General features: G+C 45.2%; 1 protein-coding gene and 1 pseudogene across 1 annotated transcript; both read left to right on the top strand.

Annotated features, from left to right (window-relative positions):
- The first annotated feature begins 22,048 nt into the window (after positions 1-22,048).
- SRSF10 (serine and arginine rich splicing factor 10) lies at positions 22,049-49,840 on the top strand. The gene is made up of 6 exons (XM_086951366.1): positions 22,049-22,224; positions 24,341-24,447; positions 36,378-36,479; positions 38,499-38,667; positions 47,598-47,648; positions 48,072-49,840. The coding sequence occupies exons 1-6, from the start codon at positions 22,160-22,162 to the stop codon at positions 48,295-48,297; spliced, it is 720 nt and encodes a 239-aa protein (XP_086807492.1). The 5' UTR covers positions 22,049-22,159; the 3' UTR covers positions 48,298-49,840.
- Positions 49,841-60,747: 10,907 nt separating this feature from the next.
- Positions 60,748-74,465, top strand: LOC147661061 (uncharacterized; annotated as a pseudogene).
- Positions 74,466-127,064: the final 52,599 nt, after the last annotated feature.

Below are 127,064 nucleotides of genomic sequence, written 5' to 3'. Positions count from 1 at the left end.
AATGGGGCCGTGCCTACGTGACGCCTGGAGGATAGCGTCCCCGATCCCGAAAGTGGAAGAGCCTAGCGATAATAGGCCTCGGGGGAGCCCCCGGTTTAGTCTGTCCACCCGGGAAACGGTACGCACGCTCAACCGCGAAGAACTTACTAAGTCCGGCGGGAGCGAGATGAGTGACGATTAGATCCTCCACCAGTAGGTCAACAGTAGTGGCACCGTGGCTCTCGGGCACCCCGACTAAGCGAATGTTATTACGCCGGGCCCTATTTTCATACTCGTCCAGACGTCTGGCCATCATATCATGCGACGATCGCAGGTTGCCAATCTCCGACTGCGCATCCGCCATGTCAGTAACAAGACTGGAGGCTTTAAGGTCCAAGGCTTTGACCCTCTCGTTGGTCTTAGCCAAGTCCGCTCTAATGAGGATAACATCAACGGCCACCGTGTCGATCTTGGAGACAATGGCCTCGTATTGTAGCCCCATATCAGTCTTCATCCCAGTGATAGCACGCATTAGATCCTGGAGTGAGACCTCCGATGACGCCACAAGGTCTGTCTTTGGGTCCTCAAGACTACAGCCAACACCCCCGGGGGAACCCTTTGGTTGTGTATATCGGTCCATAACGTTAGTTTGGATGGATCCCCCACGGGTCGGCACCTTCGTCTTGCGCTTCTCAGCCTCAGGTTTTGTCGCCGTATTGGAAGCCGCGCCCCGAAGGGCCCCTCTGGACCTGGTGTAAATGGCAGATATCTTTAGGCCACCAGAGCAAAGTTTCCGTCCAAAATCATAGCTAATGAGACCAGGGATATGGCCGGAAAGCACAGCGGGTCAGGCCACCACAGTTCGAAATCAGGAGCACTTTCAGAACAGTCAAGTAGGAGGTCGAGGAGAAACCGAAACTGAAAGTGACAATGGCACCGGTGGAAAGGATGTCCCTTGACCGCTGTTGTTGACTTGCGTCTCGGCCAGTCAGCAGTAGAGACCCCGGTCCCGTCCGGGGGCAGGCCAGAAAGTTGAAGACAATGTAGAAATGGTTCCCGAAGTCCGATTTCAGTTCTTGGAAGTATATTAGGATCAGCGAGAGTAGAACTTCAAAAGCCCATATAGGAATTCAGGATATTACAAGGATATTTGCAAGAGGGCGGCGCAGGTCTCGGGAGCCCTCTGCTCACGCGACCATCTTGGATGCCCGCGTAGCTCCTCCCAGTGATCTCCTTATCTTGAGTGATTTTTAATATGTTTTGAAGGAGGGGCGAGGACATGGGAGAGGACTCAGCCATGCTTATATTGGGGGTGCTGTGGTCTCCAGAGTTTACTGGGAGAATCTCCAAAACCTGAGGCAGCACCTTAAAGAAGGAACGTAAGGAGGGGGTGATGCGAACTACGTTGTACAGGCTTCTTTTTACCCCCCTTCTGTGAGCAACTGTGTTTGTTCTTCTACTTATTTTTAACCCACCGGGTTGCGCCAATTCTATTTTCTGCCCTGATTTTATCAGCCTCGGTGACAAGCACAGCCTCAACCCCGACCACAGTCTCATCCCCCCTTCCCTGCGTCCCTCCAAAGCCTTTAGCTTGAATTGGGACCTTTTCAGCGAAACGGTCATGGAAAGCGAGAACTGGAAGCCGATAGCCCCGGAGTGACTCCTTTTGCTGGCTCACGTCGCATCAACTGCCACGCCGATGTGCTTCGGAGCGGGCCTGAGTCCCCTCCCCCCGCCTTTCTCCCGCAGTGGAAGCGGGCAGCCGTGGAGCTGAGTAAGCATGGGCGGATTTTGCGGATCCACGATCCGCGGATTTTGCGGATTTGCGGATCGTGGATCCGCAAAATCCGCGGATCTGCGGATTTGGGGCGGGGCTTCCATGCGAGTGCACATGCCTCTTGTGAGGCCTCTATCCAGCATCACAGCTGATTTTCCATGGTAGAGTTGGGAAGAAGGCACACCTGTCCAGCCTCGACGACGCTCACGATTGTTTTTGGGCTAATGAATGAGTCACTGAATTTGAGCATCAACTAGTTCGAGCGACCATGTGTGTGTTACTATGCAATCGCCCCGACGGGCGCAGGGGTCCCTTGAGTGAGCTGTCCATCATAGTGGGTGAATGGCGGGAAGACGGTGCAAACCGCGAGTGTGTGGGCGGGGCCAAACGGGCAGGGCTACCATGCGAGTTCACATGCTTCTTCTGTGTATAAAAGGTCTGAGAAAGATCAGTTCAGCAGATGAAGAGAAAGAAACCCCTGGTCACAAGAACAGCACGGTATTGTGCTCGTGAAAGTCAAGGATGCAAAGGCCTCTATCCAGCATCACAGCTGATTTTCCACGTTAGAGTTGGGAAGAAGGCACACCTGCCTCGACGACGCTCACGATTGTTTTTGGGCTAATGAATGAGTCACCGAATTTGAGCATCAACTAGTTCGAGCGACCATGTGTGTGTTACTATGCAATCGCCCCGAAGGGCGCAGGGGTCCCTTGAGTGAGCTGTCCATCATAGTGGGTGAATGGCGGGAAGACGGTGCAAACTGCGAGTGTGTGGGCGGGGCCAAACGGGCAGGGCTACCATGCGAGTTCACATGCTTCTTGTGTGTATAAAAGGTCAGAGAAAGATCAGTTCAGCAGATGGAGAGAAATAAGCTCCTGGTCACAGAAACAGCACGGGTATTGCGCTCGTGAAAGTCAAGGATGCAAAAGCCTCTATCCAGCATCACAGCTGATTTTCCACGGTAGATTTGTGAAGAAGGCACACCTGCATGGGCATGTTGTAACTATTTTAGGATGGCGCCGGCAAGCTGCCAGCGCCATCCTAAAATAGTTACAAGTTGACAGGCCAGCCAGGCTTCAACTTTTGTCCCCGGAATCCGCCGCTCGCGGATTTGCGAATTCGCGGTAAATTCGTGGGAGTTCGCGGATCGCGAATTTACCGAAAATTCGCAAAATCCGCAAGCGGAACGGATTTTGCGCTCATGCTTAGAGCTGAGGCGCGGCCGCAGGGCCGCGGCTCACGGGCTCCTTAGAGGTATCGTAGGCAGAGATAGAGGGGGGACACGACGGCTGCCAGGCTGCCCCCAGCATTTTCCTATTTTCGCCCTGTCACTCATACATCCGATAACAAAAACAACGAGGCGAACCCAGCACCTCTTGGCGGTGCAGCTGCGCATGGCGATGGTAAGGTGGATGCTTTGGCTTTGGTAGAGGATATAGAGGGTGTGGTGACCTCCAAACCAAGCAAACATACACCAAAGAAGCGGATAACAAAAGGTAAAGGGCAAGGGAAGGTCCCCAGAAGTGACATCTGTTATGTTTTGAGCATTCAAGTAGCTGGGCGTGGGCGGAGTCATGGGGTGGAGGAAGAGGCGGGGCACGAGCAGGAAAAGGACAGTTAGAGTAGGGACAGGGACGAGGAAGGAGTGTGTGAATAAAGCTCCTTGAACATCAAGTAGTGTCTGTCATTATTGCATGCACGACACTACAGCTGGCGACGAGGGTGGGATGAAGTAACCTGCCATCCCCACATTGAGGAAACGAGTGCCCTGTCCCTGGGCAGCACCGAGAAGTAGTCGCCGTCGCGACACGTGTGCCCCCAGAAAAGATCGCTGCCTGAGGACCCAGGCCAGCGACAGCTGTGACAGCTCCACGATCCATTGATCATGTGGAGCGCTGCCGAGTGAGTGCTGAAATAAGTTTGCTGCCGAGAAGTCACTTCGCACCAAAACGGGAGCTCACCCCAGATGCGTGCAACTTGGCAAGGCGTTGGAAGTGACAGCGAGTGAAGCGACAATCCGTATGTGTAAATGGGAAGTGGCCATTTTGAAGTCAGGCGGCTCAGGGTTCCAGCAAACAAGCATTGGTGAATGTGAAACAAGCACTGGTAAATGCAAAAACAAGCACTGGCAGATGCAAACAAGCATTGGTAAATACAAAACAAACACTGGTAAATGCAAGGACAAGCACTGGTAAATGCAAAATAAGCCTTGGTAACTGCGAAACAAGCACTGGTAAATGCAAAAGCAAGCATTGGCAAATGAAATAAAATAAGCATTGGTGAAAGAAAACAAACACGGGTAAATGCAAAAAAAAGCATTGGCAAACAAGCATTGGTAAATACGAAACAAACACTGGTAAATGCAAGGACAAGCACTGGTAAATGCAAAATAAGCCTTGGTAACTGCGAAACAAGCACTGGTAAATGCAAAAGCAAGCATTGGCAAATGAAATAAAATAAGCATTGGTGAAAGAAAACAAACACGGGTAAATGCAAAAAAAAGCATTGGCAAATGCAAACAAGCATTGGTAGATGCGAAACAAGCAGTGTGACCTTAAAACGAGTTTTGACAAAACGACTGGCACCAGTAAAATAAAAGGTGACGTTGCCAATCACGCTCAAGGATGTCGAATCCACCACCGCAAGAGAATGGCAATGCTACAGTGGCTACCTCGACTGAGCCTCGAATATCACATTTGCGTCCCCCTGAACCACTAATGTTGGTGGCTGGTGGAAGCATGGGCCCTCGATGGCAGGAATGGCTAGAAGATTTTGAGGACTATCTTGAAGGGTCAAAGGTCCCTATCGATAGAAAGAAACTCATTGCACTGTGTAATTTAGTTGGCAAAGAAGTCAGCAAAGTGATTAAGGAGCTGCCAGAAGATGACAAAGGGACTTATGCCAAAGCAAAAGAAGCGCTGAATAAGAAATTCATACACAAAAGGAATGTGGACTATGAAAGGTATGTTTTTCATCAAGCTCGTCAAGACAAAGAAGAAATGATGAGCACCTTCATCTCCAGGTTATGACGACTGTCTCAGTACTGCAACTATGATGCATTCTCAACGGAAGATGCTATCCGACTGCGAGTGATCGAAGGTTGACACTCCGAAACACTCTGGAGGAGGTTGCTCAGAAAAAGCCATAATCTTGATGATATAGAAGAAATGACAAGGGTACATGACCAGGCGGAGGAACACGCCAAATGCATGGAGACAGGAAGAAGTGAGAGAAAAGAACAAGCCTTCTAGACGCACAGCACCAAGACTCGCAGGAGGTCAGGTGAACAGCAGAGAAGGTACAGACCGGCCTCTCGTCATGAACACAAAGGACGCAGACGCTATGGGTCTAGCCGGAGAGCCAAGAAGGCCGAACATGCAAAGAAATTGGACAGTTCTAGAAAGTACTATCGATGTGGGTATGATTATCCGCATTCAGACGTCTGTCCAGCGATGGGTCAACAGTGCCACAAGTGTGGGCGAAAGAACCACTTTGAAGCAATGTGTAGCGTATATACTAAAGAAAGGAGGGGTGAAACGAACCGCGGCAGTCTGACCCAAGAAGACACCACGCCAAAGCGGTGCAAGACCGGGCGATGTCATCCTCTGGATCGTCGGGCTCCAGCCGAGACTCTTGTGAATCTCAGTGGACCAGAAGGTCACCGAAACGATCACCGTCGAGAGAGTCCAGATCGACGTCTGCAGAGTCTAATTATACTGATGAATATGTTTGCATGGTATCAGACCCTGATCAACTAAAAAAGTATCCCCCATTGGACATCAAAGTGGGGACTCATGCAACACAGTTCATGCTTGACAGTGGGGCATCCCTGAACTACATGCCCATGACAGAATATAACAAAATGAAATCACCACCTCACCTGAGCCCAGCACACGTAAGAGTCTTCACCTGGATGGCGAAGAAACCACTTCCATGCTTGGGCAAATTTGAAACAACTCTCACACACAAAGACAAATCGGTGACAGCGTATATCCATGTCATTGAAGGTCCCGAGGCGGAGTGCCTCAGCAGCTTGCCGACGGCGGAACGTCTCCGCCTTGTGGAGATCCTTTACAGAGTCGGTGATGATCCGGACATAATTTGCAAGTTCCCTAAATTATTCATGGGGCTTGGAAAAATGAACAAATGCCAGATCCGTCTCCACATTAATAATCAAGTGAGCCCTGTAGCTCAACACCCTCGACCAGTGCCGTTTCATCTTCAGCAAGCAGTGGAGGTGGAAATTCAGGAGCTGTTACAAACTGACATTATCAAAAAGACAGATGACCCTACGCCATGGGTGTCTCCGGTTGTCATAGTCCCGAAGAAAGGCACTCCAGACAAAGTGCGTCTATGTGTAGACATGATACTTCCCAATACTGCCATAGAGAGAGAGCGTCACCCAGGACCCCACCTGAGTGACATGATAACCGCCTTGAATGGAGCCAGAGTATTCTCCAAACTTGATTTGAACAAGGGCTATCACCAGCTGGAACTCCATGAGAAATCAAGATATATAACGACTTTCGCTACACATTTAGGTCTGTTTAGATACAAGAGACTAGATTTTGCCATTTCATCAGCTGCTGAAATCTTTCAAGAAATGATTCGGCAGACCATCAGACACATACCCAACTCGCTAAATTACTGTGATGACATTCTGGTATATGGGTCAAATACGCAGGAGTATGATAAGGCGCTGGATCGAGTATGCCATGCTCTTCTGGAGGCCAACTTGACTCTAAACAAAGATAAGTGTGAGTTTCACCAATCCACTCTCAAGTTCTTTGGCCATGTGTTTTCGGGAGCCGGCATGAGGCCTGACCCGGAGAAAGTGACTGCACTCAACGCCACCAAGAGTCCTCAAGATGTCAGTGACATTCTTTCATTTCTGGGCATGGCGAGCTATTGTGCCAGATATATAAAAGACTATGCCACCATCAGTCATCCCCTGTGAACTCTCACCAAGCAAGGACAACCTTTTGTGTGGAGTTCCCAATGTGAGAGGGCCTTCCGGGAAATCAAACAGGCCGTTGAGGCTGCGGACAACCTGGCATACTTTAGCCCCAAGAGAAAGACTGAAATAACAGTGGATGCCAGTCCAGTGGGTCTGGGTGCCATCTTGGCCCAGTATGACAAAGACAATGATCAACGGCACATCGTGGCCTACGCCAGTCGCAGTTTGACTGAAACAGAAATGGCCTATTCTCAGCCGGCAAAAGGAGAGTCTCGCAGTTGTCTGGGCTTGCGAGCATTTTCACGTCTTCATCTATGGTAAACATTTCACCATGATAACATATCATCAGGCGTTGGTCACCATATTTGGCAACCCCAATGCCAAAATGCCACCTAGGATAGATCGGTGGGGCCTGCGCGTACAGGAATACACATACACAATCATACACAAACCGGGGAAAGGGGAGAATCCTGCGGACTACATGTCCCGACACCCTCAGGAATCCCAGCCCTCACCTCCATCAATTGCTGAAGAATACATCCATTTTGTAGTAGGATCAGCCCGACCTCCGGCCATTCCCTTAGAGGCAATCAAAGAAGCCACTGCTCAAGACGGCATTCTTCAGAAGGTCATGCGCCGACTGCGCACTCATCGATGGAGACATGACAGTGAGGAAGAGAAGACCGATCCTCAGGTCCGCCAAGAAATGCAGGAGTTCAGACACATCTGCGAAGAGCTATCTGCCACCTCGGAGGGGCTCCTCCTGCAAGACCATCGGATTGTCATCCCGAGGCAGTTTCGACAAGGAGTCATTAACCTGGCTCATGAAGGTCACCGAGGAGTGGTTGCAACCAAAAGAAATGTCCGTGAGCGAGTCTGGTTCACGCTGCTTGATTCCATGGTGGAGGCCACCCTCAAAGACTGCCCCAGTGTCAACTAGTCAGCCATGGAACACCCCCGGCCCGCTTCAAAGGACTAAACTACCAAATGGAATCTGCCAAGAACTAGCCATGGATTTTTACGGACCCCTTCAATCGGGCAAGTATGTGGTGGCTATCATGGATGAGTACTCAAGGTTTCCGATAGCCCAATTCGTGCCCTCCACTAATGCCTCCTGCACCATCGTAGTACTTGATGAGGTGTTGGCCGCCTGGGGTGTCCCAAAGGAACTCAAAACGGACAATGGTCCTCCTTTCAATGGCCAGGAGTTTAGTGAGTTTGCACGACACCTTAATTTTAGACATCGAAAAATCACGCCTCTGTGGCCACAGGCTAATGGCACTATTGAGAGGTTCATGGCAACTCTGAAGAAAACATTCAAACAAGCCACGCTTGAAAAGAAGGACTTGCAAGTTGCCCTCAACGAAGTCTTGCGAGCCTACCGGACTACACCACATGCCACCACAGGAAAGTGCCCAGCCACTCTCATGCTGGGGCGACCCATCAGGACCAGGATTCTGACGTGGGAAGGTGCTCTGCGACCAGTGTCTCCGGCACATGTCCACCAAGAGGTGGCTCTTGCTGATCGCACCAATAAGAACAAGATGAAATCATATGCGGACAATCGACGGCGAGCCAAGTCTCCTTCCTTGCAGATGGGGGACTGTGTGGTGCTCAAACAAGAACAATCCCGAAAGACAGATTGCACGTTCAAAGACGAACCATTGGTTATCACCCAACAAAAAGGCACCATGGTCACAGCGGCATCTGAAAAGAGAAAGATTACCAGAAATGTGTCCCACTTTCAAAAATGCACGCCGGGCCTGAAAGAGGCTCTTCAACAGGATGGAGACATACCGGACATACAAGGACCCAGTCAAGTGGGCACAACCCAAAGACTTGATCAGCAGACTGAGGCTGAATTGGATGCTGGCGGTATGAGTCTGCGACCGAGAAGAAACATTCACAGACCTCAAAGACTGATTGAAGAACTTGAATAAAGTTAGTTCGTTCTTTTGTTAACAAAGGGGGAGATGTTATGTTTTGAGCATGGGCGTGGGCGGAGTCATGTGGTGGAGGAAGAGGCGGGGCACGAGCAGGAAAGGGACAGTTAGAGTAGGGACAGGGACGAGGAAGGAGTGTGTGAATAAAGCTCCTTGAACATCAAGTAGTGTCTGTCATTATTGCATGCACGACACTACAACATCCAGATGAAGCTTTGAATCTTACTTTGTCATCTCTTTCTGCTCCACAAAATGATAGACTTGGTTCTAGATCCCATCAAAAAAATCATGCAGTAATTCGTAAATGTAACCCCTTTGTTCTCGCCTAAGGATTTACAAAATCTTTGTTCATAACTATGTTAATGATACTCAGCTCTACCAGAAGTTTACCTCAGTAGATGGCATTGCAGACCTTAGAATTCATTAATGAGCGTATTTATCCAGTTGTATATAGTGTGTACATTACCCAAAAGTAGGTTTACAGCACTGATGTAACAGGATGTAAATAGATGTAAAGCTCAGGAAGAAAGTCTCACACAATATTAACATAGAAAAGTAAGCCTCTATGCAAGGATCAGTGCTATAACTAAGTGCACAAAGAGTTTTAGGGATAATAGAAATGAAGTAAACTGCCTTTTTAATACAAGGGCTTTCAGTTTGCATTGAAAGATTATTAGTGAGATTGTCATGCTTAAGCCCCTTAGGTAAAGAGTTCCAAGCTCTAGTCACACTCTCTGAAAAGAATTGAATCTAAAAAGGTTCCTTTTTAAAGGTCAGGGGATCTGAAGGTAGAGTTTCAGCATTCTGGATGGTACAGCACCACAATAATCTTTTGCTTGGCAGCTAGGTTATGTGGAGTGGAGGTATGAACTACCTTGTCAGTGATAGTTTTTTCTATATATCTCTGTTGTAAATCAGAAGCCAACAGTGTTGACAGTACAGTTTGGGATCCTGTTGGAGTCCTTCAAAACGTTGGATACCTTTGACTCTAAAGTTGGCTTATCTGTGGATACATTTCATGTCATATATTACAAAAATACCTCAGCCTCGCATAAACACACTAACGGAATATGTTGCCTAGGCCATACTGAGATCCTTATTGTGCAATGCAGCTTCTGACAGAGCTCCTTCCTTGAGTTCACAGCCTCTTTCCTTGAATTCATACCAGCTTTGTAACACTAATTTGATACAGGTATAGTTTTCAATGTGCTTGATTCGAAAGTGACTATGACTAGTTTGGGGGAGTTTGGAAGTGGGTTATTCTGTTCATGTTGGATAGTTTATTACATTCTCTTTTTCTTCTATTTTTCGACAGTCAATGGGAATTATCTCAACTGCTTTCTCAATTGCTATTAAACCTTGTAATCATGTATGCTTAAACCTGTACATTGGCTTTTTGCTTAATCTGCTAGCGTAAACTACTATGGTTTATTGATATGAACCAATTCATGGCAATGTGTATAACTCCAAAATGCAATAAAGTTTGTGTTAAAAAAAAGTACAGATGGGATATGGTCATTTCTTTTGGCCCAAGAGAACAAACGTGTGGCTGCATACAGGACTGTCGAATTTTTTAGCTGGCAAACGCTCCAAGAACACCGTCTGACTTCGGCCAGCCCTAGATACCTAGTCTTTAACAATCTTGGTCTGCCAGAGGTAAGTGCAACCCCTTCCGGTAGCCACGATACCGTTGAAACTACAAAAAGCACCCAAGTAGAGAGTGCCTCTCAGAAGGAGCCCCTGAGGAGGAAAAAGCCCACAGGTAAAAATCTTCTAATGGCAGACGGACATCCCAGCAGATGGTACCAGAATAGCGACCCAGGGCACAGAAAAAGATAGGAAAATCAGAGAACTGCAGGAGCACTGAACAAAATTCAAAGGAACAGGAGCAAATAACACATTCACAGGAAGAAGAAGTGTTGCGACACAGGAAGCAAAAGTAAAAGTTGCCTTTTAAACCGGTAAAACAGGCGTTACATCACAGGAAGGTACAGCTGCCATGATGGACTGGGAAAGAACACTAAGTGCAGGAAGAACCACAATCTTGAATTGGGTCATGTAAATACTCAGGATTCTGGGATGAAGAAATTGGAACAACATGGAGACGCTTACTGCGTTCTCCCAACCAACTTCCCCAAGGAAAGGAATGGACTCACTGGAGATGGTACCGGCTGGCAGGCTGCCTTGAGGTAAGTGTGCAGGAGGACAGATACGGCGGCCCACCAGCCTTTCCCCTACTGTTTGGAAGCTGCGCATCCCACCTGCTCAGGACGAGAGCTGCAGGGCAGGACGCTGGCACAACGCAGGACTGTTTTAAAGACCGGTCAGGAGAGAATTGCAATAGTCGATTATCGACAGGACCGGTGCATGTGTCAGAGTTTTGAATTGTGGAATGAAGTAACAAATTCCCCTCCTCAGGATCCACTGAAGGCAAGAATTTCTAGTCATTGTCTTGACTTATGACTGTAGCTTGAGTCTTTTGTCTAGGATGATTCCTAATGATTTGGCACTGTCGACAAGGGTAGCTTTGTAATTGAGGATGTCAACTAAGCCCATCTGAGACTGAACCAGCAAAGGTGAATGGAATGAGGAAATAAAGAGAAATTCAATTTTGGATGGATTTGGTTTTAAATGATGCACAGTCGTCCATTCTTGAACTGTGTTTATAGAATTGGCAAGGTGCGAAATGTCATACGAAAAGGAGACCCTTAGATATAGTCAGGTTTCATCAGCATATTGGTGATAAAAGATACCTGGGTTCATTAGTATATGCCACTTCATCCACGCCCATCCGAATTTTGAATGTGTTAAGAAGCATGCAGTGATTCATTGTGTTGAAGGCCACAGATTGGTCAGGAAGGATCAGGAGGCTGGAGAGGCCTGACTCCAAGATACAAAGTGTATCATTGACAGACTGCAGAAGTGCAGTTTTACGGATGGTGCCTTGATTAACTCCCAACTGATATTCATCTAAGCGGTTGTTGCCATCGATGCGTCGGGAAAGCTGACTGCTACAGAGCTTTTAATAACTTCTTCGAGAATTGGGAGACTAGATAGGATGAGATTGCTCACATCTGCAGAAGGTTTTTTTTTTTAAGTCAGACTTGTCCATGATTGAGGAAGTGTGGAATCACTCTCTGGGTGAGGAAGAGCTTGAATACTTTAGTCCATTACAGAAACATGTGTAGAGCAGTTCTTTGGCAATATTACAGAGAATCAGATGGTTTGAGAGTTTGCTAAATCCATAAAAGTTCTCCCAATCAGGGATGTCACTGTATTGCCTTGTTTAAGCATTACCAGTTCATTTAATCAACATTGACTGCTTTAAACAAACAAACAAACAAAATCAGTTAGGTAGTGCAAACAAGGAGATGGTAGTCTGCTGTTCCTTGCAGGCCACTGAAGTTCCTTGCATGCACCATCCCTCTGTATGTAGCCAATCAGAGGGGTTTGAAAAATAGCGACCTAACTAATATTCATTACACATGTACTAAGCGGGCTTTCCTACGGTCGTTCAGGCCACAGATATTACATGTAAGGCACTTGGAGGAGTTCATGGCACTAGATGGAGGGGGCGTTTGGGTCGGGCATAGCAGTACCCTGAGGAGCATCCTCTGTGAAAGGAGATAAGTACAGTGCCCGACGTGCAACAAAGAGGAGTACAATAGAACTTCAGACAACAAAAAGAATCAACAGCCAAAACCCTCCCACCACTAACTCTAACCCAGAAACGAGGTTAAGTAAAACATTCCCACCCTACATTGCAACTTCCTAAGTAGAAAAAGCAGACTTGGTGTGGCAGATGGATGAGCGGAGAGTTGCGTCAGCTTCCCGAGGAGCAATAGCATTGAGACATAGTCTGGCCGCTCAGGTGCAAAGAGAATACCCACAAGTGGCCTGCCTCCAAGATTGTCATCCAGGTAAGTTCTCTGGGGACCTCAGATATCTATTCTGAGCTACTGTCACTAAAGGGATTGTCCTATGGTCCAATTGGAGATCAACTGGGCAAGGACCAGCTTTATTAATGTGCTTAGCGAATTTCAGGGCAGACTTTGTGTCTGTGAAAATGTGTGGCTTTCCAGAAAACGAAACGCATAATTTCACCCGGCACATGTGAGCTTAGGAGATGCCTCCCTTTTGAAGAATCCTTTTGGCTGGAAAAAAGTCTCTTTGTGACGCATGTACTGATAGGGTAAAGTCGGGATAAAATGAAAGCTCACTTTCTTGAAAGACAATGGTACATCCAATAATCGAAGGTTCCTCCAACGCAATCTCGCCACTAAATCTTCATTTTTAGCCTTAATAACATCCAGGACCTAATCCATTCTCAGCAAGGGTTCATTGGACTCGGCTTGGGCAGTCTGCATTCAAGACGCGCATTTCTGAATGGGCGAGTCTGTGCTCATGCTTATTTACGAGTTGTTTCATATAGGCCAAGTGGGAGGTGAGGATATCCTGCTCGGCATCAAAAGATTCAAGGCCGGACTTCACCTCAATCAGAACTTCCCTGAGGTCTATATCTGGTGAAGGGTCACCTCCAGAGAAATTGGAAGACTCGTCTTGAGGGGGATCTTGCTCAGCGAGGTGAGTTAAGCATCTACTCTCAAAGGAGAGCTTCTGCTGACGAGCGTTGTGCTTGCTCATGTTGGCCACAAGAGAGACGCCCGACCAAGGCAAGCGGTTCTGTCGACCCCAGTCTCAATGGCGAGACCTTCAGCGGTGAGCCGCATGGCCGCAGAGGTGTAAGTTCAGCTGTGTGGAGTGCACTGCAGGGAAAAGATGTTGATGTCCCAACAACCTCCCTCGAGCCCCACCACACCTCAGATTGCCTCTGATCCTGGGTGGCACGAGCAGGCTCTGGAACCTCTGTAGCTGCCATGGGGAGGAGAAGCAGTCTTTGTTCACAGTTATGATGCTGAGACACCCAAAGCGTGGACGCCAAATTGCATGCACCAAAGGGCTCCCATGCCAAGGCCTCTAAATAGGGCAGGGTGGGGGAGCGCCTCTCACAAGTGGAAGGTGAGGTATCAGTCAGGTCTCTACCCCCAGAACAGCATGGGCGGAAGGTAGCTGGGGCGGCATATGCCGCACGGCTGGCAGATACAATACGAGGCAGAAGTTCAGAGGGATTGCACTCACCCTACATTGTAGGGTCAGGCGGGGGAACTCACTGAGTAGATTCCTGCAGCTGCAGGGGGCTTAAGGCAGTCCAAATTAGGCATTTGAGCTGGTTCCAAGCGATGCACAGCCCCAGGATCCAGCAGGGGTCAACGGTATCATGGGCAGCTGCCCAACCACCATAGTGGACCCCTGCTTATGGCTAAGAGCAGGCGTAGCATCCTCACACCAGTGCCAAGGCTGCGCAACTCTGCCCCACCCGGGACGGCGTGCATGTATCATAGCAGGTCGATATAGGAAGCCGGCAAGGGGACTATAGATGTCCCAGCACCCTGCTTCTGGTACCGCAGTCTTGGCCACAGCAATCGATAAGCAGGAGAACCGGGAGAACACCCGGCACCACTGAGCTAAGTGGGGAGGCTGCACCGTGTTCATCTTGGCACGCTGCGTAACAGAGGGCCTCAGGATCCCTCAAAATCAATCAGGGGGAAGCTCTGCCCATCGGGGAGGCCACCACCCTGAGAAGCGGCCATGGGGAGTCCGTAGAACAACAGATAAGTGATGTATATGCTTCGGCTATTAAAGCCCTCTCAAGGAGAAGCCATCTGGCAGCCGAGCTTGGCTTTGTCCACCCCGCCCCCCACTATAGATCCTTCATGACTGGTTATGCATATGTCATATATTTATGTTAAAAAAGTACATATTTGGCCATATGGTTTCTCAATGCCTGTAGGAATGTTGGTATACCAGAGCTGTATGATCTGTCCATAATCTAGGCAATATGAATAGATATGCCAATTTATAACATTCTTAGTACGATTGTCTCAGCTTGTTCAGAAAGCACCAGTTGGTCCACTGTGGCACTCAAAATGGATATCATCAACATAGCAAGTCAACCTATTATATGGATGTGGCAGGCAAATGCATTTTGTTTTTGACTGCTTATTAGGTTTTCAGAGAACTGAAGGTCTAGAACATGGTATTTTCTAAGTACACAGGGCGTACTGATTAGTCCCACAAGGTGGGTCTGATGGCTCAGTGGACTAATGCGCCCACTGTAGGGGCTTGTTTTTAACTTCAGGATCACAAGTTCAAATCCTGGCAGCTCCATTCAGCTGTTTTTTTCATGCACCCGATGAAGTCTCTCCTCCTCCTTAGAATGGTGAACACCAGTATGGTGATGCTTTGCTCATCATGAGAAGGAGTAGTAGAACAAGGGGAGCTTGACCCTTAGAGGACAAGTGAGAAGGCTGGGCCTAAATATAGTAATCAAACAAGAGTGCCTCTCACTTTTCAATTACAGCCAAAAATCATGAGAAGGAGTCACCTCTTTCGGAAGAAAGAATATTCAGGTTCCCCAAACCAGCTCGTCTGTTAAGATAGTAGTGCATGGCCGGTTGACAAAGGGGGCAAACAACACCAGAGAGCACGAGAGGCACCTATGTAAGTTTCCGAGCATCACTTGCGTAGTAGAGCAAAGTTGGCGCTGGGCTGCACACCACCACCTACCGACGCACGGAGGTCTTGCTGGAAAGATTCTGAGTCCAGCCTAACATAAGGGGAACATTTAAAAGGTGAGAAATCTGCGATTAGAAATGCCTATCAGAAATGCACCATTCACTAGTGTACCCTAAATTCCATAATTGTACTCCATCTCCCCATAACTATTAAACATATTTTATTTTGATCAATGTTACTTGCTCCGTTTTAAAAAGTTCAATTTCTCATTCTAGTTTGCGAACGTCCCACAGAGAAATCTTAACCCTGCGAAAAAAACTTTTAAGTCATCTCAACTTTAGACCAGTTACACTACAATCTACTTTAGGGATCCTGCAAGTGGTTTTTCACCAAGACCCCACCATACCTTTTGACTAGCCTGCTGTGTGGATAAATGTGAGTCCAGTGAGTAGGAAATCTGATGTCATCACAACCATCATCTGAACAACAGTATATGACTGGACACTACACTAGCACAAAAGATAGCGCATGCATATTTCCATCAGGATGTATTTTTAAGACTAAGACTGTTACATTATCTCTGGTGGTGTTTCTTTAAAGATTGGAATGTTAATACATTCATGATCTGAGCCAGAATGTTGTCCTGGCACTTGAATCACAGCTGTTCTTGTGTGAACATCCTGGGGTCGTTTTCCTGCTAATAAACTTCAAAAAGCAACTCTGTTCTGCTGTGATTTCTACTTTCAAAAGTGGCGACGAGGGAAGAAACAACCCACCAGTTATTGACCCCGTGATGTTCTAGTATTTTTTTTTTGTCTTCGCAAAAAGAAGAAAAAAGATTAAATATCAACTTTAATGCTGTGAGTAAACTAATCTCGTATCAATAGACTCTTTCAAATGCGCTTCATCCCGTTTGAGTATTTATGTTTTGGAAGAACAAGCGCTGTGAAAGAAGCAGCGTGTGATTAGAAGAAGACGTTGGATATTGTGTTCAGTACAAGCGTTGTGAAAGGAGCGGCGTATGATTGTATTTACAGCGTTAAGAAAGCTGCGTGTTGTTTTGAACGAGCGTGCTGTGGTTTCTCAAATTGTTGACATTATTGCCGCTTTAACAATACAAAGAAAAACCAAAACCAATTTGCATTTTACAAAGTCGGGCACGAGATTCTTCAAGTGCATCTTTTGAGTAATCTACCTTGCTCGTGGATGCGCTGTGCTCCGTTCCAACGACAGGATCCAGGAAGCTTCAGAAAATACGCCGATGACGCACAATGCATTCTGGGACGCGCAATGCATTCTGGGGCGCGTTGCTTAGCAACTCTTCGATCTTCACGTTAAATTAACTATTTATATACCACAAATCTTTTACAACATTAAAACTATGTTTTAACCTTATTCTATCTACAATCAACGTTCAACAAGAAGAAAGAGACTACGGTGACTACTTTTATTTTGTCCGTTTATTTTTTTTTCTCTTCTTTTCCCATAGTATTATTATTACATACAGTTAACATTATTATTATTCTGTATTGTACATCGTTTTTGTCATTATGGAAACCAATACTATTTTAGCTCCACCAAAATTTTTACAAGACCCTGGCATTCCTCCTATGAACTGGGAGGATTGGCGTGAGTCTTTTGAAACATATTTAGAAGCCATTGGTGGAGAAGTATTTTTAGCTTCACGCAAATTAGTTCTGCTTAAACACAGTCTTGGTGTGGAAGGTAGGAAAGTGTTAAAAACTTTACCTATACAGTCTAACAAGGTTATTTCTAAGGTATGTGATGTAGGTGATGAAGATCTTAGCGATGAAGAAGTTGTATTTCATTCTTCAAAAATTGAAGCATTTTCTTCTGATGAATATCTTGATTCTCTGAAGGCTTTAGAGGAAAATGTTGGCAAAAAAACAAGCATAGTAGTAGAAAGACATAAATTCTTTTCAAGGGCACAGTTGCCTGGTGAAACTGTGGAACAATATGTTACTGTTTTAAGAAGACTAGCTGTCACTTGTAAATTTAAGGATTTACATGAAGAGATTATAAGAGATCAATTCATTAATAGAACTAACAATACTAAAATCCAAGAGAAATTATTAGATTTAAAAGATCCGTCTCTTCATAAAACTATTTCAATTGCTAGAAGAGTTGAGAATAATTCTAGATATGTTAAAGAATTAAGCAGTGCACATAGCAAGGATTCTAAGTTTGCTGATAGCAAAGAATCTAATGATGTGTGCGCTGTAGTTAATAACAAATACAAATCTTTCGACAATAGACATAACATGAAACGTGATTTCAAAGTTAAACCTCGAACATTTTCCAATGGTAATAAAAACACTATGTCGTACAATAAACCATCTTCTAGCAAGTCACAAAGTTTTAACAAGCAATTGTGTTTCAGATGTGGAAATGCAAGACATACTTCAGAAAATTCTTGGTGTCCCGCATCAAATGTTACATGTTTCAAATGTAACAAGACTGGTCATTTTGCGAAACTGTGTAGATCTGACAATCCTAATGCTTGGAAAAATTCTGTTAACTTTCTTGATCAATCTAATTATTCTGATAGTGATACTGACATTGAAGTCATGGCTATTTGGAATGAAGTTAACCAAGTTGATGATGAAATTCAACCTCCCAAATGTGAAGTTAGGATCAATAGTCACATGTTATTTCTTTGGGCTGATTCCTGTTCATTATATACCATTATTGGCAAAAACATGTGGGAGGCTTGTGGCAAACCTAGTCTTACTTGTTCTCAAAGAACTCCTGTTGGTTATTTAGGTATCAAATTACCTGTTATTGGATGTTTTGAATCTGAAATTATTTTTAAAGACAGGAATACTTCAGGTACTGTTTATGTTGTAGAAAAAGGAAGAGCCTTATTAGGATGGAAAGAAGTGTGGAATTTAGGAAGGACTCTTGATCCCAATCATCCTGATAAAGTTGTATTATCTCCTAATTGGCACAAAAAACATTCTGATGTAGTTTTACTAACCCAAGATGATGCAAGCTCAGAATGGCACAAAAAAATTCCTGATTTATTTAGTACAAAATTAGGGTGTCTTAAGAAATTTGAACATCGTATTATTCTCAAACCAGACTGTACACCTATTGTCCACAAAGTACGTAATGTTCCCTTAGTGTTAAGGTCTCAACTTAAGGTAGAACTTGATCGTTTATGTCAACAAAATATTATTGAACCTATCGAAGCATCTGATTGGCTTAGTCCAGTCGTTTTGGCACGAAAACCCAACGGCAAATTGCGCATGTGTGTTGATTTAAGAGATTTAAACAAGAATATTTGGGTAGATCGCTATCCCTTACCCAATATCAACGAGATGGTGGCCTCTGTCAGAAATGCTAAATATTTTTCATCAATTGATTTGTCAAATGCTTATCATCAGATAAAATTACATACTGAGTCTCGCCATTTAACGTCCTTTATTACTCCTGAGGGAGCCTTTCAATTTCTAAGAATGCCTTTTGGGTTGTCCTCTGCATCAGCTGTCTTTCAGAGAGTTATGACTAGGGTTCTTGAAGGAATACCTAACATGTTAGTTTTTCAAGATGATGTATTGGTGTGGGGGGAAGACAAAAATATGCACGACAAAATCTTGAATGGTGTGTTACATAAACTTCAGAGTGCTGGTTTAACGGTTGCTGCTGAAAAATGTAAATTTGCTACTAATGAAATTTAATATTTGGGGCACACCTTGTCAGCGCAAGGTGTTAAGCCTAAGAAAAATTTATTAGATGCTATAAAAAATGCTCCATCTCCCTCTGACAAAGATCAACTTTGTTCTTTTTTACGGGCTTGCTGAGTATTATTCTAAATTTGTGCCGAATTTTGCTTCCAAAGTTTTTTGTTTAAGATCATTAATGAAAAAAGGTGTTAAATTTGTGTGGAGTTCTGAATGCCAGTCAGTCTTTCAGGATGTGAAAAAAGAGATAATAGATGCTGTTGCACTTAAACCTTTTGATCCCAACAAGAAGTCGATCATTGTTGTTGATGCAAGTGCATATGGTTTAGGAGCGGTTTTGATGCAGGGTAAGGACAAATCAGAATGGGTTGTAGCTTTTGCTTCCCGTACTTTAAAGGGTGCTGAACCTTCGTATTCAGTTATTGAGAAGGAAGCCTTGGCTTGTTTCTGGAGTGTAAATTATTTTAGGAATTATGTGTGGGGCACAAATTTCGAATTAAGAACTGACCACAAACCCCTTGTAGATATATTTTAAACCAAAGGTGCTGGGAAGGCTACTCCTAGAATTGCAAAGTGGATTTATAAACTACAGGAGTATGATTTCTTAATGAGGTATGTACCAGGCATTAAAAATGTTAATGCTGATTGCTTATCCCGTCTTCCTATCTGTGATGAGGATTCTGTATCTGACCAAGATGAGGAATGGTCAATAGCCACTGTACAAGAAGTTTGTAATGGTGCAATTGATGAGGTAGAGTGGAAAAAAGCAGTTCAAGATGACCTTATTTTGAAGGAAGTAATTGAACGGTTAACCTCACGTGCAATAATTTCTCATGGAGTGATTGTGAACTATCTGAATATAAAACTGTGTGGCCAGAACTATCTTATAACGTAGAAACGGGTATTGTCAGGAGAGCAGATAAACTTGTGGTACCGTCTAGTTTACGGGATAGATTGTTAGACCTTGTTCATGTGGGACATTCAGGAATGTCTGGCATGAAAAGAAGGTGCAGGTGTGATTTTTGGTGGCCTGGTATGGATAAAGATGTGGAAAGGCGTGTGAGGAATTGTTCAGCATGCACTTGTAATGATAAATCTCATGTTTCCCAAGAATCTAACATTAGTTCAGTTGTGTTTCCAGACAAACCATGGCAAAGATTAGCTATGGACATTTGCGGTCCGTTTAGCATTGGTAACATTGCTGGGAAATTTGCCATCTTCTTAATGGATTATTACAGTAAATGGCCTGAAGTAGCGTTTGTGAAGGAGATCAAAGCTTCCAATATTGTCAATTTTTGTGACAAATTGTTCCATAGGGAGGGTTTTCCTGAAACTATCACTACAGACAATGGTCCACAATTTGTAGCTAGTGAATTTCAAGGATATCTACGCTTGTGTGGTGTGAAACACATTACTACTGCAGTTTATTGTCCAAGAGAGAACGGTACGGTTGAGAGATTCAACCGTGTGCTGAAGGAATGCATACAATTGGCCATGGTTGAAGGTGCTGATTGTAAAGTTGCGGTTAAAGATATGATTTGGAGTTATTGCAATACTCCACATTCTGCAACCTTGGTATCACCTTTCCATCTTCTTAAGGGACGTTCTGCGGGTAATAGGGTAACCCCTGCATGGATGCTCAAAACTTCTAAAAGTCCTATTCATAAAGAAAGTCTAAATGATAGGATGCATGTTTACCAACAGAAATATGTGGATAGACACAACAATAGAATCAAGAAATTGGAAAGACCTTTTCATATAGGTGATCTTGTGAGATCGTCTCGTTTTGGTTTGTCAAAGGATGGTTCTTCTAAGTGGTCTCATCCAAAGAAGGTGTTGGAGGTTATGGGAAATTGTGTGCTGTTAGATGATGGTCGCAAATGGAATTTGTGTAACATTGTTTTATGCAATGAGTTGGAACGAAAGTTATGGTTAAACAGAAGCAGCGATATTTCTACAGCCAAACCCAATCCAAATGTTGTGTCACCTAATTCTCACACTATTCCTCCTGTGTCAACAGAAACATCTCCTAACAACGTTCAACAAACCTTTTCCAATTCAATCAAGAGAGATGTCCCTTGTTCAAGATTATCTGGAAGGATTATTGTAAAGCCTGTCAAGCTCAATGATTATATGTTGTAACTATCAAATTCTATGATTATATGTTATGTTCTTGATTGTATTATATATTATGTTTATATTTATTTTGGTTTTTTTAAATTAATTTTTGGAAGGGAAGATGTGTTACATTATCTCTGGTGGTGTTTCTTTAAAGATTGGAATGTTAATACATTCATGATCTGAGCCAGAATGTTGTCCTGGCACTTGAATCACAGCTGTTCTTGTGTGAACATCTTGGGGTCGTTTTCCTCCTAATAAACTTCAAATAGCAACTCTGTTCTGCTGTGATTTCTACTTTCAAAAAAGACAGAAAAGTGGACGTTGGACAAGGTCTAAGTTTGCACCCAACAGATTCAACATCACTAAAGACATGTTCCTTTCACTAATTAAACATGCCCACGTTGGGCGGATGTTGTCAAAGTCTACATAATGGATCTCCAGAATTTTTTGTAGGCTTCCCCAATGAATCTTCGTGGCCTACCTAAGCTTCTTCGTATATATTTTCCCATGACCAGAATCCTAGAGAAGAGCCTGCTAAGAAAGGAGATGTGTTCTATTTTGTATGGTAGTTTGCTCTCTCAATACCAGCCCCCAACAGTTTCTTGCATTGGTCCTCGCTTGGAACGCAGGCGGTAAAGCCTTCCATTGTTGATCAATAGGTCAATTGATGCAGACCTCGAAGCTGGCATGAAATTAAATACTCTTGCGTAGCTCATTTCCCCGCCCATTTTAATACCTAGCTATTATTCTTCACATTTTATCAGGCACGTAGAATAGCGCACTACCGCTTCATTTCTAAAGTTCGTTCGTTAAGCTATGCTTAAATCAGACTATACGTTCACGATAATTTGAACACAGACAGAACAACGGCATCTAGAGAAACATTGAACTGTCTTGAAATGCCCGCTGTTGTATACTTGTCCCCGCGAGGTTTAGGTAGTCGCGCGATTGTGACGCATACCCGTCGTGCGTGTACAGCAGCCTCTGCTTCTGTGGTCTCGCGCAGCTGCAGAGCTGTCCTCCTTTTCTACACCTCGCGCGCCGACGGTTTGGTTTTCGCTGTTACAGACGCTTCTGAGGCCGCTGTCCGTTTTTAGCCGCTATGTCCCGCTACCTGCGCCCCCCCAACACTTCTTTGTTCGTCAGGAACGTAGCGGACGATACCAGGTTTGTTCCATAAGAACCATAGATTTATTCCATCGTTTTTATTCTCTGTTTAAGTTTTTTCGCGCGGCGAGTGGTGGTCGCGTTCAATGAAGCCTCTGGACAGAGGGCAGCAGGAATTGTTAAATCCCATAGCAAACAAGTGCGCAAGGCTCTTATTTTTTTCTACGTGGAAACCAAACTGGGTCCCGGACTAGGTCGCCTCTGTAGGAATTCGGGCTAAACCGCAGCCACGAGGCCGGCGGCGACTGGGCACACAGTAAGCCCGCCCCTTTTTTGCTGTTGCTATATTCACTGTAAGTAACCAAGTTTGGGTTAATAGAATAGGCATCCATCTGTAGTTTGCATAGGTACTCAGGTAGCCTGTCTTGGGGAGATTGATCGGATTAAATTTACTATTCCATGTAGTGCTTTCGAGTCACCCAGGGCGGCCGATAGGTGTTAATGTGCATCATAAAGTACACTTAACAGCCTTTGTTTGTAGTTCATGTATTAATTTTGGTGCCCAGCATTGGTTAGCTTGCACTGGAACATCAGCGTTGTTCTGATCACGTCCCTGGACCCTGCACACTTTGCAGTATCTTTCCTTGTACCTCCATCTTTGCCCACGGTGTGTTTGGGTGCCGTAATGAATCTTAGGGTGTTGTGTTGAGAAGTGCTTTATCTGTTTCTTTTGCGACTTTGCTTCAAACCGTTGTCTAGTCTGGAGCAGTAGCTGTGACCGTTAGACAAATGTATAATGGTAGTCAGACAGATGTAATCAAAAACCTAGTTGCAGCAATTTATGAAGCTTATCGTATTTTCCCCAGAATTAATTAATTGGGGGTACTGTGAACCTCCCCAAGAAACTATGCTATCGCCCTTTTTAAACCAAACACCCCACTGCATGGGTGGGCGGATGAACTGAGGTCAAGATGCCCTCTCCTAGCTTTAAATCAATCTCTACTCCTTTCTTTCTTATACGTTAGTGTGTGCTGTTTTTTTATGTAAATTGTTTGGCAAATTATTGTATTCTGCCATTTTCGACTAGCAAAGGATTGGGCATTGTGTTGTAATGCCATTACGTTGGCACCTGACTGTAAAGCCAACGTAATCCACACATATTGAAAATAAAGCGGTGTTTTAAATATTTCGGCGAAATAAAAAAAATATAAATGCTTAAATTGAATCTGGCATTTGCCCTAATTTTGCTTTACATATTGTGCTAAATAAATTAGGATGAATGTATTGAATTTTATTAGCTGCACAATTTTTACTAAAATCATTACAGTAAAAACTATCGGCATGTAGAGACCAGAGCAAAAACTTCGGTTTGTATTTGGTAAAAGCCCCCCCTCCCTCCTCTACGGCCGGGACCTAGATTTGTCGTCATAATCGGGAGCCCTTGCGCAAGTTTGTGAAGCCCCAAATGTTCCATAAAAATAGTCTGCGTAAAAAAAATATATACAAAACAGCCTTGGCACTTCAGTTAGAGTCCATGTGATAGCACAGTCTTACTGGGGCAAATGAGGGGGTGCAAGAGCCTCAGTGCTTGCTCGGGGCCTTACTGCTTTCTTCCGCTGGTTTTGCAGATCTTTTGCAGTCTTCCGCTGGTTTTAAATAAATTAGGACAATTCTGAAAAAAGATGGCCTCTGACAATTTTACACTAATCTCTGGAATATTTGCCTTTTTGCATGTTTAATACCCTCGATTCTTGCTTGCATTTGAAAAGGGTACGTTGATATTAAACACAATAAGATATTCTTTTGAAAAGTTTTTTTCTTCATTTTAAAATGCCATGAATGGAAGTTGGCGCAACATTAAATAAATCTGTGGTACAGCAAAATTGTATCTCCCTGCCCTATGTACTACTTTTTGCGAAGGCTCCAGTTTTTAGGCACCCTAGAAATGGGTACGTTCTGACATCAGTGTTTTGTGGTCCTTACCATCCAAAACATTGACAGTGTACAATACCCATGCTTCACGTAATATCTTGTAGGGCAAGATCTGTGAAGCAGTTGCTTTGTGTTTTTTTTTTTAGTGAACAAACATTTTAAGATGGGACTTCATTATTGCATCTAGGTTGAGCTGCTGTGAAAGAACACTGTTAAATTATAGTTCTTTAATGTTCTTTTTCAGATCAGAAGACTTGCGTCGTGAATTTGGCCGCTATGGGCCAATAGTTGATGTGTATGTTCCGCTTGATTTCTACACTCGTCGCCCAAGAGGGTTTGCGTATGTACAATATCCTTTCTTCAAGATGGCTGATTGGTGAGAGGTTTTTCGAATTTGAAATACAAGTATGAGTAAGAGGTAACCAACCTAACACGTTTAATGTGCATATGCATGTTTATTGTCTTTGTCTCAGGTTGAATTGTGATATTTGCCATCCTGTTAATTTCATCTCTACAATTCAAAAATGCATTTTTAATAACTAAATCTAATATCTAAATATTTTTAACTTTTAACAATTGGGTGATTGAAGCTAAATGTTTAATCACATACATTGTGGATTTAATTACGCGACCTTATTTAAATACGTGTGGTTGATTTTGCTTTCTGCTTAAAAATCAAAAAGAATTTCAATCACTTGCTGGAAATCAATTTGTAGTCATGTTTTTAAACTGTCCCCTAATTTTACTGTCCTCTGTTGTTACCTCAGAGATTCTAAAGCTGTACAGTAAAGGCGAATCCCAAAGAGAAAGCATGAAAGAACCTTTAGAGTAGAGTTCAACAATTAACACAAGTAGACAAGCCAAAGGCCTCTTATTGATCAGGCTGGAAGAGAAGGGAAAGATTGGGAAAAGACAAGTAAAGAAAAGCTGGAAGAAGGACAAGCGGTAATAGGAGACAAAGCTTCGGTTTATCTACACAAGGGGGAAAAGATTTTGGTCAAAGTAAAAGAGTAAACCATTGGGCAAGCACATCATGACAAGTCCTTCTGACAAGCACTTAGAATTAAAGGTCAAGATGGAGTTGAATAGCCAAGACAAAGAAGTCATGCCAGATGTATCCTACATTGCCAAGATCATTGATCTATCTTTTGTAAGTACTCCGTTTGATTGGGGTTGATGTAGCAAAAAAACTTGTGAGCAGTTGTTTGTTAAGTATATTTGTGCCATTTGATGATTGGCCTCATCTTCATGATGCAAAAAGTACTTTTACAAAGTCTTTTGAAAGCGATTTGGTATTGTGCTTTAATTTCATGTAATTTGTTGAGGACGGAGTAAAATCTGTTTCGTGAAATGTCAGAATCTGTCAGAGTTTGGAATGTTAGTCTGGAGAGTATCCCTCTTTCAAAGTTCGTCAGTACTTCACTGCAGGGCATGAATGTTACATTTTTATGTGCAACTCCTCTGATTTTTCACCCACCCACATACAAACTCCACCACTGCATCCCCATAGACTCTTCTTGTGGATCTACCTCCCCTGGTGCATGGCCCAAGTATTGCTTCCTCTCTTTGTGAGTGTTCTTCTCCTGCATGCGCTATTTTTTCCTTCTACTTCCAGCATGCCTGTGTTTGTAGTCATCCCCCATCTGTGCTGTTGCTTGGCTGTCGCTCCTTTGTTGCTTCTCACCCCCACTGTTGTTTCTTTCCCCATGACCACCACCTCCCCCCACATTGCTTGTCCCTTCTGCCAGAAAAAAAACAGTATGATGCAGCAGCACTGGCTGCATCATGTTGCTTTTTTCATAACTTGTATTTTTGCTGCATAGCATTTGTACAGCCATAAAACATGACTAAAATACATTATCAAAGCCAATAGCTCTCACATAGACAAGACCATTTGGCTTTGCAAATGTTTGCGATACAGTTCAAAGGACGATCTCTCAATGAATTGTGTGCCAAATTAGGAATTTTTTTTATTTAAGGCACTCTTCTCTCTCTGGGCCAGGTTCCTTTCTGTTTTAACATATTACAGATCGAAAAATACCCTCATAACAACTTCTGTCAGCTACAAACTCCTCCCAAAGAGCTGTAGAAGTGAAGAGGCTGTGTGTTTTAGGCTGTGACGTCTGCTTTTATATATGATACTTTGTGAGCAGAGTAATCGAGTTATAGATGGATCACTAAGGTCTTGCCACACCAGAAGATAAGTACCCTAAAGAGATTCTGGGGGTTGTAAGTGCAGAGGCACTAGCGGGATGCACCCAAGATGCCGGCGAAGAACACAAGAACCACAGGTTCCCACGAAAGGAACTGGTATCCAGGGGGCTTGAGTGGATATATGGTAATTCAGATTTTCCACAGTCAGGGTGGGTAGAAAATCATGATTTTATTAAATACACAAAGGCAGATATTATGCATTACATTCTTTATTGCCAACTCACATCAGCAACACACAATATAAAATAACTTGGATCATTAGATAAAAGCTTCCAATGTCTATATATTCCAGAGAGAGGCAGCCATCTTCCTTTATGCTGCGAACACGATCCACAATTCGAACTAAGACCATAAAACTCGAAACCATAAACTCAAATCCAATGACCCAAAGAACCTTCTTCTTCCAACGTTACTTCTTGTTCTATCCTCCTGAAAAAATAAAACAATCAGAGGGTGGGGGAAAAACAGGGAGGGATAATATCTGCCTTTGTTTCTTTAATTAAAGCATGTTTTTCTACCCACACTGACTGGAAAAAATGAATTTTATGGCAAGGCACAGAGGCCAATATTATGCATGTTCATTGCCATAATCGCTACTGGACAATCCACATGTTTAAAGTAAAATTTATCAAAACCCGAATCCAAAGACCAATCTGCAGCTACTAAACCCCAACCCAACATGTATGCCTTTGAAGCCGTCAACTCTAGCGGAGTAAGCGCCAAATTTATTTAAATCCATTCCTGCTTTACCCATCACCTCCTTAATCTAAAAAGCCATGGTAGGAGTGGGGACTGCCTTGTGTGGAGGTTTGAAAGAAATTATCAGTTGTAAATCAGCACCATGTCTTAGACATTCAGTCCTCCTCTCATGCTCACGTATACATCTCACAACACAAAGTTTTTTACATTCATCAAAACTTGGGTAGAAAATTGTTTTGGATATCGTTTTGGTTCTTTTGGTGATAGAGGAACAAACCTACTCCCAGAAATCTCTAAAGCCTTACAGTCCGAAACTCTCCTAAAAGAAATCAAACACAGTAACATGACCGATTTCAAAGAGATTCCTGAGACTCAAACTAGTTTTCACTCTAACTCATCAACTCTCTCAAAATAACATCTACATCCCAAAGGGAAGAGTACCGTGCTCCTGATGGAGCCTTAAGTCTCACACTCCACAATAGTCACCTTATAACCTCATGCTAACGGATAGGCAGGCTATCCACTATATCATGTCCTGCAGAAATAGCTGACCTTCCAATATTAACAGTACCTAGTCCTGTTCCAAACCTGGAGAAATGTCCACCGCTTCTGCATCTGGGTCCGACCTCCAGCTGAAAAATCTTCAAACTTGAATGTTCACTATGTTCGCAAAAAGATCCAGCAAGAGAGGACCCATCTCCTGTCAAGACTCGAACATTTTCCTCTTTAAGCTCGAATAGCTGAAGTCCACAATTTGCCTTGAGTTCCAATCCGCAATTGAATTGTTTACCCCCGGCAAGTATTGAGCCAGAACCATGTTTCTGCTTAGACAGAAATGCTAAAATTCCCTTGCTAAGTCCGCTAATGCTTTTGAACAAGGACCCCCTAATTTGTTTACATACCTTACTGCCGAAATGTTGTCCATCTTTAAGAGAACACAACATTTTACCTGATCCCTTACGAAACTCTTTACCGCAAAATAACCTGCCAATAGTTCCAGATAATTGATATGCATCTTTCTCCTCAGACCTGTCCACTTTCCTCCTGTAGTCAATGAGCCACACCTAGCTCCCAACCCTGAAGTCCAAATAAATGATCAACCTTATCCCTCTTAAACGTACCCAAGCTGCTATTGGGCACATTACCTTCATGAAACACCACAGGGAAGATGTTAAACCGAAGGGAAGGCATGTGAACCTCCACATGGTCCCTTTTCATTGAAACTTCAAAAGATCTTTGTTCCATACATACTGGAACAGTCAAATAAGCTTCTTTCGGATCCAAAATGTCTCGGCATATGAATACCTTCCATCTTTTGATTGACCTCTGAGGCGGAAGCCGGAGGTGTCCTTACGCTCGCTTTTTAAAATTGAAAACTGTGACTAATTTGTATGTTTTAAACTTGTGCACTCACCCCCAGCCACTCCAACTATTTCCCCTGCCAAGCAGACACCCACTTTCAGCGGATTTTAGCGCTGTTGGGAAGGGAATCGGCACACGGACGCCATCGCTAGGAAACGCGAGGCCACGCCCACACGATAGGCCACGCCCACCGCCCATTCTATGTAAGCGCTGAGCAAAAGCGCCGGCCATTGAATTGATTGACCTCTGAGGCGGAAGCCGGAGGTGTCCTTACGCTCGCTTTTTAAAATTGAAAACTGTGACTAATTTGTATGTTTTAAACTTGTGCACTCACCCCCAGCCACTCCAACTATTTCCCCTGCCAAGCAGACACCCACTTTCAGCGGATTTTAGCGCTGTTGGGAAGGGAATCGGCACACGGACGCCATCGCTAGGAAACGCGAGGCCACGCCCACCCTCTTTCTCCATAAATGTGTGTCCCACGCAAGCGCAGCGGGAGCGCCGTTTGCGCGCCTAAGGCAAGCCCGTCTGCGCCCGTCCGCGATCGTACGCGGTCTAGGGCTATACCCCATGTCCCTCGTGTGAACCATACACGGTGGAGTAAGTTAGAACTGCTAGCGCTTTGCCCTAGCATTACAGAGCTGTGCAAGCACAAACTAAAAGTAGAGGATAACATAGGCTGCGAACATTGTCACTTCTCCTATGATCCTGGTAGGAGTATGGTCACTACGGACAATACCTTACAATGCGGGCTGATTAATGTCCGCTCTTTACGCAAACACAAGTTAGATCTATACGATCTACTCACTGAAACACATTGGGACCTGGCATTTCTAACCGAAACATGGCTGGATGAGGAATCCACGCCTGACGCCCTAGAGGCACTCCCAGAGGGATATACAGACAGGACAGACCCATAGGCAGAGGAGGGGGCATTGCAATAGTTGCACAGGAAAGTCTACGCTGCCAGCTTAATCATGTGCCTATCTTGGACAGCGAGGCAGGGAGCTTCACGATAAAAGTGAATAACAACTATAAACTGGAAGGAATGTTAATCTACAGACCCCCCGGCCCCTCAGCTAGGTTCGAGGAGAGTCTGGTTGAATGCATTATAGAGACCTCGATATGCAAAAATAATTACATGGTACTTGGTGACCTTAACCTTCATTTCAATAACCCGTCCGACAACGCTAGTAAAAACCTCTGCCAAGCATTAGAAGCTTTACAATTAAATCAAATTGTAAGCGGGCCCACCCACCAGTTAGGGAACTTACTAGATCCCATATTTGTTAACTGGGGGGAAGTAGAAGCGAAGACTCCCATCCCTATCCCCTGGTCGGATCATCACCTGGTACCGTTTACCATTCAAATTCCTGAAGGCAGAGCCCGACATCCGACTGCACTGTACCATCTAAGGCGAAAATGGGCCTCCTTCTCCCAGTCTAAGTTCTGTGAGGAACTAACAAAAGGAGGCGATCCAGGGGGGGATGATGCAGACACGGCTAACTCCAATCTCTGCAAACGCATTAACAATGCACTAGATCTTACTGCCCCGCTATCCAAAACTAAACCCAGTGATCGTGCTCAAAAAACCCTGGTTCAGTACTGAACTGCGAAATGCTAAAACCTTATTGAAGAGAGCAGAAAGGCAATGGCGTCGGGCTTTCTCTAAAGATACTAGAGAGGTCTACCTGTCAGAGAGGCGAGTCTACCACGGACTGATTAGAAAGGCGAAAACCACACACTATGCGACTAAGATCAACGAAGCTGGTAACTCTACGAAGGAGTTATTTCTGCTTTACAAAACTCTCTCTAGTGGAAAATCCGTCACTGTCCCTGATGACTGTTCGCCTGAGTCTTGTGACAGAATCGCAGATTTCTTTGCCGAGAAAATATCAAGAATTTACTCGGCTTTCCCAACTCAACCCACGAATGGGATAGAGTTTGTAGAAAAACCCAGGGATAGGGGAAACTCACCCACCCTTACCAACTTTGTTACCCCACCCACAGAAACTCTCCTAAAAATCTGCAGATCTGTAAAATCAGGTTCCCCACGGGATCCTACCACTCCCAAACGCCTAAAAGACAGCCTGGGGGCCTTGGAGCCCTACATTAGGCATCTATTGGACGTGTCTTTTATGACAAAGACTGTGCCTAAAGAATGGAAAAAAGCGGTGGTCCTTCCTCTCAGAAAAAAACCTACCATCAGCTTTGATAAATTAGACAATTTGCGGCCCATCTCTCTTTTACCATATCTGGCCACGGTAGCAGAAAAAACGGTCAATCTCCAACTAATGGATTTCATAGACAAAGCTGCCTTACTCCATGACACCCAATTTGGCTTCCGCCCCCGCCATTCTACGGAATCGGGACTATTGACGGCTGTGGAATCCCTACGGCAGGGGGTAGATGAAGGTCACACTATGGCCCTTATCCTATTGGACCTGAGTGCGGCATTCGACACTGTAGCTCACTCCACCCTGCTACAGTGTCTGAATGATGGAGGTATAACTGGAGCCGCACTCCAATGGATCCAATCCTTCCTAACGGGGAGAAGTTTCCAGGTCCGTCAAGGGGACCACTATTCCCGAGACATAGAATTGGGTCAGGGCGTTCCTCAGGGATCGTCCCTGAGCCCAACTCTTTTCAATCTGTCTCCCCAGTGGCTCCAATTGTAGTGGGACACGGACTACAAATTGTTACCTATGCCGACGACACACAGCTGGTTGTCTCCCTCTCGCGTGCACCCGGTCTTGCTATGGACAGTTTCAGGGCTTGCATGCAAGATCTTGCAACCTGGATGTCCACTAATTGCCTGAAATTAAATGGCAACAAGACCGAGGTGCTCGTGGTGGGAGGCAGCCCATCTGTCTGGACGTCGGCATGGTGGCCACCATGCCTAGACGAGGCCCCCACACCTCGGAAAGAAGTCAGAAATCTCGGGGTCTGGCTAGATACTGACCTGTCTTTCGGACCACAGATTAACAGGGTGACGGGCATTTGCTTCAGCATTCTAAAAACTCTGCGGAAAGTCCTAATTCTCCTTCCTACGGCCGCCCGCAGAACGCTGGTGCACGCCCTAGTCACCTCACGCTTGGACTTTGGCAACCTACTCTATTTGGGAGCTACCTGTAAAGTGATAAATCGACTTCAGGTGCTACAGAATGCTGCAGCTCGCCTCATCTTAAACCTCCCAAAAAGATCGAACTCCAAGGCCGCCCTCCAGTCACTCCATTGGCTGCCAGTGAGGAGCAGAGTTGAATTTAAGTCCCTCTGTACCTGCCACCGTATCCTCGCTAAGAAGGCGCCAGCACCACTCCAGAACCTTATTACAAGGTATGCACCAACTCGTGCACTGCGCTCCTCGCATGGAGGCTTACTTAAGGTCCCTAGGGTGAAAAAGGCCCGTATGGGAGGAAGATCCTTCCGATACCTGGCGGCAAAAAGCTGGAATAATTTACCTCTCAATCTCCGTCTGGACCCCTCCGAATCTAGTTTCCGGAGGAAATTAAAAACTTACCTCTTTTCAAAATAAGTGGGCTCCTCCCCTACTTCTCTTTCAGAGTGCTTCAGTTCAGCGCGGGGACACGCATTCTGCGTAACCAGGCGCTCTATAAATGCCCCTTAATAATAATCTTTAAATGGTTGTATTCTACCAATTCGTTCAAATCCCATAGATTTATCACCGGCCTCAAACTCTTGTCCTTGTTCTCCAGACAAAAAAAGATTGATACAAAGCCAATGTGTGAACTTTCTGCTTTTTCTATTGCCTCTTTCTTCACTAATTCTACAACCTCTTGACTTACAATTCCTCTTGTTCTTTCCTGAATCTTAAACAAGGTGCTCTTTTTTATCTGAACTGTTATTGCAACAAAGTCGATCCTGTATCCAGAAACAGTCTGTGAAACCCAAGGATCTGAGGTGATTTCCATCCATCTGTCTAAAAATAAAGCAAGTCTGCTACCCACCTTTACCTGAATAGATAGATGAAGGGTCTTTTCCCAAACATATCTTGAAACCTTGTTCTCTCACCTCTATAACGACCTTTTCTACCTCGGTCTCTGCAGGTAAAATAATCCTGGCGAATAGTACCCTGACTGAAAACCTCCAGACTTGTAGGTACTTCTTAAGGAGTCTTGAGAAATTCCAATTCCTCGGCTGGGGAATCGACTCATCCTTCCGGCCGATCCAAAAACCTTCCTCCTATCCTTTTGGACTTTCTGTAATGAATTCAAAGTCCCTTCATATCTAGCCATCTCTCTAATAAACTCTTCTCCGAAGAGAGAACCATTGGCTAATTGACTCGACTCCGCTAACTTCGGGTCTATCTTCATCATTAAACTCTTCCTCCTTTCAACGCACACAGAGGCATTGCCCAACAGACACGCCGCCGTTTGGACTCATTGCCGCAATTCTTCTGTATTAACAACACTCCTGAAGATATGCTTCCTCTCACAAATCAGTAATCTTTGTTAATGGTCCAAATACATTAAGGGGGCGATCTTGATACCCCTTGAACCCTCTATCAAGACCCCTTCTAGGGTCCTATTTTATTTTAAAAAGTTAGCGTCTTTGCATCCAATTTAGGGGTGAACACAACCTTATTAGCTAACAAAGGTCTAGGGCACTGACCTCAGCTTCGTTCTAACCCCCTTCTGCATCCCTTTCCTGATCCAGTACTCCACGTACTGTGCAACATGTTTTGCGGAACCCACTGAGGAGAAAGTGGGTGCTGGATAGTGTGTGGATTGAACTTGCGTTCATCCAAAGGATCCTTTACTTTAACCAACAAACCATCATTCTCCTTTTTTAAATCTCTTGCTTTTAACTTCCTCCTCTGAGGAATCAAAGTCCGAAAAACATATTACAATGTCTCCGCTGCTAGATGATTCATCTCAGACTATAGCTCTGTAATCCCTCTTTGTGGCCTTTATAGCCTGTTCCTTTCACTCCTGAGTTTTCATGCCTGTGCCCCTCTTAATAAAGGCTCCTTTTTCTTTTCCCGCTTTTCCAGATGCCATGTTTTTTCTTTACTTTCCAACTTTCATCCTACTTCCACTAGCAGTGGAACCATCCATAACCTCCTCCACAGGCCAGTATTGTTCCTCGTTAATATTTTTCTTAGAAACTCTGCCCTCATAATTGTCCATGCAGTCATTCAGCTTTTTTCCAAGTTGTGAAGCTAGAGCAGATACTGCCTTATCCAAACACTCTTTAACCTTATTGTCCAAAGAATCACCATTTCCATCTGATTCCGCCATTTCACTTAAATCTCCTTACAATCAAACTTAACCTAAAATTTCATTTAATGCACTGCACCTATAGAAACACCACACCAATGAATAATCCCTTCAAAACCAAACTATTAAACCACCTTACTCAACAAACTTCCTCGACCGCCAAATGACTGTTACACAAAGCTTTACCTCAGAATTACATGAGAAAACCGGAAAAATGCCTCTTTTGCATATCCAAAAGATGGCTGCTGCAAAATATTAATAATACAACTAAATCAGATCTAAAATAGCCGCCGCATAATCACCTGCATTTATGGTGGCCCAGAAGCATCAAATCTTAACTGTACTAATCCTTGAAATAATAAATTTTATTCCCAAATAACCTTTAACTATTCCCTCAATATACGCGGTAATATAAAAAAAAATTATGTACTGCTTTCCTCCCCCCCCCCCCCCACATTCTTATAACAATTGAATTGAACAGTTTAGCGCGAGCTGGGCGCTTTTTTAATATGCATTTGCAGTGCGCGCAACGGTGGGGGGGGGGGGGGGTAGGATAAATTTACCCAATATACACTATATGCTCCTCAAAACAATACAAATACTATTTCTGCTAAAGTTCACCCATTATAAACCATCCGTTATTTAAAACCTTTTTTACGTGCGCTGAGCAATGCTCGTGCTAGGTATGTTACATTTGCATACAAGTTAATAAAAATACGAAATGAGCTCATAAGAAACGCAGAACGTTATATCTAATAAATTAAATACTAATTTGATCATACATTTTTTTCTACAGAAAATTTTCTATTAATCCTATCAAATATAAAATTAAACACAATATAAACACTTAATACTGAACAACTGATACAAACATTCTTAAATCAATTCTCTCATATATATATATATATATATATATATATATATATATATATATATATATATATATATATATTAAATTATACTCCATCAAAACAGTTAAATCAACACAAGAGCTAACTTAACTCAACTGTGAGCTGTAAAAAAAAAAGAAGGCAGATGGCTGCCTCTCTCTGGAATATATAGACATTGGAATGTTTTATCTAATGTTCTAAAGTTTTTATATTGTGTGTTGCTGCTGTGAGTTGGCAATAAGAAATGTAATGCGAAATATTGACCTCCGTGCCTTGCCATAAAATCCAAGACACACACATCAGCAAGCCCTACTGGCTCTGGTGAGAATAACCAGCTGAGAGACCAGATCAGCGTGAACCAGAATCAACAAAGCCAATATAGGTCTGTTCTATGTAAACGCAGCTGGCTGGGTTCTGTGCAGGGTTTAAAGGTAACACACTCATCTTGTAAAGAGGGTTGGGGACTGGAATGTACATTGTCCTTTGACTCCCTCATCCCTGCCCGCCCCTTCATCTTTTTCACAACAACCCTACCAACTGCATGGACGTGAGTTTGACACCCTATTTAACATGCATTGGCAAAGCCATCTGGTCTGGCCTATAAAAGATTTATTGCTTTGTCAGTGTTTTATTAGCTGTGTAGTTCAGCACCCTTTTCAGCCATGTTGTACAACCGCAGCAACGCTGTCCCAACATTGCTAAAACATTGCCAAAACCAATAGATCTTGCCTAGGCAAGACCTATTGGTTAACAATGAATGAGGCATTGTATTGGGCTTCGTCTAAAGGTCTGCAGTATGTTTTGCAAGCATCCATATGAAACTCCTATTTTTTTGTCATTTGGAAGAGTTCTTGCTGTTACTCTTTTTGCATGATCAGTACATATGGTGCCCATGTGTCCCATTTGAGCTAATTGCCTTCTGTGCCACTCTTTTAAGAATTTCCAGTGCAAGTCATTTTCCGAGCCTGAGTATAATCATTTTAATACAAGAACAGACTGGCATCAGCTGCTAAAATTTGAATCTACTGTAAGGCACAGGTACTAGAACCCAGAAGACCCACCCGCACCGGGTTCATTGAGATATGCAGAATGCGTACATCTTAAGGACACGTTCTTTGATGGTGACCAAGAGCGCAAAGCATTTGCTATTTATTCTTACATCTTAATACTTTTTTCTCCCATTAAACAAAGTGGTGGTTTAATTGTATGTTTACGAGAACCTACTAGGTCCTCTACATTATTAACTAGTCCTGTATAGTGATAGTGATAGTAATAAAATGTGAAGCTACTGTGCCAAATTATGTGAACTGTAGAGGAGCGGTTTTCTGGCACACCATCACCCCCTTTCATCTGTTCTTTGTGAGTACTTTGTTTGTTCTAAGATCACTGCAAAATTGTCAATTTTGAAAGTATGAGAATGCACACAAGTGATAGTATGCACATATAGCCGTAGCAACGTGGGAACATATGTTATGATAAAGACATGCCTAGTTACTGTTTTTTTTTTTTCAACCGTAAACTAATTGAATACACAAAACACTGCAGGTTATGTTCCAGTTTAATATAGCTATAATTGATGCTCGAAGTATGCCGGAACTCTACAGAATTGTGACGCATATTGTAGATTGATGGAAACCAGTATACATCAGTTAGCTATTATGTTTCAATATTCTGAGCTATTGATGCACCTGTTAGTTGCCATCCAAAGTCTTGCGTAGTGATGTGTATTTTTGAGACTAAATACCAGGTTTGTGATGTGTGTCTATATATCCTGCTTCACATCAGTCCTGTGCACTATTTTTGGGGTAAAAAGTCTACACTGTTTGCCTTTTTGTGCAACTCCCAAAATCACCAAGTACCTTAACAGTTGGCACATTTGAAGATGTCCGTGATGCAGAGGATGCGCTACATAATTTGGACAAGAAGTGGGTTTGTGGTCGCCAAATCGAAATCCAGTTTGCCCAGGGTGATCGAAAGAGTAAGTGAATGAGTGAACTCTTTCTTATCTTTTTTTAGTTACTAATTTGAGAGGAACAAGTTTTTTTCCCAACCATCACATAGTGTTTTTTTCTAACTGGCCCATACTTGAGGTTTCCTGGAGGTCGTAGACCAAACTGATACTACCTGATCTTCTCTGCAGTGTTTATCGTCGCTGATCACATCAAGAAATCTTCCTTTACGATGTGGTGTAGCCCCTAGTAAGAGATGAATTATTTGGATTTTATGGCATGAGAAAATGGCCTCACGTCACAACTCCTACATCTTTAGACTTCATAATTCTTTGTATAATAATGTTCTAAAACGGATCGTGTTTTTTTTTTTATTTGTTTATAAATCTGAGTCAGCCCGTTGAGCTATAATCTGATGCAGTTGACATGCGTGTTATAACATGTTTGTCTGTTTGGGGTAACTGGGTGACTTGTTGCATGGGACCCGTCCAGTGGAAACCTTTTCCAAATCTAAATATTCAGCCTCCATTGATTCAGGAGAACGGGTCAGTTTTTAGTTAGCTTCATTAGTCTGTGACATCTATCAACCCTTATGCTAATTAACTCTCGTGGTTTATTCTCTAAATACATTCTTTGAATATCTGCACACTCGAACAGGAAAGAACAAACACAAACCTGGAGCACAGCATGAGCCAAGTAATATTGAAATTATCACATTCTATGGCCAGGCGTATTCAAAACACTTTTATTTAACCGCATCGCTGCTGCGGCGATTTTTGCGCTGTGCGGCTTTTTTTCAAAAGCCGGGTTACATGACGAGCTCAGCTCGTCATCAGCACACGCCACCCGTGGGTGATGACTAGCTGAGCTAGTCATCAGCATCGAAAGGGTTAACATACACATTTTTGCAAAACTCGTACAAATCATTTTTGGGTGAGTATATTAGTAAGAAATGGATGTCCATCTGAAATTCAGTCCAAGCATAGCCAACACATGTTTCTTCTTATCAAAGACTTCCTCAGGGCTGTAGAAGCATAAAAAAAACATATCATGTAATGAAGGCGAGAGCGTGAAAAAGCATACAACAATGGAAATAGCCCAAATTGTCTAGAACAAACGGACCCTCAAAAGAAACAAGCCCCAATATGTGCTTAAAGATAACATTAAAAGTGACTTTTGTCCACATAGCCAAAAAATGTGGATAATAAACTGTCCCAATAATATGAAAATACAAAAGGGGGAAAAAAGAAAAATATTAGATTAAAAAGATCGACCATCACCAAACAAGAATGAAGAAATAATCATTCATTACCCTCTAGAATATATATATTTATCTATATCTTTAAATGTATCCCAAATATGATCGTACAGCAATGTAGAAATTAATTGGTTATAGAGTATACATAAAGATAATAACTTTATACCAATAGTAAATACGAATGTTAATGCACATTAAAAGAACCTTCTAGCCCACCAATAAAAGAACTATACTCGAAGAAGCAATACATCGAAAACCGATTTCATTGACATAGACTAAACCGTTTTCTTTCAAAAGAGCACAAAATTGGCTAATTTTGTGAGAAACCCAAGAGCAGTCTTTAGTCACAAGAGGAGCCATTGGTTCTTTCCTTCTCGTAATGCAATTTGAGAGCCAATAATTAGAATAAATGTTCATGACTGTAGCGACAACCAGTCATGGGAATATAGCTTCACAAAATGGTGTCAAAATAAACTGGCTAATAAAACATAAGACTGTATATAGCATCATACGGCAAACTGTCATCAACAAAGTACGTGCAGTATAAATTGTGTATAATACCTTCATGCTGCATTAGTATAAACCTAAACTAGTGCTGGGAAAGAACAATGCACACAGTACGCAGAGCTGAAATGCTAGGCCAAACAGGAAGGAAGGTGTGGGGGTTATTATGTGTAAATACTGTGATGTTGTTGATGTAGCCTATGTACATCCGAAGTAGCTAGTTTGTCCCTGAGATATGTAAAATGGGGTGACTTTTGGCCCTTCATGGATTTTGTTTTTTCTTCAGCGCCAAATCAAATGAAAACAAAGGAAGGAAGAAGTGAATATGGTGGCTCAAATTACGATGAGGATTATGATAGACACAGTCGGAGGTCCAGGAGCAGAAGTTATGAGAGGAGGCGGTCCAGAAGTCGCTCGTTTGAGCAAAACTACAGAAGATCTTACAGTCCTAAATAGTAAGTGAATTTGCTTACCCTTGAATTTGATGTTGACATTGATTAGTAGCTGGCTCAGGTAATTGAGAAATTGCCTGCCCCGCCTTTGTGATGTCGCCTTTTTACACTATTGATTGACCCAAAGGAGATGAGTGAGGCAGAACACCTAAATTCCTTTATATGAGTTAGATCAATGATCAGAGCTGTCTTTACATCTAGGGAAGAGGGAATACCTGAAGGCAAGTCAGAAAACACACAAAGAACAATTTCTTGTTTCAAATGAAAACGAGATTGTACGTTGGGGACAAATTTCGAGTTAAATCTTATGATGACACAACCTGAGCAAACTTTAAAAATATGGAAAGGAAGTTACCAGTGCTCCTAACTCCCTTTTATTTTTAGCTGAGGAGATTGCTACCATTAAGGTTTATTTAGCAGAAAGCCGTGCTCATTCTGCTTGTTCAAAAAGAATGTTGCTGTGGGCTCCTTAGAACAACAGATCCCAAGTTGGTACTGGTTTTAAACCAGCAACTTTTTCAAACAAAATGTTTTTTAAAGTCTTAACCACCAATTGAGATCTTTGAACAGTCCGCTTTTAATTTAGAAGCATTAATAGCTACCCATTTGTAGAATCTTAAATGGATCCACAGCGGATTTATCCAAATTTATAGAAACTTGCCGCCTATGAAATGATTTCCAATGTTGTGTTTTTATTTTTTAATAAGAGTGCAAGTTTGATGGCTTCCTAGATGCCTGAATATCTAGGGCAGTTAGTTATGAACAGCCCATTTCCTCTAGACCTACTCTCTCAAGAGCCAGACCATCAGCCTGAGGTGTGCGAGTTTACAGTCGAGTGACAGTGTAAACTGAAGAGGAGACGAGTATATTGAGAGATGCAGAAAATTTCCCCTGTAAATGCTCCTTAATCATGTAATAATATTGTGGACATCATAAGATGGCCACAAGAGGTCCTGGTTTCCTAAAAGTTGGTAATTGATTGGTGAAAATATCTATTGTGTTCACAGCCCTTTGCCCCCTGACCCCCCTCCTCCCCCGGGCCCAAAATCACATTTTCCATATTTCACGGGCAGTTTTGTAAAAGTATTGGCAGCACTGTCCGCTTGCACTTTAGCAGCTGCGCTGCTTTGTTTATTTAACTTACTCCGATGTGAAAAGCAAGCAGCCCTCCGTTTTAGAGGTTTAAGTCCGAATCCTTGATGTGTCCAGCTGTTGAACATTTACTGTTTTCAACAATAAAGGAAAAATGTGCCAGTATTAGAAATACAAAACAACCTGTAGTTAAAGGGGTCAATTCAATTCAAAAGTCTTTATTTCGATAAAAATCATAAAAGGGATCGTAATTCTGTATCTGACCTGCTGTACAGAGGGCATGAGATCCAAGGGCGTAGGACGCTTCCCATGGCCGGACCATGTTTCATGGCAAACTCTTCTTTAAAAGCTGGAAATAGAAATACTGACCAGAATTTGCATGCTTGAGTGTTTACAGTAAAATTGAAAGAACATTTTGTCTGCTACCAATTAAACAAACAGAATTTGCACTTGCTTGGGTCCAAACAAATCACGAGATAAGAAAGGAAAATGCAGTTTAAGGGATTTTCACACATAAAAGATGGGAAAATGCTCGAGACAATTTCAATCTGCAATGAATAAATAGCTAAATAGAGCAAATGTCTTCTACTTTAATCTGTTTCTTGAAATCTTTTGTGAAAGTTAAATTACTCTTTTGAAATATTTTGAATGCAAACTACAGGCAATATGTTGTAGGGAACACAATCCACTACATTTACTAATCTCCATGGACTAGGTCAAAATGCTCAGTAGCTTGAATCAAAGTATCCACAACCTCAATCGGCATATTCACTAGGATCCAGGAAAACATTTTGTTGTCTCAATTTAAAAACAAGCATTGGCATAGCCAATAGGTCTCGTCTTTGGGCCCTTATAAGTGTTTAGCAATGCAACAGTTGATGATGTTGCACCAAGGATATTGTGCTGCATAACTAAATACGTATAAGGTCCCAAAAACGAGATCTATTGGCTATGCCAATGCTTGTTTCTCTTAACTTTAAGCCATGTTGCACAGCATCTTGTGCGGCTGTGCAACATGTCCAGAAACACTTACCAAGTCAATAGATCTCGCATAAGTATTGGCTTTGCCTGTGTTTGTTTGGCAGATGTGCTGACATTGTCCCCTCGCCGTATCCCTCTAAATCAGGGACTTTCCAGTCTATTCTTATTCATTTTAACCGGGAGCTTTTTGTACCGCAGGTTAAATTTCCATGCATGAAGAAGCCAGAGTAAAATCCAAAATTCCATATTGTAAGTCCTGTCTCAAACCAATCGACAACGATGAAGTAGTTTTATAAACTCTGCCCGGGCTGTCTGGCCCCTCCAACTGTCCCCAGAGGAGACACAAAGTACATGTTTGGAGATTGCGCTGATAGTGTGACAAGGCCAGCGATTCATTTGCACTTTTTTTCTAACAATGCCGCCCTTCCACGCTCCCCTAATATCTCTAACTGGGATGGCGCACACAGGCACGAGGAATACTTGCTAGGTTGCCGGAAGCGAGGCCAGGTAAGATGCCGAATACTTTGACTTCGTCCATCACAGAGTCCCATGCTTACATTACCTGCCTCAGCCTCGGGTATCTTTGCCTGCTGACAGTGGCCTATTTCTGTTTGGCCTCACGCCCCTGGGCTTCGTGTGGTTTTTTTTTGTTTGTTTTTTCTCCAAAAGAGGAAATTCTTGCCTGTTTTCACAGCTAAATGTAGTAAAGGCGCTTTAGCCAGCATGTGTGGCCTGGAGGAGCGCTGTGATCTGGGCCGAACAAGCTTGACCGGGGAACACCATATCAGGCTGTGAAAAACTAGTGCCACAAAAGCCCTGGAGATAAAACAAAACACACAAAGAGAGAATCAGGAGAGAAGGCCCTTTATGAGCTGGCTTGTTTCTGACCAGTGAAGCAATTGTGCCGAATTCTAGGCCAAATGTGTGGTTGCCGTATTCTTTTCCACGCTAATGCCTCATTAGCATATAGTGTGGAAACGGGTGGTTTTTACAATCTGCTTCAGTAGCACTTTTGAATTTTCATCCTTTCACAGGCAACCATAGTCCTGCATTATTTTGTGCAGGGCCCTGTAAGCCTGCCCAACTCTACTTGCTGCTCCGTCCTCAGGGACGCTGTTTAACTTGCAATCTTTTAAAGTCCAAGCAGGCTCTACCTCCCAGGAATGAGCAGGCCTTTGTCTGGGCGCTGCAGAGAAGACAGGGAACTCATTTGGTCCAGAAAGGGATAGCTAGGATTTTGTTGAGCCCAATCGAGCACACACATCGAAATGATTGCCTGCACAAACAAGCGCACGCTTCGCGGTAAAAGTAGGAGGGTTGAGGGGAGCACACAAAGCGTTTCCCTTGCGGGAGCAAGCCAGGGGCACCATGTGTTTGTTAATTACAAACATATGTTGTCAAAGCTCGCTCCCGCAAGGGAATCGCCAAACGTGCACGCGTTGCCATTGAAGGCAATGCAACACACGCACGTTTTTGGGACACTGTTGGACCTGCGATGGGCAAGCCCAGCACAAAGGGGGTAGCTTGGCTCAAGTGTTAAGGCAAGTGAAGGCTGTCGTGTTAAGCCGGCTATGACCCAATAATATCTCCTTGTACAACCACCAAAAAGGACACCACACCACTGTTGTAGAAAAATACGATTCCTTTATGTAAAAATTCTCTGTTGTGAATGGGGATCAATTAGGAAAGCACATATACATTTCTTTTGGCCACAATTTGCTGGGTTTCGATTCCAGGTTAAATACAATAAATAGGCTCAGGAATAAATATCATCCATAAATAGGATAAATATCACTTTTTGTTTAGCAGAATAAATACTGGTTCATTTAAATAAACAAACATGTTCATTCTGGTATCGCTGCCATCAATTAAATACTTCAGGAACATTAACTTGCAATACGTTTCAGGATGGAAAGATTACTCTTACAGTTTATGATGACTTCACTGATAATGTATACAGGCTTCTCTGGGCACAAAAGGTGTGTTGGGACTATTTAAGAATCACTCGGGGGATATGCGCGTGTATCTAGAAAGGCAAGGAAACACAGTGAACACTTCATTTACACTCAGCTGCCACCGGGTTGAGATCTCTATATGCCGGTGGGGTCTAAGCGCGCCTACGGGCTTTGTCACCGCTAGCACTCAGGCGGCACCAGTTAAAAGTCTTTAGACTGACGAACGGGGCTGCCGAAGAGGTCAAACAATCTTCGCGCTCAGTCAAATAAATGCTGGTTCAGTTACTTTATATCACCGCTTCCCACCTGAAGAAACGGGCCCACCTCACATCGGCTGCAGTCGAAAAGCGATTCAGTCGGATTCAGCACTTCTCTCGCCAGCGACTGGTTCTCAGGGGCACCACGGACCTCCCTCCGACTTCCTCAAACAGGGATGGTTCCCGCCCACAGCTACAGCCGCCGATTCACTGGGGAGGGGCAGAGACAGTAGTCCCGCCCAACGAAGGCCGGCCTTTCCCCGCCCCGGCGCACCACCTCACCTTAGTCTGCGCAGGAAGCACTCTACGCCGGTGGAGCTCGGAGACGTCCGAGCTCCTCGCTGGAGCCGCCTGTCACAAAAGGGGCCCAGAAGACGCTCGCGGTCGCGGCAAGCCTGTCGTAATTCACCACCGTGGGGTGGGGAAGGCACACGAAAACGGCCACAGTCTCTTGGGGGTGACTAGGCACTCGCTGGGCAGGCGCTGTAGGCGCGAGGTCACCGCACACACAGCTGACTGGAACGCCAGTCAGGATCCACGTCGGTGACCCTTGCTTGCTCTACTGCCCACGCTACCAGCCGCCTCAGGGGTCAAGAGGGCAGGTGTCAATCTGGTGTCAAGTCTGGAATCTCCTTCACCTAGATCTGGAACATCATTATCCTATCTAGTCTTCTGGTCATCTCAAAATGGCCGCCAGGGGCTGAACCTTATATAGCCAGTGCCCTGAGGTGCTGGCTCATGCCAGTAGGTTCTAGAACCTTCTTTGGGCTAGGCCAATGACATGGCACTTCTGAGAGGTATTTGGGACCCTAACAGCCACCATACTGGGGTTCTAGAGCAGCCATTTTGTGTACCTGAGGAAAATAAAGTAATTCCTGTCAGGAATGCGCACCAAGTAAAAGGGCGCCAAAACCTTGAAAGGTCAAGGTTAATGGAGGCTCCAAGGGGAGTCACTCACATGAGGAAAAGGGACGGCCACCATTTTGAGGTCAATCATACAGGTTGCCAATCCCAGTCTATAATGTCACAGGTTTCGCCAGGTGCCTTGTAAATAGGTGCCAAAAACCTTGTGAACAACTGGGCGTCAAGGAACATCTAGCCCCATGAAATGGCACACAATAGGTCCTGGTAGACAAAGAAAAGCGACAAATTTTGGGAGGTACAGGGGAACAAAAGAAATCAAAGTGGTGAGGGAACTCTCAGAAGCAGACGGGTCTAACAGACACAAACTGCGTAGATGGCTAAAGGTCTTTTTCCAAGCAGCACCGGTGCGCTGCTAGGCGAGACCTAGTGAAATGCGGCTATACGACTTGCGCCATGTAGCAGATTTGTTTGGCTATAGAATGATACTTCTAGTAGAGGAATGAGAAATAATTCCTTCCAAATTAGAATGACATAACCACGCTTTTATGTATAGATCATTTTGGATACCTTCCAGGCATGATCCTCTACCCTTTTTAGATTTCCTTTTCACCTTCCCTATTTCTTTCTGTTTAGGTTGATCCTAGCGGCTTCTCGCTCTGCAAGGCAATGCTGTATTAGGGTATGCACTGGAAGCCCTGCCCATATTTCTTATTGGCTTGTCATTGTCCTTCGTAAATGCTGGCTTCTGATTCGTACATAGGCTTGTTAGTCCCTCCTTGTCTGCATTTGTTACCGCCCATAATGACAGGCCCTTTTTAATTGGCTAGTTACTCGATCTGCTTTATCTACTGGGTGAGCACAATTTTTTTTTTTTTAATGGTCCTACCCTATTCCACCCAAACAATGCCGCAACGCTGCTTTATTTAATAGGCAGCGCCGCAACCCGCTTTTACATTGTTACATATTTAGTTTGTAACTTGCAGCACGGTCTGCTTTCACTTTACCGGCAGCACTGCTTTATTTATTCATCTTACTCTGCGATCTGCTTTCATCTAGGTGGCTATGCTTCTTCATTTAATTAATTTGCAACGTGGTCCGCTTTCACTTTAGCAGCCGCGCTTCAGAAACGCGCTTTCTGTTTATTTATTTTACAGTGAAAGTGCCCCATACCGCGCTTTCACCTTAATGTTGGCCCCGCCCCTTCCTTTAAACGCTGCTCTCTGTAACCTGAATATTGTGAGCAGTGTATCTATTGCTCGGCCTTACGTTATTGATGTTAATGTCAAGGTCTGCTGGGAATTTTGCTGTCAGTGACCCAAAGTGTCTGGTCAGGCCAGTGTCCTGTCAGAGGTACTAAAGAAATAATAGTTTGCATCTGCAGTACTATATCCTTATGAGGCTCAAGAAGTTAGGGCCCCCTCACTCAAAATCACAATGTGGACCAGGACTTGCAAATCCATTTATGGCGCTTAATGTTCCTTCAGCACAGTGTTACAATGTATGTTTACACCAGTAAAGCCTGTATTTTGTGCACCATAGGCTTTGTTGACCCAAAACCCTTTTAACCTCAGGCCCTTAGTCAAATCGGGGCCTCACAAATTCTCTCTCCACAGTAGGAGGTGTAGTTACCTCCAAGTACCCTTACTTTAGGAAAGGCCTCTGGGTCCTCACTTTTTTCTTTGTGCTCCTTCACAAAACTCAACCACTTCCGTGTACTGTAGTCTGTAGATAGCACTGCTTCTGCTTTCTTTGTCTAAATTTGAAATATTCTGCCTCATTCAGACTAGCAGTCTATTAAGTCTGGAATAAACATGGTTGCCTTTACATATAAGTGACTCCATTTTAGCAACTAGACAGTCCATATCGATTTTAAATCCCCTACTATAAGCTTAATGCTAGTGCTGCCGTCAGATGTTGTTTGTACTGCAGTTCTTTACCCAAGGTCCAAATTAACCTCCCTGTTTACATCTGCAAGTTTTAAAATGTAACGTCACACTATTTTAAGTATGAAGCAACATAGCCATGAGACTGGTCTACGCAAGTATTTGGGCGAACTGGGTACCAGGGTTGTAATCTGGCTTTTACTCAAGGGATATCAGCCTGTTAGAACATTTTTTTGTTTTGTGTAAGCAAGCATTTGTAAGGTTGGTCACTGGATGGCAGCAGAGGGCTGCAATCATCAAATCAAACATCAGCGCTGTGATAAACTAATTTTCTGTCACTCAGTCCATGCACACTAAAGTTATTTCTAGATCGTTACGTCCTAACTGAATGTAATGAGCTGTGACAGCCTGCTGTCGCTCATTGTAGGTCTCACACCCCCTTGCAGAACACCACCTTAGAAGATCCAGAACAGACCAATAAACTTAAGGAGAACAGTAGGCCAAGTTCCAACAGTCCCCTCACATCTGCAGGATAACGCTTCAGTCACAAAGGGGCAAAAGTTCTAACATGCATTTGCAATGTAATAGGGTCTTGCATTTGTGACATTTTTAGCTATCGGCATTGTAAATAACAATGCCTTGTATTCAATTTGCAAACTTGCAAGTAGCTACTGGAAGTACAAAATGCACATAAATAAAAGGCATTGTTATTTACAATTGATTGCAAATGCTTGTTTTGTTTACTTTGGGTTAATGTTTTATGTGGGTTTTTCGTTCCTTTTTCCTCAACGCCCCACCCCCCTCCCCCGGTTCCCTCTCCTAAAATATATATGTCCCCAGTTGGCAGACTAATATTCACCCGGGGTTTGGGGCGTAGTTTGGTAGTAAACAGTCCTGTCTGTTCTTGAGGTTCTTCTGAATAGGTTTGGCAGTTCCGTCTCACTCTTTTTGCTCATGGGCTCTGTTCTCAAAAGATGACCGTTATCTTGTTCTTAATATTGCAAAGTGACAATTGTTTTGAAATCATGTTTTTAATACATAATTGTGCTGTAAACTCCTCTAATCCATGCCCTTGCCACCCAGTCCTCACTCTGCCCCATCCAGTTCACTCAAATCCAGCCAACCCTCTTCCAATAAGTGCACTCCACTCTATTCCAGTCCAATCCACCTACGGCTCCACTCCATGCCACTAAGCTCTGACTCTGCTCCCCTCTAGTCCACGATTCGCCAATACTTCAATAAAGCCCCTTTTTTCACTGTACTCTCCCTACCACACTCCACTCTGCTAACTTTTAGGCATGCTGGACAGCAGCTACACTGATGTACAACATGGCTAAAAACATTGCTTACGTTAATAGCCATTACATAGGTGAGACCTGTTGGCTTTGCCAGTGCTTGTTTTGATGTTGCCCCCACCCCCATTTCCAGCACCTAATTTCTTTCTTTTTTTGTAGAGTTTGCTGCCTTTACACCCAATTTGATTCTTCTACTGTCTAGTGCAGGTTTTCATCTCCTTATCGTGTTGGTAAAATGCTAAAGCAAGTCATGGGTGGGTTGTGATATTGATTTGTAGCACCCAGTTGTGGAATAGTAGCGTGTTCAAGGTGGCCATGTTTTAGTCAAAATAAAATCGTTTTTGATACTGGAGGTTGCATCAAAAAAATGTTAGTTATTTCTACATAATCATTCCAGTGCCATATGAAATTGCTGCACCCCAGTAAAATCAGAGTTTTTTTCTATCAGTGTTTTAGATCAATAAAACTATGCTTGGTATTAATTGAATGTGTTACAAAGGGCATTGCAGTAACCAGTTAGTCACTGCAGTTTTTAGTGTTGCAGTCAGTGAAAAATAGCAAGCAGGTTGTTTTTATGACTGACTTCTCTTTTTTTCCCCACTCTAGCCGTCCTGAAAGACCATCAAGGCGTAGCAGAACACATTCAGACCATGGCAGGTAGGTTCTGTCCTTGGTAAAGGTACTACAAGTATCCATTTGAAAATTTAGATTAGTACGGGTCCGAGGTTGTACTTTGTACTATTTTATGGAAAAGCAGGCAGAGTTGGAAGTGTGGGAGAACATTGCAGAGCATTTTGGCCATACTTATTGAATGGTTGGAGGGGCAGATGGAGTGTGGTTACTCACATTGAGTAATGTAACGCCTGATATTGGGATTCTCTTAGATCTAGCTAAACACACCTCTCTAAGTGCTGAAAGAGGAAGGGATAAAGTGACCACTGAAATTGAAGTGCTAAAATTATTCCTTAGTTCGGAGCTGGTTAGTCACTAACTTTATATGTACATTTATTGCATTAAGGAGAGAGATTATGTTCACAACCATGCTTATCAAAGCTTAATTTGTTATTGCTTAACTTGCAGATTCAACCGTCGAAACCGATCTTTTTCCAGGTCTAATTCAAGGTCTCAGTCCAGATCGCCATCAAAAAAGGCAATGAAAATTAAATCGCGTTCTCGATCTCACTCAAAGTCTAAAACCGGTACAAGAAGTCACAAGTCGAGCTCACGATATGAGCGAGATGGAAGAAAAAAAGGACCACACAGATCTAAATCGCGTTCTCGGTCACAGTCCAGATCTAGGTCCTAGACCAAGCTCAGATTTTGAGGCCAATGAGTGTTTTCATGCATAACCTGTTCACATCCCATTACGCTGTCCTGTCCACACAGTAACCAAATGGCAGGCCACTAAAAATTACATTTGTTCATTTAATGCAGTGGTCATCCAGTAAAGTGGCACTTTTTTTTCTTTTTAAATCTGTCTTTTCACATATATTTGCTTCAACTAGTTGTAGGTATGACATCGTGGAATAATCCAATTTGTAGGTGTTAAATACTGCGTTAAAACATCTGCAAATCTGATAATAACTTTGTTTACACATTATGTATTCCCCATGTCATGTCCACATGACCACTCTTCAGTGAAGACTGGTTACTGAAACAGTGTTAATGGTTTGATACTCAGCTGTATAATATTGGTGCCATAAATGGGTATATTTAGCAAGAATGTTTTTCTGAAGTGTTACACTGTTGGAAAAAAAAAAACCTTGGAAATGTAACTTGTGCTGTTGACAATTGAGCGCGTGGGAAAGGGGGGGGGGGGGGGGGAGTGGCGAGCCACTAGTCCATGTGACTGAAAGTAGAAAATCTGATTTGTTTAAATATTTGTTTGTTAAAACCTTTGTGGTTTTTTTGTTCAATTAAAATGTAGAGGGACTTTCATAAATTCATACTTTGTAAGGCAAATTGTCCTGTTTAGCTTGATGTTTCACTGTAGTTTGTCTAGCAACATAGGCTGAAAGCTTACCTGTTAGTGATCTCAAACATTTGGTTCCTTTCCGTTTTAATTGGAGGCAAAGAAAAATGCCTCCCCACAGTGTTTTATAACTATTAAATTTGTTGACCATATGCTGAGAATAGTAATAGTGAAAAGGTGCATATTTGTAGAAGGAAAATGGGTAATTTGTTATCCCTGGAAAAATGTTTGAAGGAAAATGCAGAATGTCCAAGTTTCTTGTTACACAGATTTCATGTTTTGTTTGTGGCTTTGTAAACCTTTTCCTTCATACATTCCCTTCAAATTTAGTTTAAACTGGTTACAGATGAGAGCTTGTCTTTCATCTATTGTATTTTAGTGTATGCGTTACCCTTTCTAGTAGTCCACGTCACAATTTGAAACCCTGCCCTAGAACCTAGTTTTTGTTTTTTTAAATGACCTCGCCTAAAACAATGTAAAGGTTTTTAAATGAGTGCGAAGGAGTTTTTCACGGTTAACAATCTTGCACATTTGAGCCTTTTCTGTTGTCTGTTAATGTTATGTTTCTTGTTGGCAGCAATTTATCAACACGTTTCTTTCATTTAGTATGTTTCTTGCTGTATTGATGAATGGTTTAATGTGCTGTATTTAAAAATGGCAGTGTGCGGATCTATCAAAGTTGTGGGAGAAATCCTTTTTTCTTAGAAAAGCTTGTATAAAAATATTTTTATATGTTCTTTTTAACAAACGTGTGTAATCATCTTGTGTACTTATCTTTAAGAACAGCATTTTTATTAAAAAAAGAACTAGCCCCACTGAACTAATTTTCTGCCAGCTGTAATTTAGCAAACCATCTGTAATAAAGAAATAAAAGATCCACCTTTGTCTTGATGGTGTGCAAAAAACATTTTCACATACTGGTTACGTTAAGCACAGCTTCTAAGTATGCTGATTATTTCGCAATTAATAATTCAGTGAGGATAAATTGTTCAAATGGCAATTAATGTATGCCTAGAATCAACATAATAATAAATACTGAGGTTTTACCTCCATGGAACCTATTTGGGGTTTAATGTTTGAGTTATATATATATAGTGCTTGCTATTCCCGCTTTACCCCAGTAAATGTTAACAACATAGATAAGTATAATGTAGGAATATTCTTTAAAATACTGACACTTTATACAGCAAACATCACGGAAGCCACATTACCGTGGCATTTAAAAACCCTGCTGCTCAATGCCTCTAAATCACGGTGTTAAGCCTGAACTATGTACAGCAGCTTCTCTATGTAATGCGGCAAATTCCCCCCACACCAGTGTATGCATTTTTACCAATGTTCATTACAATGGGCTTAGAAAGGTAAATGTACCCCGTCCCCCAAAGCATACATTATGTTGTTTTATATAGTGCTAGCTAGACCTGAAGGTATCAGAGCGCTTTATATGTTGTGATAATACAAGCAGTACATGAGTGGATTCATAATAGTCTTAGTTGAACAACACAGCAGTAAGTGGTAGTAAAGTCTCACAAGTATAACACAATTTTTTTGGAGTGTTTCTCAGATGGACAAAGATTCTGCAATTCGAACTGCAAAAATGTTGCTCTGAATGTAAACCTTACGGCCAGATACAATTTGTGTTTTACAAGGGTTTCCAGTCTGCATAATAATTTGTGATATCGGCTATCGGCTCAGATCACTACACTTGTAGAAGAACTTCTTTGGTGCACCATTTTATTTGATGGCTCCATGCTAAGGACTATAGAAAGATTAAAAAATATATATATTGTAATAGGTGTTCCCGTCCTTTCCTTTAAGGCTATCTTAGAGGACCTTATTGTTTCCAAAGCTTTACCCTATCCGAGTTGGGGGGGGGGGGGTTCTACTGGTTTGTTTTGCCAACGGGTGATAAACTGGGTGCTCCGTTTAAGAACGTTGGATAGAAGCTGAAAGCTAAATGCTGCTTTATTTTGAGCACAGGTGTGGCTTAATGGAGACCTACCACAACCATATATTTTTGACATCTTAAAGGCTTCAATTGCTAGATGCTAGGTCTCGTCTTGAGAAAGTACCTGAATATCAAGGGTTGGGTATTCAGCAAACCTCCCCTCTCCCCTTTTCAAAGGTGCGCCAGGTGCAAACCATGCCAAAATGCAATACGGCCCCAGATGTACATCATTTGCGCCAAGCACACCTTTGAAAAGATACGAGATCCCCTTTCAGTCGGGTGCAGTCGGTGACTGGACCTCTGTAGAGGGCTACTGCCAGGTGGTGCACGGAAAATGCGCCACCTTTTAAATGGCACATTGTCGGCGCTCCTCCTGAGGGCTTCTTTGACTGTGCGCTCGTGTCTAATATGGCCTGGGCTCACTCAAAGTAATTCCCTCATTTGCATAGGGCACGCTCCTATACAAATGAGGTAACGCCCTCTGTTGATAGCGCTTTGAGTGCGCCAGTGCTACCGACATTATAGACTGGGACGCACACGCATCTGCATCACCTTCTAATATACCAAAGTGCCCCAGAGGCACCTTATGTAATACGACCCCTGGTCCCTGTAAATATTTGATGGGGTACCACACTTGTATGGGTGTTATGTGGATGTGAGTAGGGATCAACAAAGATATAAGGAAATGCTTTTGAGGGGGCCTTCCATAGAGATGATTGCATTATTTGTGGTTTTTCCCAGTACGACTACCAATGCTAGACATTAAAAAAAAGATTTCATGAACAGTAAGAAAGTGATGGGAATAATGCTTGACTTAAACTCAGCTACTGGTGATGGCTTGAGCTTCATTCCGGACCATTGTTTTTGGCTCGCTATGCCTCTGGACAGACCAGTCACATGCATATCAATCTTGGGTCTGCTGCAATGGGAACAGTCCAGCCCAAACTGCTGTATGTATTACACTCCATACAAGCACACAAGCAATCGCCGATTGTTTTTGTGCTTGTCAGTGAGTTATTTCCCGTAGGTATGACAAGATGTGGGTCCCTTGCTCTCTGTATGAACATGACTAACCATAATTTTAGCCTTGTGAAGACATTGATACTACACTCAAATCCTACCGATCAAAGCCCATCTACACTAGGTCGGTAAACTCCGTTCCGCTCGCGGAATTTGGGTAATTTGACGTTCCGCGGAGAACACTAAATTGCCCAAAATTCTGCGTTCCGTGTCTTCGCGAAATATTTGGCTTGTTCGCGTTCTCAAAATGCGTGTTCGTGAGATTTCCCTGCGAGCACGCAAACAGCGATCGCGAACAGGACAAGGGCATTGCGAACAAGCAATTCCGCGTGTAACTCGATTAAGCAAATCTAATCTACACATGAGGTGCTTTTTTTAGGTCTCACCTAGTGTTGCAGCACATGCGCTGCTCGCTTGTCGAGAGATATTGTGGATGAGTAGATTTCAGAAGGGGACTTGAAGCCCTGCCCATCCTTTTCATTGGGTCATGTCAGAGTTTATGCTGAATGCTGGCTTCCTGTTGAAAAGGTAGTTTTTTTTGTTGCCGCCCTTTTCGCCCTGACTGGATCGTCTGCTTCAAGACTGTCGTGAAGCAATTCTGATCTCTAGTAAATAAGCTGTGAAGCAATAAAGGATCCAGTCTGGATGGGCCGTCCGAAAACGAGACCAGGCGGTAACCGTCCCATGACTGAGTGACCTGATGTTAATGCTCTGTAGCCAGTTTTCTTTGTTTACACATCTCCTCATCAAGCATTCCTTCATGCTGTAGTGACGTCAGTTTGTATCTTCAGAAGCATCAGAAAAGTATTCAATACTACCCTGCTTTCCGGGACACTCTTCCATCGGGAGCTGGCTTTCAACTCAACCAGCAGCTTCCCGAAAGCGTTCAAATCAGCGGAATCTCTGGGTTTGACAAAAAAAGCTATATCCTACCTCACAAATCTGTCGGATTGACGAGAATGAATTAACCTTGTCATTACTAACCCAGACGTTGGCACAGGAGATCGGCTCTATCCCAAACTTCCTTGTTAAGGGTTGCAGTTGAGCTCCGTTTCAGTCTCCCTGCCCACCGCTTGGAGGCAGACTTCATAGATGCGGAAAGAGGCGAAGGCGGCTGCTACCATGCACGCTGCCCCCAGGATGTACCACCAGTTGAAGAAGCCAACAAGCACATCAGCCGGCGTAGTGAGGCCAAGCTGTGATAGAAGACTGTCCCGGGAAGTATGGACCCCTCAGGACTAAAGGCCTGCAATATTAACTGGACTCTTCCCAGGAGCCACTCGGAAAATAGTTGCTCTTGTTGAAAGAGATAACAACTACAGCACTAATACTCTGAAAAGTGGTCGCCATGGAGAGAAAGCAGACAGAAAAAGTGGTAAACGGAGATTAAGCACCGCACCGAGTCTTGTCCAAAGACACCGCTTGTTTTTTTCCTTTCATTTTTAAAAAAAAGTGATTTTATTATCCATGCTTTCTTTTACAAAGTAGAAAAGAGAGCGATGCAAGAAGGGCCTGGAGAAATTTGGAGCAAATATACTGGCATCTAACCAATAATATATTGTATACATAAAACTGTCAGCTAGCCAGAGATATTTCCTCAAGCCTTATGAAGCATACTCTACTTTCTTTGGAAATCAAGGACCTGCCTGCAAATGAACAACTGGTCTGGCAACACTGATCAACCAAACCAGACCACCTTCCAAGTAGATAAACGCTTTTGGGTGAGGCACAGAGAACAGAAAATGGGAAACTGCTTGAGGACATAAGGCTGGCCAGACCCTATACTCTTAAATGAGCTGTGTGACAGAGATGCTGCAGAATCCTTCTAAGGCGCAAAAAATCCAGATGATTGTTATAGATGTGAATATTAGCTCCTGAAAGGCTACGTAGACAATGATGTAAAGTCATAAACCATTAAATGAAAATGCTGTCAGGCTCTCTAACTCCTCCTTCATGCTGATATGAGATCATAACAGAATATACACATTTAGTTCAGTAATATTTCTCTATTGCAAGTAAAAGTGAGCAGTAATAGAAAGCTTGTGGAAAGGTTAATATAGAAAAAAGGGACATGGGGATATGAAAAACAGTAAATAGGACAAAGTGATATAAATGTGACTTTAGAAATAGATGAGAGAGAGAGGGCGAAAGAAAGGGGTAGTGTGCTGGGGAGCATAATTTAGGAGGAGCAAAAGATAATGAGTTTGAGGAAATTGGAGACAAGAAATAGATGTAATAGTGATATAAAGAACAGAGGGAGTGTCGCAAAGGATTAATAGGAAAAGTGATGGAAGATAAACAGACGAGAGGGTGCAGGGAAAAGTGCAAAGGAGTGAGTGGCAGAAAGAGGGATCTAACAAGAAAGACAGGAAGAGGATTTGTGAAGAGGCTGATAGCCGGAGTGGGATGACAGGAGGACTGCGCTACGCCTTTGCCCTTGATGAATGAAGCTTACTTACTTGAGTTTTAAATTACATTTTACAACTACCGGGATCATTCTGCTCCTGGCTACCTTCTCCAAAAATACAAAAGTAATGCATTTCAGCTCAGCAAATAAACACTATCATGTAATGTATTGTGTTTAGCTTATTTTATGAAAAGGAAAAAACACATAAGAGAAACATGCACCTGGGAAATGTATTTTTGCTATTCTTGTAATTTTAAAAGCCACATTTTCTGTCACTATTAAACGAATGTGATGGTAGGCTGGCTGGCCTAGCCCTGCCAACTGAAGCCTGGGAATGCTAACTAAAACACTAGAAAATTAAATCTTATTTCCTAAGAAACAGTACTAAAACTGCCTCTTTATTTAAGCAGCTTTATAAAGCGGTCTAATAACTCTAGAAGCGGTTATTCGAATCTATGTGTGACAAATTCTGATAAAATGTAAACGCACACTAAAGGGACGGAAAGTCAGGTTATTTACGCAGGGAGAAGGCAAAAAATATACACCACTATCTACAACTTGTGGGGCAGGCAGAACTGCTCAATTAGCCAGTAAGTTCAATGCCATTCACCAAGTCCACTCAAAGTAGTCAGCCTACTTGCTTTCATGTGTGGAAGTAATTCTTCCAAGCGTATAATTTCTGCTTTTACGTAACCGAACAAGAGAACTAAAGAGAGGGTGTTTAAGTGGAACAAAACAATGTGGTTTATTTCAGAAAAAGCAAAAGATGGAGGGAAGCAGTCCAATTAGTTTTAGAGAAACTTCTGAAAAAGGTGTTCAGCTGTTTGCCTCCGGGAGACCCGAGACAAGATTCCACAGGTCTCACTGGTTTCCAACTAGCCTCCAGGGCCACAGGCCGGATCATACCATACAAAAACACCTGGACGATAAGATGCCTGCTGAGGGCGTGGATTGTGCTAACCAATAAGTCATTTTCGGCGGGAAGAATGAGAAGGAAACAGACACACCACGCTGGCTCATACATTCAAGTTAACTCGAAATTTCTCTTGGTTAGTTCATCAAATGCCAATAGCACAAAATAACTATATTACAAGTTGTATGCAATGAACTTTACGTTCCTCAAACGTAACAATTAAGACTCGCTGAGCCAGCGCAGCTCGTGATTCGCCTCCTATCCCAATGTGGCTGGAGGTCAAAGCACTAAGGGCCACAACTACTGTGGCTGAAGGGGCATGTTTTAACGAAAATATTCAACAATGAGTTTCATATTTCTGCTTGGACTCTCAAACGACTCGGTACATCACTACAAATTAAACAAACCAACAAATTTCTCTCCATAGGAAGGAAAGAACGATTAAAATCTGGTGAAAAGAGGAGTTGAGTGCCGGATAACTGTTGTACTTGTACCCACAAAGCATTCAGCTCACATGTTCCAAAACAAGGAGCACGCTGTGCCACTTTAATTTATTTCGTCAAGAAACTGGTAATATCTGTGATTAAGCCTTTTGACAACGCTGACAAAACTATTGAGAAGCCATTAAAACTATCAAGTACCCACCTAAAATCACCAAAACTGTGCAGAAAACAGAACTGGTTAACCAGGCTGTCGTAAAACAGTATACAACATTCTAGGTATGAAGCATCCACTCAGTACACGGGGCAGGCTGCATCTGAAGCGGATGATTAAAGTCCGTGAAAAAAAGATGTAAGTAAATGAGGAAGTGAATTTACACAGGGCACCAGTGCACTGCACACGAACGGTTGATGTACTCACCTCATTTTGAAGCTCTATCAATTCACTTTGCGGTCTGTGGTTACGGTTCAAAATAAACAAACAGGATGTCAGGGAAGCCCTTTGTCTGATGATCCCCTACGAACGGCGGTCTCGGAGCAGGGATAGTCACAGCTGGGCAGAGCAGAATTCTACCAGTAACTCGTAAGTCTTACTCAGCCCCCAGCTTGGCCTGCAACGTTCAGTATAATAATTGGAAATGTACTTCCTAGTACTTCACTTCACACATTCTCTCTCTGCAGGTACAAGTCTTATTGGACAGATCCGAGCCTGTATCTTCTCCACTGTTTAAGGACTCCCGGTCGTCAAAGAATGTTTCACTTAATATTTCGAAAGGGGCTCTTCTCTTTACTCTCACTTACTTCTTCCTCATCTCTCTTCTAAACTCCACACCCAAAACCCACAATGCTCTGCTCTCCGAACTTCCTCACAGCGACAACCCTCTTTCTTAAAAGGGCAACGGCAGTCCTGCTCTTTTAAAGCGGCGATAGGAGTTAGAGGAAGGAGGATTGTTTGGAGAGAGAGAACGTTCCAGGATGTCACTCGAAATCCAATGATAATTAAATAACAATGGAGGTGGGCGAGCCAACGAATTAACTGGGAGAGCTGAGCATAGGTTCTGGTTTGGCTCTTAGAACCCGTGTAAGAGAGCCGATCCTTGAGAAAGGGGGGGGGGGGGGAGGCGGGAACGGGATGAAAACAAAAGGGACAGAAAAAATACATTAAGAGCTAAAACGGCAACATAGGTAAATGTACAAAGTGGAAACATTTATAAACAAAATGCTACTTACCTGATTGGAACTCGAATCTTGCAGCCAACTCCAGAAAACAGGCGGACTCCCAAAAAAAATAACACCCACCCACCACCGTGATGACGAACAGAAGTGGGTGGAGAGGCAAAAAAATGTCGGGAACGCCCCCGAATCTGGTCCGGCCTTGACGGACAGATCTCTGTTCCAATGGCTAGCCTCCATTTATGGAGCTAGCCAATGGAACAGAGGGGCGTATTCAAGTCCCCCTAACTGAAGACTAGAGATTTCTCTGGGGAAGGAGCTTACGCTCCGTGCCCCAGGCGAAACCTAAAAAATGTCTTTCAGGAGTTGAGCAGCGGTGTTGAGACGCAGACGTGTTCTGAGTCTATGCTCTCCGACATCTTCCCACAGATTATATGGACCAGGCGCTCGACCTGCCTCACTTGAATGTTGTCCTTGGCGCTGGCTTAGAAGAAATCGAATCCTACAAAAAGAAAGATTAGTTTAAAACGTGACTTCAACATTATTTTTCTACAGCTGGATTTTAAAATGCCTTGATGGAATAAGTATCTGGTATGCGTGGCATCTGATCAAAGAGGACATTGTGGGATCATAAGGAGACTTTTTACGCCTGCCGCCTCACGAGCGCTCTGCAAGGGGGAGAAACTTAAGAACTACAAACACTGAGGGACTGTGAGGTCCAGCAGGCTCTTTCACACACAGCTGCTGCCTCTTCCTTTGGTGTTCCCGCAGGTACTGTCATCTCCTTTCTATTCCCGCGACGCGCGTGGGTAGCGCCGGGCCAAGGGCATGCCCGGTTGTCACTGATAGAGACTGGACTGGGCCCTTTCTCTAACCTCTGAATTTCTTTAATTCGTAAGTTTTGTCTGAGTAATTAATCTGCTTTTTATCCCCTTGTACTACAGACTTACATCTGCACTTAAACCCCGGGTTTATCTAATACGATGTCTACCCGAGGCACATGGAGAAAAACTGCAGCGGGGGGGGGGGGGAAAGGAAAATCGCAGGCCCAATAGACTACTTCATAATAAGGGCAAACTCGTTTATCGATCAAGCGATAACCCAGCTGGAACGTAGAGTTTTGCAGCGTGAATCTTTCTGGATTCACTATGCTGTGCATATTCCGCGGTCTTGTGGTTGGGTCCGGATTCGTAGTCTTTTCTTTGTTTTATTTATTTATTTATTTTTGTAGCCCAGGTGGGCGTCGGCGTCACCCCTCCTCGGGCGCATTTCCGGTGACGTCGGCATGCTTCCTGCAGAAGCTCCCACCCTTGGGTGCCATCTTCAGATTCTTTTTTCCGCGGTCTGGTCTGGATCATTCCCGTTGGGCTCCAGACATTTTTGGAGAAAGTACAAGGAAAAGACTGAGATTGGAGAAGAAATTCACCAGAAGACTAAAGGAAGACTTCGCCGATCACTGACCAGCAAAAAAGGGAAAATCATCGAGGACTTCGACGATCGTCGACGTCCACGCGGCCAGGGAGGCCTGAACACTCGATGATGGACAACACGCCGTTCAAGTTCTGCCGTAACTGCCACCACAAGTACGCGCAGAAAGACCAGCACCCGGTTTGCAACCTTTGCCTACCGGTAGACCACAGAAGCGAGGACTGGAACGCCTGCTCCGCCTTCGCCCCGACGACATCGCTGTACGAGCTGGGGATGTCCTCTGAGGAAGAGGACAACGCTGCCGCTGAAGACGACAGCTACACGGTCGTAGAGACCGATTACACGAAGACATCGGATAAGGTAGGAGGCTCGTCGTTCCCCAAGAACACGAGAGACTCTGAGTCTCAAAGAAACTAGGGCAAGACCCCGAAAACGCAGAAACACCTGGCGTCCGCGACTACCCACAGGCCCAGCAGATCCTCTGAGAAGGAGTCCCCGGCGCAGAGAGCTGTTGAACAGCAGAAGTCGTCGAAAATCGCCCCCGAAAGGGACCGATCGACGCCGAGGGAGAAAGACCCTAAAGCCCCGACGCCGTCCAGGGACCCGAAACCCAGTTCGACGTCCAAGTCTTCGGCACCGAAAATCTCGCCGCCTAGCCAGGCGCCGAAGAGAGGGGCCGAACAACCCGGCACGGACAACGCGGCCAAAATGGAGAAGAAAAGAAGGCGACTAGAAGCCGAAATGGAAAACATCTTGCAGCGGAAGAAAGGTTTCGACGCCAAGATGAGAGCCTTCACGATTCCCCACAAGACCAAGCCACCCGTGCTAGAACTGGTCGAGGAGGAAGACGAAAACGTCGAGGAGCATGAGCCTGGCGTCGAAATGGTCGACGACCAGGAAGATGACGAGAACCCCTACGAGAGTTACAGCTATGGGGAAGAAGAGGACAGCAGGATGGACGCCGAGTCGGCCACCTCTGACCCGCAGGAGGAGGATTACCTGGATGTCGACACCGAAAGCCCGGAAGAGGCGGTTGACACATATCCCTCGAGGCCATCGCCGCCGGACGACATCGGTGCCTATAACTCGGTGATAAGGTCTGCGGCAGCAGCTTTTAAACTCAAGCTCCACGAAGAGAAGCAGAAAGCGGACTTTCTTCTCGAGACATTACTCCCCACGCAAACAAGGAGCCAGTACCTGCCTATGCTTGATAGCGTCTTGGCGCAGGGGATGGAAGTATTCAGGGAGCCCACAACATGCAAGGCAGTCACTCCCAGAACGGAAAAGAAGTACAAGCATTCCTCAAAGGACCCAGCCTATATTTGAGGCATGGTCTCAGCTGACTCCATCATCACGGCCACAGCGAGGAAGAGGGCTAACGTGCCCACTACTTCTGGGCCACCACCTGATAAGGAGAGCAAAAGGATGGACTTAGTGGGCAGAAGGATCAAACGGAATGCCGCGACCCAATGGCGCATGGCTAATTCCAATGCCCTCATAAACAGGCACATTTACCAGATCATGGAGGAGCTGGGACGGCTGGTGAAAGACCTGCCCCAGGAGGCCAGGCAGAAGGCAGAGAAACTGGTGGAAGACTGGAAGAATGTGGCAAATTGTTGCCTCAAGACGGCCCTGGATGGAGCAGACACCTCCAGCAGGCTCATGATGATGAGTGTCCCTGGAAGACACGCATGGCTCAGAATCTCTGGCTTCAAACCAGAGGTGCAACACAGCATCTTGAACACACCGTTCAACGGCGAGACGCTGTTCGGAACAACAGTTGACGACAATCTCAGTCAACTAAAGAAAGACCATGAAACTGCAAGATCCATGGGAGCTTTGCAGTTCAGAGGCAACAAAAGGGGCACCCAGTCACGGAGGCCCGGCGGAAGGGGTGGAAACCAGCCAGGTACATCACACCAGGCTTTCCAACAGACTCACCAGGCGGACTCGCAGGCGCAACCGAGTCAGCAGAAGCAGTCCTGGCAGTACCGGTCAAGAGGCCAGTGCTTTCGAGGGCGAGGAAATGGACGAGGACAGCATAAAAGAGGGGGCCAGCAGCCCGCCTCTAAATGACTTCAAGGAGATCCGTGTGCCCACCCACAGAAAAGATCCCAGGGGGCAACACATTCAAAGGGGTCAAGACAAACTGTACACCTACCACCACAAAACACCAGTGGGTGGAAGATTAAGATTCTACCTCCAGGAATGGAGAGAGATCACATCAGACAAATGAATCCTCAACATCATCCAATTCGGATACTGCATAGAGTTGGAAGGGAGACCAACAAGCAGGAGACCAAAGAGGAAGCCACTAGCAAACGAACAGCTAGAGCGGCTTCAGGAAGAAGCAAAAGAACTCCTACAAAAGCAGGCCATAGAACGGGCTCCCTTCAAGGAAAGAAACAAGGGAATATACTCTACGTATTTCCTCGTGCCAAAGGTTGACAAGACAATGAGACCCATTCTGGACCTGAGGTTCCTGAACAAATTCATAAGCACACAAAAATTCAAAATGACCTCCCTGCAGGAGGTGTTACTGCAATTGCAGATCGGAGACTTCATGGTCACGATAGACCTCAAGGACGCCTGCCTGCACATCCCTGAACGTAAAGCACAAGCATATGCTCCGGTTCACGATCGGAGAAAGCCACTACTAGTTCACTACACTAGCCTTCGGGCTAAAATCAGCACCGAGGGTCTTCACAAAGTGCCTCGCGGCAGTCGCAGCGCACCTACGAAGGCAGGGAATACACGTATACTCTTACCCGGACGACTGGTTAGTGAAAGCAAACTCGTACCAGAAATGCAAGCAACACGCACATATAGTGACGAGCACGCTAATAAACCTGGGGTTCTCCATCCATTGGAAGAAATCGTCAATGGAGCCGGAGTGAGTAAAGATCTTCCTGGGGGCACAGATCAACACCTTACAGGGCAGGGTGTTCCCCAGCGAGAGGAGAGCAAGGGCCCTAGTGAGGGAAACTCTCCTCTACCGGAGGGGACAAGCTCGGACAGTGAGGACTGCGAGCAAGATCTTGGGGATGATGGCATCATGCATCCACCTGGTACCAAATGTACGACTTCACATGAGACACATCCAAGAATGGCTCCAGGAACAATGGTCACAGGCTTCAGGCAGTTGGGAGGATCTAGTGGTTGTGACGCACGCAGTGCAGAAGGAGATGGCATGGTGGACCATGGAGAACATAACAAAGGGAAAGCCCCTAACACCCCCAACACCAATAGTGACCATCGCCACAGACTCATCCCTGAAGGGATGGGGCGCTCACATGGAGGAACTCAAAGTGAGGGGTCTGTGGACACCAACAGATGCGACGAAGCACATCAATTACCTAGAATTGAAGGCAATCTTCCTTGCACTGAAAGCCTTCCAAACAAGACTGTACAAGCACAAGGTGTTGCTACAGACGGACAACACCACAGCGATGTTCTACATCAACAAGCAGGGTGGAACACAGTCAACCACGCTTTCGACACTGGCGCAGGAGATATGGAGATGGGCCATCCCCCTCAGGATAGACCTACTAGCCATACACCTACCAGGGAAGGAGAACATTCAAGCAGACTGGCTCAGCAGACAGACATCGGCATCCCACGAGTGGGAGCTCAATGCCCAGGAGACGAGGTGGTTGTTCAACAGGTGGGGAACGCCATCAGTGGACCTGTTTGCAACACGCAGAATGCAAAATGCCAAAGCTTCGCATCCAGACAACCCGAAGAGGGGTCCCTTGGGATGCCCTATGGATAGATTGGTCCGGGACATTTGCTTACGCTTTTCCCCCAATACCACTGATACACAGAGTACTGAGCAAGTGCAGAGCGAGCAACATGACCCTGATACTGGTCGCGCCTTAGTGAGCCAGACAGACATGGTACTCGCAGATCATGGAGATGACACAGAGTGCACCCCACAGATTCGGCAGGAGAAAAGACCTACTCTCCATGCACAACGGAGAGGTACTGCACCCAGAGGCAGAGCCTAGTGGCATGGCTCCTGAGGACATAGAGTTCGCACACTTGAGTCTGCCAGAGAGCACCCTCAGGGTCCTTCGGGAGGCACGAAGGCCCAGCACACGGAAGTGCCATGTGGCAAAGTGGAAAAAATTCACGATGTGGTGCAGGAAAGAAAGACTTCACAATAAAATGAAGGACTCCACAGTGCTAAAATACCTCACGCACTTACTGGAGAAGAACCTCAGCTCGTCCTCCTTGAGAGTCCACTTGGCAGCGATAGTCTCCTACACAAGGGGTGAGATGGGCAGGAGTTTCTTCACATCACAGGTTGTGAAGAGGTTCCTGGAAGGAGCGAAGAGGATCGCACCACTCAAGCGTGTGCCGCCACCGGCATGGAACTTGAACATAGTCCTAAGGGAACTCATGAAGGAGCCCTTTGAACCACTCCACAAGGCCTCACTAGAAATGCTAACCATGAAGACCGCTTTCTTGGTTGCAATAACGTCCTTACGCAGAGTAAGCAAGCTTCAAGCGCTAACGCTACAGGAACCCTACATACAAATACACAATGACAGGTTTGTGATGAGGACCGACCCACACTTCATGCCAAAGGTGGTGTCCAAATTCCACATGAACCAGTCCATACAGATACCGAGTTTTTTCCAAAAACCAACCACTAGCGCAGAGCGAGCTCTGCACACCCTAGACGTCAGAAGGGCGGTCATGCACTACATTGAGAGGACAAAGGGACACAGGAAGGCAAACCAGTTCTTTGTGTCATTCGCCAACAGTTTCATGGGAAAGGCAGTAACCAAAAACACTATTGCACGATGGATCGCGCAAACAATTCAACCCTGCCACAAAAGGGCAGGGCAAGAACTAGCAGAGGAGCCACGTGCCCACTCCACTAGGAAAAAAGGTGCTACAATAGCCTTCCTGGCTAACACACCCATACAAGACATATGCCTGGCGGCAACATGGGCTTCGGTGCACACATTCACGAAGCACTACTGCATGGATGTTCAGATGAACAAGGAAGCACAAGTTGGACAAAAGGTGCTCCAGCACATATTCAAAAAACAAAGCTCATCTTCCACCCAGCTGCCACAGAAATGAGAAACCGCTACAAAATCTATGCACAGCATAGTGAATCCAGAAAGATTCACGCTGCAAAACGAATAGTTTCTTACCTGTCGGTGTAGTTTTGCAGCTTGAGGATCTTTCTGGATTCACTAGCGAACCCACCCACCTCCGCCAGAAAGATGAGGCTGGAGAGGGAAGAGGTGGTCAAAAAAAAAAGTAGAAAGGACTTTATGTGCAAAGCGGTTAAAAAGTTTCACCTACATAGAACATTGCCATCACTTCGGAGACGAAAGAAACACGGAAAAAAGAATCCGAAGATGGCGCCCAAGGGTGGGAGCTTCCGCAAGAAGCATGCCGACGTCACCGGAAATGCACCCGAGGAGGGGTGACGCCGACACCCACCTGGGCTACAAAAAAAAAAACCTAAGAAAAGACTACGAATCCGGACCCAACCACAAGACCGCGGAATATGCACAGCATAGTGAATCCAGAAAGATCCTCAAACTGCAAAACTACACCGACAGGTAAGAAACTATTTGTTTCGCAGGATCTTGCCCTGGCATAAAGATCGTCTGTGGGTGTTATCTCAGCTGCAAAAACCCCTGATAGGGCTAAGGACAGAGGCCCGTGCATGCTGAAATTCATAGTGTACCGACCGAGGTTGACTTATCGGTATCTCAGTTTTTAACTGACTCGCAGCTAAGCCTTGCCTTGGAAAAAAACCCGGGCCTCAGCCTTAACTTATCTACAGAAAATAATGCCATGGGCAGTCCTGGGGGAGGTGGGAGGGCGCTATACCAAAGAAAAAAACAAAAAAAAAGAAGAATATAGAAAAGGTTGGTGCTACATATAAAAGTTCCAGATAACACTAGAGAGGAATCCGATCAATTAGCACCTTCAGGCCAGTCACATCCTGAAATTGATCTGATAAACGGGGATGTCAGGCCAATGACCCTTGAGGCCTCTGCCATCATCGTGGCCGATAGTGATACTGACGAAGCTGAGGGGCGACTTTTAACTAAAATAGACAAGCTACTTAAATTCCATCTCTCCCCTTTAGAGGTTAGACTGTCCCGTCTAGAGAATCTGTTATCTGAATTATGTGTTCTTACTAAAAATGGAACAACTAAGACGGTACCTAAAAGAATGGTCACTAAAGCAAATCAACCACCCAAGTCACAAAGTAAAAATCCGGGGGGGGACCCCCGCAAATACTAAAACTATACCTACCCCAGAGTTGCAGTTAAAATCTAAGACCTCTGCAACTAGAGATAATAATAAGGGAACTAGTTCCAAGAATACTACCAATCACCCTAGCCAGGAAGTGAAAACAAATTGGGCTTTGCCTCCACTTCCTACCAAAGCATGGTATGGGGAGGAGGATTTGATAGATCCATTGTAAATTTACCACCCGAGTCAGCCCCCTACGTGGTAGTGATGACGGGGGTTCCTGAGCTGAATGACCACAAGGAAGAACTGAACTGGTCACTGAAAAATAAGGTCATACACTGGCTAAATATCAATAGACCGCCCCGCCAAATCACTCTAGTAGGATCTTAACGGTCCGCAGGGCACACAAGATAGGGAAGTAAATGAAAACAACCCAGGGTGATTGTATTGTGATAAATTTTGAGGATCCTTATATGGTTGATCACATATGTTCTTGTGATTTGCATGGAGGAAATGAAGGGATTGAGACTAAACGTCTCTTTCTTCTACCCCCTAGTTGGCGTCCTGGTTTTGACTATGATGCTTAGGAGGGAAATTGGCGCAGAGTAGGTAGACATGACTGGGGGCAGGATTGGAATGGCAACTTTGGGTATAACAGAGAGCGAGCCTTTAGAGAGCCTTGGAGAGGCATACAGACCACCAACAGATTTGATTGGAGATGGTAGACTGACTGGCCCCGGCCCCATTGGGCAAGTTTACGGAACAAGTAGCACCCTCCATGCCCCACAGTAAACGAAAAGCCACGGTTAGGTTTACAAGCTAAAACCCAAAATGAGCCACCCAGGATAAATAGCCCAGCATGTAGTATGTCTCCTCCTGAGAATATAAGGGACAATGAAGTCAGTCTGGTTCTCTTATCTAGCCCAGGTCACACTTTGAATCCCACCATGCAAGACATAGGACCATCACGACGTGCCCAAAGGGTTAGGATGGGGTTATTATCATGGAATGTAGCGGGCCTTTCGAACAAAATAAGGGACGCAACCTTCCTGGAACTTATAGATTAGTTTGAAGTAATTTGTCTGCAGGAATGTTGGGAGAAAGTTGAGATACATATGGTGGGGTATCTCACACACTTCCTTGCAGCGCAACCTACAGAGGGAGATGTTCTGGGGCGTTATGTACCTCTATATATCCAACAAAAGCAACATAACCACCAAATGCTTACCCAATGGGGGAGTTCAATATTACCAACTCCTCTCCCTAAGGTCAGGCGAAAACCACTCTATCCTCCTGATTAACTTCTATAATAATATCCCAAAGGCCGCTTTACATAGGGCCTTAGAGGAATTAAATGATGCTATGCGCAGGGGATTGGGTTCTGACCAGAAAGAACACTTTATCATCGTGACGGGGGACTTTATTTGCCATTTATGCATGCACAGCGATACGGGGATATGTGGTATGGTGAATCTTAGGGGTGATCCCTGTACTCATTTTGAGCGTTCTGTACTTGGAAAATTATTAAATCATATGTTATTTGAGTGGGACCTGGGCTTTGCAAATGAACTTTGTGTTCCGCCGATCGACTTCCAACCCACTTTTTTGGGTGGGGGTCCCGGTCTATCGTAGACTACACATTGGTCTCTACAAATTATCCCCGCAGTGTACTCTCATTTAATCTAGAGCACATTGTACTTAGTGACCACTATCCAATTAGCTCTAGTTTTGATATGGACAAAACACGAGGGGAACCACCTATGATTCCACCAAGCTGCACAGCCATGTGACTGAATGAATTAAGTGAATTAAATTCCAATAGTTTTATCCTTTGTTTGTCCATATTTTCCACTTTCACTTTTAATCCTTTTTACAATGTTTTCAATTCGTTTCACTCATTCCAGGGTTTAGCGATGATATTCACACAAACACAGGACCACCATTGAGTTCCTCATGTCACACAAACACAGGAGCACCATTGAGTTCCTCATGTCACGATTTTATTAAAAGTAACCCAATGCATTTCGGGATTAAAAATCCCTTCATCAGGGGCATCTAGAATACAAAATAAATAATTTTGCATAATGCTATCAGCATTAGTATTATAATCACAAAACTGACAACCACATAACTTCAATTTTTTCACAGACACTTAATATGCCAGTAAACTCTACACGCAGCATTGTAAAAATGTATTAAACACAGCACGAAAATGACACTCAAAACTCCAGTATTCTTAACAGCAAACCTTTTACCGTAACACCCATGTAAACTAGCAAAAGCTGTATATAATCAATAAACCTTCATGGGGTGAACTAACGCTTTTACTCATGTCACATACTGTTATCTATTTATTTTGTCCAAAAGCTGTTTAACCAGTAATCGCTCTTACCGTGACATATTTTAAAATGCTTCCCTTAATTGTACGACCGAACTTGCTGGATGCCCATTTCCTTTTAAAACAGCATACCGAGTTCCAAAAAAACTGCATTCATCTTTCATTGCGTGCCGAGTCACACTTATCCTTCTCAGTGAAAAGCTGTATCAATGATTCAAAGTTTGTTCACAGTTATCAACCCTCCTAACTCACCCCAGGTGGTGGATCACGTGTATCTGTACTAGTTTGAAATAGGGCAGAGTGGCAGCAAAGCTACCAACGTAGTGGAAAATATTTATTCACATGGGATTTTCTTGGCTAGAACCAATGGCTATGCAATTAAATGGAGTAAGGTTAATCCGATTAATTTCTTAGAGAACCTGGTAGTGGATCAGAAAGATGACTTTATGACCTGCTTAGAGGAGAACCCTAACCCCACTAAGGTTATTGCAGCCTTTGATAAGATTTCAGTCCACATTAGCAACAAACTAGAGTAGAGGGATGGTTTAACCAAGATTGCACAAAAACACACTTTCATTTGATCCAAACCTTAAAAAAAGTCCCAAGAAACCAGCTAGATATTAGAGTAGCCAGAGCTTCCTATAAGGATGCCTTAAAAAAAACGGAGGAAGGATTTGAAGCAGTCTGCCTGGGAAGCCCTAATAAAGGCGAGTGCATTAAAAGATTCTACTGCATTCTGGAATGCAGTCAATGCCCCCTTTGTTTGTGGAGAGAAACTCTGACCAGGTAGCGATTGTTATTGATGAAACTCTCTGGGTTAAACATTTCATCGAGCTATATAAACAAGAGACTCGTACTGGACTAACAAGTTCAGGGGTGGGAGACATGAGTACGACAGAACTTGATGCATTAGATTTATTCCCCCTTAATGTAGACTTCTCCTTAGCTGAGGTGGAATCAGCATTGGCAGATAGTACAAAAAGTAAAGCCCCGGGACCAGACGGTATTCCAATTGACATCTATAAGGATAACGTCGCCCTGTGGGCACCGCTCCGGACCAACGTTTTAAACAGTTGTAACATCAAGGGTTTCCCAACTACCTGGCAGGAAGCTATTGTAGTCCCCATATTTAAGAAGGGGGACAGAAACGACCCCAAATGCTATAGGCCAATCTCCCTCCTCGACTCGCTAATGAAGGTAGCGGGTAGAATCCTTTTAAATCGTCTCCAGTCATGGGCTGAGGAGAAAGCCGTCCTTTCTAAATTCCAGTACGGCTTTAGGTCAGGCCTTGGTACTGTCGAACAAGGACTAAATTTGGCCTTAGTAATAGGTAAATACTCGGCAGCAAAGAGGGGAAATTTATTTATGACCTTTGTAGATCTCAGTTCGGCCTTCGACTGCCTGAATCATGATATTTTGTGGGCTACCTTAGCAGATCTTGGTATGGATTTTAACATTCTTAACTTCCTGAAAGAGTTGTATAGAGGAGCAGGGGCTAAAGTCTGTTCTGGGAAAATGCACGCCCAAATTCCCAATCGAGAAAGGTGTCCGCCAGGGATGCATCCTGGCTCCTTTTCTCTTTAATTTATATATAAATGGGGTGGCAGACCCTTTATTAAAAACAGGGGTGGATTACCCGCAAATTGAAGGTGAACGTGTCCCTATCTTTCTGTATGCCGATGACGCGGTCATTATGGCTAGAACTCAAACTGGCCTCCAGAAGGCCTTAACCAGCTTCTCGGCATACATGGGAGATAAGGGCCTTTAGGATTAATATAGGAAAGACCTTTACTATATGCTCCTCGAATAAGGTAAATATTACCTGTAATATTCATTTGGAAAAATCAAAGATAGGCTTTTCTATTTAGGGATTGTTTTTAACAAAAGGGGTACCTGGAGATCAGCGATCATGACTAGGAATCAAGCTTTCTCACGGGCTATCGGTGCTCTGAAGCAATTCGCTAATAAGCTAGGGGACAGGCCAGTACGCATCCTGATTGACATATATAAGGCTAAATGTGTATCAACGGCTGTGTACGGAGCTGGTATATGGGGGGTTGCAGATTGCCACGAAATGCAAACAAAGGAAAATGGTTTTCTCTGCTACCTACTTGCTGTTCCCCGTTCCACCTCCACCTATGTCTGTCACAAAGAATTAGTCTTGCCCTTTATTTCAGATCTAATTTAAAATCAGCCCTATGTTGTTGTGGCATAAGATCTGGACTACAGCAGAAACTGCTTTTAATAGGGCGATCATTGCGGATTGTATCAAACTTGAAGGCTCCAAAAAGATCAAGTGGCTTTTATGTTCAGGAATTCTTTAAAAATATCGGCGCCCTGAATTTTATGATTCTCCTGAGACACTGTCTTCGATCTCCAGACGGGCATTGAAAGAAGTTTGCCTTGCCCATCTGGAAGATCGACGCTGGTGTCTTGAGGGAAAAAAGGCCTCTGTTATTTATCATCAATTCTTGTTGCAAAACTCTGGGCTACAGCTCTATTTGTCACCCGACCAGACAAGCTATACCAGAATGCTCTTAGCCCGTTTGAGAACTGGAAGTTTTTTTAGGATGTTAACTTTTCCTAACCCAAATGATTGGTCGACACAATTAACGCCTTGTCCATGTGATGATTCTTCCACTCAATCAATCGTACACTGCGTTTTGTTCTGCAGATTTTATGAGTGGGGGCGGAATGGATATCTACTACCCCTTCTTAAATCTTGGCACCTGAGACAATGCAGACCAGCATTATTTAAATTACTTACCTTGTCTGATGAAATTACTATTCCCGCTGTGTCTAGGTATCTGAAATATGTGATTAGATGCAGATCCACTATGGTTTGACCGTAATCCTCATGAGTTTTTATGACCGTTGTTTTATTTTTGCACCCTTGGAGTAAGGGGTGCGTGGTATTCATGAATTATGTACCGTATATAGCTTTTTAGATATCAATTGTAACTGTTTTACTGGATGTAATTACCCGATCTGCTTTTATGATTTTAATGTAAAATCGAATAAAGCTATCTTTGATTTGAGACGCAAATGAGGGGTATCCAGGCCAATATGTATACTATATGTGGCGAGGGAAGCAGGGGAAGGTGTGCGCTTGCGCAGTAGGTATGCTCGCTCGCTTCCTCCCTCCCTGGGTGTTTACATTTGTGTACAGAGCTCCGTGTTGTGTGTCACAGGTGTGAAACGCAGGCGGTGTCACCTCGTTCCTGCACGACTTCTGGGCTTTTGCTGCCTCCCCGTCCAACTTAAACTGCAGCACTGCCACATATTAGCGCACAACAATGTGAGGTATATTGTGATAAATGTGTGGCTGGTTTGGCCTCATTACCGAGAGTGCTGTGCTCTGGTATGCAACATGCCAGCCGCGTTGTAGCTTAATGTCCAAAAATACAAATCTTGATGAGGCCTCGTTTTGCTTTAGGAGTGGAGTAGACTAGACTATATATAACGAACCCCAAATTATTCCATGATATTAGATACACATAGAAGTTATTTATATGGAAAATCATACGGTATGAAGGCGCCATTTTAGTGTAGGGATTGTGCGAACTGTTGAGATGAGTTGCAGGCTTTTAAAATTCACTGAAATGTGAACAGCGGACTGGCATACATTATTTTGTTTCTTTCAAATTAAATTACATATTTATTTTGTCCACCATGCAACTCTTTTTCAGTACGGAAAGAACGGAATGTTTTCAAACAGAAACAATTAAAAGAGGGTTGCATCTATTCATTAATATACATGATTTTTTTAAGTAGGTGCTAATAGTAGTTAAAAATGTAAACGAGATGCTTTAATGTACTTAAGCAAGAAGCAAGCGCACGTCATTTTATCCACATCTCAATTTCTAGCTTATGATGCCTACTTGTTCAGACTTTTTTTTTTTTAATCTGATTCAGAGCTCTTCTTGTGCTTTCTGAAGGCCAGTACTTCGGCATCGCTGCTGGTACGGGGCGACTGTTGGGGCACACAGCTCATGTCCTTTGTATTCCAAGAATTGCTCGCCAGAAACGCGTGGGGGTGTTGCCATAATTCAACTTTTGTCATGGTTACATCTTTGCATTTTAGTGAAACCATTACAGGATATTAAATATGCGTGAAATGCCTAAGAAAACAGCAATTTAAAACTCCCCCTGCGCTCAGCAATAGGTACTATCGAGTTTCGAGAGAGAATGTACTGTAGTATTAATGAAATAGATTTTGCAATTACAACAAAGTGAGCTATTGCCTTTTTCAATTGCACCATTTGATTAATGCTTCACGAAGGGAAAAAATAACATTTTCAATGCCAATAGCTCAAAACAATGACATTGTGAGACTTATTGCATTGTAAATGCTTATTTTTGTTGGTTGGGGGAGGGGGGGAGGGGGGGGGGGGAGGGGTAGAGCCTTTGCTGCCCTGCCCTTTACAAATTCCAGAATTTCTGGTGCTTGAACGAAGGTTTGACATTTTCAGGTGTTAAGGGTAAAAAAAGAAATGCGAATCCAGAACACCAAGAAGTTTGTGTGTGGTTTAAAGAAATGTCTGGGGTTAAGTTTTCATGCACGGGTTGGAAGCACGGAATGAGTGAAAGATGTGGCTTTCGTCTAATTTGAAATGGCGTTTTGCACAGAACTATGACCAAACTAAAAACGTCAAAAATATGCACTTTTATCCATCATCGGAAATCTGCTTGAATAGTAATTGTGCTAAATCAGTCAGCATATGGTAAGTTGTTAGTAAATGCATATTGCTCAATGTTAATGATGCACACATTTTTTTTTAATCATTAACATTTGAACAATGGATAGTGGCTTGTATTTTGCTGTTAACAGCTTTAAAACAAGCAGTTACTACAAAAGCATAAAGTTAATTCCCTGCAATGTTCCGACCACTGCCTGGATTGGAAATATCTGCGTTGCAGATATCTATAAAGCTGCTACATAGAAGTCTTTTTATGTGTTGACAAGGTGCTATTATTTAGACTTGATGCCCAAGCTAAAGGCAGGGCTGTACAAGAAACTCTGGAATCTAGAAATTCACATATATGGATTGTTACCTAACAGTTGCTATTTTGTTTATTGAACTTGCTACTCAAGTATTTATGACTATCAATGAAGATCCTACACAGAAGAAAAGTTTATGTACCTGTAATCAGGATTCTGCATCATGTCTTCAATGGAGTCCTAAACTAGGCACTGGCTGCTGGGATATTTAACACTTAACACATGTATATATATATATATATATATATATATATATATATATATCAAACATCAAGGTTGCCCCACTGGAGATATCACACAGGGCGAGGTTACAGCACACGCACCACCGGCAGCAGCATGTCAGCCTGCCTTCCTGTCTCCTCATTCTTGTGCCAAACGCGTTTCGGAGCTGCGTTGCTCCTTGATCACTGGCTACATACAAGTAAGTAAATGAACGGACTTGGAGTGAAACCATTATTTATTTGATTCTGAGCCACGCCCATGTGGGCGTCAACCGCAATGTCACATGGATGTTGTAGTCCATAAGATGAACGCTGGGACTCAAGGTTTCTGTCATCAACCCGGTTGGGTGCCGTTAGTTCCAATTAAAACAAATTTCACCCCCAGTGGGTAGAGGCAGAGAGGGAGATACTGCATGTTGTCCAATATACCCCGGTGGTGAGGCCCCCACCATTCCAAACGGCGCTCATGATTCTGAACGCCTAGGATCCGCCACTTCGGCGGCGGGACATCTCCGCGGCTGGACTGGCCGCTAAACATCAAACATCAAGGTTGCCCCACTGGAGATACCACACAGGGCGAGGTTACAGCACATGCACCACCGGCAGCAGCATGTCAGCCTGGAATGGTGGGGGCCTCACCACCGGGGTATATTGGACATTCAGTATCTCCCTCTCTGCCTCTACCCACTGGGGGTGAAATTTGTTTTAATTGGAACTAACGGCACCCAACCGGGTTGATGACAGAAACCTTTAGTCCCAGCGTTCATCTTATGGACTACAACATCCATGTGACATTGCGGTTGACGCCCACATGGGCGTGGCTCAGAATCAAATAAATAATGGTTTCACTCCAAGTCAGTTCATTTCCTTACTTGTATGCAACCAGTGATCAAGGAGCAACGCAGCTCCGAAACGCGTTTGGCACAAGAATGAGGAGACAGGAAGGCAGGCTGACATGCTGCTGCCGGTGGTGCGTGTGCTGTAACCTCGCCCTGTGTGATATCTCCAGTGGGGCAACCTTGATGTTTGATATATATATATATATATATGTATATATATATATATATATATATATATATGAATCCAAAATTCCTGTCCACCCTCCAGGGTACAGAAAAAGGTCGGGACACTTCGGCATATTCAAAAGTATTTATTTACCAACAAAGGTTAACAAAGCCGACGCGTTTCGCCGTTAGGCTTGCTCACGGTAATGCTTGCACAGTTTCAACCCATTTACATACACCCAGTGATAGTAATCGACATAGGACTATGTCAGTTTCACAACATCATTTTGACCGCCATCTTTTAGTGGTTTATACATAAACTCTCGCCCCAGTGGGCTAACTGGAAATGTACGCGCAATCTAAATCCACATTTCAACAACCTTATCACTCTACATCATCCGAGTTATGTTGACTGATATGCGTACAGTAGTCCAATTATTAGATCAAAGTCTCGCCCAAGTGGGCAACACATGCGGGAATCTTGCCAGGTGGTCTAATTCACTTCCCCAAAAATATTTTCTTCATCAGACTGCATAGTCCTAAAAAATACAAACAAACGTAGTGCTCACATATCATTGCAAAAGAAAAAACGATATTAGATTAAAAACACACATTATCTACCATTAAGTACTCATATGTATTCAGCAATATATATATACAAGAAGTTAGTGACTATGTTATCTCTTTAGTTCATCACAAATGGACTGCTAGTTCTTCACTGGAGTTCAGCCCTATGGGCATTAGGGATTCGAAGTCTATAATATATTTAGACTCCAAAACTCTAAGTTGATGTTCTCTGTCCCCCCTCGAGTTTGAGGTTTAATGGCATCCAATACCACAAAGGCCAAAAGTTTATCATTTTGGTTATGATAGCTTTTGTAGTGACGAGCAACAGATATAATTCATTGTTGTTCTTGATAGCTCTTTTGTGCTCAAGCACTCTTAGTTTGGCCTTTTTCTTGGTGCTACCGATGTACCATTTGTTACACGGGCATATAAGACAATATACACACATCTCCATGTTACAATCAAAGTCTCCTCTTATCTCAAAGGTTCTGTCACTGTTAGGGATCTTTAGTGTAGTACAGTTCTTACTGTATGCGCAAGCCTTGCAACGCATACAGCAAGAAAAGCCTGTCATCGCTCTACTATGTCCTCTGTTATTTTTCACCGTGCTACTCAATTCATCCCTCAGTGACTTTCCTCTCCTGAATGTAATCTGGGAGGTTTCATGTAAACATTTATCCAGTGTGGCATCAGTTTTTAATATGTGCCAATTGTTGTTAAGAATTTTACGCACCTGAAAGGCCTGGCTGGAATATGTGGTGATAAATCTGATTTTGTTTTCCTTATCCTCATTTCTTACTCTAGGATTGAGAAGTGCTGTTCTCTCTAGTTCATTGACTTTGTTCACTGCCCTTTTGATAACTTTATTGGAGTACCCTCTTTGTTTAAATCTCTCACACATGATGTTCCTTTCTATGTCAAACTCCTCATTTTTGCTGCAATTTCTTTTGGCACGAATTAGTTCTCCATAGGGGATACTTTGTATGAGACTGAAAGGGTGCGAGCTTGAGGCACTCAATAGGCTATTCCCGGCAGTAGACTTTCTATGCAATGTGGTTTTAAGGTGGTCCCCCTGCACCTGTACCTCCACATCTAGGAATACCAAAGAGTTCCCACTTATCTGTGATGTCAATTCTATATTCAGATCATTATCATTCAGTTCTTTGATGAATTCTACAGCACTTTTCTGATCTCCCCGCCAGATCACAAAAATATCATCAATGAACCGGGTCCACATGACCACCCGGTCATTGAACTGTTCCAGGCGAGTGGACACTTGCTCCTCCCACCAACCCATAAATAGGTTGGCGTAGCTTGGGGCAAAGCAAGTGCCCATTGCTGTCCCCTGTAACTGTACATACAGTTGATCATCAAAGTAAAAATAGTTATTAGACAAACAGAATATTATCATGTCAATCAACATTTCCGTATGCATCAACATTGAGATGGATCTAGCTTTTAGAAAATGTCTTACAGCCCCCGGATCAGACACTCACGTGACTACCTCCTTCAATTCAGCACGGAAACTCCCTCCCCTGGAGCCTTACCATCTACTAAGCCCCATGAGGAGTCTGCAGAGATACCCACCCACCAGTCCTCCAATGGTATCAACCTAGCTCTGCTGAATTGCAGATCAGCCCCTAAACACGCCATAGAGATCAAAATGCTGATCGTAGACTCAAAAGTAGATATTCTATTCCTCACGGAAACCTGGTTAACATCTCACTCCGAAGCGGACATTGTTAACATGCTCCCCCAGGACTACCTTATACAATATCAAAACAGGAAGGAGGGAATAGGAGGAGGACTAGCAATTGTCCACAAAAACTCCTTTGTATGTAGGTTACAAGAAGGAGAAATAAATGACTGCGAAAGCACCCATTTCTCTCTTCAGATAACCCCTAACAAATCACTTACGGGCACGCTGATATATCGCCCACCCGGCAGCCCAGGAAATTTTGTTAACTCATTGCTTGAGTACACTACTTCCGCCTGCATCTCGTTCCCTAACTTCATCGTGCTAGGTGATTTAAATTTTCATTTCAAAGACAACACAGACAAAACGGCTGTGGACCTCACCTCACAACTAAAAGCACTCGATATTCATTTAATCAACTCAGAGGCTACGCACATCAAAGGTCATCTTTTGGACCCTCTCTTCACCAATCTCCCCAAAACTGAGATTCGACCAGCGATCCCTCTCCCCTGGACTGACCATTTTCTCCTCCCATTTATCTGGCAAATTCAAGTAAAAAAGGCCCACACACCAACTCCCAGAGAATACGATAGAATATGGTCTAAAATATCATTTGAGCAATGGACTCAGGAGCTAATTCGCTCCGCTCCCCCGCTACTCCCTGACCCGGTTAATGCAGATAAAAACTTCACCAACTGGCTCACGTCCACTCTGGACATTATCGCCCCGAAACAAGATCAAAAAAAGAAAAATAAATCCTTTAAGTCGCCTTGGTTCTCACAAGAACTCAGGAACCTACGAAAAATTTGTAAAATCCACGAGAGAAAGTGGAGAAAAAACTGGGACCCCCTTATCAAGGAAGAGTATAGAACTGCAATGAGGATCTATAAAACAGCAAGGAAAACAGCCCAAGCCTCATTCTTTGACAAAAAAATCAAAGCTGCATCTAGCTCATCCCAAGAGACTTACAAAATAGTCAAAGAACTTCGCAAAATACCCACCCCTCCCTCCTTTCTACAACCCTCAGTTGCCAGATGCAACCAAATAGGGGGCTTCTTCCAAAGCAAGATCACCAACATTCTGCAGTCACTCCCGCCCAAATCAGACAGCAATCCCCCTGCTGTCCCCCTCCCCCCTACCCCAAGACCCACCCTCGACAGCTTTAACCAACTGTCTAACGATGACTTTCTGAAAGCCCTATCAAACCTTAAAAGCGGCTCCCCCAACGACCCTGCTCCTATTCGAATTTTAAAACAAGTCGGACCTACCATATCCCACCTGGCCACTAACCTTATTAATACCTCGCTGGGCCAAGGAGTGGTTCCCCCCAGCTGGAAGCATGCCATGGTCAAGGCATTATAGAAAAAACCAGGACATGACCCATCAGACCTATCCAACCTTCGACCGATCTCTCTCTTGCCTGGCTTGAGCAAAATCGCAGAGAAGGCAGTTAACCAACAATTGTCAGCCTTCCTCGAATCCAATAATCTTCTTCGACCCTCACAAACAGGCTTCCGACCAGGCCAGGGGACCGAAACAGCCCTCCTGAAAGTGGTAGAGGAGGCTAGATGCATCTTGGATTCAGGGGGAACGGTCTTACTGATCCTCCTGGATCTAAGCGCTGCTTTTGATACGGTGGACCACAAGATCCTAATACAGCGATTATCTGAACTAGGAGTGAGAAGCACGGCACTATGTTGGCTCTCCTCCTTCTTAGAAAACCGTACCTTCCAGGTTTGTGAAGGAAACGTCCGATCAGATATCCTTTCCCTCCAGTGTGGGGTCCCCCAGGGCTCTTCACTGAGCCCTACACTGTTTAATATATACATGGCCCCCCTGGAGGATGTGGTCTCCCCATTTGGGATAAAAGCCGTCACCTACGCTGATGACACCCAAATGATTGTATCATTTTCACTCGAGGAAGAAAAAATCAAAAACCTTCATGACTGCCTAGAAGGCATACATGCCTGGATGTCTAACTCAAGGCTCAAGCTCAATGGGTCAAAAACCGAGCTTATGCTCTTGGGACACCAACCACCATCTCTCCCCACTGCTATGTGGCCTTCATGTCTTGGGCCCATTCCCCAGCCTAAAACTGAAATCAAAAGTCTAGGCTTCTGGCTGGAACAGAATCTCTCCATGACAACACAAGCCAAAAAAACAGCCGGCACCTGTGTTGGTCTACTTCGATCTACCAGGAAGATTCTTCCACTACTTCCCGCAACCTCCCAGAAAATGCTTATGCAAGGTCTAATATTATCAAGACTGGACTATTGCAATGCCCTTTTTTTAGGTGCCCCTGAAGCCACGCTCAATGTCCTGCAGCGAACACAAAATGCCGCTGCAAGGATACTCACTGGCACCCCCCGTAGAGTCTCAGCCAAACCTGCCCTTAAGACATTGCACTGGTTGCCGATACGCGAAAGGGTCAAATTCAAGTCCCTTTGTACCACCCACAGAGCCATGCAAAACCAAGGACCCCCAATGCTAAAATCCATGCTCTACCCATACACCCCGAACAGACCCTTACGATCAGCGCAAGGCAACCTGGCCAAGGTCCACCGAACTAAAAGAGCTCGTACTGGTGGTCGCCGATTCTCGGTGGTCGCCGCAACCCTCTGGAACTCTCTCCCAATCCAACTCCGGTCTGAACCTAATCATATGAAATTCCGAAAACTCCTCAAAACTCACCTTTTCCCACAATAACCTTTTCTCTTCCCCCTCAGCCTCTACCCTCAGTTGTTGGTCTACAATCACAGCGCTGGGACGCTTCCGGGCAGCCATGCGCTATACAAATCCCAATTTCATTCAATTTCATTCATTACTGCCTGAATCCCTGCATCATGTTTTATGGATGTGTACAGGCTAGTAACATCTAGAATAATCATCAAAAAATCAGATTCCCAGTGTATTCCTTCAATCATATTCAAGAAGTGCATAGTATCCCTCAGGTATGCAGGTAGGGCAATGACAAAGGGCCTGAGGAAGAAATCAATGTATTTTGATGTCATTTCCAGTTTGGATCCCATCGAAGACACGATGGGTCTGCCCGGGGGATTTTTGGGGTCCTTATGCAACTTGGGGAGTAAATATAATAAAGGTGTTTTGCATGTTTGCACCTTAGACTGCCATATTCCTCCCAGGTTATCAGCCCCTTGTCTTTCCAATCCTCCAACATTACATCATACTTCATGTGTGCAGTTTCCATGATTCTCTTCTCTACTTTTTTGTAGCATGTGTCATCCGATAGTTGGCGTACTCCTTCTCTGATGTACTCCTGTGTCCCCCACACCACCACATTACCTCCCTTATCTGATTGTTTTATGGTGATAGTGGGATCGTTTCTGAGACTATCAATAGCAATCAACTGTTGTTTGTTGAGATTGGGTCTTGTGTTCCCATATTTTTTGTAGCGAATTTTTTTCAATTCTTTGGTGACACTTTTCTCGAACACCTCAATAGCCTCACAATGTACCACAGGGAGGAATTTAGACTTAGGTTTAAACCCACTACAACCTGCAGCATCCAAAACCAAATCTGTATCTTGTAAATTGAGCAATGGGTTCTCATGGTGTACCACATTTTCATCCAATTCACATAATGTTTGTAAAACTTCAATATCCGCAATTGAAATCGTGGGTGTGCTGATAGTGTCATCGTTAGCTCCCCCCGGGGTTGCATGTAGGTGAAACCATTTCCTCAATTTAAGTTTGCGTAAAAAGTAGAAAATATCAATACGAGTCTGCACATAATCCATATTTTTAGTAGGGCAAAATGATAATCCCAACGATAATACATTTATTTCTCTACTATTCAACTCACGATTAGAGATGTTGATGACAGTCATTTCTTCCCTCTCTTTGCTCTCGTTACCATCGGTGAAGCTGCTGGCATTTCGTTTCTTGCGCCTTCTTCTGGCTTTTTTGTTCCTCTTGTTCCTCGCGTTCTGCCGCGTGGTCCTCGGCCCCTCCGAAAATCCTGTTCCTTTTCTTGTGCGTTCAGTTGGACTTGTTTCGCCTTGCTTATTGCCTGGAATTGTTTCAAAAAGTTATTCCGGTTCGGGGTTGCCACTGGTTCACGTTGGCTTAGCCTCTCCAAGGATACATCCGACATGTTACTATCCGAGGTTTCGCTCTCCTCGGTTTGTACTGTCGCTTCTTCTGGGACATGCGTTGTTTTTTGCGATTTATTGTTCTGTCCCATCTCCCCTTCAGCGAATAAATTATCATATTTTTTATGGAACGTGAGGGTTCTGCCCGCTTGGTAGTCCTTGTAGTCTCTTATGAATTTCCGTTGTTTGCGTGCGGTAATCTCTTCTTCTGCTTTGTTCAGACGTACTTGCATTTTCTCCATGAAGGAATCTATTTTATCCTGCGTTGTCAGTTTTAAAAGTTCCTCCAGATGCATTCCGATTTCTTCCATTATTTTGCTTCTGTCCTTTAATGCATACTTAATTAGTATGCGCATCATGACAGTAGAGCTCTCCTTCGAGTTACCTGCCCACTCATCTAGCATCTCCAGATCCGGGTCTTCGTACGTTGGAATTGTATATATACGAAGGCCTCTAGGGACCCGGCCCACGTCGATGTATTTTTGAAGAGATTCAGCTTCCCACCATTTGGCGAGTTCTTTTCTATGCAACTTCTCAAGTTTATCAAACAGTGATAATATCTTCACTTCATTGGTCACCAGGGTTTGTACATTGCCCTCTTGTGCAATTTCAGCAGTCTCCATACTTTGTGTGAAGAACAGTCTATTAGAAACTTCTTTTCTTTTGCTTTCCCAGTTGTTTGCCATTGTGGTAACAAATTCAGCGTGTTGATCTTCACAAGTTGTTCGTGTGTGGTATCCCGATTCAACCCTCGCTCTCCTTTCGTTCGGATGGCGTGGGTTGATCTGTTCCCCCTACAGCGATATTCCAGTGCCTTTCCGATGCAAGCGGTAATACAGTTGATACAATGTTGCCGGCGCTACGTAACTTCAAGTCCGCTGGGTCTTGAATGCCGCTAGCTAGGGCCTCACCACCGGGGTATATTGGACAACATGCAGTATCTCCCTCTCTGCCTCTACCCACTGGGGGTGAAATTTGTTTTTTATTGGAACTAACGGCACCCAACCGGGTTGATGACAGAAACCTTGAGTCCCAGCGTTCATCTTATGGACTACAACATCCATGTGACATTGTGGTTGACGCCCACATGGGCGTGGCTCAGAATCAAATAAATAATGGTTTCACTCCAAGTCCGTTCATTTCCTTACTTGTATGCAACCAGTGATCAAGGAGCAACGCAGCTCCGAAATGCGTTTGGCACAAGAATGAGGAGACAGGAAGGCAGGCTGACATGCTGCTGCCGGTGGTGCGTGTGCTGTAACCTCGCCCTGTGTGATATCTCCAGTGGGGCAACCTTGATGTTTGATATATATATATATATATATGTATATATATATATATATATATATATATATATATATAATCCACAATGTGCATGAAAGCAACTCGCGCACTCAGTAGTAAGGATATTCCAGATTTTTTATTTACTCAGTTAACGTTATGCGTTTCGACACCAAAGTGTGTCTTGGTCACACGTTACCTAACTAGACATTTTGCTTTGTTAAATACAACCATACAGGGGTAGTGTCATGGACAGAGAAAACGTACAAGTGTTTCAGCATTGTCACTTACTCCATGTAAACAGATCGGCCATTTTAAGCTAGTATATACGAGCTTACATTGCTTGATTTTCAGCATATTATCATTTCATGACTACCTTGTACATATCACACGAACCATGTTTACAAAGCTTTTTCGTTTTGCAACATAAAACACTGTGTGGTTTCCAGGATTTATCAAATAGTAAAACATGATAGTAATTTTCTTTAACAGGTCTAGTGCCTATCAAATTAAACGCTTATTGTACCATACTATTGTTTAGTTACTTAGCATGCGGTCTAGTGCCTATATTATCCGTTACACAGTACAAGTCAAGTCAAGTCAGATAATTTATATAGCGCACTACATACCCAGAGGGTCTCAAGGCGCTTAGGAAGGGGAGGGGGATTATTTGTCGAATATCCACGTTTTAAGTTGCTTTCTGAATGCTAGGTGGTTCTGAGTAAGGCGAAGGTCAGCGGGGAGTGAGTTCCACGTTTTGGCAGCCAGGTATGAGAAGGATCTGCCTCCCATGGTGGTCTTATTGATGCGAGGTACAGTGGCGAGGGCTTGGTTGGAAGAGCGTAGTTGGCGGGGGCAGGGGGGTGTAGAAGGACAGTCGTGAGTTGAGGCATTCTGGTCCGATGTCGTAGAGTGATTTGTGTGCGTGGGTTAGCAGTCGGAAAGTGATTCTCTTATTGACGGGTAGCCAGTGGAGGTCTTTCAGGTGGCCAGAGATATGATCGTTGCGCGGGATGTCTAATATGATCCTGGCTGATGCGTTTTGGATTCGTTGGAGTTTCTTCTGGAGTTTAGCGGTAGTACCTGCGTAGAGGGTGTTTCCGTAGTCCAGTCGGCTCGTGACCAGAGCGTGGGTGACTGTTTTTCTGGTTTCGGTGGGGATCCAGCGAAATGTTTTTTTGAGCATGCGAAGAACGTTGAAGCAGGATGAGGAGACGGCGCTGACTTGTCTGTTCATTGAGAGTGAAGAATCCAGGATGACGCCTAGGTTCCGTGCGTGGTCTGTTGGGATGGGTGCTTTTCCAAGGGCTTCCGGCCACCAAGAGTCGTCCCATGCAGAGGGGGATGTACCTAAGATGAGGACTTCTGTTTTGTCTGAGTTCAGTTTCAGACGGCTTTGTTTCATCCATTCGGCAACTTCTTTCATTCCTTCGTGTAGGTTAGTTTTGGCGGTGCTGGGGTCATTGGTGACAGAAAGGATTAGTTGAGTGTCATCCGCGTAAGAGATGATGTTGAGGTTGTGTTGGCGGGCGATGGCTGCGAGGGGGCTCATGTATACGTTGAAGAGTGTGGGGCTGAGTGAGGATCCTTGTGGTACTCCACAGATGACTTCAGTGGCCTCGGACTTGAATGGTGGAAGGCGGACTCTCTGGGTAGCACATGGTCCTGTTATATGTCGATATCATTTCATCGTTTTTAAATTGATAGTATCTCAGTCCTACCCCACCTGTTTCTAGTCTTATATAAGCAACAGATCTTCAAAAGCATGATAAATTGAAGTCTTGAAAAATATCCAAATTATAACAGTGAATAATTAATAGTGAATATCTTATCTTAATCAAGTGTGGTGATATTATCATTCGCCGAAGAAAAGGGTAGGGAAGGCGTGTAGTTCATTGAAAAAGTGATGTCTCCCTTCCTTTTCTCCTAAAGGAAACATAATTAAAATATGCATTAAAAAAAAATGTTTTTCAAAAAAATATCTTAACATAATTGCAGTACAGTTTTAGCCACCAATATCAGGTTGGGATTATTCATTATATAGATGAGTTGCAAGTTCCTCATCTTGATTATGACCTCCAGGGAATCTGCTTTCTAAGTCCATGATCCATCTAGATTCGCTTTTTCTGAGTGCTAGAGTTCTATTCCCTCCTCTCTACCCACATTCACCTGTTCTGCTACAAAATATCTCAACAGTGAGGTCTTAGATTGGTGGAACTCCTCAAAGTGTCTAGCGACAGGGTAGCGTACACCCACATTCGTTATCGCTCTTAAATGTTCTTGTATGCGTTTTATGGCCATACAAGTAGTGCTTCCCACATATTGCATATGACATGGACATTCTAAAACATAAATGACAAAGCTGGTATTGCAAGTGAGGAACTGTTTGATTTTACGCTTTACACTTTGTCCAGGGATGCTGACTTCCTTAACCATGTAGCTTGATTTGCACGCTACACAATGTCCACATGGATAGAATCCTTTCAGGCCCTGTATGTGTTGTTTTTTAGTGTCAGAGATATCCCCTTTCACCAGGATGTCTCTGAGATTGCGCCCCCTTCTATATGTAATTAAGGGTCTTTCAGTTAACTCAGTTCCTATTACATTGTCTGATTTTAGAATGTTCCAATTGTCCACAATGAATTTACGTACCCTGTCTGATTTATGATGGTAAGTAGTGATAATCCTATTTGGAGTGTGTTGGAACCTGAATTTGGCATTTCACCTAGGGTAGCCTGGCCTAGGGTGAGGCAATATCACTAGAGGCACATGTGTAAAGGTTGCAAGCCACCCAGCAGTAATCCAACGCAATAACACTCAAAAACGACGCTACACCAATGTTTAGGAAAATACGAGCTTGTTTATAAAAATATTCTCTGCTCTCTTGTCTTCAGAAATCACAGTTCAGTACATTACATTTACTCATGGAATTATTAAGATTTTCAAAGTTATTAAAATATTTCACTTTTCATCTTCCCAGCTTACTAATACATCACATTGGTCTCCATGGAGCAGTGCCTCAAATTTTAGCACAGAAACATTAATAGAGATTACTTTCCTGTTCAGCCCCCAGATACCTTAGTTATAGGATCTCCAGTTTAACAAAGCCAACTCTTTCAGATATCATAGCAACCCCTCCTTCCCATAGCTGAGTTTTTAGCAGGTGAACACAATATCTACTGAGTGAGCCTTCAGTGAAATAAGAACGTTTTGGCAATCCTCTAGAGTACCACAGGCATTCTACCCAGGCTGCTCCCTTGTAAATTGTACAGTGTTCTGTAGTTGACCTTCCTCAGTTCTGAAACTCCCTTTTACTCTGTCTCTTTCGAATCTCTGTAAAGGAAATCCTTCAAGTTACCAGAATCGACCCCTCACTCCGCACTTTAGTGCTTCCAGACACCCTGAAGACTGAAATAAGAGGGGAAGTCTAAGCACCTTGCGCTTTTCCCCCACTCCCCTTACTTGTGATGATAGTCGGCCTCACTCTTCAGCCCACGCTACCACTCTGGGGCCTCAGTCGATCTCTCCCAACGTGTACCACAGGGCGGGGTTCCAGATTACACCCGCCAGCCCCGTGAGGAGTTCGCGCTAACTCGCGCTCTGTGAGGAGCCCGCTCTCCGCCTCTTTCTGCCTCCGTGGATTCCCTTGCTGGCAGCGCTCCAGCGCACGCGCGAGGGAGTAGCGGCTCACACCGGCAGCTGCTCCCCTTGTCAGCGCAGGTAGTGGCTCACCTCCGGGCCTGCTCGGTCCTAGGCCCCTCCTGTCAGAACAGTGGTCACCGCCAAGAGTCTGCGCAGAGGCGCGTCGCCCAAACTCAGTCAACGCCACACAGTGATCACCGCCGAGAGTCCGTGCAGAAGTGCGCCGCCCAAAACAACCAGCGCTACACTTCTGCTTCACATAGACTTCATGGCCGTGCCTGATCTTCCGCCTTAGGGTCCACGGGTGAGAGGAGGTGACACTGTCTGCGCTCACTCTCACAAGCAATGGGGTCCCGGTTTTACACCGAGGAGGAGCCAATCAAGGTTGAAGTTCCACGCTCCAAAGCACCAATCCTCTAACTCCTGCCAATTGCTCAATTCCCCTCTACTGGACAAGAGTGGGTTGAGGTTTGGTTTTATACCTCACACCCTCCTAGGCTGGAGTCCCCCTGTCCAGGGTCAGCAGGATGGGGCTAACTGGGTCAGACTTAAAGAAGGAAAAAGGGGGGGAAAATCATAAAAGGGGCAACCCTTAAGAGGCAAGCTTCCCTGTGAAGATTCTACCCTCTACCAGACCCTTCGCCTATACTCCAGCTGCTCCTCACTAACAAGACAAAATGGTTGCCCAGCATTCCGCCTTTAATAGGCTGACCCTCAGAGGTCCAGAAGGGACCAGAAGGTTCTGGAATGCCCTATGTTATCCTATGGGACAGATCTCAGGTGTGTCAGTTGTGGCAGTTAGAAGCCACCATTTTGTGGTTCTGTACTAATTCCTGTCAGGGAAGGCCTCTAGGCCTGAGGTGAAAAACTATGAGGGCGAAAGAGCACCTATCCCCCAGCCCAACACCATAAAAATTCTAGTGGACACCAAAAATAAATAAAGGCATGAGGGTCAAAAAGGGGACAAAATAAATAATAAATTGGAGGGACTACGCAAAAGGTCAGACAGGTCTAACACGCGTCCCCCCCAGCTGAAAGTGGGGAGAACTACCCAACCCCTTGGGAGTCCTCATCACTAAGGAGGAAATACCTAGAGAGACCGTCTGCATTGGCGTGGTCAACTCCAGGTCGATGTTCCACCCGGAAGTCCATTCCCTGTAGGGAGATGGACCTCCTCAACAGCTTGGGATTCTCCCCCTTCATCTGCATCAGCCAACGAAGGGGTCGGTGGTCAGTCTGAACCAGGAAGTGCGAGCCAAACAGGTATGGCCGCAGCTTCTTCAGAGCCCACACCACCGCGAAAGCTTCCCTCTCAATTGCACTCCACTTCTGTTCCCGGGGAAGCAGCCTCCTAGATAAGAAGACTACAGGCTAATCCAGGCCCTCTTCATTCAGTTGCGATAGCACTGCCCCAATGCCATGTTCTGATGCATCTGTCTGGACAATGAACTCCTTGGAGAAGTCTGGGGCCCTCAGGACCGGTGCTGCACACATTGCCTGCTTCAGTTTTTCAAAAGCTTGCTGACAAGCGTTCGTCCAAACTACCCGTCGAGGTTGTTTCTTGGAGGTGAGCTCTGTCAGGGGCGCTACAATAGTCCCATACCCCTTCACAAAGCGACGGTAGTAGCCTGTGTGGCCCAGGAAAGCTCGGACCTCAGTCTGTATCTTGGGGGGTTCCCAGGCCATGATTGCCTCAATCTTTGCCTGCAGGGGCTGCACTGTCCCTCTACCCACCAAGTGTCCAAGGTACACAACCGACCCCTGCCCAATCTGGCAATTGCTGGCCTTGATTGTCAATCCAGCTTGTTTCAGGGCCTGGAGAACTGCTTGCAAATGTTGCAAATGGTCCTCCCAACTGCTACTGAAGACAGCAATGTCATCCAGGTAAGCAGCGGAGAAACCCTCCATTCCAGAGAGGACCTGGTTCACCAGCCGCTGAAATGTGGCAGGGGCATTTTTGAGCCCAAAGGGCATCACACAAAATTGGAAGTGTCCCTCAGGCATGGAGAAGGCTGACCTTTCCTTAGCTCCATCTATCAAGGAGATCTGCCAGTACCCTGAAGTGAGGTCAAAGGTACTTAGGTATTGGGCAGCTCCTAGCCAGTCAATTAATTCATCCGCCCTAGGGATCGGAGGAGCATCAGTCTTTGTAACTGAGTTCAGTCCCCGGTAATCCACACAGAACCTCAGTTCTGGTGTGGTGCCTGGTGGAGCGGCTTTTGGCACAAGCACCACCGGACTGGACCAAGGGCTGTTAGAAGGTTCAATAACTCCCAGCTCTAGCATCTTGGCAACCTCTCCATGGATGCTAGCCTTCACCTTGTCGGACAGCCGGTAGGTCTTTGACTTCACTGGTGGGCTGTCCCCTGTGTCCACATCATGGGTACACAGGTGAGTCCTTCCCGGGACAAGGGAGAACAACGTAGAGTACTGCTCCAGTATGTGGCAGCAGTCCTCCCGCTGTTCAGGAGTTAGAGTGGGAGAGAGAATCACTCCCTCCACTGACCCATCCTTCTCTTGAGACGAGAAAAAGTCTGGGAGAGGTTCGCTTTCCGCTTCCTCTTCCCCATCAGTCACCATCATTAAAATGGCCTCGGGCCTCTCATGGTGGGGTTTGAGTCGGTTGGCATGCAGCACCCGTAGGGGCTTTCGAGGGGTCTTAAGGTCCACCAGGTATGTGGCCTTACCCTTCTTTTCCAACACTTCAAATGGGCCTGTCCAGCGATCCTGGAGGGCACTAAGCTCTCCAGGTTCCATCACCCACACTTTCTGGCCAGGCTCCAATTCCGCCTGGTGAGCATTGTGGTCATGCCACTCTTTCATGACTGCCTGGCTGGCCTCCAAGTTGTCAGAAGCTTGCTTCCACAACTTCGTCATTTGGCTCCTGAAGGCCAGCATGTAGCTCACCACATCCTGGGGAGGTTTCCTGGGAGACTTCTCCCAATCATCCTTCACCAGGCTGAGAGGACCGCGTACAGGGTGCCCATACAGAAGTTCGAAGGGGCTGAAGCCCACTCCCTTCTGTGGCACTTCCCTGTAGGAAAATAGCAAACAGGGTAGGAGGATGTCCCATTTCCTCCGCAGGCTTTCGGGCAGACTTCTGATCATGCCCTTCAAGGTTTTATTGAACCTCTCGACCAGTCCGTTCGACTGGGGGTGATAAGGAGTGGTGAACCGGTAGGTCACTCCACACTCCTTCCGCATGGCCCGCATGTAAGCTGACATAAAGTTGGTCCCCCTGTCAGACACAACTTCTTTGGGGAAACCCACTCGGGTAAAGATCCCCATTAGGGCCCTAGCCACCACAGGTGCAGTGACTGTCCTCAGAGGAATTGCCTCTGGGTACCGTGTGGCATGATCCACCAGAACCAGGATGAACCTGTGACCAGCTGTTGTTAGTGGATCTAAAGGCCCTACAATGTCGATGCCCACCCTTTCAAAGGGGGTGCTAACGACTGGAAGTGGTTCCAGGGGAGCTTTCAGCTTCACCCCTGTTTTCCCACTGGCCTGGCAGGATACACATGTCTGACAGTAAGTGTTGGACGCCACTTTCATCTGAGGCCAGTAAAAGTGGAGGACAAGCCGAGCAAAGGTCTTGTCCTGGCCTAAGTGTCCTGCCAAGGGTATAGCATGAGCCAATTCCAGCAGAAAGGCTCGGTATTGTTGCGGGACTACCAAGGCCCTTGATGAACCAGGTAAGGGTACCTTGGGTTCACTGTAGAGGAGTCCATCCTCCCAGTAAATATGGTAGTGTCCCGTAACATCACCTGCTGCCTGGGCTTCAGCCTGTCGCCTCAGTCCCTCAAGGGTAGGGCACTCCCTCTGCCCCTTACAGAATTCCTCTCTGGTAGGTCCTCCCTCCACATGCCACTCAGCAGGGATGGGTAAATCCTCCAGAGAGTCTACTTCCCCCTCCACGGACTCCTGGTCCACCACCGCAGGTGGCCGATCTGTCACATGGGGTGTGGAAGCCGAAGCAGGCTCTTCCTGACTTCGGGTCTGTCCCTTTTTGGCAGCGGGTTGGGCCATTGTTCCAGGCTCCAACCCAGGCGAACTCCCTCTCCGGGCAGTCGCAGACCGTGTGCTCACACAGGCCCAGTCAGGTGTACCCAGCATCGCAGAGTGCGTCCGGTATTCCACCTCTCTCCAAGCGTTGTGCTCCATATCATTCCCCAGCAGACAATCAACTGGCACGGCAGGGCTTACTGCAACTCGAAGTGAACCTGCAACCCCTTCCCACTCAAAGGGAACCTCAGCCACTGGATAGTGGCCCATTCTGCCGTCAGCCATCGCGGCGGGGTGGAGTACATGGGGAACCACCTGCTCTGGAGACACCAGTCGACTTCTCACCATAGTCATACTGGCTCCTGTATCTCTCAGATCCTCCCCTCTCTGGCCATTGATGGTGACCCATTGCCCATACTTAGCAGTATTTGGGGGCACCTGGATCTTAGGAACCATCTCCCGTTCTCCCAGGGACATTAAGGTGACACCCGCCCACTCACCCCCCTTATCTAAGGGCAACTCCTCCCCGAGCGCTACACTAGGTACTCCCGGTGGTTTTCCTCCGGTGGGAGGGGGTGGTCTCTTTGGGCATCTGACATCTCCCTTAAAATGTCCAACACCACCACACTCGAAACAGTGGAGAACCCTTGGCTGCTGGCTTTGGCCAGGATTAGGGTTTCTGGGCGGGTTAGCCTTAGGGGTGAAACCTGTTCCCTTCCCTTGGAAATTGTTTTGGGGACCTTTAGAGAACTCCCTCTTTTTATCTCCCCCCTCCTTCTTCTGGGGGGCGCCCTGTCCGGCCTTTTGGGAATCCCCTCCAGTCCCCTTTGAGGACACCCGGGTACTTGCCCAGATGTCCGCCTCCTCTGCAAGCTTCCGGGGATTGGTCAGCTTGCTGTCCACCAGGTGTTGGCGCAGCTCGGGAAAGCATTTCTCGAGGAGGTGCTCTTTCAAAAATAGATCATACAACCCCTCATAATCCTTCACCTCACTGCCCTGGACCCAGCCCTCCAATGCCTTTCTTGCGTAATCAAGGAAGTCCACCCAGTTCTGGGTGCTTAGCTTGTGGCTCCCCCTGAACTTCTGACGATATCTTTCTGGGGTAAGCCCAAACTTCCTTACCAATGCTAGCTTCATGGTGGGGTAGTTGGATTGCTCCTCTGGTTCCAGGGCCAGCAAGGTGTCCCGACCAGCAGGAGGCATGTACTTATACAAACCACCCCCCCAGTGCTTCTCCTGCATCCCATGGGATCTTAAGGAGACCTCATAGGCAGCCAACCATTTGGCTATGTCATCCCCCTGACTATAGCTAGCAATGAGGTCTTCTGGCAAATAGGGTCTGGACTCCCTGGCTGTTTCTTTGGATTCGCTGCTACCATTCATTACAGGAGAGGACCCCCGTCGCAGGTTCTGGAGTTCTAACTCTTTCAACCTAAACTCATGAGCCATCCTCCGCTCTTCCTTCTCCTGCTCCAGCTTAGCCAGCTCCCATTTTAATTGTCTCATTTCCCTCCTGTCAGTGAGCTCTGCTTCGGTCATGCTTCCCCCGGAGACTCTGCTGCCCCTCCTGGAGTAGGACACTGGTCCTGGGAGTAGGTTTTCCCCCTCTGAGTGGAATAATCCTTCTATCTCCACAACCGTGTCCCGGTCTGTCCCTTCATCCTCCTCCTTCCCTTCTTTGTGTGCTTCCACCCAAGCCCTTAGACTGGTTTGGAGTTCCCCCTTCCTGGCACCATGCTTAAAAAATACCCCCATTTGTTGGCAGAAATCTTTTAGCTGAGCCACAGAATAGGTGTCTAGTTTTTCTAGTGCAAACTCCATTTTGAAAAAGGCAATACCAAGTTATACACACAAGGAAATTTGAGTTGCAAGGGCAACCTGAAGCTACCTCCACCCCACCACCAGGAACAAATTTGGAAAAACAAAAGTAAAAATTAGGAGGGCCGCTAGGAGAAAACTCCTGGTGTAGGCTAGTGAATTACGCTCAATTGCTACTGAGTAGTTGCAACCACAGTCAGGATCCCACCGCTAGACACCAACTTGTTGGAACCTGAATTTGACAGGTCACCTAGGGTAGCCTGGCCTAGGGTGAGGCAATATCACTAGAGGCACATGTGTAAAGGTTGCAAGCCACCCAGCAGTAATCCAACGCAATAACACTCAAAAACGACGCTACACCAATGTTTAGGAAAATTCGAGCTTGTTTATAAAAATATTCTCTGCTCTCTTGTCTTCAGAAATCACAGTTCAGTACATTACATTTACTCATGGAATTATTAAGATTTTCAAAGTTATTAAAATATTTCACTTTTCATCTTCCCAGCTTACTAATACATCACATTGGTCTCCAGGGAGCAGTGCCTCAAATTTTAGCACAGAAACATTAATAGAGATTACTTTCCTGTTCAGCCCCCAGATACCTTAGTTATAGGATCTCCAGTTTAACAAAGCCAACTCTTTCAGATATCATAGCAACCCCTCCTTCCCATAGCTGAGTTTTTAGCAGGTGAACACAATATCTACTGAGTGAGCCTTCAGTGAAACAAGAACGTTTTGGAAATCCTCTAGAGTACCACAGGCATTCTACCCAGGCTGCTCCCTTGTAAATTGTACAGTGTTCTGTAGTTGACCTTCCTCAGCTCTGAAACTCCCTTTTACTCTGTCTCTTTCGAATCTCTGTAAAGGAAATCCTTCAAGTTACCAGAATCGACCCCTCACTCCGCACTTTAGTGCTTCCAGACACCCTGAAGACTGAAATAAGAGGGGAAGTCTAAGCACCTCGCGCTTTTCCCCCACTCCCCTTACTTGTGATGATAGTCGGCCTCACTCTTCAGCCCACGCTACCACTCTGGGGCCTCAGTCGATCTCTCCCAACGTGTACCACAGGGCGGGGTTCCAGATTACACCCGCCAGCCCCGTGAGGAGTTCGCGCTAACTCGCGCTCTGTGAGGAGCCCGCTCTCCGCCTCTTTCTGCCTCCGTGGATTCCCTTGCTGGCAGCGCTCCAGCGCACGCGCGAGGGAGTAGCGGCTCAGACCGATGGTTGCTCTCCTTGTCAGCGCAGGTAATGGCTCACCTCTGGGCCTGCTCGGTCCTAGGCCCCTCCTGTCAGAACAGTGGTCACCGCCAAGAGTCTGCGCAGAGGCGCGTCTCCCAAACTCAGTCAGCGCCACACAGTGATCACCGCCGAGAGTCCGTGCAGAAGTGCGCCGCCCAAAACAACCAGCGCTACACTTCCGCTTCACATAGACTTCATGGCCGCGCCGGATCTTCCGCCTTAGGGTCCACAGGTGAGAGGAGGTGACACTGTCTGCGCTCACTCTCACAAGCAATGGGGTCCCGGTTTTACACCGAGGAGGAGCCAATCAAGGTTGAAGTTCCACGCTCCAAAGCACCAATCCTCTAACTCCTGCCAATTGCTCAATTCCCCTCTACTGGACAAGAGTGGGTCGAGGTTTGGTTTTACACCTCATACCCTCCTAGGCTGGAGTCCCCCTGTCCAGGGTCAGCAGGATGGGGCTAACTGGGTCAGACTTAAAGAAGGAAAAAGGGGGGGAAATCATAAAAGGGGCAACCCTTAAGAGGCAAGCTTCCCTGTGAAGATTCTACCCTCTACCAGACCCTTCGCCTATACTCCAGCTGCTCCTCACTAACAAGACAAAATGGTTGCCCAGCATTCCGCCTTTTATAGGCTGACCCTCAGAGGTCCAGTAGGGACCAGAAGGTTCTGGAATGCCCTATGTTATCCTATGGGACAGATCTCAGGTGTGTCAGTGGTGGCAGTTAGAAGCCACCATTTTGTGGTTCTGTACTAATTCCTGTCAGGGATGGCCTCTAGGCCTGAGGTGAAAAACTATGAGGGCGAAAGAGCACCTATCCCCCAGCCCAACACCATAAAAATTCTAGTGGACACCAAAAATAAATAAAGGCATGAGGGGCAAAAAAGGGACAAAATAAATAATAAATTGGAGGGACTACGCAAAAGGTCAGACAGGTCTAACAGAGTGGGTTAATTTTCATTATCTATTTTGGGGGTAAAAAGTTCAGCTCTATCTACATCTGCGACTTTTCTTTCAGCTTTTCTCAGCACCCATTCCGGATAGCCTCTCTCCCGAAATCTAGACAGCATACTTTCTTGTTCTTTCGCAAAACCCTCTGTATTTCTACAATTCCTCTTAGCTCTAAGTAATTCCCCATAGGGGATACTCCATTTTAGTGGTTCAGGATGTGCACTTAGAGCATGAAGTAGGCTGTTCCCAGCCGTCTCTTTTCTGTGGAGCTTAGAGATCAAATTACCTTCCACCACTTCTATTTCTGTATCCAGGAATTCCACACGGTGTTTGCTCATAGTGTGGGTGAGGTGTATATTATATGCGTTCCTATTTCTCAATAAACTTGGTCGCATCCTCTTCCTTACCACACCACACTATGAACAAGTCATCAATATATCTGACCCATGTTTGTACTTTGGCAAAGTCTTCTTTCAGCAAAACATCATCTCTCAGTTCCTCCTCCCATTTACCAACAAACAGGTTCGCGAAACTAGGCGCGAAGGCCGAACCCATAGCCGCACCACGGGGTTGCCTATAAATTGCCCCATCAAACATAAAGATGTTATTTTTCAAGCACAGTTTCATCATTTGGATCAGCATTGCAGTGTGTTCACAGAAACCTATGTCCCTCTTTTTCAGGAAATGATAACTAGCTTCCATCCCTTGAGTTTGGTCTATAGCAGTATAGAGGGCGCTCACATCCATGGTGATTAATAGAGAGCCCTCTGACCACCTGATCTCATTCAAAAGTTTCAGAAAATGCGTGGTGTCCTTAACATAAGAAGGCAATTGGTTCACGTATTCTCTCAAAAAATGATCAATATATTTCGAGAGATTCTCATTTATGCTGCCTATGGAGGAGATGATAGGTCTCCCTGGAGGTTCCCTGGGGTTTTTGTGGACCTTCGGTAGAAGGTAAAAGATAGGAAGTTTTGGGTAATCTTTCTTTAAGAATCGAAATTCATGCCAGGAAAGTTATCCCTCATTATGCTGTGTTGTAAGTTGTTCCCATGTTTCTAGGATACTTGTGTTGTATTCACACATCAGTGATGTCATTAGTGATGTCACTGACCATGTCATGAATGATGTAATATGTGAGATCATCAGCAGTGGATTGCGGGTGCGCGAAATATAGTTGGTACAACTAACTATATAGGAGCAATGTCAAAGGTTTTGTATGAGTGAAATGTCCACTAACTATAACACCCCTAAAACTTATAGTTTTTTGAGTGAATTTTAAAGGTTGTTTAAATGCTATTTCCGAACTATATAGGGCCTGAAACTTATGGTTTTTTCAGTGAATTTCGAAGGTTTTTTAAATGCTAATTCCTAACTATATAAGGTCTGAAACCTATGGTTTTTCAGTGAATTTGCAAAGTTTTTAACTGCGAATTCCTAACTATCCTAGGCCTGAAACCTATGTTTTTTTCAGTGAATTTCAAAGTTTTTTTTAATGCTAATTCCTAATATATAAGACCTGAAAGCCCACCAGGAATCTCCAGTATGCGCCAGGGGACTGCATTGCAGAGAGGTGTAATAAAGCCACGCCCCTTTTTACACCTCACTGCAACGCAGCCCCCGTGCATGTTTGAAGAGGGGAAACTAATCCCCCTTGCATACTGGGGGCCCCTGGGGCCAACTAGCGCACCTGGAACCTCCAGTATGCGCCAGGGGGCTGCATTGCAGAGGTGTAATGAGGCTATGCCCCTTGTTACACCTCTCTGCAACACAGCTTCCTGGCACGTTTGCAGAGGGGGAACTAATTCCCCTTGTATACTGGGGGTCCCTGGGGGCCAACTAGCCCACCAGGAGCCTCCAGTATGCGCCAGGCAGCTGCATTGCAGAGAGTTGTAATGAGGCCACACCCTTTTTTACACCTCTCTGGAACGCAGCAGCCGTGCATGTTTGAAGAGGGGAAACGAATTCCCCTTGCATACTGGGGGTCATTGGGGGCCAACTAGCCCACCTGGAACCTCCAGTATGTGCCAGGGGGCTGCATTGCACATAGGTGTAATGAGGCTATGCCCCTTTTTGCACCTCTCTGTAACGCAGGCCACTGGCGTGTTTGCAGAGGGGGGACTAATTCCCCTTGCATACTGGGGTCCCTGGGTCATATCTGCCCCAATGCCGATATCCCGAACGATTGAAAATGACTTTTCTTGAGAAACATTTGGATTTGGATTATCATGTCCTATACTTTAGAATTTTTGAAAGTCTGACTTTGAGGATGCTATAAATTACTCAAGTCTGCCCAAATTGTGTGGGTAAAATTGATACCTAGTCACTTTGAATGAGAATGTACTTACGTCTCGTCTATTATTTGGAAGAAATATCTAGTTATATGACAACAGGATACCGACATAACTTGAAGGAAATAAGAACGCCCTGAAGAAGTTCTGTTGTACAGAACGAAACGCGTCGGCTAGCTGTGGTACATAAACTTAAGGAAAATAAAAGCATTTGAATATACACCAAGATTCAGCGCTTCAATAAGGACTCTAAGTGATATGATTTGATTGCACTTATTGTGCAAGTGGTGCTATGCCAAACTTTGCAATATTCTCCACTATCTACTACTACACAATACTCACTCTCTACTACTCATTCTCACCTACTCTACTACTCACTCCCCACTACTCACTATCTACTACTCACTCTTTACTACTCACTCTCTACTACTCACTCTCTACTACTCACTCGCTACGTCTCACTCTCTACTTCTCACTCTATACTACTCTCTACTACTCTCTCTACTACTCACTCTCTACTACTCACTCTACTACTCACTCTACTACTCACTCTCTACTACTCACTCTCTACTACTTTACTATTCTCTCTCTCTGCTACTCACTCTCTACTACTCACTCTACTACTCTCTACTACTCACTCTTTATTACTCTCTACTACTCACTCTCTACTGCTCTCTACTACTCACTCTACTACTTACTCTCTACTACTCACTCTCTACTACTCTTTACTACTCACTCTCTACCTCTCTCTACTAGTCTCTACCTCTACCTCTCTACCTCTCTACACACACACATAAACACATATATATATGCATATATATGCATATGAATTTATATATGTATGTGTATATATATATATATATATATACACATACATATATAAAAATATAATCTGCATATCTATATAAATACAAATATAAATGCATGCATACATATACATACATGCATAGATATGCATGTTATTTACATGAAAGTTTTAAAAACACTAATAAATGCAAAGCTAAAAAGCCACCTCATTACAAACAGAATGGCTTTAACTTAAACGAGGGCGAGATCTATTACATTTTCAATGCTTGTTTACTTTGGTTTCATCAAGAAGGCATTCAGATGTGTCACACATTTGCCATAAATTCTGAATGTTAGCACTCTAGTTGCTCATTAGATCACTGTAGTAAAGCTACTGCTGACCAGGGAAGTCTGCTGCTGGTGTTCAAAGTGCATGTTTCAGTCTGCATGTCAGAATTTTTTTAATGAAGTAGAAGAGGATTTGAGAAGTCACTCAAAATGTGCCCTAATCTTTCTTTCTGAAGCACTAATCATACTTTCTATGGAAAATGAGCCCCCTCATTTTGTTCCTTTTTAAATTAAATGTTTTCAGACTTACCACTTCATTCCAATCAAGATGGCTTCTGGTGTGCCATACTTTTGTCATAAGTAAGACTGTTAGCGCTCTAGTTCTTTAGAACACTCTGGGACATTCTGTCATTGGGCTATACTTGGGCTACATCTGGGTGATATTTGGGCTACATTTGGGCTTTTTTGTCTCTGGTGGCCATCTTCGGAGACTGCATGTCAGAATTTTTTAATGAAATAGAAGAGGATTTGAGAAGTCACTCAAAATGTGCCCTGATTTTTCTTTCTGCAGCACTAATCATACTTTCTATGGCAAAATATACCCCCTCATTTTGTTCTTTTTTAAATTAAATATTTTCAGACTTAACACTTCATTCCAATCAAGATGTCTTCTGGTGTGCCAACCTTTTGTCATAAGTAAGACTTTCTGATAGATACATCTGCGTTGTGGATTCCTCACCTTGTGAATATCCCCCTTGCGCCAGCAACGCTTGGAAAATTCTTTGTAGCACGCCGGCGTGAAACAACATCGCGCGCGACTCAGTCTGACTTCTTCGACTCCTTATTAGACCCACGTCGGCGTGATGACATCAGTTCCCTTTTTTCCACGTCGTCGACTCTAACGGTTTCTGGGATCTTCTCTGATTCAGCTAGTAACTTGTTGCTATTTTGTGTAACTGTTTCTCTGTCGAGTGTCTCTTCTTCGTCGAGGATGTCGTCGAGGAAGATGGGTTTTAAGCAGTGCAGATCATGTGCCCGAATGATGTCTATTACAGATCCGCATGACGATTGTTTGTGGTGTCTTGGATCGGACCATGATGTTAAGAACTGTTGATCCTGCTTCAAGATGAACCCTAAGGCTTTGCAAGAGCGGGAGGCTAAGCTTCTGCTTGCGAAGGTGAAAGGAAGAGAAGCTGGAAGGTCTTCGAGGTCGACGTCTAGACGTTCGTGGTCGAAGCAGAAGTCGCGATCGAAGTCGAGGTCAAGATCCAGAGTGAGGTCGAGGTCCAGAGAGAGGTTGAGGTCCGGATCGAAGTCGGCTTCTGGTCATGCTTCGGGCTCTTCGAAAAAGAGGCACAAGAGGAGGAAGCATAGCTCAAGACATCACTCTGGTAAAGAATCTTCAGATTCGAAGAAGAGGTCTAGAAAACATCACAAGGACTTCGTATCTCCTTCTCCTATGCAATCTTGTGGAGGTTCCCCGGTCCCAGAGCAGGAACCAGATCCGGAGTCGCGTCATTCTTCGGAGCATGAAGGAGATGGTGAGATTCCTTGGGCCCCGACTCCGGTGGAAGACCCTGAGAATCAAGAGGGCCAAGATGAACCGATGCCGGAGCAGCCTCCTTCGGAGCAGCCGATGGGTTCGTACCCTCCCTTTCCTGGTCCAGGACAGGACCCCTCGTATTTCCTTAAGGCTATGTTTGACGTTTATGCGAGGGCAATGTACCCCACTGGTGCACCGGCTGGTCCCATGGGTCCGTTGTCTTTTAACTTGGGCGTCCCACAAGCTTACGCCCCGGCGCCTTTTATGCCGTTTATGCCGACGCCTTTTACACCTTGGCTTGGTATGGCGCCGCCGGTCGCCGGCTCCGGAGAGACCTCGTGAATTGGATCGAGGTGCCACGATGGTTTGAGAATCTCGACCTCCAGCTGTCCCAGCTCCTCGTTCGACGGCGGTTCCGGCTCCGTCGGAGTCTTTACCGGATCCGTCGACTTCGGTATGTATGGAGTGGTCGAGACGCAGGGCTCAGCGCCTCCTGGAGGAAAAGGAGTATGAAGATCCTGAAGCAGAGGAAGGAGAACTTCTGGATCAAGGGGACTGTTTTGAGGACCTGCATAGTGCTAGTGGCCTGGAACTCTCTCCTGTGGATTCCTCACCTTGTGAATATCCCCCTTGCGCCAGCAACGTTCGTAAAATTCTTTGTAGCACGCCGGCGTGGATCGACGTCATAGGAGCACTGCATCGCGCGCGACTCAGTCTGACGTCACCGACTCCTTATTAGACCCACGTCGGCGTGATGGCGTCAGTTCTGCCCTTTTTTCCGTGCCTTCGAGGCACCTGGACGGACCAACGACAGTAAATATACATATATACAGTGCACATAGTACATACAAATCAAAACCGCACACGTAGTGTGTTGCAAAGGTATAAAAAAAAACAGAAATATAAATACGTAAACCCAGGTATAGCAGAGCGGACAACGGGGAGGCGGGTGGGTCAGTGAGGAATCCACAGGCAGATACTGTATCTACCAGAAAAAGCGTTACCGAAGGTAAGTGACTTGTTCTTCTGATAGTTACATCTGCTTTGTGGATTCCTCACCTTGTGAATAGAGTCCCACAGCAATCCCCACTCCCGGAGGAGGGAGTCCACTCCACTATACCAGGAAATCTTGGAGGACAGAACGCACAAAGTGGCCATCCCTCCTCACCTCGGTATCCAAGCAGTAGTGCTTCGCGAAAGTGTGGAGGGAGGCCCAAGTCGCGGCTCTGCAAATGTCCTCAACAGGAACACCTCTAGACAAAGCGGATGTTGCAGACTTTGCTCTAGTTGAATGAGCTCTGATACCCTCAGGATGGTCCTTACCAGCCAGAGAGTAGCAAATCTTGATGCACAGGATTATCCATCTGGAAAGTGTGCGCTTGTGCTTCGCTCTGCCCTTTTTGCAGCCAGCAAAACCCACGAAGAGCTGATCATCAACTCAATAGTCTTTAGTTCTATCAAGATAGAAACTGACTGCTCTCTTAGGGTTTAAGCGATGAAGCCTCTCCTCCTCCTTGGAAGGGTGAGGGGAGGATAAAAGGTTGGAAGGGTAATGGATTGACCTAGATTGAAGGGAGTTACCACCTTAGGAAGAAAAGCAGCCCTGGTCCTGAGAACCATTCTTTCAGCATGAATGGCCAAGAATGAGGGCTTGGAACTAAGATCATGAAGCTCACTTACCCTCCTTGCTGAGGTAATTGCAACCAAGAAGATCGTTTTAAAAGATAGAAGCCTCAAAGGACACTTGTGTAAGGTTTCGAAGGGAGAACCCATCAAATAGGTTAACACAAGATTAAAATCCCAATGAGGAATAACAAAAGGGTAGGAGGGAACTCATTAGTAAGACCATTCAAAAAACTTAAAACCACAGGAGACTTAAAAAGAGAGGGCTGATCCGGCAAACAAAGAAGAGCCAACAAGGCCGAAAGATACCCCTTGACTGTGGCAACTGCAAATCCCTGCTGCGCCAAAGAAAGAGCAAACTGCAAAATGTCAGACAAACGAGCCTTCAAAGGGTCGACGGCCCTCTCCCCACACCAAGAGACGATTTAGACCACCTATAAGAATAGATAGACTTAGTGGAGTCACGCCTGGAAAAAAGAATGACATCCACCACATCGTGAGGGAGAGAAAAGGAATTCAAGTTGCCGCGTTCAATCTCCAGGCATGAAGGTGTAATATCTGGAGGTGGGGGTGTAGAACCTGCCCCTCCATCTGTGAGAGGAGGTCTGTCCTGAGAGGGAGACGGAGCGGCGGGTGAGAGGAGAGGTGGAGAAGGTCCGTGTACCTCACCCTTCTTGGCCAATCCGGGGCGACCAATATGACTTGGGCCTGGTCCTGGCGAATCTTCCTCAGAACCCGAGGAATCAAGGGTATGGGAGGAAACGCGTAAAGGAGCGGACTTCCCCAACTCATCTGAAACACGTCCCCCAAAGCTCCTTGCATCGCATACTGGAGACTGCAGAATGACAGTCAGTGAGCATTCTCGCGAGTGGCGAACAGGTCCACCGAGGAGTCCCCCACATCTGAAAGATGTCGTGAACAACCTCCGGATGGAGCCTCCACTCGTGGTTGGCAGAGAACTGCCGACTGAGAATGTCTGCGCGTACGTTCAGAACTCCGGCCAGATGATTTGCCATCAGACAAATCTGATGGTCCTGAACCCAGGACCAGAGACGCAGAGCCTCCCTGCAGAGACACTGCGACCCCACTGCTCCCTGTTTGTTGATATACCACATCCCGGTCGTGTTGTCCGTCAGGACTTGTACCTACTGACCGCGAAGGGAAGGGAGGAAGGCCTTGAGCGCCAGACGTATCGCCCGTAACTCTAGAAGGTTGATGTGAAGCAACCTTTCCTCTGGAGACCAAAGACCGTTTTACTGAGAATGTCCGACTTCATTGTCACATGACTGAGAAAGATAATGTGAATTTACAGAAAATATGCTTTCAGTTTAGCTTATAGATCCCCTTCCAAACCACTGTGGAAAAGCATGAGATAATAGTTTTATTTCAAACATGATTCATGATATCCCAGCACAAGGCTTTTTCACATGGTAAAATCACCTTAGAACACACCACAATTCCTAAAATGAGTATGGTACCATCAACAAATGATTTATATTGTAACTATTAACTACAATGCTTTTTAATGAGGTGCTATCATGTATATTGGTCCCAAGATGGCTGCCAACACTTCTTGGATGAAGTGCTGACAGCCAATCAGATCTCACGATGAGATGTGTGGTTAGGCTCCGCCCAGATATATATGTGTTTTTGAAGTTAATTTACATAAAAACACTGGAGCAATTTTCACCAAATATAGAAAAGGCACTTCTGCTTACCAGTCCCTACAATTTTGCAATGTTTGGTGTAATTCCATTCAGCGGTTCGGGCTGTAGCCTTGTCTATTCGTCCTATGGAAATTAGCATGGGGAAAACATGTTTTGGGACCCCCCTTTTTTCTTGGCCCCCGCATTACCGAATCCCCCCGAAACTTCCAGGGAAGAAGCGGAGCGGAGCTGGCCTAAATTTTGGAAAATTACACGCAAATTCCTCAACCGGCGCCAAAGTTATTCCCAATAGAATGTTGCGGATTTCCTATGGTAGCTAGGTCCTAACTATATATACCTACTGTCTATCGCCAGTAGGTAATATGATTAGGCATACTTAACATTTTTCTTGAAGGCAAAAAAACTGGGTCAGAGGCAACGCCTTGAAGGGGTGCCTCTCAGGTTTTTAAAGGGATAGTAGTTTTTTTTTGTGTCAGCTTTGTAAGCCTAATTTTTACACTCCTGTTTTTAAGTCTCATTGCACTAGGTCTTCTTTTTAAAGATGCTGCAATACAATTTTATGAATACATTTAGAAAGATTCTGCTTGACATTTGTGTAAAATGAGACCTTTTAGGTTTCCATTAAACAAAATTATTCAGAAGATTCATGTACAAATATTCCTTTGGTTGTTAATGCAAATGAAATAATGTTCTGCGGTCCACGCGCAGCAATTACTGGAGTGTCTGCGAACTCACTGAAGAGCCCTAGAATAGAGAAGCAAGACTATCGGTCCGTAACTTTTTTTCTGGTCAATACTTCTAACTATAGATTCTCTAGTATTGGATCTTTCATAGATTCACATGCTTAAATCATTCCCAGTCACCAAAGTGGGAGTCCCCCAGTACAATATTAAAGCCTCATCCCCCACTCAGTCACATCCAACCCCATAACTCGTAGACTTTCCTCAGGAGGACTTCATAATTTAATGGACTGGGCTGTGACAAGGTTTCGCCTACCATTTTTGGCCAATCAGCCCGACTGTTTCCTATATTTTCTAAGGAGCAGACAAATAAATCAGTCCTAGAATATGTATGGTAGGAGATAATTAAAATCATGAGGAACCCAGCAACTGTGGTGGCTGTTTTGCCTCGCATTGGCAACAAATACACAACCCCAGAAGATTCTCCCGCTTTCCCCGCAGGACAGCCCAAACCAGATTTGTTTATTTTGCAAGTGGCACAATGTTGCTTTAAAAATCTTTTCCCTCCATCTCTACACCTCCAAAGAGGACAGGTGCCTGGACAACACAGACAAAACCATGTCTGCCGTCAAGGTTCATGTGGACAATTCTGTGTTGCTATGAAAGGCAGATATGGTCCGACATTGGCACCCTCAGTGACCTAGTGCCTAAAGACAAGTAATCTGAGTCAAGAAAGATCTTACAGGAAGGTGCACAAATGTCATCCGAAATAGTAAACTGTGCAATGGACATTCCCTCTACTGGCTTGCCAACTGGAAGGGGCAGCAGCCTTGGAAGTGCAGTCCAAAATCCTGGCTATGGCCTGCAATGGGGGAAACCCTATTTGGAAAACACAAAGATGAATTTCTGTTGGCAATCGAGACAGACATACATGGCCAAATCCCTTGGCACTCTGCAATTCAGAAAGATGCTCTTTTGAGGGCTACATGGAAGAGGTTTTTCGACCTACAGTTGAGGATACCAATGCTCCCACCAGTATCAGCCCTTCCACTCAGTACAAAACTGCTTATCAATAAACACCACTACAGTCAACTACCCATGGCGGCATATACAAAGCAAGGCCTAGACGGAAGTAACCCGGTTGTAAATGGTGACCTCAATCAGATGCCGGCTACCTCCACTTCTGATTCAGTGGGTGTGAACATCACCAACTACCTCAATCAATGATGACCTATAACTTCAGGCAGATGGATCTTGTCACCTGTGGCCATACCCGAAGGTTATCAAGAGACTACTAAACAATCCACCAAGGGGAGTGCACCCCTCCACCCCGTCTTCACGTGCTCATAAAAAGAAGCCCTCGTGCTAGCCATGGGTGCTATCGGAAAAGTTAAGTTTTCCTTGTAAGGCATGGGTTTATATTCCTGTTTTTTCCTTATCCAAAAGAAAACTGGAATAGAGACCTTTCCTAGACCACAGGAAGTTAAACACATTTTTACAGATCTTGTATGGTCACTCTCTGGCATCCTTCCCCACCTAAACTACGGACTGGCTGCTGAAGGTCCAACACTATTGGAAGGGTCCAGAGCACAAAAGCTTGCTTCACTATGTTTCACAAACTGGGTCTCACTGTGAATCATCAAAAGGTCTCAACTATTCCATATCATGAGGATAATGTTTCTGCGCTGGTTTGGTGGCCTGATGAGCATCACCCAAGGATGGTGGAAACATTAGCATAGTGGTCTCAGATCTCTTGAAGGGCTTTGTGTTTTTATCTCTAATAACAGACTTCGTCATAATGGCAGATGCCTCATTGGTGGCTCGGGGAGGACACCAGCTGGGTCTGCTAACTCAAAGGAAGTGGTCTACGCTCCAGAAAACCATACATATGAAACACCTGGAACTAAAAGCCATTTTTCTCACCCTATTAGCTTTCCTACCAAAGATACCGGGATCTTCGGTGCTGGTGCACACAGACAATACAACAAGCATGCACTATGTCAACAAGCAAGGGGGTGTACTAACGCTAACGCTCTCCAAAGAAGCCCAAGTGTTTTGGAGCTGGCTTACCCTTCACAGGATCGCTCTGAGAGATGAGCACATATCCGGAATAAACAACATCTTGGCAGAGACACTCAGCAGAGCCAAGAGCTGTAACTAGATCGGTCGGTGCTGAAAAGAATATTTTTAGGTTGGGGTAAACCAGCATTGGATGTCTTCGCGACAAACTAGACCAGCAAATGCTAGTTCCATGCCAATCGGTGCCCGCTCCCCTGGTCGTCCTGGGTGGGTGCCTTTTTAATCAGATGGTCCGGTATCTACGTATACGCTTCCCTCTCCCCTCCCTCTCATAACAAAGGTTCTCAACAAGATTAAAGTGCTTGGAAGGCCAGTGTCAAAGTTCAATTGTCCATGTCATTCCTTGGGTGAAAGAACAGCAGGCAGCGCCGATCTTGGCACAGACACCTCCCTCCATCGTAGTCAATAAGTCCAGCACATACTGATGTTGCATTACCATGAGGCGGATACCTCACATTTTTTACTTTATCGATTTGAGGCCAAGCTCAGTGCTGTTCATCATCTTGATCAATTCCCTCCTGTTTATCTGCAACCAGCGGGCATTGGCTTTTGTCTGTTGGGTGAAGAAGTGAATCAACTCCACTGCTCCCATCTGTGCCTCTGTGAACAATCTTAACTCTTCTGGGATGTTTTCAACCTGCCCAGCCAAAATGGTCCGCAGCTCTCTTTTCTTGTGCTTGGTGCAGCAAGGTGGTCTTTTCCTTTAACAGTTGCTGGTACTCTGTTATTCATTCTCTGGGTTGGGCTGTGCATGGTGACCAGGGAGTACCGTCCCCTCTAAACTGGAACCAGTTTGGTGTAGGCGTGTTCACTGCACTCTCAGTAGAAATCCATAAGCGTTACCCCATTGCATATCCAGAATGTTGAATATCATGCCGCAGTTTGCTTTCGTGCCCATTAGTAATGTTCCTTTTCCTCTGAAAAATATGGAATACAGGGTAAATTTCTGTACAATCAGGGGTTTAACTTTTACCTTCTAGCCAAGAGTGTCCCAGATTTCCTGACAGGGGTTAGCCATACTTCTGTTGAACCCTCCCCCATGCAACACATTCCCCTTTTTATCGCTGATCTGGACAGTCTTACACAAGAACTCCATATCAGGGGACCACTTGTTGTTAAAGAAGACTACCCCAGATACTTAAGGGCCAACTTCGGTCCACAGAAGGATGCAGGGGCGGATGTGTTTGTGCACTGTGTTGGGGGTTTAGCTACCTCCAAGAATCTCTTCTTTGGGAAGTTTTGGGGCCAAACAGTAGCCTCCCCTATGGTGCCCTTCCTACGCACCCTGTCCAGCTCAGTTTGAATATCATTTGGTTCAGTGAAGATTTATAACGCTGTTGGATTGTGTCATATCGGGTCAGGTTTTCAGCTATATTGTGAGGCTCCATCTTGGGCTGTATCTTTGCCCTTATCCTACATAAGTAAAGGTGAATAAGACACTTCGCTTTTTTGGGACCCACCTCTTGGGCCAGGTAAAGTATCTTTGCCTACAGCGTGTAGAATCAGCAAACAGATATACCAAGTCCTGGCCGATGCTTGAGAGCCTACTGAAGTCATGTGTTGGTACCAAGTGTTATGTAGAGGGCGCTATGTAGTGTGTGCAGGATGATAGTGTTCTGTTTAGTGTAATTATGGTAACATAAGAGAGGCCCCTACGCAGGCACTGTACCATTAGTGATTCTCTTTTGACTCAGCAGTTCTCCAATGGTAAGTAAGTGTGGTATTACTCATAGTAGATAGAGGGCACATATACATCAAAATCTACATATCTTTTGTTGAGATCTTGTATCAGGGAGGGATTCCCTTAGGAGCCCTCTGTGCTCTTCTGGTGGCTGTGTTTCTGCTGCCAATTGGAAAATGTTTGCAAAGTTTAGTTCATGGATGTCATCGCCATGGAAGGGCTTGACTACATGAAGGAACGGTGCACCAACTTGGGTGTTAAGCAGGCTGTGGGGTTTTCCTTCTTCCACTGACATGCAGGAATTGTCCTTTTTCTCTTTCTTGCTTAGTGAGAGTTTACGACCCGTGCGTTGGTGCACTGTTGTCTTCTTTATTACCTTGTTTGAAAGAACTTTGTGGGAACTTAGAAACATTGCATATGCTTTGCAATTAATGTTTTTCAGAGTCCCAGTATTTTTATGGTAGGGGTGAGATTTCCACACCCCACTAGTTGTGATCAAGTGGGGCACCAGAAGGTGACCCCCTGATTGGCATATTTTAGTAATTTCCGGGAATATCTAGATGGAGCAACTCTTTATAAGCTGTTGAGCCCACCCTTCCAAACCGAATTGGATGCTTAGATGGGTGTTAAATATGTTTGTGGGGTGGTCTCATGAACATAAGGAGGTATGTAATTGTGGCCTTTAGTTAGAAACCTATGGCAGTGCTGGTTTTTGACCTAGGCACTTTGCCCAAAGGCAGGGGTCCAGTTGCTGTGCATCCCCTTCCAATAGTTATTTTCCCGGCTGGGAACAACATCTTTTGATTCTACTCCCAGCTGCATTTGTTGTACCCTGTTTAGCTTAATACTGCTGTAGGTGAGTGAAGCGTGGCGGGGGCATATTGCAGCTGGAGTTGCTCATGTTTGTCTCGTGCCATGAGCATGTTTTGCTGCGTGTGCACCTCTTTGTTCCCGGCACGTGGTGTATAACGGGGCCTTACCTCATGTCATCCAGGTACCTGGCTTTAGCTGAGCTTTACCCCGCCTTTGTATCTGAAACCTTCTTTTTGGGCTAGCTTTGGGCAGTTTACTTTAGTTTTGGGCTTTTCCCCTGAATCTCGTGCAATGTATTTCTTCACAGCGGGATGCTTCATGGCCCCATTGGTGCCTGCAAAGTTGCTTATTATTGCGCTGAGTGCACCCACTGCCCTACGTTCATCTGGAGCCAGAGTGTAGATTCAGGATCCCCCTCCCGGGCACCCCCCTCTCCCTCGGACCACACCCCTCTAACACCAAGCATACTGGTGGGCCCACTGTCCCTAGCTTGTACCTGGAGTTCCTATGGTTATGTTGCCTAGTGAACTTGTGCATCTTTTGTCAAATTTTGGAAGGGTGTGGCAAAGTAACCGGACTTCTGAAAAAACATGACAGTTCACAAAACATAAAAAAGCTGGTTAAACTACTATTCGTCTTGTAACTCCAAAAACATAAAGGCTGGGACTTTTGACCCCAAAATTTAAAAGGTCTACCGGGTGACACTGAAAAACTGGGACTGCCCCAGCAAATCTGGGATGCGTGGTCACCCTGGTGAATACCTAGTGTTCCTCCCCCCCCTGTCCCCTGGGGGGGGGAGCTCCACATCATGCTAAGGCCTCGTGGCATATTGGCTCTTTGTGCGTGTGTTGTAGACATTTTAGGGTTTTACCAGCCCAGGTGCATCATAATTCTTCTTGCCACCACAGAGGATGGCTTAGTTTTAGAAGTGAAGGGGGGCCTCCATTGGTGAGTAGGCTTCTGGCTTTTGGGGGTGCTGTTGGGACTACACACCATGATGGAAACCTTATCCCTCATCTGGTGCCCAAGATAGGGACCTTTTTAGGTCTTGTCTAGCGTATTGCGTAAGCACTCGCTATGCGAGAGATTTAGAGAGCTGCTCCAGGAAAGCTTACCAAGGGGTTTTTCAATGGACAGTGCATGTGCTCCGTGCGCGTGCACAAACCAGCCACGTCACAAACCACCATTTGTCTGTGCCTCAGAGACTTCAAAGCTGCAGCTCCCCACCCCCGCATCAGACTTCAAAGGAATGCGTCCCCCCCCCCGCCACAGCAATGCCGAGAGCTTGTTTGTTAAATGCTTTGTCACTAACTCCCGATGTGGTCTAAAAATGCTTTGTTGCTCCTATTGGGATTAAGCATGGGCGAATTTTGTGAATTCGCGATTCACGAATTTGCTGATTTGCGAATTCGCAATCTGCAAAATTCGCAAATTCACGCAAATTTGCGGATTTTTTATTTTTGCGTGTTCGCGGGTGTTCACGGGTGTTCGCGGGGAACTTTGCGTATTCGCGGGGCGCTTTGCGTGTTCGTGGGTTTTTGTTTGCCTGGTTCATCACTGCCACCCTCTCGTTTTTTATGCCCTTCTGCCCTCTGTACCACTTGTTTTTGTGCCTTTCTGCCCTCTGCCCCACTCTTGTTTGTGCCCTTTTGCCCTCTGCCCTACTGGTTTCTGTGCCCTTCTGCCCTCTGCCTAACTCATGCCCTCTGTCCCACTTTGTGCCCTTCTGCCCTCAGCCATAAGTCAGCTTCAACAGGAAGCACTAATAGATAAAGTAAAGCAGGTGCTTGAGTTGAAGGTCAAATTAAGTTACACAGTCATTAATCACCCCAAGTTTGGGGTGAAAAATGATTGTTGTGTAACTGAATTTGAGATTCAACTCTAGCACCTGCTTTACTTTATCTATTAGTGCTTCCTGTTGAAGCTGACTTTTGTAACTATTTTAGAGGCTCTGGCAGCTTGCCGGTGCCATTCTAAAATAGTTACAAAAAGTCAGCTTGAACTTTTGACCCAATCCGTTCCGCTCGCGGTTTTTGCGGAAAATTCGCGAATCTCGCGGATTGCGAATTTACTGAAAATCCGCGAGCGGAACGGATTTTCCGCCCATGCTTAACTGGGATCAAGTATTCACCTTCGAAATGTTTTGTTTGTATGTGCTTTCTTATTTTAAATGCTTCACGCTAATCCCCGATGCGGTCAGTAAATGCTTTTCCGTGAAATGCTTCGGCGCTAACCCCGATGCGTTTTGTTTTCCTTCTTCAAACAAACCACATACAAACTATTAAAAGAAACAGCGGATGTGGTTTAAAAAACATGCTAACATATTATCTCGGAACCTATGTTCCACTCTCCAATTTTTATTATATTTCCCCAACTCAATGTGTACATGTGCACAAACAGCAATTAATCACCACTTGCTTTTTAAAACATTTTGGCACGCCAAACCCATCAGCCTCGCATCAGACTTCAAAGGAATCCGCTCCCAAGCCGCTGCCCGCCCCGCCATCAGACTTCAAAGTAATGCGCTCTAGCTCCCCCCCACCAGCAATGCCGACAATGTTTACAGTAGCCTTGCTCCTTAAATGCTGTTGCTGTGTTGACATCTCTAGGGACACTCAGCTTGAAAACACTCGACTTGCTAGCTGCAATGCTACCTCCGCTATGCTTTGCCTCTAGACACTCACTCAGCCTCACACCCTCACCCTCCCTCAACCTCACCCTCACACACCTCCTCACCCTTCACCCTCACAACCCTCTCACCCTCACAACCCTCTCACCCCCTCACACCCCCACACCCTCACACACCCCCTCACCCTCACACACTCCCCCACCCTTGCACTCCCCCTCACCCACCCTATCACCCTCACACACCCTTTCACCCTCACACACCCTCTCACCCTCACACACACTCACCCACCCGCACCTACCCTCACACACCCTCACCCTCATACCCCCTCACACCCTCAGAACACACTCACCCTCAACCACCCCCTCACACCCCTCACTCTCACACCCCCTCACTCACACCCCCTCACCCTCACACACCTTCACCCTCACACACTTTTACCCTCACACACCCTCGCTCACTCACCCTCTCACCCTCACACACCCTCTCACCCTCACACCCTCACTCACCCCCGCACCCTCACCTCACCTTCTCACCCTCACACACCCTCTCACCCTCACACACCCTCTCACCCTCCCTCACCCTCACACCACCTCACCTCACGCTGCTGCATTATTCACACTGCTGCCCGCCTCACACTGCTGCACGCCGCACACTGCTGCACCCCACAGACTGCCGCATGCTGCACACTACCGCACGCCTCACACTGTTGCACGCCTCACACTGCTGCACGCCTCACACTGCTGCATGCCTCACAATGCTGCATGCCTCGCACTGCTGCATGCCACGCACTGTTGCATGCCACGCACTGCTGCACGCTACACACTGCTGCACACCACGCACTGCTGCACGCCGCACACTGCTGCATGCCGCACACTGCTGCATGCCGCACACTGCTGCACGCCTCACACTGCTGCACGCCTCACACTGCTGCACGCCTCACACTGCTGCATTACTCATACTGTTGCACGCCACACACTGCTTCATGCCACACACTGCTGCATGCCACACGCTGCTGCACGCCGCACACTGCCGCACTCCTCACACTGCTGCATGCCACACACTGCCGCACGACACACACTACTGCACGCCTCAGTGCTGCACGCCTCACACTGCTGCATGCCTCACACTGCTGCAGGCCTCACAGTGCTGCATGCCTCACACTGATGCACGCCTCACACTGATGCACGCCTCACACGGCTGCACACCTCACACTGCTGCACGCCTCACAACACCACCACATCATTCAGGGACACCACCACATCACTAAAGGACACCACCACATCACTAAAGGACATCCCCACATCACTAAAGGACACCACCACATCACTAAAGGACACCACCACATCACTAAAGGACACACCACATTACACTGGGACACCACCATTACACTGGGACACCACCACATTACACTGGGACAGCACCACATTACACTGGGACACCACCACATTACACTGGGACACCACCACATCACTCTGGGACACCACCAATTCACTCTGGGACACCACCACATCACCCTGGGACACCACCACATCACTCTGGGACACCACCACATCACTCTGGACACCACCACATCACTCTGGGACACCACCACATCACTCTGGGACACCACCACATCACTCAGCCCAACCCTCATACCCCCCACACCCTCAGAACCCACTCACCCTCACCCACCCCCTCACACCCCTCACTGTCACACCCCCTCACTCACACCCCCTCACCTTACAAACCTTCACCCTCACACACTTTCACCCTCACACACCCTCGCTCACCCACCCTCTCACCCTCACACACCCTCTCTCCCTCACACCCCCTCACTCACCCTCGCACCCTCACCTCACCTTTTCACCCTCACACACCCTCTCACCCTCACACACCCTCTCACCAGCTCACCCTCCCTCACCCTCACACCACCTCACCTCACGCTGCTGCATTACTCACACTGCTGCCCGCCTCACACTGCTGCACGCTGCACACTGCTGCACCCCACAGACTGCCGCATGCTGCACACTACCGCACGCCTCACACTGTTGCATGCCTCACACTGCTGCACGCCTCACACTGCTGCATACCTCACAATGCCGCATGCCTCACACTGCTGCACGCCACGCACTGCTGCACGCCACGCACTGCTGCACACCACGCACTGCTGCACGCCTCACACTGCTGCACGCCGCACACTGCTGCATGCCTCACACTGCTGCACGCCTCACACTGCTGCACACCTCACACTGCTGCACGCCTCACACTGCTGCAAGCCTCACACTGCTGCATTACTCATACTGTTGCACGCCACACACTGCTTCATGCCACACACTGCTTAATGCCACACACTGCTGCATGCCACACGCTGCTGCACGCCGCACACTGCCGCATGCCGCACACTGCCGCACTCCTCACACTGCTGCACACCACACACTGCGGCACGCCACACACTGCTGCATGCCTCACACTGCTACACGCCTCACACTGCTGCAAGCCTCACACTGCGGCAAGCCTCACACTGCGGCATTACTCATACTGTTGCACGCCACACACTGCTTCATGCCTCACACTGCTGCACGCCTCACACTGCTGCAAGCCTCACACTGCTGCATTACTCATACTGTTGCACGCCACACACTGCTTCATGCCACACACTGCTGCACGCCGCACGCTGCTGCATGCCTCACGCTGCTGCATGCCACACACTGCTGCACGCCGCACACTGCTGCACTCCTCACACTGCCGCACGCCTCACACTGCTGCATGCCTCACACTGTGCACGCCTCACACTGCTGCACGCCTCACACTGCCGCACGCCACACACTGCTGCACGCCTCACACTGCCGCACGCCACACACTGCCGCACGCCACACACTGCCGCACGCCACACACTGCTGCACGCTTAACCACTGCCGCACGCCTTACAGTGCTGCACGCCTCACACTGATGCACGCCTCACACTGATGCACACCTCACACTGCTGCGCACCTCACACTGCTGCACGCCTCACAACACCACCACATCATTCAGGGACACCACCACATCACTAAAGGACACCACCACATCACTAAAGGACATCACCATATCACTAAAGGACACCACCACATCACTAAAGGACACCACCACATCACTAAAGGACACCACCACATTACACTGGGACACCACCATTACACTGGGACACCACCACATTACACTGGGACACCACCACATTACACTGGGACACCACCACATCACTCTGGGACACCACCACATCACTCTGGGACACCACCACATCACTCTGGGACACCACCACATCACTCTGGGACACCACCACATCACTCTGGACACCACCACATCACTCTGGGACACCACCACATCACTCTGGGACACCACCACATCACTCAGCCCAACCACTTCATCACTCAGCACCACAACAGCATCACTCAGCAACACAACAGCACTGTCCTTGCTTGCTACCAACAAGCATTGCCGTAGCCAATATGACTCGCATTAGGAAAGTGTAAACTATTGGCTTTGTAAATAACAATGCTATTAATTGATATATTTTCAAAGCCAACACATATTAAAAAAAACTGTCATTTACAATACCAATAGCTCACACTTTCCTATTGCGAGATCTATTGCATTGCAAATGCTTGTTGACTTGGTGGTTGGAACGCGTCTCGTTTGATTTTAGACGTGGGACTGGGTGGCTTTTTTAAACCGTTCTTGATCATGCCCCCTCATCAGACTGCCCTGCTACTGGGGTGTGCCCAGCCAACCCAAGTTTGGGGATCAACAGCAGAGTAGGGCACCTTGAGACCACCCCTTGATGACAAACTTGGTGCTGGCTCTCGATCGGCACAACTCTCAGCCGTTCTGAATTTTTTGATGCAATTAAAAAAAAAAATAACTCCTGCTGTTGTCTTTTAGTATTTTTTTTATATCTGGTAGTATTTTGGGGGAGGTGGGTGCAGGTTATTAATCAGTGGATTTTTAAGTTGTTGGGGTCATTCCTACTTGAGCTGAGGGGGTTTTAATTTTAGCACATAGTTTGGCTTTGGGATTGCAGGAAGGCGCTACCTTCCCACAATGTCACCCCTCCCTCTGGGTGTTGTGGCCCCGGCCCCTGTTGCAATGGATTCCCTGTCTGTAGCTGTTGCTGCCACATGCTCACCCAATTTTTGGATCCCTGTTGCGGCTGCCTGGCGACCGGCGGACCTCCCTGTATCTGGACGTAGGGTGCATTCTGATTCCCCTGTGTTTGGTGCTGCAGAAGGACATTCAATTGGGTTTTGTGGTAGCTGGCCATGGTTCATTGGTCTCTGCTGCTTTTGCTGTTTGTGGTATGCTTTTAACCAACATCCCTCACTCAGACGCCCCAGCCTATGGCAATTGTAGCACTCCTTGGGGTCTGGATGTTGCCAATCTCCCTGGCCTTTACTGTCATAGCCTGTTTGGAAGACCCCTTTAAGAAGGGTGCCATCTACACAGTTGCATCCATCGATGCCCCCTCGGTGGCAGTCTTTTTCAATTTGTGTTGAACCAGTTTTGCAGTGCCTTTATGGGCCTGCTTCTTTTCTCTATCCTTTTCTTCTTTTTGTAATAATGGAGTATAAGAGCCTGTAACTCCAACCAGGGTTTGGGATCTAAACCCACTATGCTGTATAGCCCGCTCTGTATCTCAATGGGTCACTCCTTTTCCAGAATGTTGTAAACATGTTTTTAACTTGTGGCCCATATCAGTCCACAGCTGCCTGTCTCTTGTCCTCTTTGTTCCTCTTCCTATTCAGGAACTCACATATGCTTTCCTCTGGTTTCATGGTCTCTACCATTAGCCCCCCTACATCTGGGGGGATCAGAGAATATTTATCTCAGGGCAGCCCATATCTGGTGCCGGTAAGAGTTAAATACGGCCCAATCAAGCAGGGTATGTGTTAGCGTTATTGCTGGATGCTGGCTTGGCCGTACTCTGTGTTTTTCTGTTCCTCAATTAGGTTGCTCAACAGACTCTTAATGTCGCTGATTGCTAGGTTAATACCTGCAGTGTTCTTCTCGAAACACATAATTAATTTCCCTTCCCCATCCAGCAACAACAGTAACTTTGTTCATAGTCCCTCTTTGTCCATCTGGGCCCATGGTATGTATATGACCCCCGGTTTACCCTTCTGTAGTAGTGGGCACTTTCTCGACCTGGGTGGCCCTGTGGGTTTATCATCAGCATACCGTTCCCAATCCTTGTGATGCATTGCTGCATTTAGGGGAAGTTCCAGTTGGGATTTCCTCCTTTATGTCTGAGGCAATCCTCTGCTACTGTCATGGTCTCAGGTTCGAATGATCCTTCCCTAGGCCAATACCGGTCATACTGGTCCCTCTCATTCCAGTCTGCTAACAAGTCACATAATGGGACTATAAAACTTGTGCGTTCCTCCTTTGCTATTATTTCCCAGGGGGTAGGTCTATCTTTGCCATGCACCAATGTGGAGCATGAGTTTAGGTATCCTAATGCAGGAGGCGCAGGTATGAGCACGTTCATCCATGCAAATGGTGGTGGAGGTGCTGACTGTTTATTTGCTAATGGCATTGCAGGGCTATCGCTCACGGCTTCTTTTGAGATGGCCGATAATTCTAATGTTGCCTCTCTAGTCTCTCTTTTGACCAACATATTTGGTTTATAAGTGCGTTTTACTGTGTGCAATTATGTTTGTATTAAATGTTACCTCCTTGGGTCAGGAAAATGTGTGTTCCTTTGTGTGTGAATGTCACTCTTGGCAAAACTTATTTAGTCTTTTTATCTGCTTGGGTAACCTAATTTCCAAGTGCTTTAGTGAGGAATCCAAGGCAATTTAGTCATCTGGCTAATATAATTCAAATTATATTTTCCTAGTCTGGTTTTGTCAAATCATAGGGGCAATTCATACATGGTGCACTCTTACATTTTTACGTACTATGAGCTCATCGCTTGCACTTTCTTACATCAAACAGTTTAAAAAGAGCCTTTACATGAAACTTGATAAGACTGCATGCGTAGAATTGTAACACAGGACAACTATCCAATGGTGTAGCACTAACCATGCATCACACAATATGGTTTTCAGTGATAGTCAATGCAATAAACTTACATTTGATAATACATTTCATCAATGCTCGACAGAGGAAGGAAAAAAATAATTACTTTGTCAAAAGTAATACTAGTGTGGAACACATTCCTAAGTGAGCTGGACATTCTGCTACTGTCCGCTTCTAGAACACGGTAGTAGTCATAGATACCAAAAAGAAATAACTCCAGAATCACAGGCCCCTCTTGTCCACACACAAGTTATGCCTAGTTTCCTGGGGCCAAGCTTTCCCTAAAAGTCTGAATTACATACTGTGTCACACCGAGGGGTCAAACATTCCATCTGTGACACGCTAGGGTGTCCAAGCGACCCACGCCTCTCACTCTTTCAGGTACTAATGGATTCGGATTTAGGAGAACTTCTAATCAATTGCAGTGTCCATCCACATTTGTCGATGAGCAATGGGAATCCGCCTGGGTGGTGTCATCCTCCTTCGGCTGCAGTTGGGTATGAGATCCCATTATGGCTGGCTTGCCATAATGTTTCTCAGGTTTGAATTCCTTAATAAAAAGAGAAGTCGAGGCATTTGGCAAAATAGGAACAGTTTGGTTTAATTAAACAATGTGGATGGGAGATCAGTTACAGGCACGAGGTCTGAGGACATCTCAATTTACATAGGGTTTGCGTTAGTCTTTTATGTATTTGACATCAAGGCATGAATGTAAGCATGGGCGAATTTTGCGAATCTCGCGTTTGCGAATTTTACGGATTTGCGAACTCGCAATCCGCAAAATCCGCGAATTCTAGCGAATTTGCGTATTTTTTTTTTTTGTGTTTGCAAGGATTTCTGCCAGTTCGCGAGGGTTTCGTACCAGTTCGCAATTGCGAACTTAAATTTCGGCACGCAACGGTCACGATTATGTTGTTTCTACGTCTGGTTCATCATCACAGGTTCCCAGCACCCTCTGTTTCACCACTGCAACCCTCTGTTACATCAATGCCACCCTTTGGTTCATCATCACTGTAGATTATGGGGGGGAAAAGCAAGCACACCAGCCCTACTTCAACTGACATGAATTAATTTGGGGTTAGTTTATTAATGTGTCACTGTTTTAAAATTCCAGTCTGGCACCTGCTTCCTTATCTGTAATTTGCTTTCTGTTGCAGTGCATTTTTTTCCCAGGACCTTTGTGGCCTACTTGTAGCTATTCTATGAGCCTGCTGTGAGGGTCAGAGCAGGGTCATACAATTGTTGCAACTAGCAACTGAATTCTGGAGGGGCCCTAGTCAGGAAGCACTACAGGGAATTGTTACTAATGATGAGTTTGAACTCTTGCACCTGCCGAGTGCTTTCAGTTTTGCAAAACACGTTTTACTGCAATTTCGCGGGATTTGCGGGGAGCGAACACTCGCGAGATCGGATTCGGAAGACGCAAATTTGTGCGAATATGCAATTTGTTTTTTTGCGGCGTGTTAGTTGGCAAGGTTTTGTGCGTTTTTGCGAGCCGCTCGTAGCGCAAGGCGCGAAGTTACCCTTGCGGTCGTTCAAGGGCGCGGCCATCTTGTTTGCCTGACGTATTTCCATTTCCGGGCGCGAAGTGTAATCTTGCAAAGTCTGCGGCTTGCGAGTACAGTTTCGCGCGTGTTTGCAAGGAAAATCTCGCGCGAACTTACCCGCGCGGTCGTGAACGGGCGCGGCCATCTTGTTTCTCATTCATTGCTATGGTTCTGGGCATGGTCTTTGTATCCTCTCTAAATCTCTGCCATCCTTTGCTTGTTTGTAGTTTTTTTTATCTATTTTACTTATTATATATCCCTCTATTTTTCTAGCCCTATATTTTTGTGTTTACTGCTACTTTTGGTTAATTTTAAACTACTTTTTTAAACTCTTTTCTTTTCTTCTCTTCCCTATTCTATTTTCTTTATTCCTTTCCGCCCAGACCATGGTGAAGGGAGCCGGGAAGCCTCCCGAGAAGGGGAAGGGTCCCGCACCCCGTGTCCGGCTCCCGTGCAGGCGTTTGAGGGGGGAGGAGGTCGTACCCAGGGAGATCTTTACCCCGGAGGAGGTGGCCCAACTCATTTTTTATGTTCAGCGCCGCCTCCCCAGGACCATCATGGGAGGCGGCAAGATCAGTGCCGGGTACGGGGTCCGGGAGCGCCGGAAGCGGTGGGAGAAGGTGTGCCAGGCCATTTACCACCACTCTCGGGTCTGGCGCACCTACAACCAGGCCACCCACCGCTGGACGGATGTCCTGACCCGTGAGCGAGATCTGCTCGACCTCCTTGGCCTTAAGATCCCCGGGCTTGGTGAGTAGTAGTAGCTATTTCTTTACTACTATGTTTTCTCCTGCTGTGTTATTATATTGCAATTTTTTGTTTTTTACCAAGAGCAATAATGCTGCTCATTACATTGTAGGTAAATTATATTTCAAAATCTTCTGTGCATTTCAGGTACACTGCTCTCCTTCTTCTCAGTAGTGTTGCTACTATGCTTATTTGTTTTAGATTTTGTGTTAATTTCATTGGCCTGTGAAATTATGTATGAGTGTAGTTTAAAGAACTGCGTAATGCTACACACTAAGGTTCAGATTTTTAATTACCGGCGCATCCCTGCAAAGTAGCAGGGATGCGCCAGTAATTGTGCGTCACGCCACCATCACCCATGGTGCGCCGTATTTACAATGCGGCGCACCATGGGCCCAAAACGTCACCAAAGCGTTATGCATCTGTGCCGTAAATGCGGCGCATTGCTGGAGTTGCATCGCAACGATGGTGCAGCTCCATCAATGCTCTGGGGTGCCCTATCTCCCAAATGCTGCGTCAAGCCGTACGTCTGCTTCAAGCAGGCGCAGGGTTTGAGTCACGCATCATTGTCCTCAAAGTGAGTGATTGAAATCTTGTAGATTTCCCTCAGCCACTTTTAGGATGCGTTCCTGCGCAGAAACGCCCTCCCTTGCGCCGGAACGCCCCCTTATTGGCGCAGGGCTTTACAACGTGATGCATCTCCCATATGCGTCACGTTGTTAATATACGCCGCACCATTGCGCCTCTTTTGTGCTGTCGCTGCGTCACAAAAGTCACGCAACAATGGAGCAAAAGAGCTGCAAGGGGCTTCTAAATCAGCCCCTACAGACTCAAGTCCAGTCCTTCCTTTGTACACATGGCGATAAGAAGAAATAGTGGTGGTGGATTGATAGTTTGAGTATTTTAATGACTGGTTAATGTAGTAGGAAACTTTAGTGTTGTCGCTGATCTTCAATCACGATGGACTTTGGCTGTCACTTCGCGTGCTGCGGACTGCTGCCTGCCAATCCTAGGCAAACCTTTTTAGTACTTTGTTTAGTGAGTTACATAAGGTAATTTCCAATTCGACGGTCCGCAAATCAAGCAATACTAAAGTAATAACGTAGTCGACCACATGAGATTGGTCAATAATATATCCCGTGGAGTAGTTGTCTATTTGCTAGTTCGCAAAAATATTTTGTTAGTTCTTTTGAAATGTTTGATTTGGTTGACAAATATCATCCATGTTTTCTGTTTTTCTTTCTTTCATGTTGTACATCAGCTTCCCCCAGGGGCAAGAGGAGGACACAGGAGGAGGAGGAGGGTGCTGTTGACGATGTAGGCCAGGACCGGGCAGGCGAGGGCTCCTTTGCTGGCCCCAGTAAGTTTTAATTTTAATATAGAGTACTTATTTTTTCCTAGCGTTCCTCATTCGATTTTTTCTAAATCGTCTTTGATCTTCTTGTAGACAGGATCTAAATTCTTATCCTGCCTCGACTATGACTCTGTGTAGTATTACTAGATTATTCTTATTAGTCTGTCTGTGTAGCTAACTAAGATTGCACATTTGGCATTTCCATTGGACTCCCATTCTAGTCAGCAATAGCTCTATGCACTGAGTGCAGTCCTCTGGGATTGTCCATAATGTCTTTTCAAGTATTCTAAATGTTTATGCTTTGACAAATGCCAACAATAAAAAAGTGAATGACCACCAAGAAAGAATAAGATACTACTTTACTTTTTGTTTGGATAGGAGGACAATCCATTCTACTACTGTTGCAGGGACAAATCTGCACAAACAGAACTATGGACACTAAATAATGCATTGCTTAGCTTATCAATTATAATAGGTGCTGTTAGACTTTCCACATACCTCAGTGATAACAGACTTTGTAGTTGAACCCCCAATCTCCTTACTGACTAGATAGTGTGGCAGAGTCATTTAGATCCCAAAGTCACCGATGGCAGAGGCACGGACTTATGCTTGCAAAAATTCCAAAACCTTTAGCTCATCCACTCTAGTCTGGAGGACCAAAAACCACAGAGTCTATTTGAGTTTAAAAGCTTTATTAAAAGTAAACACATTTATTGAAATCAAGTTTGTCATAAAAGTAAACGTTTAACTGGAAATGGAAAAGTGCTTAGTGCTGACGATTAATTGGACACATTTCTTGTGGTCGAGCCGAGCTCTCACCTGGTTTGAACTTGATCCTGCTCGTGTTCTTAGAAGTCAAGCTTCTGTCTCTTAGGAGAAAAAGTGGTGCGTGTTAAAAATAAAAAGCAAGCATTCATCAGTTGTGCCAAAAAGTGCAGCAAGACAACAGCCTTCCATGGAAAAAGGGACATTTTTATTTTACAGTAGACAGTCACAAATTATTAAATTGTATACAGTTTTTTCACATTTCTTTCTTCCTCCTAGACCAAATATTATATAGTAGTGAGTGGTGTATTCAAACATTATTAAATGTACTTTGTAGGTGGAACATCTGGAGGCGGGGCCAGCGTCGAGGTGGTGGTGGCATTGGACGAGGAGGACAACTCTGGGGAGGAGGCGGTGCAAGTGCCGAGCAAATCTGTGGGGGATGACACGGTGGTGGCGGGCAGAGGTAAGCTATACATTCCTTACTCATTTCAGATTGAAGACTGCAGAGTGTGCTTTCTGCAGGGGTGTATTATAAATAAACCAGGTAGTAGGCTCCTCTAAATGTACTTCGACTTAGCTGTGAAGTTTTGGGCGAGAAGAATCCCAATCAGATCTGAGGTGAACTTGATGGAAGGGCTGAACGAAAAGCGAAAGAAGGGTGTAAGTAAGTGTGGAAGGACAAGAAATGTAATGATGACTGGCAAAGAAGAATGATATGTGTTTGCTTGGTCCCCGAGGTGGCTGGGAAGGAAAGAATATAGTATGGTGCATGGCTGGGTGAATGATGAAGCAAGGATGGGTGTAAGGAGAACAGCCTGGGTGGGTGAAACAGAAACTGTATGTGTGCATATACTTTGAATGGATGGATGCCTGGATCATTCATGGTACTATCTGACTCTTAGATAGCATATGTGTATCTAGAGAGAGTAGACGGTCACTGGATGAACTAAGTGTTACTTTGAAGAGCATGTAACACTGCACCCGCACGTCCGTTCCAGTGTAGGAAAGGCAAGGAAAAGAAGTTGTAATTTTGTCCAAATACTACCATGAATAGTAGCAGTAGTTTGTATTGCAACTGCAAGCACAGCATATATCTGGTTATTACGGTGGACACTCCCTACCTCTCTTAATAAATTTAGTTTAGTAGTAGTACGTCATTCATGTGTGGGGGTATCACTGTTCACTCCATAATAAGCAAAGCACCTAAAGTCATCCCATATCTCATCAAATACATCCCATGTGAAGTGATAGATAATCGGATTATTTAGCTTCTTTCCGGTTTCAGGTTTTAAAGTCTTTATTTCGATTATTAGCAAATCATAAAAGACACATTAAAATACAAAAGAATGTAACTGATTCAGTTAAAATATCCAAAGAAAGTCAATACAATAGAAAATATTTAAGCACTCACAAAATACATAGGTGTACAACAAAAGAACATTCGTAACAGATGAATAAAACAGGATTAAATTTCAATTGATGAATAAAGAGACCTGAATGTTTTATATAAAATTTAAAAAAAACATTGCATTAAAAAGGTCAGGATTGCAGTTCAATATTGCGAACAATGAATGCAGATAATGAGACATGGTCGTAGGGTGGTTTAGCAGTTACATACTCAAGCTAAACAGATTATGGCCGATTTCAGAACAACCTTTATACTTGGCGCTAAGGCGTACGTTTTTTTAGCCTAAGAAGCCAAGCCCATCCCAAATACTTTGCCAGAGCTACCACAAAGAGTTCTGAAGTGTTGGTCCTGAGTACCTGTATGGCTTCCTTCGCTGTTTTGAATGGTAAGTTTTGAAGCAAGGGTTTTAGCCATTTTTTTCGAGGTGCTCCGTACCTAGGACAGGCAAAAAGGAAGTGGCCTTCTGATTCAATATGACCTGAGCAGCAAGTACAGTGAGGTGATATCCCTGTGGATCGTTTGTTCAGAAAGATGTTTAATGGCAAAGCGCCCACTCTAAACTGATGGTACAGTTTCTTATCCAGCGTTCGAGATATAACATCCCAGTATGGCTCTCTCAATAGGTCAATTTTGAATGTTAAGAACCTGCCTGTAAGGCCGTTTTTGTTGGACAGCAGCACTCTTTTTAGGCGGATAGTGGCCCAATATAGAGATTTGAATTCATCTTTGGGTGGGAAAGAGTTAGATTGTGGGGATGACCTGAGATGTTCCAAACCCATGTCTTTCAGAATTGTTTTGACAGCAGAGAACCATGGTATTTTCCCAGAACCCCTGATAGACCTAACTTCCAACAGTTCTTTTGCAAAGAGGGATAGGTCTGGGGATGTCCATATTCGTCTCCACAATGCCACTAACCTAAATCTTGCCATCTCATTGATAGGGGGGGAACCAAGATCCAAACAGAGGGGGAGCAAGGGTGTAGACTGTGGAAGGCCCACTAGGTTTCGAAGGAATCTACATTGAGTTTTGTACAGATTAGACAAGTCCATGTGGCCCCATAGATCCGCGCCATATAAAATGGCTGTAGAGATTTTTACATCATAAATCTTAAGGGCCGGCAGGACCCGTTTAGTGATTGATTCCTTCTGCTCTTTAACGAGACAACCAGTCAGCCTAGCAAGTTTAAGATGTTGCATATTGATCTGATCTTTCCATCTTAAGTGGCTATCAAGGGTGACCCCTAGATAGGTCATGGTATCAACCTGTTCAAGGTTTACTCCATTCATCTTAACTGAACTCCGGACTGAGTGGTTTTTTGTAAAGACCATAAATTTTGTTTTCCCCACGTTGACTACCAAATTGTTGATGGCACAGAACTCCTCAAAGCGGTCCAAAGCCCGCTGTAGTCCGCTGCGTGTTTTTGAGAGGATTAGAGTGTCATCTGCGAAGATGAGTAACGGGACCCTCATCCCTGCCAGCATTGGTGCATCAGTGGGGGTATCCAAGAAGAATTTAACAACTTGGTCGATAAAAAGGAGGAAGAGGGTAGGGGCCAGGACACACCCCTGGCGAACACCTCGGGTTACGGGGAATGTTTCTGTCACTTGTCCCTGACCCCCCCACCTCACCCTCGCAAAGTTGTCCTCATGGAGTCTTATAATAAGGTCCAATAGTTCTGGTGGGCACCCCAAATTTTCCAGCACACCCCATAGCCTGTCCCTGGGCACTAGATCGAAGGCGGACTTCAGATCGATGAATGCAGCATAGATGTTACCACCACCTAACCAAACCTCCTTCCAATAGATCAGGCAGAATCTGAAAACCTGATCTATGGTGCTCATTCCCGATCTGAAGCCCACCTGCATAGGTGACAGAATATTCTCCATTTCTATCCAACCCTGGACCCGTCCCAAAACCATACGCGCCACTATCTTTTGAATCGAATCGATTAAGCTGATAGGGCGGTAGTTTGCTGGAATGGATTTATCACCCTTTTTATAGACTGGAACAATTTCGGCCCCTTTCCAAGATTTCGGGACTGTTGCTCCAAGAGCCAAAGTATTAGCTATTCTAGTAATATACGGGAGCCACAAAGTGGGATTAGATTTAAAAAGATCAGCGGGGATCAGGTCCATACCGGGGGCCTTACCTCGGAGAGTAAGTGCCAATGCCAGCTCAACCTCAGCAACCGTAAAGGCAAGTTTTTCACTTTCTGGGGTCTGCATGGGTGCATTACCTAAGGAATTTGTGGTCTCATCGTCCCCAGCTCTAAATTGGGCCGAGTAAAATGAAACCCAATCCTCAAGTGGCACATTATTTCCCGGGGCAGAAGAATCTATGTTTTTACCCCATTTAACCAGATCCCAAAACCTTTTCTGGTTATTAGAGGATGATGCCTCTAGAAGATCTGTCCAAAACTCATCCTCCCACTCCCGTTTAGCTTTACTAAGGGTTTTTTTGTAATGGAGTCTAGCAGCTCTCACTCCAACCATGTCCCGAGATTTAATGGTAGAAATAAGAGCTGTATGTGCCTCTCTACAGTCCTTATTGTACCATTTTTGGGGTAAAGGATTAGTTTTAGTAGCAACCTTCCCACATGGTTTAGATAGCATTGTTTTTAAGCTGTCAAAACACTTGATATGGACACCCATCACACTATTTGCTGCTCCAGTATCCACCCCCGACATATCTATTTGCAACATTTCATTAAGTGCATTTCCCACCACATCATTGATATTAATTAGTAAGCACTCATCTTCCATAACCCATGACCACTTCAGTCTCCTTCTGTCGTTGGTAAGTTGGACGTCCCCTGTATTGGTTGCAGATGGTTCCTCGTGTCTATTTAAATCCGGTGTCTTCAATGATAGGGACAGTGGAATATGATCACTTTCCGGGCGCTCTAAAACTGCCATGTCAATTAGCAGAGCCCAATGCTCCATGTCCAGTAAAATATAATCAATGCGGCTTTGCCTCTGGCCATTATCGAAAGTACAATTTCCCTTCACATCAGAGGCGGAGCGCCCATTACATGCACGGAACCCATTTTGTAGGCAAAAGGCCATCCATGACACTGCAGCCTCTGTAGCTTTAGCCCTCTTCTCCACTTGTAAGTCTGGGATACCCCATACAGAATCATCTGCCATAGTCCAGGTATCTCCCATATCTAGCACGGGTTCTATAGTACAATTTAGATCCCCAGCAAGAATGGTAGTGATGCCTCCGTCCATTTTCGTTATCATATGATCAACAAGGTTCAACAGGGGTGGGCTTCGACCGCCAGGAAGGCCTCTAGCATAAATGCTAATAATGTTCATAACTTGCTTGTTCCCTTTGTTTATTACAATGGATAGGAGATCCTGATTCTCCACCGGGAACTCCATTGGGTAGAAGCCCAGGGATTGTTTCACCCAGATTAGCAAGCCACCTGCGGCCCGCCCTTTACCTCCTTTGGTTGCGGGTTTGAAAAAGTTGATATAGCCCAACTTATGGACAGGCTCCGTTGCCCATGTTTCCTGCAACAGGATAATATCGTAATTGTCCATAAAATTTGACCAATCTGTAGACGCAAGGCGCGCCTTAATACCTGCTATGTTCCAGGACAACATTTTTAGATGGTCGTTCAAGTTGTCTGGCAACAGAGGGTGTAGGGGCCGTACAGATCCATGAGACACCCCTATATCATCATTGACCACTAAGTGCTTAACACAATCTACAGGGGCAATAATTTTCTCCTCGTTCAGGGACCCCTGGGTAACTACGTGTGGTCTAGGGCTGATTGGCAGATATGTTTGGCCTCCTTCCCCGTCTTCTAGATTGGTTAATTGGATTGGGCACACCATATTATAATCAATGGGCACTTGGGCTATCACACTACCAGCCAGAGACTCGCTAGAGGGATCGTTAAGTCAATCTATAGCTTCCAAGCCAGAAAGGGGGCCAAAATGATTGAAGAGAAAGGGGCGCTGGCAGTCAATCGGGGTTAATGCCAGGGGATGTCTCGCAGCAGGACCTTTACGAAACAAAGGATAAGATTGAAAAGGTATATGCCTGCGCGGGTAAAAATAGGATAAAGCTAATGTTTGTACATCCCCCTGCCTTGCAAATCTAGGTTCTCGTTTAATAGCATCTACCACCCATGAGTCTTTGAATGATATAAGGATACAGTCTCCTTCTAGATCTTTTGCCTCCGGCCCAACCCAATCTACTCTCCTCACATACAATATCTCCGTGGGGGTGGAGGGGGGTAGCGGGCGATTTTTGTTTAGCCAAAAAGTGACTTTGTTGCGAAGGTCACCATAGGATTCCCTTGATCCTGGTTTTAATGGTGCTACGCCTGTCAGAACGATGGTGTGTAAGGCCGCTTCGGGTGGAAGATCAACACTGGGAATATTTGGCCTTTTACGCCCCCCCCCATGTAATTGGTGGAAGCAGTATTTTGGGTTCTTGAAGTACTTGGGGAAGGACGATTTAAATTAGGTTGTATTTGGGGACCCATGTTTTGACGCCCAACCATATTTTGTTTAACCTCTGTTTTCGTTTGGGGCTTTAGTACCTGAGTCTGAGAGCTAGCTCCTGATTTGGAAGAGGTGGTAAAGGTAGTATTAGTTTTTTGTCCCCCTTTAGATGTGGTGTTATTCATTCCTGTTATTTTATTAGGGAAATTTTTGTCATTTTCCATATTCTTACTAGTAACCTTACTGGGTGCCTTACTTGGTGCTGGTATGTTAACAGTACCCTTATTATTAGAGCCACATAATACTTGTAGCATCGTATGGTTTGATTGGATCAAATCCTCCATGCTATCGATTTTAGAGGTCATGAGCCTAGTCCGCTCCAGGACTGGTAAGAGTAGTGTTTTAAACATGGCCTCCATTTTTGCCAGCAAAACCTCATCGCTATTGAGGCACATGGGACATGTGGTTGAGGAACCCAAAGCCAAGAGTGAGGGGCATAACATATTGTTAGGCACAGAGGGTTTTAGCAAGTTTGGATGAGGCTCGGACTCCTGACACCATTCCCCTTGAACTGTATTTACTTCGTTGGGTTTCAGATTTCTTTCCCCTGACATTCTAGAATCCCGTTTTCTCTTTTTAGTATTGGGGCCAGAGTTGGATATAGGTGGATTAACCTTTTCGACAGGATTAGAAATATTGGACTGATTGAGGAGAGGAGTTCCGGATAACTGGCTAAGATCCTGCTCCTCACTAATCACGGAGTCATTATCCTCCATCCCAACCCCCTGTGTATCTTTGGAGTCGTTAATACTATTCCTTTCTTCCTTTATTTTGTCCCTTGTTGTCTGGCTACCCCCAAAATTTTCTATATGGACTATTGCGTCCGTAGAGGTAGTATGGACACAATTAAAGGCAGCATGGGGTACAGAGGGTGCAGGGGAGATAGATGTAGCTAAAGCCCCCAGTGAGGATCGTTTTCCACTGACTAGGTCTATTGACAGCCTTTTCTCAACCATGGCAATTTCCTTTTCTAAGATACCAGTGGCCCGTGTGATAAAAGCGTCCAGGGGACCAGAAACGACGCCATTGGATGTGTTAATTTGAACAGTACGTTCCTTCCCTGATCTTAATGGCATTTTAGGTGGTTTTCTAGACGTCCAGGGGGAGTGGGCCTAGGCCGGACTCTGCCGTACTCGAACGGCCTCAAACGGCCCGCTCTTTGCCCGGTCTTCGCCCCGGTCGCTCCCGCGCGCTCCCGCGCAGCGTAGCACACCACTATTTGTAGGTCTTGGTCCAATGAATGGAGATGATGGAGGTGGGGCGGGGCGGTCAGGGAGAGCGGGGCCAGGTGACTCGGCCACTGACACCGGGACTCCAGGGAAAGTGAGTCCGGTGTAACGCTCGCAGCCCTGCTGCCTCGCACAGACCCCACTGCAAAGTCCAGGGGTGTGAAGGGATCCAAAGCGGGACCCGCGGAGCGGGTTCCGCAAGGCGTGGGTTCGAAGAAGGTAGTCTTCAGCACACAGCTACGCCGTCCAGGTTAGCAGGTTCGCAGAGCAGTATCCCACAGAACGGTGAGTCCTCGCCCCTTTTCAGGTGATGGAGGTGGGGCAGGGCGGTCAGGGAGAGCGGGGCCAGGTGACTCGGCCACCGACACTGGGACTCCTGGGAAAGTGAGTCCGGTGTAACGCTCGCAGCCCTGCTGCCTCGCACAGACCCCACTGCAAAGTCCAGGGGTGTGAAGGGATCCGAAGCGGGACCCGTGGAGCGGGTTCCGCAAGGCGTGGGTTCGAAGAAGGTAGTCTTCAGCACACAGCTACGCCGTCCAGGTTAGCAGGTTCGCAGAGCAGCTTCTTTATTTTCCTTTTCTAATACTCATTTGCACTGTAGGGTGAAAGCTAAATTAATTAAGCAGTAGCCCTTTTAACAGAGTATTCTCAGTGCCACCCTTAATAGAAAAGTAAGAGCTTCACCACCTGCATGTACTGGACCGGTACAGTAACGCAAGTCTGTCTCACTCACCATGGTGTGCGTCTGTTTTTCTCGGGTGCAAGTTCACTGCGCTGGCATTATGCCGGCTTGCATAAGATAACGTACCAATTTTCCTAAACAAGAGAGAAGAAGAATAAGACTGGTGTACTGTCATAGTCGACTGTAATGGAAGTCCATAGTGCTTGTAGAATTTGTCCCTTAAACTTCCACTAATGTTAGAGCAAGGATGAAGAAGTCGGAGGTTACATAGATACTGTCCTCAATAGTTATGTACTGTGCTTT

The sequence above is a fragment of the Lissotriton vulgaris genome, unplaced genomic scaffold (genome assembly GCF_964263255.1).
Source record: "Lissotriton vulgaris unplaced genomic scaffold, aLisVul1.2 SCAFFOLD_354, whole genome shotgun sequence".
Classification (NCBI taxonomy): Eukaryota; Metazoa; Chordata; class Amphibia; order Caudata; family Salamandridae; genus Lissotriton; species Lissotriton vulgaris.
This window is presented reverse-complemented; position numbering and strand designations above follow the sequence as displayed.

Excerpts from the sequence above, each read along its gene's own strand:
- SRSF10 (XM_086951366.1), top strand. The coding sequence starts at position 22,160 with ATGTCCCGCTACCTGCGCCCCCCCAACACTTCTTTGTTCGTCAGGAAC. Across the intron at positions 36,480-38,498 it reads TGCCCAGGGTGATCGAAAGA|CGCCAAATCAAATGAAAACA; the intron begins GTAAGTGAATGA and ends TTTTTTCTTCAG. Across the intron at positions 47,649-48,071 it reads ACACATTCAGACCATGGCAG|ATTCAACCGTCGAAACCGAT; the intron begins GTAGGTTCTGTC and ends CTTAACTTGCAG.